This window comes from Polypterus senegalus, chromosome 2 (genome assembly GCF_016835505.1).
Source record: "Polypterus senegalus isolate Bchr_013 chromosome 2, ASM1683550v1, whole genome shotgun sequence".
Classification (NCBI taxonomy): Eukaryota; Metazoa; Chordata; class Cladistia; order Polypteriformes; family Polypteridae; genus Polypterus; species Polypterus senegalus.
The window spans coordinates 75,048,204-75,158,943 of NC_053155.1; the positions used below are offsets into that span (position 1 = coordinate 75,048,204).

Sequence of the window (110,740 nt, forward strand, 5' to 3'; positions counted from 1 at the left end):
GAAAATAATGCATATGTAACAATTCCCATGAAAATAACAATCTCTTTAAATTGTATATCCGGTAAACCAAACCTGGAAGTAGGCAAGCGAAGCGAGCAGAGGGCGGAGCCTCCTAGTTTATTATATCTAAGTCAATAAGGGTTATATTATTATTGTTAAAGGTATCAGTTTAAAAATCAGATGCTTGTGCTCACACCACCTGCAATGTGCATTTAGCAGATAGTGACAAACTTCAGTCTAAGTTCCTTGGGTTCATTAAGAAAACACTCTCATTTAACCTAAAACGTTTTCATGTACTTCTTCTTTTCATTGTGATCTTTTTATTAATAAACTTGTAGGAATAGTTTTGGGGTCTTTCAATAACAGGTAACAACACAAAAGAAAAGCCAAACAATATCTACATACTTCTGTCATATCACCTAGGTCCATATAGTCGTTTTCACTTTTACCTTTTCATCAATATCGCATTGAATTGTGATTCCATGTTTGGAATTACATCGTGACAATGCCTACAAGAAATGTGCCTGACAATAGCATTCACACAAATGAGAAATGATTGATCTGTGTGTGTGGTTATGTGGGCAGGACTTTTCCAAATCTCTTTGCATAACCTCTTGTCTCGCAGGGCTTGAAATTTTCTCTTGCAGGATTTCACTTTCATCAAACAACAAATCTTTTAATTCTCGTGGATACGCCTCTTCATTAGGAAGAAACACTACTTTTTTTTTTCCCGGATGGCAACACGAATTAGATGATCTACATGTCTCCGACTTAAAGTTTAAATCCAAACAATATATTCAATCTCTTTTCGCTGTTAGGTTATTTCACCAAGTCATAATTTCCATTTGTTTGCGCTAATGCGATCTTTACTATCCTTTTTTTGAGACTTTTTAATTTTTGTACTTCCTTTATCTCTAACCTGCTCTGCATGTGCACCACGCCAATGTTTATGAATTCTTTATGACATTCTACTTTGTCATCTACCTGTCTTTAAATCTCTTGGCACAAAGTCTCGCAGGAGGTGAAAGTGTCAATCTGAGAAAATCACTTCTTGTTTCCTTCCAAGATTTTTTTTTTTATAATAGAGAGATAAATAACATGAGGGATGGGTCCCTGGGCTAAGAACTGAGAAAACTAAAAGGGGAGTGTACAAAAAGGAACATTCTAGGGGAGCCAAACTAGTAACATAATGGGTCTTGTTGTAATTGAAAACAAAGCTAATGATGCAGAATGACATTATGCCCTAGAACCATCAGAAATTACAGAATTCCTTGACCAATGGTGTTAACAATAAAAATATTAATAATATTTATAAATTAGACACCTTGACAGAGTCAAAATTAGCATTCTTAACTGATAACCACATGGTTTGTACTATCTCTATTACCAAGTCTAGAAAACAAACTAACAGCCTATCAACAAAAGCAGGACAAATCAAGTGCTGGTAAGGCTAGATGAAAGCTAGTAGATGAAACACAGAATAACATAATGCTTTGTGCACCACCAGATCTCAAAGTGACTTTCATTTTTAGAGGAGTGGAACAATAGAGATTGATGAGCTTGGTCTGTTCTTGATAAAATATTTATGTTCAAAATGTACAAAATATAGACAAGTGATGTGCAGTCATGTGAATAAGCAAGTACACCTCATGAAATGTATTTTTTGTAGATCATCTACAACTGGAGAAAATTTCAAACAATTGTTAAATTGTCCAGCCCAGACCGTCCATCAAGTTCAGCCCGAGAACAAAACGCAAGATGCTGAAAGAAGTCTCTAAGAACCCAAGAATTTCACCACAGGACCTACAGTATAGGTACCTCTTGCCACTGTTGATGTCAACGTGCACAAATCTACCATTAGAAAAAGGCCATAAGGAGGAAACCTTTTCTTGTCTACAAAGAATATCAAGGCAAGATTAAAGTTTGCCCATGAACACCTAGGTAATGTCCATGACTTCTGGAGCAATGTGCTCTGGACAGACAAGACAAAGATAGAGTTATTTGGCTACAGTTGTAAGATACATTATAAATACTGATGTATAAAAAGCATACACATAGTACAAAACATAATTCTGTTACTATGGTGCTCTGGTGCCTCTCATTGCTAGGCAACTGTTTTACACCATTTTAGCTTATATATTACCTCATATAATTTGTTAATTAACTGTGGCATTTAATACACATAACATAGACTAAAATAACATTCTCAAACCCCCATACAGTAGTTGTACTCAGGTTGCCAGTGCTTCATTAATAATGTTTTTTGCACTAGTCTCCAATGTTCCAGAAATTCCTGAGTTCTGTTCTTATTTTGACTAATATTCCATAATCATATAATTATTTATCTTTGGTCATCAAAAATACATAATACATAATACTAATTTGTGAATAAATTGCAATAGTTTGAGGCAGAAATACTCATCTCTGTGAAGGGCTGCAAATCTTTTACATCACACTCTCTAAACTTAAATTTACATTTACTTATTTGCCTGATACCTTTATCCAAGGTATCTACAAAATTTAAGATAAATTGGTGACATTTAATTTGGTTTTCCAATTGGAGCACAGGTAGGTCAAGTGATTTGCTCATGGTGAACCAGTGTTAGTACCAGGATTTGAACCCACAACCTCAGGGTCTGAAGTCTAAAGCTTTAACCACTACACTGCAATGCCTGCCACTAAACTGAGCTAGGAAAGATAACCAGCCTTTCAAAGTGAACTCTTGTGTATTTACGGCAAATTTTGTTAAATTCACCATACACTGCCATGCCAAAATAATTCCTTATTACTTATAGTTCTAATGAAAACAATGTTCAGTTTATAAAAGAACATATAAAATATTGAACCATGCATGATTGTACAATAAAGATTTGTAAATTACAGAATTGCTTTAATGTGATTTATTTTTGTGTTGAATTACCTGTGGTGGCAAATGTTTCAGTGTTTTGCATAAACCACATATTACACTTAAGTACATAATTCAAATTAATACTTTAGTGTGGCAAGGAGGAGCAGCATGTTTCATTTTTATGTGTTCATCGTTTCATATTCTTCTCATGTTTGTGTGTAACTTCCCAAAGTAAAGGTGAACAGTGTTTGTAAATGTGGCTTGCTTTGAGTGTATTCTAGCATGAATGTTCCCTTTATGGGCCATTTGGGAATGATTTCTGCCTTGCACCCAATACTACTAGTAAAGAGATCTTCCGCTTATATAAACACAGAAGGTTTGACAGATGAGAGGAGGCTGTACTGCCATGGAGAAGGAACTGTGAAACTAAAAGAACAGAAAGGAGCAGGAAATTAACTGAAAAGCCTAATTTGAACCAGGTGTCAAATCATAAAAACTGAATATCTGTTGCCAATACAAAAATACTAACCAAAATGATAATCAAATGATATAATGGTAAAATGAGAGCCCTAAAACACACCAAAACCAAACATGAACTTCTACTTTTGAATCCTCAATTTCGGAAACTTCCAAGCATTTGGTGCCAGCTTATTGTTATTGTTTGCTTTCTTTTAAAAATATTTCTGCCATCATATCAAGTCTTTTTTGTTTTTTATGGGGGTTTTGATGTAAAGAGGGTCGATTTTTCTCTTTAAATTTGTATTTTAAGATGTTTTTAAAGATGTAAAGCTTTGTTTCACATTATGTTTGGATACCATTAAATTTATCATTGGTGCTGCCATTTTGGGAATTTCTACAATGTCACTAAGGAAATGTACCAGACATGAGTGGAATGAGATGTGACCACCAAAACAGGATAAAGGTCATTGCTAGCACTTCCTGGTCATAATCTTCTCTGTGTATAATAATCCTAACTTTGTTTTCTCATCTTTTTAGTTTAATATTTTGGCTCAGAAGAAACACAATACCCACCTTTGGTTTTGTGAATTAAGCTTTGTTTTTTCAATGAATGTCTCATTTTCTGGCTGCTGCTGTAGCATAGTACTTACAAGGTGTGTTAAGCTGGTGATATCACACAGAGAAATTTCAGAAAGGCCATTCACCCATGAAGTGTGCGAAATGTCATGGCAACAGGATTACAAAATGCCAGCACCCATAGAAAAATAAAATTGTGATAAAGCAAAGCAAAAACATAGCAATAACAAAATTCCATATTATTTTAGAGGCCATATATTGCAAAAGTAATAACACTGAAATATCTGATATTCAAAACCTCTAGAAAATGTAAACTCCTACTAAAATATACAATAAAAGAAGGAAATATTACATTGTAATATTGTGTTACATGCCACAATGAAACACAAAAATGGAAGAAGGCCTCAAAAAAGCATACAAAAGCCAGACCTGCAATTATTTTATGTCTGGTAAGACCTTTAAAGTTCCAAAAAGTTCAAAGTTGTTCTTTTATGAGTACAAGAAAAACTGTTTAAAAATTGTCTGGTCAAAACACTTGTAAAACAGTTTAAAATATTATCCAGGCTTGGGACTGGCATGAAGAAACACAATGCCTTGTGTATCTCCTGTGGCTGGGTTCCAATGCAGAATTCTAATGTAGTTAATTAATTAGCAGTTGTTACTACTGATGAACAAGAAAAAAGAAATTGTACAGGCCCATTCTACATTAGTGAAAAATGTATACAGAATAGCTGCTGAAAAAAATATTAATAATAATTTTACATGTATTGTTCCTGGCAAATATATGTAATTTGTATGCAGTTCTGTTATCCATCAAGAAAGGCTCTGAGAATAAAAATGTATCTTAAAACTGTACATGATTAATTAAATACAATGGAATGCACTGAGGTCCTGCTTAAAGTGAAAACCAACCTTTCATATTAAAACGGGAAAAAGAACATTGACATTGAATTGAAACTAATTGGAAAAGCTTATTATGGCCAGCACCCTGGAATCAACTTTTGTCTTTTGCAGATGACACTGGTATTTGGCATGTACTTAAGGAAGAAGCAATCTGTTGCATACAATAACCTTCATTATGCATAAAAAACTGATTCATTTTGAGGTAAGGTGCTTTATTTTGGCCATTTTTGAGCCCAGAACTGAACTTTAATAATACCAGTAGCTTACAACCCAAGTAAGCAGAATAATAGGATGGCAAATGCAATTACAAAGGTTTCTCTAATAATCAATTAGCATTTATACATGATTAATTAAGGACAGGCAAAGTCAATTTTCCAATGGAACACTGAAGGGGTGACTGCTGAATATGGGGCATTGCAGTCATGTGTCAATAATAAATTAAAAATCAGTCATTTTAAAGTAGTATTAGCCATTAAAAACACTAGTAGTGTAAAATCAATGTAACAGTAACTTGATAAAAAATAGGTATACAATTCTATCAAAAACATGAAGATTTTTGGGTGTAACCAAAGTTTTAACTCTTTGTGTACAAAGATGGAACTTTCAAAGGGAGTATTATTTCAAATAAATCAATGTTGCAGACTGGTATGTTTAAATAAATTGGGCTAGAGTGGTCAGTCAACAATTTTAATGTAGTTAATTGGCAGTTGTTACTACTGATGATCATCAAGTAGCTCTAAAATGACTAACTGAAGAGAAAACTATATAGATCATTTTAGAGATAGGTTATGAATAAAAATGCAATTGCTGCTGGGCAAAATAATAATAATTTAACATATAGAGCTCATTTTTGTGACCCGTCCAGAGTGTGAAAATGTATCTTAAAACTGTACACAATTAATTAAATGAAATGGAATATGGTGAGGGACTGCTTTAAGTAAAAACTTGTCCTTGATATTTTGATTGTTGGAATTTTGCGTTAATATTAAGTACGTACGTGTACTTTAATCAAAGTACATTCATATAATTAAAGTATGGCTTGGAAATGATTAATAGTTCAGTTTGACGCATGTAAACCTCTTCATAACATCAACATAAAAGCTAATAACACAGGTTTTAAATATGTCACCTGACGCCTACAGTCATGAACGGAAGGCAGTCCACCAGTTTCCTCTGCCTCCTGGGTAGAGGTGAGGTGAGGCAGGAAGTGTTGCTCCTTACTGGCTAATTGAAGGCCTTCTTTTAAGATGCTCTCTCTGTATAGCCGCCAGTGGCGCTCTATAGAACACACTCACATGGTTAAGAAAGTATTCTTTCAATACACATGCCGTGTCGCTGCACATCAACCACAAGCTTTTAAGTTTGTCTGTTACCTCTTGAAATACTGGGTGTGTCTCGACAGGTGTTCAGCCACAATTTAAAGTTTAAAGTTTGCACTTACGAGCGTTTGTGACACAGCGCTTGCGCGCACTGAAATAAAAAATAAATAAATAAAAAAAAAGGTGCGCGTCACCGCCCACGCGCCGGGTACGCGTTGACGTCACTGCGCATGCGCAAGAGGATTTATGGCAGGGGACAAAAGTGGCACTGGCGCTACATTGTACCCAGAACGACTCGGGTAAGAAATCTAGAGAATATTTTTGTGGTTTTCATCGTAACTTGCAGGAAGTAGTGCTGGACTAAGTTGACAGTGTATGTACAATATTGGGCTAAGGTGCTGAAATGTCCTGCTCAAGTGAAAAACAGCATTTAATTTTTTTCTTACCCCGCCTGTGATTTTTTCCCGTCCCCGTCTGCTTGTAGCAGGGCGCTATTGCCTGCTCTCACGCATTGTTTCGCTCGCTCTCTAATGGCGGACGTGAGGCAGTGCTACCGATGGACTGCGAAGGGGCAAATAGTCGGTAGTGGTGGGGGAGGGGATGGGCAATTATTTTCTAGTTGGAGTAACTACGCGTGAGTTGTTTTTTTTGGTAGAGATTTCTTTTTCAATGGGAGTGAAGATGACTGCTAATAATGAACGTTTTTATTTAGAAGGCAAACGTTGGGTAGGGTGCTATACTGATCGATGTGGTACCCCCGGGGGTAACATGCAGGGATCATAATGGCCGCCTGGGGTATTCATAGTTGCTTATTGGAAGTAATGTTTTCCTTTATTTGTCTTGGTGAATAGGACGAATGTTCGTAGTCTTTGATGAGCTATTCGATTATTTTCCGTTCTCTATTTTTTAACGCGCAGCTTGACTTTGATATTTTTTAACAAGCTGCATATTGAAATGACCTGACGTCTACATGATCTTAACGAACGAAAATGTTGTTGAACCTTGGTCATATCTGACCAATATAATTATATTTTAATGCACTTTCACAACTTAAAACGGGCTCGTTCGTGATTATTTTTAAATTCCCGGCTACTTCTCATGCGGCGAGTGCGTGCGAGCAAATGTGTCATTTAGCAATGGCGCAGCACCCGAGGGGTCGGCGTGCAGAGCGCGCGCCACTAGCGAAAATAAGTCGGGCCCGCCAGGCTAAAGTTAGTCGGGGCCCTAGAGCTCGTTACAGGTAATAGATTCGCCTCCACCTCCTCCACGAAACGGTGCAACTTATGAATGAGCGTGGCTGAGGGTCGGGAATTATCAAATGCTGTGTCTACGATATTTTATCATGCCTTTTTCATGTTGAGATTGGTGACAGCCCATGTTGAGAAGTTTTAATTTTTTGGTTGGTTTAAATATTGACAGAGAATCTATGTTATTGATTACGTAGACGCACAAATTATATAGAACATCTGTACACAGTGTATACATGGTTAAAGGGGCGGAACGCTCAAGGCACTTTTTCCAACTTCAAGAGAGCAGCAGTTAAGGTCCACCTACTTGCTTATTAATGTTCTCAACTTTATTTTTTAGAACCTAGTTTCCGAGTTATACTTTCATGGGTCATAATAACGAATTTTTTCATTAGAAGTTTTCACACATTCGATTAATTTTTCAATTGACAGTGCTGCTGGTTTTAAAGAAAGATCGGACGGATGGATGGATGTTTGGATCTTTCACTGTTAATGGTTGCTCTTGACACATGTAAAGCTTGTTGCAAGATCTGTCCAGTTGTAATTTTTTTGTGGTTGATAGTGGTGTCAAAGGAAAACTATTAAACTTGTCTTTCTTAGTATTGCATCTTTTAATTGTGAAGTGTCTTGTTGACGGTGTGCTTTGCAAAAGGCCTTGTAATAGTAACTTTCAGATAATTGGGAAATACAGGAGATTTGAATTGCTTTCAACTTTACGATGCTGTAGAAGTTGCTTTTGCATGCTGTTTCATGTTGCTTTTTCCCTTACAGTTTACCAGGTTTACATCAGTTTCAGAAAAAGAGTAATTTTCGCCTTGAGTGGCCCTAAATGACTAGTTTTAAAATCTTGCTGTAATGTGATTTGTTAGCATTATTCTTTCTTATTAGTCTAAATTTACTCACACTGGGCTAGTTTAGGATTGCCAGTTAATGTAATTCATGTGTTTTTAAATTGTGCCCACTGGAGTAGATGGACACAAACCATACATACATAGAGAGAACATGACATTCCCAATGTGTAGCAACCGAGTGCAGAATTTGAAACCCGCGAGGCAGCACTCCTGTGCTAGCAGTACAGAGTGTGTGTGGGTTTTTTAATAACCACTCTTGCTTGCAATTTTTCTTTTTTTATTGTTATAAATACAGTGGCAAAAGGCAATCGTATTATTTACAATTTGTCATGTAGCACACAATTTCAGCCTCCAAGATTTATCAAGATTAGTAACATATGTAAAGTGTTTGCTTAATTATTAAAATGTAGGTGCATTTTGTTTGCTATACAATACCACACAGTATGCATATATCCCATCAACAACAGTTTATTCACTTTTTAGTAATTTTATTATATTCACCTGTATATTTGTGGCCATGCAGCTTGTGTTGTTCATACAGTGTTTCTGAATTCCTCTTTCAGACCCGTAATTTATAGGGCCAGGGCCACGGAAAATGTTTTTGAGTGGGAACAAAATTGTTGCAACAGCACAGTGGAACTTTAAATATCAACCACAATAAACTCAGAATTAACAACAAATGCCATCCATCCATCCATCCATTTTCCAACCCGCTGAATCCGAACACAGGGTCACGGGGGTCTGCTGGAGACAATCCCAGCCAACACAGGACAGGGTGAACCAATCCTGGACAGGGTGCCAACCCACCGCAGGACATACACAAACACACCCACACACTAAGCACACACTAGGGCCAATTTAGAATCGCCAATCCACCTAACCTGCATGTCTTTGGACTGTGGGAGGAAACCCACGCAGACACGGGTAGAACATGCAAACTCCACGCTGGGAGGACCCAGGAAGCTTCCACTGCGCCACCGTGCCGCCTAACAACATATCATTATAAAAAATCTTCCAGGTATTTCATTATCATTTTAATAACCTTTTTAAAAAGTAGTTTTATTTAACTTTTGTAATGTGCCTTTAACAGAATATGTTTATAAATATTAATGCAAAACAAATGCTCTAAACATGGAATATTCACACCTATTGTAATTAAGAAGCTGAATTGACTTGCTAAACAAGCAGTACAGACTCAAATAAAATGACCAGTAATGCACTTTACCCCATAACTGATATATGAATGCTAAGATATTCACAGAAATAGTTTGTTTGAGAACTTGTTTTTTTCTGCCTTTGTAGTGTTAGAAGACTTAGTAAGACTTGTGTTTGTAGCGTTTTAATATGGGAAAGAGATGAAGTTGAAGTGAATTGGACAGATGAGTGCTTACGTTGCATGGAGATGTAATTTTTGGCATGTATTTTTTGTTAGTCAGAAAACTATACTGATCACTAAGTACGGCTGTTTTTTTTAATGTGCAAGTTAAGTAGACAAAAAGTGTGTTTTGCAGTATGGTAAGTTACTGCAACTATTATGTCCTTCCACTAGCTGTTTGTTTGCTGATACAGTATGCAGGGGAACAGTGAATGTTTTTTGGAGTTTTGCTTGTTAGGGTTGAATTTTTCCAGAGATGGTTATTGGCGAAATAGTACAGAAAGGTAGCGGGTAGGTTCACACTACGATTTGGATATCACTATTCGATACGAGTTTGGTACAATGAGATTTAAGCAACAAAAAATTCAAAGCATACAACTAGGTGTCTTCATTTATTTTGAACAGCCAGCAGTAAAGGGTACCATCCACGAAACCCTGAGGTAGTCTAGTCGATAGCCTACAGCCTGTAATATATTATACAGTAAACACATAACACACATTCTTGCATATATTTTTTTTATGTATAGCTGATAATAATACAGAAGGAAGTAAGTTACAAACTGGAATATCTCCTGTTGTTTTTTAAAGAAAACACCCTTAATAGTAGAGAGTGTTTGAGATAGCAGGTACAGTCAGGTGTCATTTTGCCAACTGGCAATTTTGGTTCTTTATAACAAGAAGGAACTAAAATGTTTTAATGTTTTAAACAGTGCAAACAAACTCAAACTGAGCATACACATTTGAAGACCTGGATTTTTCATTTGCTATTCAGAGCTAATAAATTAGGCGGTCACTGTGAGAGAGCTTTTGGTAGCATGAGATGTCCATCAATCAGTTGTTAATGCTACAGCAGGTGCAGTGGACAATTTTGTGTTTGATCACCACTCATGTACGCTGGTAAAGTCCAGCGACCAGTAATTGGTTTATGTGCACACAATATAATTTTGTAGCTTTTCTCTTTTGTTATTATTTATCTACTACTGTATACATTGTTATGGCTGATAAATATAAGTGTGGTGCTGGAACTGTCACAAAAAATTGAAATTATTAAACGTTTACAAAGCAAGGAAATTGCTTCAAGTATTCCTTCAATCTAAGATGTAGGAAGAACAACAGTGAGCGAAATAAAGTGTGATGCTGACAAAATTGAAAATCGTGTGAAAAAAGGAAATAAATGATGGTAATATTTAAAAATAGCAAAACAATGAAGCCTGCTAAATATGAACATTTGGGTGTTATTTATCAATGATTTGTTCAAAAACAAAGCCAAGGAATTCCGATATCGGCACCTATAATAATTCCAAAAAGCTGTTAAGATGAATAAAAATCTTGATGGGGATCATTCATCCAAAGCGAGTGCTGAATGGTTGGAAAAAGTTAAGCTCTGCCTTGGCATTCGACAGTTGGACATTGCATGAAAAAAACTGAGTGCCGATAGTACAGTGATTGCTGATTACTGCAAGAAACTACACAGGGAAATCCAACTGAGATCTGGTTAGATACCAAGGGTATAACTGTGACGAGACTAACCTAAATTGGAAGGCACTTTTTTGATTTTGTCCTCTATCTGAAAAATTATCTACTGTATATCATTTTTAAAGTAGCTGTTCTGTTATCCATCTTTTCTCTTATCTGTCATGGCCTCAGTTTCCGACCCCTGATGGATAATCAAGGTTTTAGTGTACATGCAAATTTTAGAATGTATTTTAAAAACATTTTATGTACTAACTAGCAAAATACCTGCGCTTCGCAGCGGAGAAGTAGTGTGTTAAAGAAGTAATGAAAAAGAAAAGAAAACATTTTGAAAATAACGCAACATGATTGTCAATGTAATTGTTTTGTCACTGTTATGAGTGTTGCTGTCATTATATCTATACTAATGAAAGGCAAAGCCCTCACTCACTCACTCACTGACTCACTCACTGACTCATCACTAATTCTCCAACTTCCCGTGTGGGTGGAAGGCTGAAATTTGGCAGGTTCATTCCTTACAGCTTCCTTACAAAAGTTGGGCAGGTTTTATATCGAAATTCTACGCGTAATGGTCATAACTGGAAGCAGTTTTTCTCCATTTACTGTAATGGAGATGAGCTTCAACGCCGTGGGGGCGGAGTTTCGTGTGACATCATCACGCCTCCCACGTAATCACGCAGTACATAGAAAACCAGGAAGACCTCAAAAAAGCGCTGAAGAAAACATGCATTATATAATTGAGAAGGCAGCGAAACAATAAGAAGCGAAGCGAAAGTGACATATACAACCATATTCATGAGTTCTGCTACTGAAACAAAGCACGATGTAAACCTACACTTTAAATTAAGTTCATAGACAGGCTGCCGCTGGCGCTTGTAATTTAGTGCCTGCCCATATAAGGCCGTCCGTCAGCGGCAATCCAATAGCAAACTGCCACTAAATATTCACGGGTGAAGGACTGTGCTTATGGAGAGGAAGATGAGATGGTCAGGGTGGTGTTTGACACAAACTCAGCTTAAACTGCGAGAGAAAGTTTTAAGTGCCAGGACTAAGGTAACATTAAATACAGCCATGGACATAGCACGAGATGGCACCAGCACAGCTGGGAACCTTCGATGCATGTACACCGAGGCTCACGGAACTGACGAGTGCACAGATAAAAGCAACAGTTCCAAAAGCGCTGAACAAAACCGAATTACACAATTGAAAAGGCAGCAAAAATATGAAGCGCCTGATAAGCATATTCATAAATCCAGCTACTGCGGAAACAAAGCACACGTGGAAAAAGTCAATGTCCCGCTAAAGGAAGACAGTGTAAAAAACCCGTGCATGCAGTGTGTCAGGTCTCAGATAAAGAAGAAGACGAGCTGTTTATTGATGCAGTAAGAAACGAATCGATGAATGAAACCTGTCATCTTTACAACGATTGACAAACACGGAATGTAACTTGAACACAACACATCCTACAAATACGAACCTGATTGAAAGAAATAATGATAATCAAATCCTTGATGACAGCAACACTCAGTAACACTCACAAAACAAATACTGTATATTGACAGTCATGTTACGCTATTTTTAAAATGTTCCCTTTTCTTTTCTAGCTTTTTAACACACTACTTCTCGCTGATATATATATATATATATATATATATATATATATATCCCGATCTACATACTCGAATAATGGATACTTTATTCGCCATCAATGATTGTTTTGGTAAAGCCATACTCAGTGTATTCATTAGATGAACGGTAAAAAGTAAGAGCGAGGGAGGATGCAGGCTTTAGTGCTTGGCGTCAACTCTATCTGAATTGCGCGATCACATTTGAAAAAATATATCTTTTCAAGTTCTATTTAGTCCATATGTGTCAAACTCAAGGGCCACGGGCCACATCCGCCCGGCGTAATTATATCCGCCCGCGAGATCATTTTATATACTGTATTATTGTTATTAATGGCCCGGTATATGAAGCGCTGGTAACACAATAAACTACAGATCCCATAATGCAGCGCTTCAGCTGCCTTGCCAACACTTACGCGTTAATCAAGTCTAGCTTATGATGCTGCAAGTTATTGCGGCTAGCTCACACGATGCTGAGAGAAAAGTTGATTCTGAAAATAGAGCCTTTAAAACCGATGGGAGGCTGAGTATATGTTTACTGAACCCGTGTGTCTCATTTGTGGAGCTAATGTGGCTGTAATTACAGAATTTAATCTAAGACGGCACTATGAGACAAAACATCAGGGTAACCTGAATGCAATGCAGAAGATACAGAAAGCAGAAGAATTAAATAAGAATCTGACACTTCAGCGGACGTTTTACCGTGCACAATCACAAAGTGATTTCAAGTGAAGCTGCTTTTATGGGAGACACAAATGCACCAGTGCAACTTGCCCCACTTTCCCTGTTGCCAAGTAATGTTAAACCAAGTCGTCACTACGGTGTTCCCAAATACGCACTTTGCTGATAAACTGAGCGCACTGAGTTTGCACGGCGCTTTGGTGACTTTGAAGAACAAAAAAAGTCCGTCTACATGCGGCTCGAACCTTGTGCATGTTTGGTAGCACATATCTGTGTGAGAAGCTCTTCTCAGTGATAAAGACTAACAAAACAGCACACAGGAGTCGCCTCACTGATGAGCACCTGCAATCCATCCTGAGAATCTCCACAACACAGAACCTCACACCAAACAGAAACGAACCTGTTGCCAAAAAGATGCCAGGCGTCCAGCTCTAAAATGACATATGAGCAAAGACAACTGAATGATTTGATTTGTTATTGCTGAAAGGAACACATTTTATTTATATTTCCAGGTTTTGTTATGCAGCATGTTCATATTTGAATTTGTATAATTTTGACAGGATATATTTTATGGAGAGCAAAATCTTTTGGGATATTTAAAATCTAAGTTTATTTTTTATATAAAATTACATAAGAGTAAAGAAATTTTAATGTATGTTCTTTTAATGTTTACTTTATTTCTAACTTGTATAATTTAGACAGGATATATTTTTATGGAGAGCAAAATATTATAAGTTATTTAAGGTTTGAGTTGATTTATTCAGGAATAATATTCCTGTCTGTTTTTACCATTCCTACCAAAGATATTTCTGTCGACTAAATAAAAATTCCTTCTATTTAAAATTTAAATAGAACTTGAACAAATACGATAGTTCATAATATCCACGCACACTTGCACGTAAGAGCGGGAGTTATCCGTTTTAACAAGCAGCGTATTGCACTGATCTGAAATAGCTGTGTGTGTATATATGTAGATATGTATGTATGTTTATATATGTTTATATATATATGTGTGTGTGTGTGTGTGTGTGTGTGTGTATATATATATGTATGTATGTATGTATGTATGCTTCTTTAACACACTACTTCTCCACTGCGAATTGCGGGTATTTCGCTAGTATAATATAATAGCAATATACCTGCGCTTCGCAACGGCGAAGTACTGCCTTCAAATTTTTATTATGAAGAAAATTAAGCCTTTTTAAACTTAGGGAAAATATAACAATAATTATTTGTTAAGGATCTCTTTGTATACCACATTGTGAGTTCGGCCCTCCGGTTGTAATATGACCAAGCTGTGTGCTGAGCTTACTCTTGAGCATGCAACATACAGTTGGCCATGTGAACAGTAATCTTGTTTCAAATCTCACAGCTTGGATTGCTGCTGTCATAAACGGTTTGAGTTTCATGGTTTGTTTCAATTACGACGGTATTTGTAGGATTTGTGTTGAAGAGACATTTGGCATCTGTGAGCATTGTAAGCATACAACTGGTTTCATCGATAACTTCACATCCAGCTTTTGAGAGTTTAAACATTCATAAACGTCAAAGTGTCCACTACTGAAATCGTCACCTGTGAATCTAAGATGTTTAAGAGGCGTTGGCGGTTGTCGAAAGGTGTAAAATATTTGGCCATTTCGGTACACTTGAAAGCGACAACCAAACAATTAAGAGGCGGCCATCAACTCACATGCAGAACCATAGGTGAAGGGCTTAAGCATTTCACTCTTATAGTGCTCCTGTGTAGTATAATTATCTCCTGTACCGTCATCAGTCCACACCTTGAACCTGTCCCAGTAATTCAATACATAAGATGCAACGTTCCTCCGGATATCGAGAGTGAGCCTGATATGGCCGTGCAATATGCAACAAAGAGAATGGAAAAGGCAGGTGCCATCTCCGGGCATGGAAACCACTCGGTAAGAGACAGTTCTTTGATCGATGGTGATCACATCGATAGATATGTTAATGGGGGTACGGTTGGAATGATAAAGGAAATGGGTACCTGAACAATGTAAAGTAAGTCTAAAATACCTACACAATAACTATAATCGTAATAAATGAACATTAAAACATCGGAGAAGCCGTGGATTAAATAAAAAGGCCGTAGTTATCAGCAGGGAGACGTGAATCCTGAGGCGAAGCAAGGAAGGGAATGTAGAGACTGGAGCGACGGACGGCCTTATATAGGCAGGCAGCCAACAACGGGAGGCGTTGGGATGGGGGACCCAACGCCGCCTCACACGGTTACCGAGCTGCAGGCTATTGACGTATATATGTACGTAAGTAGGATTCAGTTAGCGTTGGGAGCCTGCGTACCAGATTTCTTGAAGATGGGCCCATAAGTAACAAAGACCGTTGGAAAGTTCAATATGGAGGCGGACAGTGGCATCATACCGCTGAAATAAGTATGTACATTGGTTTCGGTTAGCGCAGGGAAGCCGCTTACCAAATTTCGTGAAGATGGGGCCATGAATAAGAAAGTTCAACATGGTGGACGTTGTTGACTGTTACGCGTAGAATTTCGAAATGAAACCTGCTTAACTTTTGTAAGTAATCTGTAAGGAATGAGCCTGCCAAATTTCAGCCTTCTACCTACACGGGAAGTTGGAGAATTAGTGATGAGTGTTTGAGTCAGTAAGAGCTTTACCTTTTATTAGAGTGTGTGTGTGTGTGTGTGTATATATATATATATATATATATATATATATATATATATATATATATATATATATATATATATATATATATATATATATATATATATATATATATATATATATATATATATAATAACACACACACACAGTGGTGTGAAAAACTATTTGCCCCCTTCCTGATTTCTTACTCTTTTGCATGTTTGTCACACAAAATGTTTCTGATCATCAAACACATTTAACCATTAGTCAAATTATATAATTAAGAAGGCAGCGAAACAATTAGAAGCGAGCGAGTGACATATAAAACCATATTCAGCGGCTCACATGAACTGGACGCAGTGCGCAGACAAAAAGCAACTGTTCCAAAGAGTGCTGAACAAAAACCGAATTACACTGCTATGCTCAAATAGATAAACCGCACTGAGTTCGCACATTGTTTTGGTGACGTTGAAGAACAAAAAAAGAATTTTGAGTTGTTTCGCAACCTATTTGCCGTCGATGTGGAAACTGCACCTGTGCAGATTCAGATGGAGGTGATTGAGCTGCAGTGTAATGGCACACTGAAGGCAAAGTACGATACTGCAGGGCCCGCACAGTTTATTCACTCCATTCCCGCACAAATGCTCCAGCTCCGTCTACATGCGGCTCGAACCTTGTGCATGTTTGGTACCACATATCTGGACGCCATGCACCGTTTGCACCGTGCAAACTCAGTGTGCGGTGCGCTCAGTTTATCAGCAAAGTGCGTATTTGGGAGCACCGTTGTGCCGACTTGGTTCAACATTACTTGGCAACAGGGAAAGTGGGGCAAGTTACACTGGTGCATTTGTGTCTCCCATAAAAGTAGCTTCACTTGAAATCACTTTGTGATTTTGCACGGGTTAAAACGTCTGCTGAAGTTTCAGATTCTTCTTTAACTCTTCTGCTTTCTGTATCTTGTGTATTGCATTCAGGTCATCTTGATGTTTTGTCTCATAGTGCCGTCTTAGATTAAATTCTGTAATTGCAGCCACATTAGCTCCACAAATGAGACACACGGGTTTACCGGCAATGTCAGTAAACATATACTCAGCCTCCCATCAGTTTTTAAAGGCTCTATGTTCAGAATTGCCTTTTCTCTTTGGTATCATGTGGGCTAGCTTCGCAATAACTTGCAGCATCATAAGCTAGACTTGATTAACGCGGTAAGTGTTCGGCAAGGCAGCGAAGTGCTGCATTATGGGATCTATAGTTTATTGTGTTACCAGCGCTTCATATCCCCGGGCCATTAATAACAATAATATATAAAATGATCTCGCGGGCCAGATATAATTACACGCCAGGCCGGATGTGGCCTGCGGGCCTTGAGTTTGACACATATGGACTAAACAGAACTTGAAAAGATATATTTTTTCAAATGTGATCGCGCATTTCAGATCGAGTTGACGCTCGTTACAGTACATCGAGCCCGCGTGCTATTGTGGTTTTGCCTGCGTGCCTCAATAAGTTACCCTTCCCTCGCTCTTACTTTTTTACCGTTCATCTAATGAATACACTGAGTATGGCTTTACCAAAACAATCATTGATCGCGAATAAAGTATCCATTATTCATAAAGCTTCAATTGGTGATCTGTCTTTCTGCGTTAGCCGCATATTTTTTCAGACGTCTCAACCCAAGGGGATGCGAGGCTAAAATGAATCGGGAAGCGCGCGTACATACTCAGTGTATCCCCTCTCGGGAATCGAACCTCGGACGCCGGCGCTAGAGGCAAAGCCTCTACTATTGAGCCACGGCGTGTGGTTTGTCTATTTGAGTGTAGCAGTGTAATTCGGTTTTTGTTCAGCACTCTTTGGAACTGTTGCTTTTTGTCTGCGCACTGGGTCAGTTCACGTGAGCCGCTGAATATGGTTTTATTTATGTCACTCGCTCGCTTCCAATTGTTTCGCTGCCTTCTTAATTATATAATGTATGTTTTCTTCAGCGCTTTTTGGAGCTCTTCCTGGTTTTCTACTGCATCGCGTGATTACGTGGAAGGCGTGATGATGTCACACGAAACTCCGCCCCTCACGGCTTTAGAGCTCAACTCCATTACAGTAAATGGAGAAAAATAGCTTCTAGTTATGACCATTATGCGTAGAATTTCGAAATGAAACCTGCCCAACTTTTGTAAGGAAGCTCTAAGGAATGAGCCTGCCAAATTTCAGCCTTCTACCTACACGGCAAGTTGGAAAATTAGTGATGAGTCAGTGAGTCAGTCAGTGAGGGCTTTGCCTTTTTATGTTACGTTATTTTCAAAATGTTTTCTTTTTCATTACTTCTTTAACACACTACTACTTCGCTGCGAAGCGCGGGTATTTTGCTAGTACATAAATAAAATATGTATCCATTGCACAGACATTGTGCCTGTCTTGGAGCACATATTAGCTATACCCTGAAGATTGTGGAGTTAGCTTGTTGCATTGTTTGAAGACCTGGCTCTGGGCATATTGGGAGAGTCTTTTTTTGTTTCCCATGTATCTTTGCCGATTTTTCGTGCTTTTTTTTTTTTTCCTTCCATCAAGTATATACACCTTGTGAATAGTTCTTTTGTTTTTATTATTTCACATCGTGTCCTGTGATTTCTGGAGAGAGGGGTGGTCTTTAAGGCTTCTTTAGAATTTGTTGCCGGGTATATGGCTAATTTGCATGCATAATTAGCCATGTGGTGCTGACCACGATCAGTGTTGTATAACCTTTGGCAGTACTAGTAATGCTCCAAGTTTCTTGTTTCTTTTTTAAGTACATGTGGAATGGAAATCTGTCAGTCTTTCTCAACGTTTGGCTTTGGGCCAAGTTTTTACCATATTAAGTTCAATGAGGACCCACATATGGCAATCAAAGAGCTACAGGGTTTGAAACAACTGTGAGTGGAAGAAACAAATGTGCTTAGGGGAGGGGGTGGGGGATATCATTTAGCACTGTTTGGACAAGGGAGTGGTTTCATTGCAAGGCAGTAGCTGGAAGAGTGCTTATGAGACGGAATTGGCCAATTTGGCAGCTTTAGTAGGCATTTGTAAAAGCTCTGCACATGACTGTTAGAGCTGGATAATGTCATGTTGGCCTCACAAAGTGTCATGGGCTGCATGGGGGGAAAAAAATGTTTGCCTAAGCTGGCCGCAAGGCAGATTTCTAGAAAAATATCCAGTAAACAAAGTAATCGGCAAATGCCACATATTGACTGCAAAAACACTTTGGCAAATTTCGTTGATCAATACCAGACATCAGTCGCACCATGGTGTGGACCTAAACAACCGTATCAAGACCATTTCAAAAGGGTGGTCTCAATACAGTACTAAGTGAACCCCAGAGCAGTTTGCATGATGTGTAAATGTAATCTGACACGGGTCCAATCTGTTTACATGAAATACTGTGTGTTATGGGTCAAATTGTGCATGTTGTAGTAGTTGTGCTTCGCGTCTACTGTTGGAAATGGGAATCTCATTCACGGCATAATGAATGAAGGGTTAACACTGAGCAATAAAAACAATAAAAAGTGCTAATTAAAACGCACATAGGTACAAATATAACATACTTCATATTAAACAACTCGCACAATTACCAGTCAATTGGAGCAAGTCGAGCTCTTTTCAGAGTCACTGCTTCTTTCTCTCTATCTTTTGCATAATGGGGCAGCAGTTATAAATTCACTTGTGATTGGGTTGATCAAAACACATTTAGAGGTGGCAAGAAATGAACATTATGAAAGTCATGCGCACAGGTGAGATGGAGCATTCTTTCAGTGCACGTATTAATTTTGACATATATAGTAAATGTTAGTCGAATAATTCAAAATTAACATTAAGAAATTTATACAAGAGTTAAAACAGTAGTAAACATGGTTTTTATACTAAATTGAGGTTCATATGATGGTTACTGGAAATGAAACATCATACATTTAAATGAAACTTGCCTGCTATATCTACAATCCTAAAACTGAAGCGCATGCCAACAGCAGAGATGCCTTCTTTTGTAGACTTCCTTATTTCAAACCTTTCCTTTTCATACCAAGTGTAGTACAGTAATCCCTCCTCGATTGCGGGGGTTGCTTTACAGAACTCCCTGCGATAGGTGAAAATCCATGAAGTAGAAACCATATGTTTGTATGGTTATTTGTATATATTTTAAGCCCTTATAAACTCTCCCACACTGTTTATAAATATTCCCCACACAGTTATACAGCATACACCCTTTGTATTCTCTTAGATATTGGGTAAGATTCATTGAAATTTATGTTTGTAAACACACTGTTTATATACAGTAAAACCTAAATATTATTTTAAAGATATCGGGCGTCTCTGATATCACATATGTTACAAACATTACGATAGACTGGCCACCAGCAATAAATACGTACAATGCAAGCAAAATTGTATACAGTAAATGTGTGTACAGTGACACTAAACGTACGTACATGTACTAAGTACTGTAAGTAGAAAATTAATTCTGGTTACTCAGCAACAATGACACGACAACTTGTCCGATAACAATGAGTTTAATTTTACTGCACAACAAAGGAGAGCGTTACAGCCCTTCTAAGGGAGCCTCTTCAGGCGACTGTGTTGCACCGCTGTTGTTCTTCTTCCGGCAGTCTTCAGTCCAAATCCCTAAAGCAGATTCCATGTGAACTACTGCCTTATTACGTCCACTTACAACTCGTTTTGAGCCCTGGTTAAAAGGACACTGCGGCCGTAGTTCTTATATTCTTTTCCTCCTTTTTAAATAAAAAGAATCGTGGTCTCATTGATGCCGTAATGGCGTCCTACTGCGGTGTAGCTTTTCCCTTCCTTCAACATATCCAAAACGTTTACCTTTTCGGCAATCGTTCGCATCTTCCATTAGTGCTTGGGCACGGCCCTTGAAGCAGTAGCAGGAGCAGATCGTTTTGGAGCCATAACGAAAGGCTTGACTATGCACAAAGAAACACAAAAGAGCACAAAAGTTAACTCTTTACACAGCGAATCATGTTGATGCTGAATGAGCGAGACGAGACTTCCTGGTTAACGCCGCGGAATCGAATTCGGCGCTCCGTCGCTGAGCCAGTCAGCACACAGGAACTTAACTGCATCCTCTGATTGGCTAACTTCTCAGCCATCTGCCAATAGTGTCCCTTGTATGAAATCAACTGGGCAAACCAACTGAGGAAGCATGTACCGGAAGTAAAAAGACCCATTGTCCGCAGAACCCGCAAAGCAGCGAAAAATCCTCATTATATATTTAGATATGCTTACATATAAAATCCGAGATCAAGTGAAGCCGCGAAAGTTGAAGCGTGATATAGCGAGGGCTTACTGTAGCTCATAATTTTAAAGTAATAATCCACTTGTCGATAATGAGCATTTTGCTCACACGAGTATGTTTGCTACATAAACCAAATAATTAGAGAAAACTCAGTGGTGTGCAAACACAATTGTTGTTGACCCTCCATGATGCATTTTATTTTTCTCCCCAAAAAAATATCTCTGCCTAATGAAAGAAGTTCATGAGATGACCATAGGGTGTTTATTGATATGTTTAGTTTACTTGAAAGTTTACAGTGTGAAATGCAATTGAAGTCACTGTAAATTGAAACAAAGTAACAAATCATCAAAGCAAACAGACTGAGTGCCAAATGCCTTATGAGTGCTTGACAGCCTCTCTATGACCTAAGACTAAATCAAAATTTGTTGGGACATGTCGCTAGATATGTCCACCTTCGCGACTGGTGATCACAGGAGTGCGCTGTGACTGTCTCTGACTCACTAAATTGCTGCAAAAGTCATGTAATATGATATTGCCTGTAATCATACTCTTAAAAGCAAGTATAAAGTACTCACCCATTCCCCCACATTGTTTTTGTTATATGTTGTAATTTTTGGACCTTCGGGGCATAGAATAAAGTTTTGAAAAGTAATATGAAGTAAACATTATAACTTAATTTAGTAGCCAAATGAGAAAAAGTTAATATATAGTACAAAATGGGACACTTGTATTTTTTAATTCTTCTAAAATAAACACAAAAGAAATCACAAATACTCTTCTTGAAAGAATTGCATTTTCTAAAGTAGTGCTGGGCAGTACACCGGTTCATACAAAAAAACGTTTTTTATTTTTGTTATGATATGGATTTTTCTTTATACTGCAGCACCGGTTTAAATAGCCTAAACAACGTTTGGAACGTGGTGCAGCGGGAAACTGTTTAAGGGGGGACCTTTTTCACTGCTGCAACTCTAAACACACATGCAACAGAGTATATGTGTTAGTGGAGGTATTGAATGGTGAAAATGGTCAGATATTCCGAAACTGAAGCTGTAGCAGATGATAAAGTTGAACATGATGACACAGAAGAACTTTTGCCGAAAAAAGGAGCCGTGTCTGTTGTCTAGAGATACTTTGGTATTAAAATGTCGGATGTGGACCATTCTGTTCAAATGTGTGAATACTGTTTCTATAATACTGGATAATACTGCAAGCCAAGTTGTTCTTGTTTTATTTTTATTTTTTTCAATACTGTCTAATGTACCTGGGTACTGTGTAATAGTGTGACATGTTGAATTTATTCTCGACATTCCCACTTTAATCTCGACCCTTAATGACGAGAATAAAGTCGATATGTTGACTTTATTCTTGTAATTTGTCATTAAAGTAGATCATTGTAAACTAAACTTAATCTTAAAATGAATATTTAATTTAGCACATTTTCTCAAGCCCCGTCATAAGTTATGTAGCACATTTGAATGCTCTGTGTTAAGTTTTCCTTGAGCCATTTTAATTACTACGTTCTTCTTAAACTGACTTCCTCTTGCTCTAAGAGGAGGCGCAGGCAGCGATCACCACACAGAATACATTAATTTCATGCAATTCCTGCTCCCTGAACATTTAAAATGCTGAGATAAATACTTGATATGATTTTCATGATGAAATACATTAAAGCATGCATTAATCATGTGGGGGCACAGTGGCGTGGAGGTTGCACTGCTGCCTCGCAGCAAAGGGGGTCCTGGGTGTTTCCTGCCTTGAATTTGCATGTTTTTCTGGTGGGTTTACTCGCCATGCTTCAGTTTTCTTTCAAAGTCATGTAGGATGTAGGGTTTTGTTATGTTAATATGGCTAGTGTATGTATTGCTCGTATTCACCCTGTGATGTGGTGGCTCCACGTTCAGGATTTCCTTCTGCCTCGCACACGATGCTTACTGGGATGAGTACATTCCTGAATGGATGGCATGATTAAACATCTATAACAAAGATTTTTTTTTTTTTAAAGTACTGAACACTCCATGGTCTAAGTTTATATATCCCAATGACATTTATCGTGTGGTGATTTGGTTATGTGGAGAAAGAGAAAAAGGAAGGATAGGAGCTCGGGGTTTGGTACGTCAAGACAGAAATGGCACGCATGCCATAAAGAAAGCCTGCTCAAAAGAACATCCATTGAATTCCGTGTTCGTGTCTCTGACCACCAGATCACAAACCCAACATTTACACAATATTTAAGTTAAACCTGTGCGATACACATTCGTACATCCAGTTTTTTGGAGCCTCGTCACACCTACAGTTCCCTAAAGTTCCCTACACTGAACGTACACCTGGGAACCCCTTACTGCGAGGAAGCAGCACTACCACCTCACTACCGTGCATATTTAATACATGCTTTAATGCATTTCATCTTGAAAAATACAGGTATTTCTCTTAGCGTTCTAAATTTTCAGAGAGCATGAATATCATGAAGTGAATGTATTCTGCGCGGCGATCACTGCCCGTGCCTTCTCTTAGTTCAAGAGGAAGTCCGTTTAAGAAACGCATTGCAATTAACAACTGGGTCGGGGAACACTTAATGCAAAGTATTTAATGTGCTACATTAACTTATGTCAAGGTTTGAGAAAATCTAGTAAATTTAAACTTTGATTTTAGGATGAAGTTTAGTTTACGATATTCTGCTTTAATGATAAAATAAACTTAAATCTCAACATAAACAGAGAGAATAAAGTGGAAATGTTGACTTTATTCTCAACGTATAGTTTTTTTTTTTTCTTCACCGTGGCCCCTAATACGCTTCCATACGGCTATACCACAAATAGCATTATAAATGCAAGTTGCAGTTTTATTATTTATGTATATAGCTTAGCTTGAAGCAAGGTCCATATTAATGCAGTTTGCCTTAATGATGGTTCAGTTGGTAAAGATGTCATCATCAAGTTGCACTTGTTTTACTTTATTTTGTTTTTGTTTGGTGAATACTGTGTAATCCTTGAAATAAAAGTATATTATTACTGGAAGTTGCACTATTATTTATTTTATTGTTATTATTTATTAGTTTAAATATGCAGTTTAATGATGATAAAGTTGTTTGAAAAGTCACTCAAACGTGTCAGTGGACAGAGATTAACATTAACAGAAAATTTAGTTGGTTTACAAAAATATTTACTTTTTATTCCTTTTCTGAGACATGTTCAGTGCAGTATAACTTCACCTCTGGATATTTTACTAAGCCTAAATGCCTCTTTGGATGGTTGAAAATATGTTGACAAAATTTTTGTTTAACTTGTTTGCAAAATTTGTTCAATAAAAAGGCTTTATATTTTGGCTTCATCTATCATGCAATGTGATTCCTTCTCTTCATTGGTGCCACCCCCTTGAAAACTATCACTTATTGGGGCCATGCAAACCTGTATTAGTACTTGTGCGCATATTAAAATTTTTTTTTGTATAATTTCTCATGACAGTGGAATAGGTTATTTTTAGCCATTCTACTGCAGTAATTGCAGTGGAAAATGTCGTTAACATCCACTCATGCATGGGGGAAAAAAAAACCGTTTTAAAAATGCCGGTATAATTTTGAAAAATACCATGATATAGAATTTTGGTCATACCGCCTAGGGAATCCATTCCCAAGAGCCTGGGATTCCTGGACATTTTTCATTCCCGGGAAAGAAACTGCTGTAATTCCCGGGAAACCAGGAACGGCCAAGCTCGCATATATAGCGTGTAAAAATCGATCAAGAAATAACAGAGTTATAGGTGAAAATAATTAAGTTGCATGGTTTTTTGGCCCACGGTGTAGTGCGTTGCTGATTTAATTTAGTCAACAACCGACCAGCAGCAGTCAGTCTCCTGGCTCCCACTACGACTGAGCACAATGGACTGGGAGGAGTCTGCACTCTGCAACTTATGAATGCCGGGACGGGGCAGACTTCATTGACCTCTGTCAGGCAACAGGTTTGAAGACCAACTTAAAATTGCAATGCGTCAGTCTGTTGCATCCGCATTATCTGTGCCACAAAACTTGCCATCACAGAATGATGACAAGAGACTGGATGCATCAGTAGAAGCTGAAGTGGCGGTGTTTCAGAGCAACATCAAGTACTGTACCACCTACTTCAGTGGAGGCAAAACGTGCTTTCTCAGCGGCTGGCTTACTCTGCACAAATGTGCACTCTCGCCTGGACAACTGCACGCTGGCCACGTTGTGCTTTCTACGCCCTTATTACCGCATCTAACTAGATACATGTACTTATATGACAGCATGAACTGCTTGTAGATAAGGTTAGTCTTTTATTGGTGTCAACATATTGGAGTAGTTTTATTAAAAAATAAGTGTCTGTCGTTCTAAAATCGTTCACATGTGAGATTTTTGAATTCCTGGGAATGGATTCCCTAATACTGCCCAGCACTACTCTGAAGTGCTCATCTCTTTTTAGATGACAATACAGTGCTTTTGTTTGTTAAAGTGCAGCATACTTTTCAAAAGTGAGGAAAACCAAAAGTGGAATGAGAAAGCAAAGAGAACAAGTGTCTGCATATCATGACCAAATGTACTGTCTTTCAGACACATAGACACCACTTGGATAGCCTGGTGGTAATTTATGAATTGTGTATATATTTAGGTAAAATATACAAATATATATAAATTATGTTACTCCTTTGAACAGTGCACAATGTGTTTTTTATTTCTCAAACATGTAAAGAGTAACTCAACTACAATAGAATGAAAAGACAATATTTAATTAGAAACTGGTGAAGCAAACAAATACAGTAGTGATACAGACCTGCCCAGCATCCACATCAGCCTGGTATAAAATCCCTAAGATAAGGAAATCTGATTCTTCCAATCCACATTCCCCCTTATGCCGATGTTATGCAGCACTGCACATACTATTTTTACAACGTGCAGCTAGGCATCTGATAATTTATGAAGAGATCCATCACGCTGCAGAATTGTATTGTTCTTCACCTGCTGTCTAGGGTTTAGTTACTGGAGAGGGATGCGGTTGGGGAACATGCTCAAAGTAAATAGCCACTATCAACCAGTACTTATCCACCAGCAAAGTCGCTCTATCTTGCCTTCTGACACTTGGCAGAATTGCCACACAGATAAAGATATTGTGGGTACACCAAGGCCACTTTGCCATAAAATTTGTGAAAGTCGTTGGTGATTTCAGATCACCTGTGAGTTCAGGTGTGACTAAGGTTCTAGAGGTTTGGAATAAGTGAGGTGGGACAGACATGTACAGTGCATCACTTTTTCCACATTTTTTTATGTTACAGCCTTATTCCAAAACGGACTAAATTCATTTTTTTCCTCAGAATTCTACACATAACACCCCATAATGACAACGTAAAAAAAAAGTTTACTTGAAGTTTTTGCAAATTTATTAGAAATAAAAAAAATTGAGTAATCATATGTACATAAGTATTCACAGCCTTTGCTCAATACTTTGTTGATGCACCTTTGGCAGCAATTACATCCTCAAATCTTTTTGAATATGATGCCACAAGCTTGGCACACCTATCCTTGGCAAGTTTCGCCCATTCCTCTTTGCAGCACCTCTCAAGCTCCATCAGGTTGGATGGGAAGCGTCGGTGCACAGCCATTTTAAGATCTCTCCAGAGATGTTCAATCGGATTCAAGTCTGGGCTCTGGCTGGGCCAATCAAGGACATTCACAGAGTTGTCCTGAAGCCACTCCTTTGATATCTTGGCTGTGTGCTTAGGGTCGTTGTCCTGCTGAAAGATGAACCGTCGTTCCAGTCTGAGGTCAAGAGTGCTCTGCAGCAGGTTTTCATCCAGGATGTCTCTGTACATTGCTGCAGTCAGCTTTCCCTTTATCCTGACTAGTCTCCCAGTTCCTGCCGCTGATAAACATCCCCACAGCATGATGCTGCCACCACCATCCTTCACTGTAGGGATGGTATTGGCCTGGTGATGAGAGGTGCCTGGTTTCCTCCAAACATGACGCCTGGCATTCACACCAAAGAGTTCAATCTTTGTCTCATCAGACCAGGGAATTTTGTTTCTCATGGTCTGAGAGTCCTTCAGGTGCCTTTTGGCAAACTCCAGACGGGCTGCCATGTGCCTTTTACTAAGGAGTAGCTTCTGTCTGGCCACTCTACCATACAGACCTGATTGGTGGATTGCTGCAGAGATGGTTGTCCTGGAAGGTTCTCCTCTCTCCACAGAGGACGTCTGGAGCTCTGACAGCGTGACCATCGGGTTCTTGGTCACCTCCCTGACTAAGGCCCTTCTCCCCTGATCGCTCAGTTTAGATGGCCGGCCAACTCTAGGAAGAGTCCTGGTGGTTTCAAACTTCTTCCCCTTATGGAGGCCACTGTGCTCATTGGGACCTTCAAAGCAGCAGAAATTTTTCTGTAACCTTCCCCAGATTTGTGCCTCGAGACAGTCCTGTCTCAGAGGTCTACAGACAATTCCTTTGACTTCATGCTTGATTTGTGTTTTGACATAAACTGTCAACTGTGGGACCTTATATAGACAGACCGGTGTGTGCCTTTCAAAATCGTGTCCAATCAACTGAATTTACCACAGGTGGACTCCAATTAAGCTGCAGAAACATCTCAAGGATGATCAGGGGAAACAGGATGTACCTGAGCTCAATTTTGAGCTTCATGGCAAAGACTGTGGATACTTATGTACATGTGCTTTCTCAATTTTTTTATTTGTAATAAATTTGCAAAAATCTCAAGTAAATGTTTTTTCACGTTTGTCATTATGGGGTGTTATGTGTAGAATTCTGAGGAAAAAATGAATTTAATCCATTTTGTAATAAGGCTGTAACATAACAAAATGTGGAAATAGTGATGCGCTGTGAATACTTTCTGGATGCACTGTAATTCAGTAGATACTCTTCTCAGTACATTTTCTTTATTGTAACTGTACTATATTGCCTCAAACCATCTTGTCCTTCCCTTTTGTTCTTTCCACATCTTCCCATAACTAATGCAGTACAGAAAAAAGTCTTTCTTCATTGTAAATCCAGCTGCATCCTTAGAACACATTCTTCAAAACTTGTAGATTAAATGCGGAAAATATCTGTAGGGTTTTTACATGTGTAATTATCAATGGTAAAAATAATTTATATGGTGTATCTGTAAAATATAATTGTTAATTTTCTTGATGAAATGCATTTGTACATCTTATTCATTTTTTGTATTCTGAACAGGGCTGTACACAAACTTTTTAAACTTTTTGCTTACTATTTTTAATAGCCTATATTTGGAGTAAAGCAATTTTGTGTCAGTTTGCTACTGCTTTACAGCATTTCACCGTGAAGTGGTATTACTTAAAATGTCTGGACTCTGCCTTTTTGCACATGCATTCGTTGTGACATGTCAGTTTTGCCTCTTTCTCCACCTTATTTATTGGTCCAGAGTCCTGTATTTAGTTCACCAGCACAAAATTATGGCAGTGTGTTTTCCTGTTTTTGAGGTATGCTGCACTTTCTAGAAATACCTGTTAATATTTTAACAAAATCTCAGGTGTTTTGCACATTTTGAGCATACTACTGGCTAATGGACATGTGTATTATACGACGCAAGTAATGTAAGAGATTTTTTTTCCCCCCATGGACGCGTTTTAAATTGTTGGAAGTTGTACAGCGTGGTAACCATTAGGTTCCATTGTTTCATAAACTTTTTTTTATGTTTTCTTCATGATAAAATGAAACTACAGTATCTCACAACAGTGAGTACACCCCTCACATTTTTGTAAATATTTTATTATATCTTCATGGGACAACACTGAAGATATGACACTTTAATACAATGTAAAGTAGTCAGTGTACAGCTTGTATAACACTGTAAATTTGATGTCCCCTCAAAATAACACAACACACAGCCATTAATGTCTAAACTGCTGGCAACAAAAGTGAGTACACCCCTAAGTGAAAAATGTCCAACTTGTGCCCAAAGTGTCAATATTTTGTGCGGCCACCATTATTTTCCAGCACTGCCTTAACTCTCTTGGGCATGGAGTTCACTAGAGCTTCACAGGTTGCCACTGGAATCCTCTTCCATTCCTCCATGATGACATCACGGAGCTGGTGGATGTTGGGGACCTTGCGCTCCTCCACTCTCCATTTGAGGATGCCCCACAAATGCTCAATAGGGTTTAGGTCTGGAGACATGCTTGGCCAGCCCAGCACCTTTACCCTCCATTTCTTTAGCAAGGGAGTGGTAGTCTTGGAGGTGTGTTTAGGGTCGTTATCATGTTGGAATACTGCCCTGTGGCCCTTCCGAAGGGAGGGGATCATGCTCTGCTTCAGTATGTCACATTACATGTTGGTATTCATGATTCCCTCAATGAACTGTAGCTCCCCAGTGCTGGCAGCACTCATGCAGCCCCAAACCATGACACTCCCACCACCATACTTGACTGTAGGCAAGACACACTTGTCTTTGTACTCTTCACCTGGTTGCTGCCTTACACGCTTGACACCATCTGAACCAAATAAGTTTATCTTGGTCTCCTCAGACCACAGGACATGGTTCCAGTAATCCATGTCCTTAGTCTGCTTGTCTTCAGCAAACTGTTTGCGGTCTTTCTTGTGCATCATCTTTAGAAGAGGCTTCCTTCTGGGACGACAGCCTTGCAGACCAATTTGATGCAGTGTGCGCCGTATGGTCTGAGCACTAAGAGGCTGACCAAACCCTTTCAACCTCTGCAGCAATGCTGGCAGCACTCATAAGTCTATTTTCAAAAGACAACCTCTGGATATGACGCTGAGCACGTGCACTCAACTTCTTTGGTTGACCATGGCGAGGCCAGTTCTGAGTGGAACCTATCCTGTTAAACCGCTGTATGGTCTTGGCCACCATGCTGTAGCTCAGTTTCAGGGTGTTGGCAATCTTATCTAGTCTAGGCCATCTTTATGTAGAGCAACAGTTTTGTTTTTTTTTTCCTTCAGAACCTCGGAGAGTTCTTTGCCATGAGGTGCCATGTTGAACTTCCAGATAGATACTTTATTAATCCCAAGGGGAAATTCACATATTCCAGCAGCAACATGCTGGTAAACAATATTAAATTAAAGAGTGATAAAAAATATAGATAAAACAGACAATAGCTTTGTATAATGTTAACGTTTAAGGGTGGAACTGAAGAGTTGCATAGTGTTGGGGAGGAACAATCTCCTCAGTTTGGCAGTGGAGCAGGACAATCACAGCAGTCTGTCACTGTCAGTGACCAGTATTGGAGAGTGTGAGAGCGATAACACCGAATTTAACACACCTACTTCCCTTTCACACCTGAGACCATGTAACACTAATGAGTCACATGACACCGGGGAGGGAAAATGGCTAATTGGGCACAATTTGGACATTTTTCACTTCGGAGTGTACTCACTTTTGTTGCCAGCGGTTTAGACATTAATGGCTGTGTGTTGAGTTATTTCGAAAGGACAGCAGATTTACAGTACACTATTATACAAGCTGTACACTGACTACATTACATTGTATCAAAGTGTCATATCTTCAGTGTTGTCCCATGAAAAGATGTAATAAAATATTTACAAAAATGTGAGGGGTGTACTTACTTTTGTAAGATATACTATACATGAGTTAAGTAACATATAAAAATATAATTTTGGGTGTAGTATTCCTTTAAACATTTGCTACCAGAATACTGCCAGTGGTTCTAGAGGAACATGGTTAAGCCCAGGGATCTTGTACATAAAACTTGCTTACGCTTGGAATCGTGTGTAAGCCATTACTTATACGAGTGCAGAATCACACAAGCTAGCTTCTTCCCCCTCTAATACAGGTAGGACCGTCCCTAACCATTTTGGGGCCCTGTGCTTGATGTCATTCATATATACAGTACATATAATGTTTTGTACATTACCACACTTTTGGAAATAAAGAGTTCATCTTGAATTATGTTGCCAAAGTAGCTTGTGTGGATGCTAGTGCCACTCTAAGTTTTTTATATACGGTTTCATAAATGTCTTTTTAAACCAAACTGATAATTAGACTCCTGGAACAGCGAACATGAAAGGTCTTTTTTTTTTTTTTCCTCTCTCCTCAACTTGTTTCTTGGAGTTTCCTAGTTTCTAGCTAGGACGCTGGACAGCTATGGGTCCACAGTTCTTGAAGCGAAGCTGGTCTTCCAATTAGCTGTAAACCACCCAGTCTAGCTGAGATTGCTTAGATGCAATACAACACTGCTCTCGGTGCCGGGTAAGGTCTTTGCTAGAGTTGTCCTCAATAGGATCTGTGATCGCTTGCTCACCTACCAGCAACCAAAGCAGTCTGGTTTTATACCTAAGCAGTCCACCATTGACCCAGTGCCTGGCAAAAATGGTCTCATCGAGCACAAATGTGAATATCGCCAGGGTTACTTTGCAGCGTTGATCAAGCTGCTCTGATCTCCCTGAAGTTGCTGGATATCATGGGCAGCCTGTACAGTGGTATTGTGAGTTGTGTGTAGAGTGAAGGAAGAACCTCCGCATTTTTTTTTTTTTTTGCCAGTTGATTCTTGGGTTCATCAGGGTTGGGTTCTTGTTCCTACTCTGTTCAGTGCCTGCATGGATTGGGAGTTGGGTAGGGTCTTGGGGCCTAGCAGCTGTAGGGCATCTGTTGGTGAAGAGGGATTCATTGATTTTGACTTTGCTGACAATGCTGTGATCTTCACAGAGTCAAAGGAGGCTCTGATTGGGGCTCTCAAGATTAAGCGAGGAGTCTGAGTGTCCTGGATAAAAACCTATATCCAGGCCTTCAATAATTTCTTGGGCACAGCCATCAGCAGTGTGTCTGTCTGCAGAGAAAATGTAGATTGATCTGAGAGTTTTACTTACCTTGACAGTGAGATTCATGTTTCTGGTGACTCTTCCTGTGAAGTGAGGAGACTGATTGGGAGAGCATTGTTGGCGGTTTTCATGAAGTTGCTGGAATTGGGGGTGTGTGGCATTTCTGACCTATTTGCAAAAAGTTGAATGTCTAAGTCTTTAGAGTCCTGGTGCTTACTGTTTAGCTATATGGTTATGAGACATGGAAGCTATCCAGTGACCTGAGATCTTTAGAGAATCCTTGGCTCTGCCGGTTTGATTTTCTGTCGAATGAGCTGTTGCTCATGGAGTCCTGAATGAATTACGTTACCTGTTTGTGAGGGAGTGTCAGTTACGGCACTACGGCCATGTGGGTGCAATTCCCTGAAGGTGATCTGGCTCACAGGATCCTCATTGTTGAGGACTCGAGTGGCTGGACTAGGTCTGGCCGGACCACGTAACACCTGGCTGCAGCAGATAGATGGTAATTTCCAGGGAGTGGGACTGGGCCACGTGTCTCCCTTGGGGGGGTTGCCAACCTGGATCCCGAGCTGTTTTGTTATGTTGTAGGTGCGGCAACGTGCTGTTCCAGTGCATGCTCCTCGACCTGACCTGATAATGAAGAGATATATGTTGTCATAGTACAGTACTACACAAATTTGGGTTGACATCCAATATTTGTTCTTAGATCAATTTACTATAGAGGTTTTTAAATAGTACCCAGATGGAGTAATAATAGGCGATAGCCCATACTTGTTTTCACTATAATCTTATTAAATGTTCAGGATTAAATGCAATTATCTGAAACTGTTAAATATTCTAAGACATTTTTTCAAGAGAACGCACAGTAGACAAGGAAGATTTGGATAATCAAACCCTTAGTGATGTAGTCCTTTTCAAATCCTTTGCTTCAGGTCTTGGCTTGTGGTGTTCTTAAGCTTCTTGAGGTTATTTTTAAGTTGTTCTTAATTGTTCATGCTCACATTAATTCTGATAGGTTACCATGCATCAATCAATAGCCTTATTGCTTTTTTCCATTTTTTTTTCCCAAATTGTCTCTTGCGTTAGTCTTCACTTCATGTACTCCATTATCTTAGAAATGTAGACACAAAGTCAGTGTTCATCAGGTAAACAAGCTGTGTCCTTTTATTTCCTTTTTGTCTTAGGTAAAACTTGCCTCTCATTGTGCATTTTATTTCTTCATCAATTTGAGGCTTCTGGTGAAACAAGGTCCATATACATTGCCTTCAGTTTTCAGATTACTACAGTTGAAGATAATTAACTTTTTTATTTTTGATGTTAAAATGATCTGCCTACAAGGAATTGATACACCTGGCAAATCAATACAGCAGAACATAATGATTTATAGAACAGGTCTCTATAGACATGGAAAAAATGGTGTGATTTGCAAAGTCTTAAATGCAGCTATAACTTGTAAATGCATTAGATGGTACTTAACTAAAATAGTTATAGGATAATGTGGAAGAGAGACAAAGTACATTTTCCTGCCTATGCTAAGTTGCTCCTACCCAGTATTCCAGTGCAGGTCCTACCATCTCCTCAAATCACTTAAAACTATTCAGTTAGCTCTAGAGTTTGAGAAGTTGGTTTAACTCTCGTTTTTTACTGTTTTGACTCCAGGAGATCACTTGTAACAAGATAATAAAAAATGCAATGTAATAATAAAGAGCTTGATATTTATGCATGCACAGTATATAATATTGGGACTAAATTCATCAACATATCATATGATAGTCCACTTTTATAAAAGCACATTAAATCAGTTAATTTCCATTAAATTCAGTGTCTGCATACTCTGCACTAACTCTGGGCTATTTATGAGAATAACTATTGATATATGTGGTAAAACAGAGTGACAGTTTACAAGGCATGTTGGAGAGTTGTTCAGTTCTTACACTATCATGTGAATTATTTAAAGCTACACCAGACAGTTCTGAGTTGTTACTCACAAGAAGGATCATCAATATCTGAAGTATTCAGATATTAATGAGAATTTTTTCAGATCCAGATTTAAGTGCTCTCATCATTAGAACTTTGAACTAAACATTATGCTAAGCAAAGTAATTGTTTTGAAATAATTTATATATTTATGAGAAATTGTCATACCTTATACTAAAGGTATACTGTAATTGTTTGCCCATGTTAAAGATATTTTCCACTTTGACTCAATATCTAAGATTGAAACAACTTTATTTTGTAATTCTTCTAGCTAGTGTTCTCAATCTTAATGAATCATGCATTTTTTTCTCTCTTTTCATTACCCTTTATTTTCTAGGTTTTTTTTAATTAATGGATCAAGATTTTGCAGAGGGCCTCGAGGTGCATCCTACATCAGATGAAAAAAGCAGAGCTCTCGGTGAGGAGTCTGAAATGGCTACGGATCTTTCGAGTGGCCCTTTTGAAGGACGAGGTCTGATTACTAGTGAATTTCTCACTCCAGTTGCTGAAGCACCTCCAGCAGATGAGGATGATGATGTTTTATTTGTTGAACCCCTTGCTAAAACATCAGTCTCTGTTGCAGTACCTGGAACAACAACATCATCTTCAACATCCATGGCTCCAGTGGATAATTTGAATCAGCCAGAGGTTGATAAGCTACAAACAACTGTGAAAGATTTATCCCCTCCTTTGGACGCTCTTGCTGAGACCATCATCATTGATGATGAGGAAGATGCTGAATCTGGGACAGTCTTGCCTGAAAAAAGTGTATCACCAGTATTAAATAAGGATAGTGACCTAGATCCATCTAAAGTGGAAGACACTAGTTCTTCCAGCAATAAGGTTCTGGCTTCAAGTCATTCCCATATTGATACTCCTGTGACCCATAGCACTATCAGCACTGAGCCTGATTCAGAAATAAGAATTGCCAATGTTACAACACTTGATGATGGTGATACCACTCTGAGGAACAGTAGCCGGGAACCTGTTCATCAATCACATTCAAATGAGGGGGCTATGGATATGAATTTAATGATAACGAGTGTGACATCATTGCAGAGCAATAGCTTGGGTGAAGTGACTAATGGACCTCAGATCAGTAGTGCATTCAGTCTGATTCCAGAGGTACAAACTGCTCCAACAGCATCAAATTCTGATTCCAGTAGGCAGGGGACTCAGTCTGGTGCAGGAACCTTTAACCCTGGAAGAATGAATGCTGCAGGAGAGGTGGTTCAGAATGGTGAACTGAGAAGTCATCAAAGGTCTGGTAAGCAGTCAACGCAATTTGACAAGCATTACGTTTTTACAAATTTGATCCTTTTATTGATTGGCGTTCATTTAAGAGTAACTTTGTTTTTTAACACTGTCTTGTAGAAGGTGTTTTTTCTTTGTAAACTATAAAGCAGATCAGATGGAAATATGAAAGCAATGCAAGTGTTGCATGGAAACTGTGTCAAAACTGTACAAGTTTTGTAAGCTGGAGTAAATGGCTTAGAAAAAAATCTAAGAGGTGTTAAAGAAATTCTTGATTAAAAGTTAGCATTAAGTTCTGTTGTAAACTTATATTGATATATAAGTATATAAACTATATAAATTTGCTTCATAGATGCATGCAGATGTTCTCGATTTCTGTGTCATCAGAAACTGAAGTTCCCCTAATGATATGAAGGTGCCTTGTGTCTTGCAAGTGGTTTTGTAAAACTTCATTAGTTGAGTAGGGTCAAGTTATCAACTAAAACCACAAAGAAATGTAAATGTTTTTAGATTTTTCTCTCTAAAGACTGGATTTTACAGTATGCAACAAAGGCATTTATGATGCACAACCCTGGAAAATGTTTTGTTCTCAAATCTGTCAGCTATTATTATACCAAGTTTACATTGTATGTTCCATATCATTGCAAAGATATATACTGTTTGGCACAAGATGCCCCCTTTTTGGAAACCTTCAGTTTCCAAAGTAGTTTTTACTAATTACATTTTTTAATGTAGAGCGTATGAATTAAAAATGCATGTTGCATATTTATAAATGATTTTTAAAAATGTATGTTTTTGGATGGTAGTGGGCTAATACAAATGTCTGGATAGATGTGGGCACAGATTTGCAGTTGCACTAGTCTGGAAAGAAGCCATGGTCCTTGCCCCAGGCAAAGAAAAGTTTCTACAGTAGGAGACAGGCAGTGTACTGAAGAACACACCTGGAATCTCAAAAACATAGATATCTATTTTTCAGGAATGACATTGATATGCTGTATTGCAATATGTATGTGCTCTCATGTTGATCAATAGTGGAACATTCTTTCCTTGCAAATTAACTTTTTCCCCCTCCATATTTGCATTGTTGCCCCATACACCCTAATTCAAGCCGCAAGAACAGGCTCTGTATTTTGTAGAGCACAATTTTTTGACAAATTCTTTTATATAATTTGTGGAAAAATAGTTTTGACTTGAAAAGTACTGAACTATCCATTAAATAGTCAAGCATAAGTAAGAGTTTTCTTTATGTGAATGCTGTATTGTGTTTTTCTTTCAATGAAAGAAAACTAATGTAAAATGAAATGCAAATATTGTATTTTCAATCCCTGTAATCTGCATGTTAATAATAAAAAAAAAATGATAGATAAGAATTGGAAACAAGGGTAACTATAAAATACATGTAATTTAACAATGGCACATTGAAAGAAAATGCAAATGCCAATGAAGTGTGAGTGTGTGAGCTTTACTCCCAAATTCCCATTAAGGGTGTGTGATATTTACAAAGGGGATCTCAATATTTCTGGACTTTTTTCAGTAATGATGAGTAGATAATATTTTGCATCCTTCAAAAATGTTTTTGTAAAAATCTTATTTTGTACCAGCTACGGTTTGCTCTTTTTAATAGTATAGTAGCCACAGTATCTGTCACAAACTCTTACACAACATGTACCTTCAGCACCTTTTTCCTCCGTATTTGTGTGTGTGCACTCCTCCTCACTGCAGGTCGAATCTCTTGACAGTCAAACCTGCATCTCAAGGTCTTTCAATTTTTGACAGGCATCTTTCTTGCCTCCTGTCTGGCTTTATACTTTGTGTATTTGAAGGTGACTCTCTCTGCGTGGCTAATGCGCCTTTACTCCTCCCTATGCATCTCACACTAGCACTTTCTCTCTCTTTCATTGTGTCACTAAAGCCAAACTGACCAATCAGATTGTTCTGAGAAACTGGAAACACACAGACCTTAGCATTTTATTATATTGTAGATTAATTGTTGCTTACCAATGATATTAATGGAAACACTATATTTGAAAGAAATACTCTACCCAAAAATATTTTTTTAAATGTTTTTTAACCCATGTCATCTGTAGTGGTGGCTGAGAGAAGAATTTCGTACTGCTTTCATGGAGAAACTAAAAATTCAATATTCACTGATGTTAAGCGATCAATGCTGGACAGTGCCAAAGAATGTGAAAAGCATCCATGGAGGAAAAAAAAAAAACTACTTTCCATTGTATGTTCAAAATGTGTACTTTTTTTGCGAAAATGAGTACTTTAAATGTAAACATGAAAGACATTGTTTCCCACAATGCTGTACATTTGAATAAAAGACAGGTTTGGTCAGAAACTTGTGATGTTTTCCAAATCTGTTCTCCTGTCTTTTACATTTGTCCTAAAGCTTCCTGTGTGAAATTAAACTTGGTCAGTTTTACATGAACCTGTTATTTCAGAACTCTTGTTAAATAGCCTTTGTTTTGCTGTTTTCTAGGTTTCTTGTGTGAGTGATCAGAGTGTTTTTGCTTATGCCTGTGTTCAAATTAAAAATTAGAATATGACTCGGGCTGTCATTATTTGTACTCGACACAGACACATTTATAATTGTGAGACAGCATTACTTTTCTTCAGTGTACCATTTAAATATATGACGTGTGCTTTCACTTGCTGGTTATACTAATGAACGGTAGTTTGACTTCAATAGCGTAACAAGTGAAAAAGTCAGTGTTTGCAGATTCAAATTTGACCTTGAGGCATGGTGTTTATGATTACTAACTGTGTGAATTACTGTATGTTTTTTAGGTGGTCCTCTAAGAGGTAGGGCCACCTACCACATTTTGCTTTCCACCATATAAATCTGGAGGGTCCCCTGCAGTTCATGTTAAATGCATTAGGGAGTTTTGGCGAGTGCTTGTTTTACTGTGCTTTTGTTATTTATTTATTTGATTCCTCATTTTGTGATTTGGGACTTGCTTAAGTTGCCTAGTGTTTCAGGCAACATTTTGACATTGTGCTTATGCTCTTTAACTTCCTTCTAATGGAATTGGGTGCCAGCTTGATCACAATGTTTCCCAAGTTAACTAGTATTTCTCTATTTCTTTACTTGGAATCCTACTCACTTATTTAGTATTAACAGATAATAAGCCAACTAGTTATTTACTTTCTGTCCTACTGCTGACCTGTGCTACTTCTGCATACACGCTGCATTCTTTCACAATGTGCCTTTGCACCTGGGCAGTTTAAAAGCCATCAAAAAACCCTTCTAAAGCTGTACAGAATACATTGTGCCAAAGTGCTATATTTTTATCCACTTTAACCACGTGTAGCTCACATTACCAAATTTTTTAGTTCAATCCACCAGCAAGGAATACAGCACATGTTTTGTAAATCGGTAAAGCTCCAATTGGTACAACAAATTTCTGTAATTTTTTTTATTAAACTATTATTTTCAAATTGAAAATACAGTAATAATTGTCTAATTTTTACCAGTTTGCACACACACACACACACACACATATATATATATATATATATATATATATATATATATATATATATACACAGTAAGCCTGCCAGTTACATTTTCATATTGATGTATTTTACTATGAAATGTGTATCTTTTGAAATTTTGAATATTCTTGTGCTACAATCTCCCTCATTAAGTTTTGTGCATTACTGTAAGTTCACAATTCTTTCGTTTCCCGGTTTTCCTGTCAAGTGCTTTTTTTTTTTTTAAATCCCAGTGGATGCATTTGCATCTTTTGAGCCTCTTTTTGTGCATACATAAGAATTGTACAGACCAGAGATCTCACCTATGAGTTTTTTTTTTTTTTAATAATAAAGATTCTCTAATTTTACTAGGGGGCTCTGCCCATTGCTCACTTTGCTTGCCCACCCCCGCGTTTGGTTTACCGGATATACAATTTAAAGAGATTATTTATATGGGAATTGTTACATATGCATTATTTTCATTTTTACTTTAAAACTTTTGTAAGTGGGCGTGGTTAAATCTTTCTCGCAGGACATATAACGCTGCTCATGTTTTGAGGGGGTGGCTGATCTGCTGCGTGTTCTTTTTGTTGCGCTGCACATCGATCATTCAAAAGCCTGTATGGCAGCTCTTCTTTTGTTACTTCGTGTCTCTGCCTCTCGGGGCATTGAACGCACTCTACGAAGATGCGATCGGATCATCTGCTGGCAAGCTGTGTGTTCTGCTTGTCTCTTGTCGTTGTTTTAAGAGCTAGGAGCACATGATGTCTGTCTGCCAAATGCATTTCAACAACTGTTGGGTCAGATGTCTGTGAACTTGTTTTAAATGTTGTCTCCGTGCCTTGTCTCGCGGGACATCAAATCTTTTTCTGAGAAGATCACGTCTTGTCTCCCTAGTCTTCCTCCCAGGATTTTTTTTTTATAATAGAGAGATACTTTTGTCTTCCATGTCAGTACTGTTTTCAGCCCTTTGAGTCATAAAAACTGTTTTCTATTCTCCACCTTCTTAACCCTTTATATTTCCTTTTAGGCTCTTCACCTGTCAGGTTAAGCTCTGTGTTCATTTCTATATGACATCTACAACAAGAATCCTTGTTGGACTGCTAATTTTTAAAAACAAAAATGTTCTGCTCTTTCCTCACCCCTGTAACGATTTGTACCATTGATGTGCAAGGCTCTGAAGATCTTGAAACTAAATGATTACTATATACTTAATATTATTTTAGTGGAGCTTGCAGAATCAGCCATGCAATAGTATGCTTGACAGTAGTGCTTTCCTTTTAAAATGTTTGAATATATTAATACATGATTATCTGTGCTTGCTGAACCAATGAATGTATGCTGTGCTTATGGCAGAATGATTTGCAGGGTGTTCTTTTTGTGGCTAGGCTTGCAGATCTAGATTTGGTGTCATAGGCTTCTTTATAAAATTTCATACTAGATCTGTTTGCTATTCAGTAATACAACTAAGAATGGGAGGGCGGGACAGAAATCTTCTAGGTCTGTAAAGAGATACTTTATGTAACTGGATAAGAGGTTAATTTTATTAGACAGTTTTGCCCATGCCTACATTTTGATGCCTCATTTCTCCTTAGCCTGTAGTTTCCTGCTGATAGCAAGCCGGATGGTCCCTCTCCTCCTTAGTCCAGTCTGAGAATTTTAAATTTTGATTTGTCTAACCACAGAACAGTTTTCCACTTTGTCTCAGTCTATGTTAAACAAGCCTTGGCCCAGAGAAAACTGCAGCGTTTCTGGATCATGTTCATTCTTGTTGTCGTCTTTGCATGATAGAGCTTTAACTTGCATCTGTGGAAGGCACAGCGAACTGTGTTCACAGACCGTGATTTCTGGAAGTGTTCCTGAGAACATGCAGTGATTTCCATGACAGAATCATGCCTGTTTTTAATGAAGTGCTGTCTGAGGGCCTGAAGATAATGGGCTTCCAATACTGATTTTCGGCCTTGTCCCTTGGCAACTGAGATTTGTCCAGATTCTCAGACTCTCTTGATATTATGTACTGAAATATTCAAAATCTTCACATTTTTACATTGAGGAACAGTATTCTGAAATTGTTCCACTAATCATATTCACAGTTTTTGCAGATTGATGAACCTCTGCCTATTTTTACTTCTGAGAAACTCTGGCTCTCTAAGGTGCTCTTTTTATATGCAATTATTACCACTGATTTTTCTAGCCTTTTGTTGCCCTTGTCCCAACTTTTTTGAGATGTATTATCATATTCAAAAAAGCTATTATTTTTCATGAATTAGAAAACATCAAAAAGTCAGATGTTTTACTATTTTCTGTTGTGAATAAAATATGGCAGACCTTAGATCGATGGTTAGAATCTTCATAAAATAAAATCCTCATAAAATACATTTCAGTAAAACGAGTACAGTGTGCATTGTGAGACCATGTCAATACACAGTGTGAAAGGTACCTTAACTTAAACTAGTTATCTTATTTGCTCTAATAAAAATCTATTTGTCACTTCTTTTTCAAAACTATTTTTGGGAATTAGAAATGATTTCCAAACCTTCAAGCTTGATGATGGCTTGAAACTTGGTGCGAAACCGACTTAGTGACATTGCAAAACAAATGATCTTGCCATCAAAAAACTTCCAAAGTCTATTTCATAAAGCATTGGTATTTATTTTCAGCTAACATTATTGGATGTTTTCCACATGTGCCACCAGTTTCCTTATTTTTTACAGAAAGCTACATGCTGTGGTATAGTGATAATATGTATGTACAGTATAAGTGAATACAGGAAAAAGCACAAATACACTGAAATGCCTCTTTTTAGATAGTTGGATTGAACTTTACCCAGGGAGAAATGTAGCCTTTTACAGAAGCCTATTAGGTAAATAAATATACTGAATCTACACACAATGGACTGAACACACAACAGAATGATTAAAAAGAAAGAAAAAAATAATAAGTTTAGCCTATATTGACCTTGAATGATGCAACTTTTCAATTAAGTTGTTATTATAATGGCATGTTAGACTGTGCATCCCTTTTGTAACTTAATGTACTTTGAAGCTTTTGATATTACAGGTAGTGTAATGTTAAAGACTTTGGACTTCAAACCCTGAGATTTTGGGTGCAAATCCTGCTACTTATCCCATGTGACCATGCTTGTACTCCAGCAGGAAAAATGAAAGAAATGTAACCAGTTGTATCATATTTTGTTAGTCATCTAGGATAAAGATATCGGCCAAATAAGTAAATGTTTCTGAGCGTGTGTGCTTACAGTACATTCTTCTATTTCCTTTATATATTTGTCTTGTATTAAATTGAAATGGAACACAATTCTAAAATGTGATCACAAGTATGTGCATCTTTTTTTTTTTTTTCTTTTCAGCTTCAGCAGCATTTATTGCATTTTTTAATGTGTGTAGTCTTTTTGGGGAAACAAGTTAACAAAAAAAAACCCATTTAATTCCCTCCCAATTAAATTAAGGAGTAATAGAATGCCTCCCACAATTACATATTTATTAAATGGAATGCACCACATTAACGATCACTTATGAATAAATCTAAATCTTCTGGTATACATTGTTCATGTCAAAAGGGGAAGTTATAGCCTGCTTAGCTCTTCTACTTTTGTTTATGCAGATATACAGTTTGTCCCTGTGCAGGAGCATGTGATTGTTTTTATTTTTTTGTTGGCCAGAAGTCACCCTTATTTGCATTCAGTTATGACATGTGCCGAATTAACTTTGAAGTGTTGAAAAATTATTTATTTATTTTAAAAAATATTTTAGGAATAACATTTTATGAAGCTTTTTATATGTTTTCTAGCATTGGTCATTGGATGTGTTTATCTGATTTATTTATTGTTTTTGTTCAATCTATAACTAATCTTTGTAAAAGAAATAATCTAAATGACCTGAATACCCTTTTTCTTTGCCATTTTCCTATATGAACAATACTGTGAAGGCTATGATTAAAACAATTTTTAAAAGAAGTAAACAATAGATTAAACCTGTTTTTTTTTTTCTTTAAAGATTCATGGATATCTCAGTCTGCCTCCTTCCCAAGAAACCAGAAGCAACCAGGTGTTGATTCTATGTCTCCAGTGGCTTCATTGCCAAAATCTGTTTTTCCACCACCAGCATCTCAGCAGCCCACAAAACCAGTAAAGGTTACATGTGCAAACTGTACAAAACCTTTAAGAAAGGGGCAGACGGCATACCAGAGAAAAGGATCAGTCCATCTTTTCTGTTCTACAACATGCTTGTCAGCATTTTCTCATAAACCGGCTCCCAAGAAAAACTGTACCATGTGCAAAAAGTAAGAATTTATTCTATAGTTTCTAAGTTGAGTGTTGGACTTGTTTAGGAAAAAATTACCTTACAAAGATTTTTTTTTTCTTCTGCAAACTAATCTCTTTGAATATTCCATTGTATATGTATTGCACAGATCAGAACCTTAACCCCCAAGTGTACTGATCCTGTGTTTTAATTATACCCAGCCAGCATCCTATACTTCACATGAATATAAAGTTACAATACACACAGTATGTGGAAACCTATATAGAGCTTATGTATATCGACGACTGTAGATTTCTGACCTCTCCTAGACCTAGAAGACCTAGTAGTGTTGTACTCCACTCACTATGCTCTCCACCTTTTCTTTTGCCATGTGTTAGAGAAAGCTGTGACTCCTTCTGGCACAAGCATTTTAGTATTAAAATAACCTTATTGAAGTATGGCTCCCTCTGTCTGATCATTATTTGCACAAAACTTGATCTTAAAAGTGTGGATCCTAAAGAATTTTGGGGAGTCCAGTTTTAAGGCTACAGAGTGTAGCTTCCATGACCAAAGTGCTTTCTTGCTCCAAGAGAGGGTGTTAGTATGTTTTTCTAAAGAGAATAATGAGTCAGATTCAGCTAGTTTTAAGGTAAAATGTTGCCTTTGGTTATTGGATCAAGGTATCTTCTAGTTACAGAGCCAGTACCTGTTTATACAAGTGTTTATTTTGTCTGTCAGAATGAAAAGGTTTAAGTTTTTAAACGAACTGTGCATTTAGGGTCATTTATCTATAGTTGTCTCCAGATATTTTATTTCATCTTTGATTAACACATCTTGTTATTAGGCGAAACTTAGAAGGCAAGCTGGCAAAATTCTAGATTATCTGCAAGACCGTTCAGCAACTTAAAATTAAATCTTTCAGATATGCTGGTGGGTTAGGACAACTGGCTTTGTGCATCTGTTAAGTTTATTTTTTGCAGAAAATGCCTTATGTACCACTAAAAGCCTGGCAAAATGGAGCGGGGCCTATTTTGTCCTTTAATTTAAAGATTTTGTTGGAGAAATGGTGTTAATGCTAAAGGAAGTTCTTTGTCTCCTTCCATGCAGAAAAACCATGGGTTTTTAAAATCAAATATAATTTTCTGCACATAGAAAGCCTTTTAAATTAACAAATTTAAAATGACTTGCCAATGTTTTAGGTTTTGTAGGAGTCTGACATGCATGATTATAAGAACATTTTTATTTGGCAAGTGTGTATATGTGTCTTTTGACTTGCACTTCCTGTAATATTGATTAGACCATGAGATGTTTTGAATTACAGTATATGCAATATTATTTTGTACTTAATGGAATGCTTGCACCATGGTCATCATCAGTGTCATTTTTCAGGTGTCCAGTTTCTTTGGTTACATCAGTTGCACATCTTGAAAGAGTAAGTTTTGAAACTTTGCATCCATACCTAAATCAAAGCAATCAAACTAGGTGTTAGTTTCCTGACATTTGGAGGAAAGTGGTTCCTTCTGGTTTTTTTTTTTTTTTTCAGCTTGCCATATGAAGAGAAAAAACAAACTTCCATCCTTTACAGTATCTTTACAGTATTGTTTGAAAATTGGTTTGAATAATTGCCAATACAGAGTTTAGTAAACCTAAGCAAAAGGAAGATTTGATGCATTTGTTTTGGAAAGATACTTCTAGGACAGACTCCAGTTCTCTGACCTTAAATTGGAGTGAACATGTCATGAAATTGTTTGACAGGCAATTGCTGTTTACGTGATGGTTTTTAAATGGTGCATAAATGTTTCACTGCTTTGTATTTGTTTGAATTTTACATCTAAATTATCCAGCATTGCACTGAATATTGTCCTGGAATGGGTAAACATTCTGACTTTCTTCATGTCAGAGAAGACTGAGGTTGCTTATTAGCCCTAAAATATAATCAACACAGCTCTTTAATATTTACTTTCATGTTATAAATTTACCTTTTTTGACAATCATATAAAATACATGGAGAACCTCTGTCAGTTTTGTGATATGGCTCCATCTATTTTGTATACAAATCTGCAGTATTTAAAAATTATAATCTTCAACATGCTGTTGTTAGACGTATGCATGAACTGTGACACAAGCAGAGATGCATGAAAGGAAGGAGACAGAAGTGTGCAGGGACGGTTGATTTTTTAGGAGAAACTGTTTCCATGCTTTGCTATCAGGATAGTTTCTTTCCAGTGAGAGGTCTTTTTGGAATAAACCAGTAAAACAACTACTTTTGCTCACCACTAAAAAGGATTACATTATCGCCTCAGTTTTCTGTTGTTAGGATATGTCAGACTTGTATAACACTTGGACTTCACCTACTATTTTCTGACAGGGTCCTAAACTAAGCAACAAAACTAGACAGGGTATTTTTTTTTATATGAACAGTTGGTGATTTTACTGTGGTGTTTAAATTCAGTTCTACTATAGAACCTCTGGTTGTAAACTTAAAGCCATTCTATTCTCCTTGAGAGTTGTATTATGTAATTTAGATTTGTATACAGTATACATCTCCCCTAAAGTAAATATTTTGAAGGTGCAATTAATCACCTCACTGGAAAACAACCATACAAACTCATTTTTATTTATTTATTTTATTTTATTTTTTATTGTAGGTAGTTTTAAACTTGCCAACTTGACATACTAATGAAAAATGTAAACCTTGTAAGTGTTTAGCTAGAATTGAGAAAACTTAGTTGCTGTTATTACACAATAAAAGATACATACTGCGCAATACTTTTTGTACCTCAAGGAAACTGTGGGGCCATGGAGTGGTACAATTACTTCTACATGCAGACAAAAATTGAAAACCACAAAATCCAGTAAGAAATCTATGTGCATTTAAATCACTGTTGCAGTTCAGGAGCTCATTGGTGGTTTGTACTTAGCAGACCAGGATGTATCCAACAGTACTTATATCAGTAAACTCCAGGAATTCTTCCAGAGAATACAAAACATGCAGCAGGCCACATCAGGTCTAAAGTCAAACCCCAGAAGATAATAATGCTAATGCCAAAATTCTACAAGAATTGTGGTAAAGTACTAGAAGCAAGAAATCTGTAACGAGAAAATTGCACACACAGACTTCTGTCAAAATAGCCACAATTTTGGACAAAGTTCCATGCAGTTCCCATATAATTTTCTGTGTGAATTACAGGAAATGCTGTCGTCATCATAACAGTGGACACTCAAACTGCTGTCATCCGGTAAACATAAAATGGGATTATGGTAATACATGACAAATTATCAACTTGGTCAAAATGAAATGGATGAAAAAAAAAAAAATTATGACCGAATTCTCTGTGACAAAAAAAACTAAATAACGTTATATATTAGTTTTAGTAAAGAGGTCTGCATTCCCTCAAAAAGTATTAAATAATAAGATATGGTTCAAAAAAGAATTGAGAAGCAAAATACCCTGCCTGAATGACAACACTATCTACATTGAAAACATAACTTGTATTACAAAAGAAGCAAAGCAGTATGTATACTTAAGGCACAGCTCAAAAAGCTTGGCATTGCACAACACTATCCTCCATTGAATTCTACAAAGCTTTCACTGGATGTGTGATCACTTCCTTCATTATCGTCTGGTTTGACTCAGCTACTGCAGAGTTAAAAATGAAGGTACAGTGCATTATCAGAATTAATAAGAAAGTGGTTGAGTGAAATATATTTACACTAGAGAATATTGAAGAAAATTTAAAAGAAAAATTAGCCATATTAATAGCGACATTGGATTGTTAGTTACCCTAAAACACAAAACTACTGTATATTTTGTTTAAAACTCTGTTCAGTTGTCATGTTAATTCTGCTGTATTAATGCATACATATTTATAATCTTAACCTGGAAAAAAGGCATAGCGTAATCTGTAATACCAGCATAGTATAATTGCGTTCCTGAGAGATTTCACTTTATGTAATGTTTTTTGGTATACAATAAAATTTTTAGAGGAAATGTATTGCAAATTATAGTATTGTTCTTTAAAACGTCCAATACTTCTTTTCCATTCAGGTCCTTGTGCATAACCCAAAAATATAATACTAGTGAAGTTGCAGGTATGTAAGTTTGCTAGAAACTTCAGTGCTGTTTAGTATGATTTTAACATTGTTTTTAAAGTGATTGAGGAAAGTGCTGAGAAATGGCTGACTAGTACAGTGCACATGAAAGTAACTGACACCTGCTATAATATCAGAATTAATCTTTAAAATTTAATTTTCCTTGACACACCTCTTACATTTAAAACCTTAACAAATCAATTTGACTTAAGGCAGTGGTGAACACATGGTGTAAAATATAAAGAAGTCTAAAATTATTTTCCTTTAAACCATGTCCTTAATGTCCAAAACATTTTTCAATTTTACTTTTTGGACTTTTTAGAAATGCCTCAGGCTCACTTATTAGGGCGTATACTGTATATATCTAGAATATCATCCTGTCTCATCAGTTAAGTCTAAAATCTGATTTTTCTTTAGGACCTCATTTATATTATACCCTGAATATTTAAAGCTTGTGAAATTATGTCAAGTATAATACAAAATATTTTGCTGTGATTTGATATTTCTGACATGTAGACTAATTTTACCTTTATTATATTGAGTGTTTCCCTTAAACTAAACAGTCAGTTAACATTAATTAGTTGTAATGCCATACAGTGACATACTCTGTTTGATTTTAATAATTGCAGTTCTCCTTGGGTGTTTCTGGGGAGCATGCTCTCCACATAAAAATGCTAAATATTTAATTATCTAGTATATTTTGTCAAATGTTGAATATTTTAAGTTAGTAAAGTCTGTGGTTTATACTGGGATGAGGACTGTAGTGAATGTTCACTTTTTCTTTAATCTGTGAGCATCTTAACTGAACCTGTAATGTATTCTATATTTGATTCTGCTCCTTTTTGATTATCTGGTAAATGCCAGTATAAATTCTTGCGATCTAAAATACAAAGTAAATCTTTTTCCATATTAATTACTTGGTAAAATGCAAGTCTAAAGTGATAAGCAAATGCTGACTTAAGTGGAAATATTTCACTAGCAACAATACCTGTCTAAGAGGGTTAACAGAATATAAAATGATTTAATATTTCTTGCCCTGTGTGTACTTACAGCATGCCTTGTACACCTTTCCCTAAATCACTTTTGTCTGGTGCTCCCTTTTGAGTTCATTCCCATATAGTCTGTTTCTCAGACTTTGTCATTTGGGGCCCCTCACTCACCTCCTGTCTGCTTTTATAGTTATCATTTTTGAATTCTATTCTTGGTGTGTCTCCAACATGTCTACCCCTGTTTGTGTCTCAAAGTCTGGCACTTCCTCTAAGTCTCACCATCAGCGCCAAACTGACCAATAAGATTACTTGGAGGGACTAGTGATGGAGAGACCAACAGACACACATACAGACAATAGTGTTTTATAATATAGTAGATCTTATTCAAGCCTGAATCTGCCTAACACTGGTTCACTTCAGCTTTATAGGGCATGTTTCCCATTTACAAGCCCAGTGTGGTTATAGTAATTTATACACAATATGGTAACAAAAAAATTGGGAGGAGATAGCAAGGAGCTATATACATAAGAAGTTTTACAAGTATGATGATGTATTCTGTGAGATGTGTTGGTTGTATCTCATCTCGTAAATTACCGTATTTCCCCAACAAAAGGCAGCGACTTATACATTACTTTTACAAAATGCGTATTGGGTGTGGCTTGCTTAAATGGGGCGGCCTATCTAAAAACATTCAATAAAAGTATAATTCAGTGCACAAAAAGACGACATACAAAAATGATTTGTTGAATTTTAAATGTACTGTTTACTTAAAAAAAAATAGATAGGGAGGATGTTCATAGATGCAGTTAAAATAAGTAAATCCACAGTTTAAAAAGCATATGAATTGTCCAGTAGACAAAAAAATTATGTCAATTAAGAATGACGCCATCATTGATTCAGTGATCACGTGGCGCTGCTGCATCTAGCCTCTTCACATTCGTCTCTTTCAGGTTTGTTGCTGCAATGTAATAATTGAACTTTTTCAGGGCTTTGCTACATTACATCGTAGTATACAATACAGGCTAGGAAAAAAGCAAAATTTAACAAATAAAAGGAACAAAAGTTTATTGTTGGCTGGGAAAAGACAAGTTTTTAATTTTCGTTTGAACGACTGGAGGGTGGGGGTTCTGCAGTACAGCAATGTCAATCATCTGTCTACACGTAAATTCTTCAGAATAAAATTAGCAACACTAAAATTAGGCTTACCTTTCGTCAGATCCTTCAAAATCAGATCCATAATCATCGTTGTTGCCACCTAACAACTCGATTGCGACCTATGCTGCTTTGCTGTCGCTGATGTCGGACATGCTTTCATCACTGGTATCACTCTGACATATTGCAGACGTTGCTTGTGTTGCTGGTAGGCCTTTAGGTGGAGGAAGGATTCCTGCTTTGCAAAAACCATTCTCTATGCCTTCTGGTTTCACGTTGTTCCACGCTGAAATAACCTATTCGCACGCATGACTGTACATTGCTGCTGGCCAGACAGAGTGAATGTATGCTCTCTATCCATCATCCATTTTTCCCACTCGATCCTCGCAAGGCATTTAAATGCATGATTGACAGTAACATCAAGTGGCTGCAGTTTGCATGTAAGTCCACCAGGTATTACAGCGACGTGACCACCAACCTTGTTCACTGCCTTCTGATCACTATCCATCAGATGAGCAGACATAGAGTCGAAAATCAGCAAGGAGTTCTTGTTAAAAAATCCAGCTCCAGGCTGCCTTCTGTAACATTTGTCCACCCATTCCACCATAACGTCTTCATTCATCCAGCCCTCCTCCTTCACTGCGTCCTTGATACCCTTGGGTAGTTTTTCCTGTGCCATTGTCACCCTCTTACAAATCATGAATGGCTTCAGCTTTTTGCCACTTGCCTTACAAGCTAGAACAAATGTAAAACTTGTCTGCTCGTGACCTGTGGTAGTTACTGATATGGTCTTTTGACCAAACTCATCGACAGTGCATGTTGATGGAATATGCATCTACATCGAGACCTCATCCATGTGACGTCATCCGGTGTTAGTTTCAGTATGTCAATTTCCTTGCTGACAAACTCTCTAAAACTGTCATGTTTCTTCTCCTAGTCGTCTGGCAGTCTCTGTCCCACAGTCGTTCTGGCTCGGATAGATAGACCATTTTGTTTCATGAAGCAAGAAACCCAATTATGACCCCCTTTGAAGTCTTCAATTGCCATTTCATTCGCCATTCCTCCTACCGTCAAATTTATGGCTATTATTGAAACTATCCAATTGTTCTCGCACTGCACGAGAATCCATTCTTTAAATCGCTTCTCCAAGTTTGGCCATTTTGCTTCACTTGTATGTCTTGCACGCCTACGTGGCAGAAGCACAAGCAAAGCTTCCTGATCTTTCCACCAGTTTCTCACTTATTTTTTAGCTACTTTAAAGTGGTGTCCAGCTGCACGATTGCCGTTTTCCTTTGCGAAAGCAACGACCTGGAGCTTAAATTCTGTAGCATAGGACTTGTATTGTGGCATGATATCAATTAAGTGCAAAATGTTATCAATTTAATTGTTCACATTCAACTACAGTATAATGTCACTATAGAGTTACAAATGCCTACAGGGGTGTGCCAAATTAAATGTTTTTACTTCAGATTGGTAAATTCAGTAACGCCGTGGTTAATAACATGGGGCGGCTTATCTTAGAGTTTGAAAATATAAATGAGCATTATTTGAGGCTTACATAATGGGGCGGCTTTTTGTTGGGGATTTACGGTAGTTGTCCAAATAAATAAAATCTACACAGTCTTTAATGAAATTATTTTGTTTACATATTTTATATTTAATAACAAACTTCTGGAAAAGTTATAAGTATTTGGAAAAGTAAAAAATAATTTGTAAAAAAATGTGTATTTAGCATGTAGCATTGCTGTTTTTTAACTTTATCTTGAGATAAAACAGGTATACTAAGGATAGACTTTTTCAACTAATTTTGTATCCAAATATTTATATAAACCATTTAAAATTTAATGTTGTGCTTACTTTTTTAGTAATTGAAATTACTGAATTATTGCTGGCTGTTATTTCCTGTCCATGGCAGAGGTGGTGCATAAAACAGTGGAATTTTGACATTAAGTAGTATTATCATAAGAGATTGGTTTAACATTACAAGATTGCCATATATATATATATATATATATATATATATATATATATATATATATATATATATATATATATATATATATACTAGAATACCAAGCTTAGAGCGAGAAGTAGTGTGTTAAAGAAGTTATGAAAAGAAAAGGAAACATTTTAAAAATAATGTAAGATGATTGTTAATGTAATTGTTTTGTCACTGATATGAGTGTTGCTGTCATATATATAGACACAGACACATATACATATATATATATATATATATATATATATATATATATATATACTTTGAGAATGCAATGTATAGTTTTGTCCAGGAGGAAAGCAATCTTGCCTGAAATCAATGGCAACCTTTTGTAGGGTGTGTCCCTGAGACTTATTAATTGTCATCGCGAAGCAGAGCCTTACTGGAAATTTGAGGCATTTCAATTGAAATGGAAGATCAAAGGGTATAACGGTGACGCGAGGAATACATTGAGTGTGGAGAAACTCTAGAGACAGCGTGTGTATTAACTTGTGGATTTTTCTGTGTATTTGGTAGCAGTGTGACGAAGTTGCTTCGGAAGACGGCGTTAGCCGCGGAGCTCAGCTCAGAGCGAAATGAGGTGAATGGGAGGGGAGATGATGTCACTCCCCCACCCGCCTTAACTGTCAATCCCCCCACAAACACAGTCTCTCGGAATTTGAATAAGCACAGCTGTTCACCAGCAGTTTGAACTTGGTTACAAAGTGATCAAAACTGTTGTTCATACACTGCGTCCTCTCATTAAACTTGTATCCCACATTAGCCGTGGGCATGACAAACGCCAGCGGCAGCTTGTCTATGAACTTAATTTAAACTTTAGGTTTACACCCTGCTTTGTTTCCGAAGTAGCTGCAGTCATGAATATGCTTGTACAATATGTGTCACTCGCTCGCTTCTTATTGTTTCGCTGCCTTCTCAATTGTATAATCCATGTTTTCTTCTGTGCTTTTTGGAGCTCTTCCTTGTTTTCTACGTACTGGTTGACAGTCAGTTCACGTGATTACGTGGGAGGCGTGATGATGTCACACAAAACTCCGCCCCCCACGGCCATTGAGCTCAACTCCATTACATTATATGGAGAAAAATAGGTTCCAGTTATGACCATTACGCGTAGAATTTCGAAAATGAAACCTGCCCAACTTTTGTTAAGTAAGCTGTAAGGAATGAGACTGCCAAATTTCAGCCTTCCACCCACACGGGAAGTTGGAGAATTAGTGGCGAGTGAGTCAGTGAGGGCTTTGCCTTTTATTAGTATAGATTCACTAAGGGCACGCAAGACGGTGAGCGCAAGCAAGACAGAACCGGCCCGCCCGCCCGCCCGCCAACACTAACCCTCCTACTGCGTCATGGGATACGCACGACAGAGCCACGCATGCCAACTGTAACCGTCCTCCCATGTCCAGCGTCACTTTCGAGGCATGTGCTCTGCCTGCTCATGTGCCCGCATGCAACAACTCGCCAAACACAGCCTCAGTCGCTTTCGTCTGGGCAAAAGTTCACATGCACCTCTGAGCCATGTTGACTTTTCACCGTGTGCAAGACAGAGAGCCACAACTGCCAACTCGCAGAGCCCAACCTGCCAACTCTAACAGAGCCCCTCCCATGGGTTACGCACGAAAGAGCCACGGACACCCACTCTAACCCTCCTCCCACGTCCTGGGGAACGCACGACAAGGCCCCACCCGCCAACTCTCACCCTCCGCAGACTTCCAGAATCGCTCTCGAGGCAATTATATTGCGACATCGACTTCTCAATTATCACTCTGGAACAACTCAGTACGTGACCTATATTACACATCAACAACGAAGACACACCACACCTTAATGAACAGGTGCTGAAACTTATCCCTAATGACGAAGTAACTTTCATCAGCGTTGACTCCATCGTCACAGACGATCCTGCAGATTAACTTGCATTCCCCGAAGAATTTCTTAATAGTCTTGCTCCCACTGGCATTCCTCCGCATAAACTCAAAATTAAAATTGGTTCAGTCATGATGCTTCTCATGAACCTTATGCTAGCAAAAAGTCTCTGTAATGGCACTAGACTTTCTGTTACCAGCATTCACTGCAATGTACTGGAGTGTAAGACTATCACATCTGCTACCTCACGAACTGTCCTTATTCCCTGGATTTCACTGACCCCATCAGATTCTAATTTGCCTTTTACTTTTACACGCAATTTCCTGTTAGATTGGCATTTGCAATGACTATTAATAAGGCACAAGGACAAACTTTCAAAAAAATATGCCTGTATCTGCCAAAACCTGTTTTCAGTCTCGGACAATTATATGTTGCTCTCTCCAGAGTTCCATCTTTTCATTCACTGACAGTTGTATCTTCAAACCCTCCCCATTTGGACAACTGTGTCTTTCAGTAAGTGTACACTTATCAATAAATAATTATTTTAAAACACACCTTTAAATAGCCTAGGGTTTTTTTGCTTGTTTAAATAAGGGAACTACTTTTGGTGTGCTGATTGCTTTAGTTTATTACATTCAGATGTGTTCTACCTTTTTGTTTGAATAGGTGAGATATGCTCCTCAGTAGGAAAATGTAGTTGTTTATTGGAAGATTCCACTGTTCCCATGCATGCTTTGTGTTTGAGACTTGCATATGGGAGTCTTTCCAAAAGATTACACAGATTTTATCATTCATGCTGTGTAGTCAAAGTACACAGTACCAAAATATGTAAAACTTTTTGTAATTTTCAACCATTATTAATTTTTATTTTTGCGTGTATCTGCTATATTATAAATGTATATAAGGTTAACCACTGTGCAATTTATATGTTCAATATCACTTACAGATGCAAAACTTTAATTCTATCAAGATTTGCTGTCTCATAGTACAATATCCCTGAAACAATTTCCATTTTGACACAACGCAGTATAGTTTGATAGTATGTTGCTATACGGTCCACTTATAATAATTTTCTTTCATTTGATAAAATAAACAAAAATACAATTTAGCTTGATGTTGTGATACTAATTAAGAGTTCTGAAAGTAACACAAAACATTTGCAAAGCAAATAGCTTTTTGATTTCATTTTTGGTAGTTTGTAGCTTCATAGGCATGCTACATGTATTCTCAAGTGTGCAACTTTAATGTACTAAATGAGTATAAAGTAGTAAACTTATCTTTTGTACACTTCTGATCAGCATTTACTTTTATTTATTAAAAATATCCCCCTGAAATTCAGGTTTTGTACACAGGGATGCTCATTCTATCAGAGCAACTCATTGAATAACAAAAGCCGGATACAAATCTGATTTAAGGATTACTTATCTAAATGTTGATAAATCCTATTGACTGGACAACTTGCAAGTGATGACATTAGACTTTTTTTAAGCTGCCAAAAAATGTACAATGATTCTTTTTTTGGCAGATTAGTACATTTCATTTTCAGCTCAATATGAAAGAATAAGACTACTGTCATGAGTTCATAACAAATGGAATTGAGTGAAGTGACCCTTAAAATTCTTCACATAAAATGACAAAAGCTGAAACATTAGTTATTAATATAAAGGATATATTATATAAAGCAATAAAACACTGCAGTTTGGATATTTGACAGTACATCTTAGGGCCCACACCTACATATATGCCGTTCTTACTGTTTAGTGTCATCATTTATCAAATGTCCATGTGGAACGGTGTGGCAACATCAGCAAGTGCCACTATGCTTTAAGTTGATTTACTTAAATTAAAATGGACTTAAGCAAGTAAACTTTACATACTAAAATATCCTTAAGCACAGTACCTGAAACAGTGGTTCTTTTTGTGTTTATGGTAGTGATGAAGGAAAGCTATAAATACTGTAATGAATCTATGCCTGCCTTGAGTGATTATTAGCAAAGATTAGATTTTTAAGAAGCAGCCCACTCCCCACATAGTACTTACTACATGATTTGCTCCAAAACGTGTTCTTGCAGCATGTTTATGCAAGCCAGGACTTCAGTGTTTTAGAAGATATTTATGTATTGGTTTGCATAATAAGAACCACATTTTTGCTTGTTTGTACAGTATGTTCTTTGCTTTTCTGGACTACTCTGTGTATCATCGTTTGTTTCCTCAAGAAACCACTTTTTTTAGAATACAGTTTATTGCAGTGCCAGTGATTGGGAGTTGCTCGCTCTTAACTTCTCATTGGTTTGTCTATTAATGATGTGTTTCAGCCTGATTGAACTCTCAACTATAGAACTTACGAAGAATATTATTTTAATCTGGTATATTGTTTATGGGTACTTGTTTATTTTCAGTGTGACTCTTGTGGTGCTAAGACTTAATTGATTTTTTTTAAAAATATAAACATTCCAATCTGTAATTATAAGGAAATGTGTACCAAGAATTGAGCTATTCAGAATGTTTTTCTTTTTATTATTGAGAGATGTTGTTGCAATTTCTCATTTTAGGGATATTACAAGCATGAAGGGAACAATTGTGGCTCAGGTAGATTCAAGTGAATCATTTCAGGAGTTCTGCAGCACCACTTGTTTGTCATCTTATGAAAATAAGCAGGTTCTTCCAAAAAGCACAGTCAAGACAAGGTGCACAGTTTGTGGGAAACTTACTGAGGTATGTTTTTTGTTTTACTTTAATAAAAATGCATACCCATCAAGTTTTTATATACAAATACATATTTTAAAAATTGTGTTTAATTGAGTCATTAATACATTCATATGTCTAGACTTTTTGTAAAATATGTGTTCTTTTGAGGAAGTTGAGTGTAACTCATTAATAAGAAAAAAACCCATAGTAAAGCTTGTTGTTTAGCAGTAGCTTGTATATCCTCTCATTTTTATGAATTTAATTGAAAAACATTTTGACAAAGGTATTTTAACATCTTACTAGAAATCAAAAAAGTGGTATGTCTTGTTTAGTGTTCTGTTTACATTGTATTTTGAAATGTAGATAGAGATTTATTGTCTTTAACAATTTTCTAAATGTTTAGTTTTGAAAATCTGTTATTTTTGTGGATTCATTTTATAATATCAAAGAACTTTTTTCCTTTTATCTTTAAGATTCGGCATGAAGTTAGCTTCAAAAACGTTACACACAAAATTTGCAGTGATCACTGTTTTAATAGATACCGAATGGCCAATGGTCTCATTATGAACTGCTGTGAGCAATGTGGAGAATATCTGCCCACCAGATCCTCTGCAAACCACTTTCTCATAATTGATGGTCAGCATAAGAGGTTTTGTTGTGAAAACTGTGTCAAGGATTACAAGCAGGTAAGCTCTTTATATCGTGTATATTTGAAATTTAACTTGCATTCACATTCATTTGATCTACATTTTGGTGCATCAAAAGCTCAGTTTTAATGTGCTTATGTCTCTTTTCTGAGGAGTCTGTTTTGCCTTAAATTTACAGGTGTGTGTTTTTTTTTTTTGTTTTTTTTTTCCCTCTCTCTCTTCCACTCTTCCATACTATAGTGTCCTTTCCTCCTCAAAACACAAATATGAACGATCGGTTTCCCCTCCAATGTAGATACTGCGATTATTTATAATGTTTATAATGTTTTACTCATGACTACCTTTATAAGGTATAAGCTTGATAGTTATTGGCTCTTTCCTGGATTCCTGGTTTGGTTTAAGGCTCCCTTCAGCTTTTTACAGATGATAAATGTGTTTAATGGTTCACTTGAAAAAGCCATGTCCACAACATTGCTAAGTTTGCTTCACTGTCACCACTGCACCACCATGCCTCCTTGATATCAAAGAAGAAAGAACACAGTTGGAGATGCACAATCACAGATTTCTTCAAAACAAAGCAGAAATACTGAAATTGTAGTCAAAAGTCAGAAAAAAAATATGTAGGTGTTTTAAAGGCAGAAAATTCAAAGTTGTATGTCACTGACTCATTCTGTTTATTGAAGTTGCGCTGAAGGCTCTCTAAACACTCTGTACTGATGCTTTGCACTTTTTCATCTGTGAAAAAGATTGTCTTGTAAATAGTTATAAACCTTTCATTATTTTTTTCATTGAATCTTCTCCTTTTAGGGATTAGGGACCTCTTTCAAGGTTTGTTTTCACTCTCTCCCTACCACATGGCTAAATATTATGCATGGATAGGGCATGTGCCTCCTTTTGTTATATTGATGTGGAACTCGAAGAGCGACCTGCACATTTGGCTAGAAGCACAGAAAACTCGTCCCACAGAGTCTGTAAAGCAAATAATCAGCATTATATACTCAGGGGTGCAGTCCAATCAATGTTGGTTGTTAGATCTCCCAAGAATATTGCACTGAGCTTGCAAAGCATTATGTGGTGCTGGTATTAAAATTAAGAAAAAATAAATCTCCCAAACCCACTAAATTATCATTAAATAATTAGAAAAAAAGGGTGACTGCAGCAAATTCTCTGTGAATAACGCTTTGGCGAAATTTGTTGACGAAAATTAATCTGCAGTACAGTTTTTCAGTGAAGGAGCACTGCAACAGTGCATATCCCTCCACAAAAATCCTTATCACTGAATGAAATTAATTTTTAATATGAAACTGATATGTTGGGGCTCTAATTTCTGATGTTACAAATTGTTTTTAGCTTGATATACAGTGGTGTGAAAAACTATTTGCCCCCTTCCTGATTTCTTATTCTTTTGCATGTTTATCACACAAAATGTTTCTGATCATCAAACACATTTAACCATTAGTCAAATATAACACAGGTAAACACAAAATACAGTTTTTAAATGATGGTTTTTATTATTTAGGGAGAAAAAAAATCCAAACCTACATGGCCCTGTGTGAAAAAGATGCAAAAGAAGAAGAAATCAGGAAGGGGCAAATAGTTTTTCACACCACTGTATGTATAATAGAATAAATAGCATTGAATGAAAAGCTTAGTGTTCCATTTTTTTAGTGAACTAGGGGGCTTTGTCCCCTGCTCATTTTGCTTGTCAAACCCCTAAACCCCCAACCCACCTGCGTGTCTGCCACTGGCTTATGTGGATTTCACTTTCACCAAACAACAAAACTTTTAATTCTCGTGGATAGGCCTTTTCATTGGGAAGAAACACTAGTTTTCCTTGATGGCAGCACTAGTTAGACAATCTATAAATCTCCAACTTAAAGTTTAAAACCAAACAATATCTACATGCTTCTGTCATATCACCTATGTCCATATATTCGATTTCTTTTCGCTTTCACCTTTTCATCAATATCGCATTGAATTTTGATTCCGTGTTTGGAATTACATTGTGACAATGCAACGTTTAACTTCCCGTGAGTGAATATTGTTTCTTTCTCTCTACAAGAAATGTGTCTGACAATAGCATTCACACAAATGAGAAATGACTGAACCGTATGCATCATTATGTGGGCAGGACTTTTCCAAATTTCTTTGTATAAGCTCTTGTCTCACCCACCTTCTCTTGAGATTCAGTTCATGGACAGATGTTCTGATATTTTCCTTTAGAATTCTCTGATATAATTCAGAATTCATTGTTCCATCAATGAAGGCAAGCTGTCCTGGCCCAGATGCAGCAAAACAGGCCCAAACCATGATACTACCACCACCATGTTAAAGTTCCATGATGGGATAAGGTTCTTATGCTGGAATGCAGTTTTTTCCTTTCTCCAAACATAACGCTTTTCATTTTAACCAAAATGTTCTATTTTGGTCTCATCCGTCCACAAAACATTCTTCCAATAGCCTTCTGGTTTGTCCACGTGATCTTTAGCAAACTGCAGACAAGCAGCAGTGTTTTTTTTTGGGAGGGCAGTGGCATTCTCCTTGTAACCCTGCCATGCACGCCATTGTTGTTCATTGTTCTCCTGATGGTGGACTCATGAACATGAACATTAGCCAATGTGAGAGAGGCCTTCAGTAGCTTAGAAGTTACCCTGAGGTCCTTTGTGACCACGCCAACTATTACACGCCTTGCTCTTGGAGTGATCTTTGTTGGTCAACCACTCCTGGGGAGGGTAACAATGGTCTTAAATTTCCTCCATTTGTACACAATCTGTCTGACTGTGAAATGGTAGAGTCCAAACTCTTTTAAAATGGTTTTGTAACCTTTTCCAGCCTGATGAGCATCAACAACTCTTTTTAGGCAAGAGTGTTGGCTCTGAGGCTAGGGATCTGTACTGGCAATCGGAAGGTTGCCGGTTCGAATCTCGTAAATGCCAAAAGGGACTCTGCTCTGTTGGGCCCTTGAGCAAGGCCCTTAACCTGCAATTCTTGAGCGCTTTGAGTAGTGAGAAAAGCACTATATAAATGCAAAAAATTATTTTTCTGAGGTCCTCCGAAATCTCCTTTGTTCGTGCCATGATACACTTCCATAAACATGAGTTGTGAAGAGCAGACTTTGATAGATTCCTGTTCTTTAAATAACACAGGGTGCCCACTCACACCTGATTGTCATCTCATTGATTGAAAACACCGGACTCTAATTTCACCTTCAAACTAACTGCTAATCCTAGAGGTTCACATACTTTTGCCACTCCCAAATATGTAATATTCGATCATTTTCCTCAATTAATAAATGACCAAGTATAATATTTTTGTCTGATTTGTTTAACTGATTTCTCTTTATTTACTTGTAGGACTTGAGTGAAAATCTGATGATGTTGAATGCAGAAATATAGAAAATTCTAAAGGGTTCACAAAGTTTCAAGCACAACTGTATGTGAGGCTGCCTCATTTCCACTAGGAAAGATGCTAACTTGCACATGCAAACAGATGTCTTTACTTGGTATTTGGGCTTCAGTTTTCACACATTGACAGCAACATGTACATTGAACAATTTTTTTTCTTCGGTTTTTATACTTGAATTTAAAGCACACTTGTTCTGTTATACGTGTAACTTTTGTGAAAGTGTTTATTTGATATTTGGACTTCACACATTGTACACTTAATGTCAAAATTTTGTCATTAGTACTATAACATGAAAAATGTTAGGCAAGAAATGTACCTAAAACAAACATTTCCTGTCATCGTAAATTTACATAGATCATGGTAGACACAGAACACACATGAAATGCATGTGTTCCAAATAATTATATATTATTTACTCTATACAACTCCAGGCACCTCACACCCAGATAAACAGACTTTAGGAGTTGAGCTGTGGGGGTTGGGTTGGGGGGTTCGGGGGTGATGGGATAGTAGTCTGCTTGCTGCTTGTATTGATGGACACTAGAAGTCTGAAGGAATTTAAGGTGGCCTGTGATTGCGAGTTTTTTTCGTAGACTTCAGGAATTCTAGTGATAAAAGATGTGGAGTATGTCACTTTCCACTTTGAAGGAAGAAAAGCCTGTTCTGCATTTTTTTAAATAAATCCTCTGTTTTCTGAGACCAGTCCAACCAGTCACTGATTTGGACCGCCAAGTACTTATAGTAGTGTACCACTTCTGCATCAGCTCCCTAAATAGTGACCGGACATAGAGGCTCTTTGGTGTCACAAAAGTCTATAACCAGTTCCTTGGTTTTGCTGATGTTGAGGTGCAGGTAGTTCTTTTTAAACCAAGAATCAAAAGCACTGGAGAAATCAAAAAAATGTAATTCACAGTGGTGCCAGCTTTGACCATGTGAGAATAAGCCTTGTGGAGCAGACCGATAATTGCAACTTCCACTTCAGTCTTTGGCAAACTGAAATGGGTCCATTTGGTCTGCCATAAGAGGACTCTTATAATCCCAGACTAGTCTCTCAATGGTTTTTATGATGTGAGACACCAGTGCATCTTATTTGTAGTTATTAGATGAAGAGATACCTGCCGCCTTTGAAACAGAAACAGTGCTGGAACAGAATCGGCGCAATATGTTTTCTACAGCAGTCACACAGTCACAGTTGGAGCTTTTAGAGACAGACTGAATAGATGACAGAGTACACCACATAGTTGGCCAGCACTGGCATTAAGAACTTGAGTATTGACTCTATCTGATCCTGCAGCTTTTCCTGGGTGTGGCTTCCTCAGTTGTCACCTTACTTGGTCTTTAATTATGGACAACCTATGCTGATGGTCAGAGGTGGACTCATCACTGGCCATTCCAGTTGATGTAGTAGGGATGGTATGGGAAGACTGGTCATTGGAAGAAGGTAGCAGTGGGAGGGGAGATCTATTATAAATTGGTTCAGGGCATTAGATTTGTCCCTATCCCCTTCTAGCACCTGAACTCTGTATTGCTTGAGTCCAGTAATTATGCCTAGTCCATACCACACATCTTTCATGTTATTCTGAATGAGTTTTTTTTTTTTTTTTTAATTTTAGCTTTATATGCTTCCTTTCCTTCACTCAGCACTTTAAGCACTCACTGTGGGTCATTCAGAACCTCTTTGTAGTCAGATTTGAATGCTCTTTTTCTTATTCAGGAGGCCTTTTTATTTCCTTGGTAATTCAAGGTTTGTTGTTTGGAAAGCAAAATACTGTCTCTGAGAGTACTACGGTGTCTATATAAAAGTTAATATAGTCTGCGATGCATTGACTGAGCCAATCAATATCATCTGCATATGATTTACACATCATTTCCCAGTCTGTCATTTGGAAGTAGTCATTCAGAGCCATTTCAACTAACAGGATTCACTTCCTCACTATCCTGGTGGTAACAAGTTGGCATCTAAGATAAGAATAAGATGGGAGCTGGTCCATCTTATCTGACCTTGAATGAACATTGTCTATTACAGTGGATGGTAGACCAGTTCTAAAACCTTTCCACTTTGCTTTTACTCTCATGCCGTCAAATGGCCCTCTCTGTCTGGACAAACTATTCCTTCTGTACAGTAAAACTCTGCTGCTTAGACCCTCGTAGTCACAGGGCAGGTAACAGATTATAGGAGTATTTAATGCACACACATTTATATTCTCATTTGCAAATCTTGCATACAGGCATGCATGATATCTTGTTGTTTTCCATCTGTTTTTGCCACAAAGCCAAAGTAATTCCAGACACCATACAGGCTATCGTCTTTGACAATTAAGCTTGTGAAGACTCCAAAACTGCTGAAGTTTTCATACTCACACTTGTGAATGGGTAGATATCAGGGCTGTAACTCTAGCCATGGAAAAGCAGAAATGCATTTTTAATGCAGGATGCAGAAGGAATGTCATGAAAAATGACTGGTGATATAATTTTAAAATGTTAAAATTGCTATTTATCAAGATTTTGATACTTTTGACAACCCTAGTGTGGATGTAGACCTAGTTTGAAATGGCCTACAACAGTATTGTTTTGCCTTATGTGTTTTAGGATGAATTAATAGGAAAACTCCATACTTTTCCCACAGCAACATTCATATAAAATCATGCCAGCTGGATGAAAAATGAAATTATACATGAATGGCTTTCGGAGTAATTTTTATTTTTGTAAATATCAAAATATACTGACATTGATACAGTATATGACATAAATTGACAATATCTTGCTTAATTTAATTTTCAATATACCATTGATAGTGAAATGACAATGTTAAAACATTACTGTCCTTACTGAGACATTTGTATATCTGATCTGCCTAAGCTATAAACTGACGGTGAAATAGTAGCCTACTTTTATTTTTCAAAATTTACTTTTTTTTTTTTTTTTAATATATTAAACCTTATTTCGTAATTGATGTGAATGTTGTGCAAATTAGTTTTATTTAGTATTAAGTATTTAGTATTATTATTTAGTATTAAGATTTAGTATGCAGTTGGTGATACACATGTTGTATGGCAAAGTTAATTTATAATCTTACCACAAATATTTTAGGCCTAATCATTTTTTACTTTTTTCAAAATATTTTACTGGCATTTGTTTTTAATTGTAGTTATTTTAATTTTGCTTTTAGTCTATTAGTGTCCAGTCTTCAACAAATGGACAGACAACCCGTACTCCCAGTGGTGTTCAGCTCAAATGTAATTACTGTAAGACATCATTCAGTTTGAAGCCAGAGACACTAGAGTGGGAGGTAAGATATAAATGTATTTGGAAACATTTGTTCTTCAAATGTGACAATAACATGAGTATCAAATCACTGAGAGCTTGATAGTGTCTTAAGGTCATAAATGTTTCTTACCCTGTTGCCAGTTATTTTCCAATAAAAGTAATCCATTTGTACTTCTCAGTTTAAAAGGAACCTGATTGATCTTGTAGGATTACTCACACAGGATTTGATGTTCACAACATTTGGACTTTTTTTATTAGCACATAAGCTATTCTAAATATAGATTTTGAGTGTAAACTATTTTAAACTCTCTTTCAAGGAATACCCTCTTGAAGGTATTATAAAACTAAAAAGTGTTGGAAATATTTTTCCATGGTTGTCCTCTTAAATTAAATATACTTTAATCTGTTATTTTTTTGAAACGCCAGCACTGGATAATCAAGATTTTTGTTTCTTTAGAACAAAGTATACCAGTTTTGCAGTAAAACATGCTGTGAGGACTACAAAAAACTACATTGCATTGTTACATACTGTGAATATTGTCAGGAAGAAAAGACGCTGCACGAAACAGTAAAATTCTCAGGGGTTAAAAAACCATTCTGTAGCGAAGGTAAGTTTGAAACCACTCTGTAGTTTTTCACTTTTGGATTTTGTTTGATGGTTTTTATATGAGCAAAATATAACTGTAGGAATTTGAGAATTGCTTTAGAATAATGCTAAATGAAAAATTAATAAATTTAAAGAGTATGCCTGAGTAAAGGGATTGGCTACATTAAAAAAAAAAAAACATTTAAATAAACCAGTTGTATCATCAACATATTGCTTTAGCTTGCAATTAGGGAAATGCATAATAGTTCTTTTTGATAGTTTATTACTGTACCAAGTTTTGATTATCGATCATGGATCAGTACCTATTTAGTTATTAATAGGTATTCAGTATGTTTTGCAGATGCAAGAGGATCTCACTTTCTGGATTTTCATGTGTATGTGTGTTTATTTATTTATTTATTTATTTATTATTTATTTTTTTTTTTGGTTTAAATAACTTTAACTAGGGTGCAAATTGTTGTTTAAGCAAGAATTTGCAAGACGTTTGGGTCTGAAATGTGTAAGCTGCAATTACTGCTCCCAGATGTGTAAAAGGGGAGCTACAAAGGAAATTGATGGAGTTGTTCGAGACTTTTGTAGTGAAGCCTGTTCTCGGAAGTTTACTGATTGGTATTACAAGGTTAGTATTCTTCTAATGATTATTTAGACATTAGCTACTTACCTAAACAGTACTAGTGTAACAGTAACATTTTTCTTCAAAATTATATTTGAATCATAGCAACATAAGGGATAAATTGCAAAAGGGGTTAATTTGAAGACTAGTGGGTGGGGGATGTCGGGGGCCTTCAGTCAATACAGTGTAGGATTGTGTGTATTTTTTTTTTTTGCCTCATCAGTAATATCAGTATTGCGAAATCTTGTACCAATGCAACCTTTTTTTTTTTTTTTACACTTGTTGACTTGCACTTTAAGAATAGGTATGATCATCCACCTTTATTTATTATAATTGTTTTATTTTCAGCAGACCATCAGAAATTTGTAATGGTTGTAGATTTTTCAAAATTGTTTTTAATATTTATTTTCTTGCAGTTTGACAATTCCTTGTCACGTATTAAATATAAAAGCAGAGGTGAGCAGCAATGCTGAGAACAAATGAGTTTGTTCATCTTTAAGTTCTTGAAGTTCATTGTCATTGTTTCCCTTTTTGAAAATTGCATCTTCTTGAGTCAGCCTGATCATTGCTGAATGTAATTTATCTCAAGGTTAAAAGAGCAATTATCAGGCCGCTAACTGAATATAAATGGGAAACAAATGGTACTCTCTTGTCTTGCACTATAGTCCCCGAAAGTTTCCTATTTAGGTTTTCACATGTAGAACTAGTGCTTCTCTCAAATACCATCTGTGTATTATATGATAAACCAACAACCATCTTATCAGTTTTTCTAGTGAAATGCTCACATACAAAAGACTTTTGAGTGATTTTCGGAGATACTGTCATCCACAGCATGTGATGGAGCTGCTGTCATTTGTGTACTCAAGCTGTACATAGCATTGTTATATGACGATGCGCAATGTTTGGGGAGGAGCAGGGACGATTTGTCGATTTAAGAAAATATGACAAGATAAATTATTATTGACTAACCAACACAAAAAAATTAAGTTATCATAGGAGTTCTATTTCACTGTTGTAGGGCCTGGAATATTGGGTGCAAAGGAGTAACCAGATCTTCAAGGGACATCATCAGCCCATGAACAGTGCATATTTGGCACATACTGGGCCATTTTAGATTTTCTAAATAACCGAACCCATCTTTACATTTTCTGAGGAAAAACTTGGAGAGCATGGTGAAAAATGTAGTCAGACGTGGGGAGAGTGTATTTATAATGAGTGGGCAAGAAGTATTCATTGACTCCAGGAGGATCATTGGAGCTGAGCATGTCCTTTTCATCCCCACTGTCAACTTAAGCCAGTTTGCCCTGCGAGTCTGGCACATCATCTCCTACTGAACTCGCCTACGGATATCTGGGAAGATCAAAATGCACGCGCTGAGCTGAAGGTGATGATTGCCACTCTAAGGGCGAACATAAACGTTAAGGTGAGATGCAAAGAAGAACAATAGAGAAATAAAGAAGGAAATCAAGGTCCTAAATGACAAAAATGAGAAACTTCATCAGTATATAAAAAGACCTGGAGTAATATTTCAGTACTAAGTTTACTACAGCCTTTATAGAAATTTACGAAACATTGACGAAAAAGTACAGGATCATACAAGTAAGTTAGAGAGTAAAATTAAAGTACTTGGTGCTCAGCTTGATGATGTTAAGCAAATGTTCAGTGACCAGTATTGAAATAGTTGAACAGTCGACTTCTGCCGGAGACAAAAAAGCAATGGCTGCAAAATTGAAATTCAGAGTGCTTGTGGAAAACCTGGCAGCACTGAAAAAAATAGATCTAGAAGGAACAACATCAGAATTGAATGTCTTCCTGAAAAAATGGGAAAGTCTGAGCCCAGTGAAATTCATAGCTGAACTATTCTCTAAAATAACTGTAGAGGATTTTATATCGGACATCGAAATCTTGCAGCCGTATATGTGGATCAGATGCCTCCAAAACAAAAAGCCTAATTGTCAGTTTTAAGAAACTACATGCCAAACAAAATCTCATGTTCCTCATCAGACAGAAAGACAAGATTGTTTAAGATTATATCATTAGTCTGTTGTACACTGTGTGCACAATTATTAGGCAAGTGAGTATTTTGACCATATCATCATTTTTAATGCGTATATTCCAACTCCAAGCTGTATTAACTTGAATGCTTATTGGATTTAAGCACGTCAGGTGATGTGCATTTGTGTAATGAGGGAGGGTGTGGCCTAAGGAGATCAACACCCTATATCAAGGTGTGCAGAATTATTAGGCAGCTAGTTTTCCTCAGGCAAAATGGGCCAAAAAAGAGATTTAACTGACTCTGAAAAGTCAAAAATTGTAAAAAGTCTTTCAGAGGGATGCAGCACTTTTGGAATTGCTAAGATATTGGTGTGTGATCACAGAACCATCAAACATTTTGTTGCAAATAGTCAACAGGGTCGCAAGAAACGTGTTGAGAACAAAAGACGCAAATTAGCTGCCAAAGATTTGAGAAGAATCAAACGTGAAGCTACCAGGAACCCATTATCCTCCAGTACTTTCATATTCCAGAGCTGCAACCTACCTGGAGTGCCCAGAAGTACAAGGTGTTCAGTGCTCAAAGACATGGCCAAGGTAAGGAGGGCTGAAACCCAACCACCACTGAACAAGAAACATAAGTTGAAACGTCAAAACTGGGCCAAGAAATATCTGAAGACAGATTTTTTTCAAAGGTTTTATGGACCGATGAGATGAGAGTGACTCTTGATGGACCAGATGGATGGACCTGTGGATCAGTAATGGCACAGAGCTCCACTCCAACGTGGAGGTGGGGTACTGGTATGAGCTGGTATTTTTAAAGATGAGCTAGTTGGACCTTTTGCATTGAAGATGAACTCAAAATCAACTCCCAAACCTACTGCCAGTTTTTTCGAAGACACTTTCTTCAAACAGTGATACAGGAAAAAGACCATGATTTTTATGCAGGCCAATGCTCCATCACTTGCATCGAAGTTCTCCACTGTGTGGCCAGCCAGTAAAGGCCTTAAAGATGAAGGAATAATGACATGGCCCCTTCCTCATCTGACCTAAACCCTATCGAGAACTTGTGGGCACTTCTTAAACGCTAGATTTACGGGGGAGAAAAACAATACACCTCTCTGAAGAGTGTCTGGGAGGCTATAGTCACTGCTCCACAAAAAGCTGATCGTCAACAGATCAAGAAACTGACAGACTCCATGAATGGAAAGGCTTATGACTGTTATTGGAAAGAAGGGTGGCTATATTGGTCATTGATTGATTGATTTATTTTTTTTAAATGTCAGAGATGTTTATTTGTAAATTTTGAGGAGTTTGTTTATTATTCTCACTATAACAGATGAAAATAAACAAGTGAGATGGGAAAATTTTCATTTTTCCTTTAGTTGCATAATAAATCTGCACACTAATAGTTGCCTAATAATTGTGCGCACATATGTATTCCCCTGATGATGTTCACACTCACATTTCCGTTGTGAAACATTCAGGTTTCAGGTTTATTAACATTTTGGATTGACTGATAGCACTGTGTTTGTTCCATATTAAAATTAATCCTCAAAAATACAACTTGCCTAATAATTCTGCACTCCCTGTATTTGGACTGTATCCTCACAAGATATCTCAGTATTTAACCTTCTTCACACCGCTGCAGGAGGGTTCATCTTGCTCTAGACCGTGACTTCAGGAAGTGTGGCTATTTCTACTTTACCCCTTATAACCCAATAACCATTAGTGGCAACATAACAATATGCTCCATAGCTGTATCACTTGGTAGTAATATGAAACACGTGTTAAAGCTGTCATATGTACAATGTACTACCTTAGCCTAAGACAATAAAATGTCAACAAAAATATTTCCATAACCAAATAGTGAACTTTGTGAGCTGGAATGTCACGTGTCTCAATCATGAATTAAAGAGAGAGTACTCTTGAATTAACAACTCTAAATCCCAAGATAGTATTTCTACAGAAGACTCACTTATCAAGTAAGGAACAGTTTAGTTTGCAAAGAAAACCAGTGGTGTGGGAATTTTAATACACAGAACTATCTCATTTATATTGTCAGATACAATATGTGATTCGGAAAGGCAATATGTCATGGTGAAGGACAATTTCTGTAATACTAAAATGACTATGGTTAGTAGCTATGCACCTAACACAGATGATAGTTTTCTTTCAAAATGTATTTGCATATATCTCTAATCTGAACACTCACAAAATTATAATAGGCAGACATTTTAATTGTGTTTTTTAAATTCAGGCTGGGACAGATCCTCCGATGCAACGAAACTTAGCAAGCAGTTTGCTAACTGTAGCATGGGAGATGGGTGGTCTTGTAGGGTGTCTTGCATTGAAATCTGCTGCAATGACCCGGTTACTGCGTTCACCAGACATCAACACAATTTCTATCCGCTCCTCACGTGTTAACCTCTGCGACATGTCAATGGCTGTAAACAAAGAGAAACTTGTAAATAACTCATGAAAGAATAAAGTTACGTTAAAACCAAGCACACCATTGTTTTTCTTGTGAAATTCCCAATAAGTTTGATGTGTCACATGACCCTTCCTATTGAAAAAACAAAAGTTGGATCCAAAATGACCGACTACAAAATGGCCACCATGGTCACCACCCATCTTGAAAAGTTTTCCCCCTCACATATTAAACTAATGTGCCACAAACAGGAAGTTAATATCACCAACCATTCCCATTTTATTAAGGTGTATCCATATAAATGGCCCACCCTGTATATATAATATAATATATACTATACTGCATTTCATCTTAAAAATGATATTAAGAGCTCCAAGAAGGTAGCACCTGGAAATCTAAATCGACTTAGAAGCCAGTCGTCATTTGTAAATACGCGCTGTCTTCTGTTGTGTTGAATTGAATTCCTTTTTTGTTTTTGTATGGTACAATGAGATTCAAAATGCAAATCCTCCATAAACTTATTTTCCTATAAAATGATAATAACAATAATAATAATATCCATCCATCCATCCATTATCCAACCCATCCATCCATCCATCCATTTTCTAACCCGCTGAATCCGAATACAGGGTCACGGGGGGTCTGCTGGAGCCAATCCCAGCCATCACAGGGCTCAAGGCAGGAAACAAACCCAGGGCAGGGCGCCAGCCCACCGCAGGGCACACCCACACACCAAGCACACACTAGGGACAATTTAGAATCGCCAATGCACCTAACCTGAATGTCTTTGGACTGTTGGAGGAAACCCACGCAGACACAGGGAGAACAAAATGAAAAATATGCAATATGAAAGTATAAGTGGCTCAGGTTGTGTAATATTACTGCTGTAGAGCTTTCCAGTCAGCTGCTGCATAGCTATGATTTACCCATTCTGATACAGTGGGTTAAAATACTCTTTGAGTGGTGCAATGAGAGTTAAAACGCTAAAGGAGCTATTGTATTTGGAGTAGTTAGGCCATTCCATGCACCATTATATGGTTACAGGTTGATTACAATCAGATACCTTAAACTAATAAATGATATGCGGTTAATTTCTTTTTTATTTGATAAAGCCGCATCAGGGATGTGAATCTAAAAAATAAAGGGAAACCACACAGGAATGGTAACACTGTTTTGACACAGGGTGGCGCCAGTTTGCAAAACCGAGCCAAAAACTTGCATACACAATGGTTTGAACTGGCATGAGAATGTGCGTGGCTTTACGCCAAGTTTAATTTTTATACATTGCGATGAGAGCATGGAAACAGGCATACGCAACATTTTTATCTGTCCATCTAAAAAAAATATTTATCCAATTGATTGACCACCCAATATTATTGATTGGGTGCTCAGGTCTCAACAGAATGGTTGGATGTACTATATGTCACAAGCTTCCAAACTTGTAACAGCCAAACTGTAATTAATAACACTTGCTGTATACAGAGACTAATATTTGGTATTAATTCCATTTGGTTGAGGGTGATAGTTGCAAAACTTAGGAGTTAGTTGCTCATTCTGTGTACTGTTTTTTGTATGTGTTGCAGGTGGAAATGAGGAGGATTGATTAATTAAATACATAGTATATGTTAGTTAGAAAAGGGAGCTGTATGGGAAAGCATTTCAAAAATGTATATTTTCTATTTATGAGAATTGAGAGGAAGTTCGCAACTGCCATTGACAGTTTTAATTTAAACCCTTATCTTCATTCATTTATTTATTTATTTATAGAAGACTGAATTCAGTTGTTCCAACCAAGCTTCAATACTTATTAAACCTGCAGTAACCCTGGACTGAATTCAGTTGTTCCAACCAAGCTTCAATACTTATTAAACCTGCAGTAACCCTGCAAAGTCAGTTAATCCTGTATATTTTAAAATGCTGTTTTTTTTTTTCAATCTTAATCATTTTAGTTCTGTGTATTTTTATTTCAGGCTGCTAGGTGTGATTGTTGCAAAATTCAAGGAAACCTCACTGAAACAGTACAGTGGCGTGCAGAAATTAAGCATTTCTGTGATCAGCAGTGTTTGTTGCGCTTTTATTGTCAGCAGAATGAACCCAATATGTCTACACAGAAAGGTCCAGAAAATCTTTGCTTTGGTATGTATGGTGTTTTTTTTGTTTTTTTTTGTTAAACTTGTATTATCGTTTCTGTTCTGCATACAGATAAAATTCTGTTACAACGAACTCCCAGGGACCTAAAAAATCTTTCGTTGTAATGAAAATTTTGTTGTAATGAGATTCTGTATTTGTTACTATAGTGCTTTCTTTAGCTTGTGTCCAGGCGTTTGCAATCATTTCAGTAGCTTCTTTCGTGTTAATTTTAATCTCCTCCAGCCTACAAGTTATGCTGATGAGAATTTTTCTCAGCATTTCCTTGCCATAATTCAGTTTCAGGGTGCGAATGATGCCCAAATCCAATGGCTGAAACACTGCTGTGAAATTGGGTGGGAGGAATTCAACTCAGACATTATCTAAATGTGGAAGCATGTTGTGGGCAGCACAGTTATCAATCATGAGCCAAATAATTCTTTTCTTCTTCATATTATTATGAGGTTTCTGAACACACTTTTGAGATCCAAACACTCCCCACCCAATGGGAACGACACGATGAAGTGTGTCCCGAAGCGCGATTGCAGCGTCTGTGGAAGATTGTCCGTTTCTAGGGCAGGGTAATAGCAGGCTCACAGCGGTGCAGTGAAGCACCACAGAAGCAAATCATAAAAGATCGGGGTCGTGCTACAAGTTCCTGTCTTGCATTCCAAAACACAAGGCTCAGTCTCAGTACTTTAGCAAAACCAGCTTTATTCAGCTTGAAACAGGAACGGCACACTTATTTATTGTAGCGTGATCTGCCACTCTGCTATACACAAACACAGCAGTCAGGCAGGGTCGTGGCTAGTTCAGTGACCAAGTAATTCTGTTATCTGCATTTACAATGTACGTGCTCCTAACCTTGCATCACCCATTAAGATCTTTTCTGTTTACTTTGGCGGAGAGACGCAGCATAGCTGTGAGCCTGCTATTGTTCCGTACAGACGCAGAGATTGCACTTTGGGACGCTCTTCGGCGTGTTGTCCAGCTGGGGGAGGTCCCAAGAACGCTTACAAACCTCACATTTTCTTGAATGAGTGCCGCATTAATAAGAATGTTTCTTGAACGGGCATTACTGAACCACATAAAAACTGCTTTTTTCGACGTCTTCAAATGCAGCAGTTCACCTACGTTTGCAATCCAAGATTTTTTTTTTTTTTTTTGCTCTGTCTTTCAAGAAAGTTGACAGTGTCAATGGTGAAATTCCGAGTTCACTGGCAGCGTTTTTTTCTTTTTGCTGCAATTGAGAGATGCAAAAAATGTAAGTATTTTTTCTCTAATATGAACTGTTATCGTTTTTTTCGTATCTGCCGTTTCGATAGGAGGGTGATAATGAGTTAAATTCCAATGGATGTTTTTCAAATGTTAACGAGCAATAAGCAAAAGGTATCACTGAAAACCGCAGGAAACGAAAGCAAAAAAACAGTACGAGGAAAGTTTGATCAAAGGAAAAACAATTTCAGCGTCTGTTTGGGGATCGTTGCGCACAACTAAGCTGCAGCCACAGAACTAACTGCTCTATGGATGATTCATTCAGGCATTTCATGGTCTTTTGTGCACTTTATTGTAATGAAAGTATCTGCTGAATGTACTTCATAGTAACAAGATTTCTATAGACTTGTGTCATATGGAGAAGCTGTCGGGACCATAAAAATACTTTGCTGTAATGAAAATTTTCTTGTAAAGACATTTGTTGTAACGGAATTTTACCTGTATTTTAAATTCAGCTGGTGGTTATGAACCTTTTAAATATCTTAAGCATATCTAAATGAGTATTCCAGCAATGTTCAAATTAAGGGATTTTACAGAGATTTCTGTGCTGTTTTTAATCATGCTGACAATTTCCCATGACATTATGTTCATCATAAACCATGCAGTTTAATATGTAAATTTATTTTGAGATTAAGTGCCGATTTTGATGACTTCTGAAATTTTTAGAATATCTGCTGTTAGGTTAAATCATTCATCACACCAATCTGTGCAAAAATGTATTTTTGTAGGCAATTGTGATGTTACATTGGGTAAGTACATCTCCCTAATGTATGCTATTAATTCTCATTGCCTTATTAAAGTCCTTTGACGTTTTATGAATCGTCAAATGACTATTATGGAATGTTGTCAAAAGTCCTGGACAGTAACTTTCTGCATTCATATATAACTTACAAATGGGCAGTTATTTGTAAAAAATGGTGGTACCTGTTTAAATTTCTTCTGTATGGGTATAAAATTACCATTTTTGCTCTGCTTAAATAGTTGTTCCAGGGCAATAAAATTAAAGTAAGTTCTGTTGCTATACTGTATTGTTAATTATTTGAATTATTTAAAAAGCAGTAAGACATGTATCCTGTTTACAGTTTATTTTTGTTTTACAGGTCAGGGAACTCAAACATTGTCAAAGGTAATTAATTTTATCTTATATCTGATAATGGACACCTTATGTTGATCATTTTGTAGTTGACTGTACTATTGTGTAAAATAAGATTTCATGATAGCAATATACTTGTATTATTCTTGTGTGCAGTGCATTTTCTGTATTGTGCTGATTTTGTTTTTAAACATTGGTATGCTTGTAACAATTAATTTAAAGGCAGTCTCATCAAAGATTAACAGTTTGCCTGACTAGGACATATTTATAAATTATTCTAAGTTGCTATCCTTATCTGCTCTTTGATGAATACATGTAGATACTAATATCCAATGCAGTAATGAGTGCACTTACTAAGGAGAGAATTATGCTTTGGCAGTGATTTAATTTTGATCATACAATGGAAAACTGAAATGTGTAGCAGTGTGTTATTCTGCTGCTTAAAAAAATAAGGCAGCAGTTTTGGTGAGTTTCTATCAAATCTGTGTAGTTTTCAGGTTTTTCATCATACCATGTTCAGCTAATATGCTACCTGCTCCTCATTAAATCTAAGGTTTTTTTCTCTGGTGTGTGATATGAGTACTCGATTATGTTGGACTTGAACTACTTGAGTGTAGTAAGAACTTTATGTTCAAATCAGTGATTTGAATTAGGCTAGCTTCTGTCAGTGTAGTTATTGATTCAGTAAAATATTTGCGTCACTGTTCAAGAAACTAGAGTAATCAAAGTTGCAGACACTGTTTTAGATATGTTTTTGTCCTTCCATTTTAGTAAGAAAACAACCTCTTTAACCTTGAATAATTTTTTACAAGGTTAGCCATATGTACACTAAAAAGTATAACGCGTATTAAAGTGGTTTTTTTTTTCTGCTTATAAACTTTTTGTATGAGTTAACGTTATTTTTCCTTATTTTGAAGTTTTTAAACGCTTTGGCCAGTGAGTGCATAGACATGTTTCTATATTTCTTGAAGATCGGTGCCTCAGTCATTATTTTGAGACTTTTGAGATTAGTGAGAATTCAAAGTAGTCACCTTGCATACCTAAGCTTTAACCCTATTTATACCATAGATCTATTGTTGTGCTTTGGATGGTGTACATGTAGCTCCTTTCCATCTCTTCACATCATTCTGGGATTTTTTTTCCCAAACTTTGAAGTGGTAATGCAAGTGATGAATCCTTTGCACACATTTCTCGTTTTATTTTTATTGCCTAATGGTTGCACTGGTGGTGTCTTGGGAGGACAGGAGTTAACTTTTGTTGTTCCCTAGCAAGTAGCATTTGCTGTTGATTGAAGTCAGTTGTCCCTTTTTTAGTTTGGTAGTGTTGTTTGCCAACACTATTTAACAAAGCTTATAGAGATTGTCAATGTTAATCAGCAATAGAGCCTCTACAGAACTTTTTAACCTTAACTTAGTCCAGGTGTACTTAATTCTATTAAAATAAATAACAATCGTCATTAGTGTAAAACTATGTTTTGTGTTATGCAGTTCAGTGAATTGTGACTGCACAATTCATATGGTAAATGAAAAGCTGCTTTATAAAATTACTTTACAGCACTAACTAAACAAGTATGGAACAATTATCAATACATCAGAAAGATCCATATCCATACAACATTTCTGGGAGAATCAATCATTTGTTATAACTAAAGATGTGCATGTGTAGGTTTGTATGTGAGCATTGGGGCATAATGTATATGAAGGGTGCCTGCAGTGAACTGGTGACCTGTACAGGGCTAGTTCTTGTCTTGTGTCCAGTACACCTATGCTTCAGGTCCCTCTTATCTTAAATTGGATTAGGTGGGTGTGAGAATCATGTTGGTAATATGTATTGGTTATGATTGAAATAAATTGTCATTCAGTTAATTTCTAAAATAATAAATGTTAAGCCAAGATTTCTGAATTTTCCTTTTTTTCTTTAAGGCAGGCAATCAGAATTTATCTCATTCTACTTCACCAGTGAAAGATGTGAAGAATAAGGCTGTACTTTGTAAACCATTGTCCATGACAAAAGCCACGTACTGTAAACCGCATATGCAAACAAAAGCCTGTCAGACTGGTATGCTTTTTGAAACCACAGTGTGCCTTTTACTATAAACTGTCAGTAAAATAAGTGACATTCCCTTTACTACTTTGTTGCAGAGCCTGAAGTAAAAACGGAGTATGTTCCTATTCCAGTTCCTGTACCAGTGTATGTACCAGTTCCTGTACACTTGTATAGCCAAAGTACACCCGTCCCACTAACAGTTCCTGTACCAGTAAGTAGTTCAGTCTTTATGAAGCTTCTGTGCAACATTTGTCATAACCTGTAAAGATTTCTTGGCATCGCCCTTGAATAATAATTAGTATTGTTTCCTTTTTAATATGAGTGATCTTAAGTGAGAACACTTTTCATCATATTTTTTTTTTTTTTTTAATCAAATCTTAATTCTCTCAAAACAGGTTCCAGTACCAGTGTTTGTACCAACAACACTGGATAGTGCAGAAAAGATAGTTCAGACAATAGATGAATTAAAGAATAAAATTCCCTCTAACCCATTGGAAGCTGATATTCTGGCAATGGCAGAAGTTATAGCAGAAGCTGATGAGAAAATTGACTCTGGTATGTTCTTAATTTCTGTCTGTTAATTTAATGTCAGCAAAGATTTCTATTTCTCTGAGAAATAAAAAATGCAAAAGATTAAAACTGGATTTAGACATTAATAACTTTAACAATATAACAATAACTCTTTCCATTTATGTAGCGCTTTTCTCACTACTCAAATGCTTCCACCCAAGACATAAACCCCTGATCTCTTTATTGAAATGCAGCAGTGCTACCACTGCACCACTTGCATATCCAAATTTTACACTGTATTGTGTTGCCATATCCCTATTTAATGTTGAAAGTGAAGGCTGAACTATTAAGACTTACTTTTTAAATGCTGCACTTACATATGTTTCTGGTGCCTCTTTAGTATTTACTATCCCACTAGTTTTGTTATCTGCACTACTATCATTGGTTTAAATTGAACATTTTAATAGTCCTGGCAAAGATGAATGAATAAACGGTATATTTGGGAATTATGTTTGTTTTTCTCTGTACCATACTATACTCTGTGTCTGTGACCTCTCGGCCAGTTTCACTTTCTTAATTACCACTCATGTCAATCACTTATAATTTTAAAGTTCTGGAATGCTTTCTGATACTCCAAATACATTGTTGTGTGTTTCTTTTTTCTGTTATTGTATGGGACTAAGTTAAGGCTTATTTTGTGTTTATTTTACATATATACCAATCAGCCACAACATTTAAAATCACTGACTGGTGAAGTTTATAACATTGATTACCTCATTACAGTGGAATCTTTCAAGAAGTATTAAATATTGGGCAGCAATTGAACAGTCAGTAGTTAAAGGTAATGTGTTGGAAGCAGAAAAAAATGGGCAAGCTTAAGGATCTGACCAGCTTTTACAAGGGACAAATTGTGATGGCTGTGTCAGAGAAACTCAAAAAGGCAGGTCTTGTAGGGTATTCCTGGTATGCAGTGGTTAGTACCTACCAAAGGTGGTTCAGGTACTGCATTCCTTTAAAGTGGTTAGTGACACGATTCACATCTTCAATAACTACGCTTTTCTACGCTGTTATGTGCTGGGCTGGTAACATCACTTCAAGAGAGACCACCAAATGAACAGGCTAATTAAATGGGCCAACTCATTTCTAGGACAAACTCTGGAACCCCTGGAGATGGTAGCACAATGCTGCACATTCTTTATCTCTGGCATACTAACATTGAACACTTTCAGCCAGCAAATTATTCAGCAGATGTATTTCAAGAAACCCTACTGTGGCTTCTTTATACCAACAGCAATATGTCTGTTTAATGCCTCACTGTGACTGCCAAGTCAGAACTTTTTTCGTTGCTTTATAATTATTCTGGTGTATGTTCAGACCATATTGTGTGTGTGTGTGTATTTTTTTACTTATTAATCTACTTGTTTATTTATTTAAAGAGCTTTTGTGAAAAGCCAAATTTCCCCCTGGAGACAAATAATGAAGTTCTATCAAAAATGGTGTCAGAACACACAGTGCATCACAGCTTGATGCATATGGGGCTGTTAAACCACAGACCTGTCAGAGTTCCCATGCTGACAGCATCTACAGTGATTATTTGAGCATCAGAATTGGACCATGGAGGAGTGGAAGAATGGGACCTGGTCTAAAAAGCCTGGGTGAATGTGTGTCACTTACCTGGGGAAGAGATACCAGCAAGATGCATTATGGGGGGAAAAAAGGCAAGCCAACTCTGGCCAATATTCTGTTGGTAAACCATGGATTCTAGCATTCTTGTGGTAACAATTGTTGCAGACCACATACACTCCTTCATGGCAAATGTATTCCCTGATGGCAGTGGTCTTTTTCAGCAGGATAATGCACACTGCAGAAATTTTCCAGGAATGGTTTGAGGAGGAGTTCAAGGGATTGACTTGGTCTCCAAATTCTCAAGATCTCAATCTAATCAAACATCTTTTAGATGTGCTGGAAAAATATGTCTGATCCATGGAGGCCTCACCTCACAACCTACAGGACTTCAAGAATCTGCTGCTAACTTCTTGGTGCCAGATACCACAGGACATCCTTGTTGGTCTTGTGGAGTCCATGCTTCAATAAGTCAAAGCTGTTTTGTCAGCATGAGGGGGTCCTACACAACTTTAGGCAGGTGGCTTTAATGTTCTGGTGGATCGGTGTATGTATAGGTTTATAGTGTCATATCAGAGTACAGTGTGTTTATATACTAGAGAATAAGTTGGCTAGCTAGTGGATCTCCCATTTACACACCTGCAGGCCTGAATGGGATTTGTAATGCCAATAGGCTAGGCTTCTAGGAGAGGACTTCTCCAGTTTAAGAGAAGTCTACCTGACCTGGAAGTGCTTTCTGGGAGCAGTACTGTGGCACTGGAAGTACCCTGGGTCTGGCAAAAAAGAAGCCTGTCTGCCTAATCCAGAGAAGTTGGAAGGAAATGGGCAATGATTGCCTGGGAGGACTGGTAAGAAGCAAATAAATGAATTATCTTCTTCTATAACAGACAGCAATGTATGCCTGTCAAATGTACATTCTTAAATAAAAAATAAATTAAAAACACCCCATACAGGTCACAGCAGGCACATCAGCGTCTCCTTTTGCATTCTATTTAATTTTCTCAGATATTCAATTTAATTCAGTTTAAAGTTCCTGGAAAGAGAGAGCCTATGCTTCCACCTTTGGTCATAATGCAGTAACTCATCTTCAGTGCCTGATGTCTCTTATACCTCTTTCACCACTTTAGAGGCATGAGTTAATCGAGTAAAAATTAGATGGTGCATTTTCATCAGTTCATGTACATATCTCATTGTCTAAACTGTATGTGTTTATGTATATTAGATGTGACGAACCATAGTCCAAAAAGCCATGGGGAAGGTGGTGTTGAAGATATAAAATTAAGTTCACCAGGTGATTTCTGTGAACCAGATTTGGATTTAGAAATGGATTTCCCTAAAGGTAATTTTACTTTTTTGTTTAAACTAAAATGTCTTGAATTGATATTCAAGACTGATGTAGAAAATATACTTCTGTAAATAAGCCCAGTTTATAGTTTATGAGCTGATTGAATTAGTTCTAATTACATTTGCATTTATTTGCTCAGCAGACACTTTTATCCAAAATGACTTATAAAAGAGTTCAACAATTGAGTATTAGGCTAGGTCCTGTTTGTTCAGCAAGTGTAATAGGACAGGTTAACATAAGTTGATTGCCACAAGTGAAGATGCAATAACTTGTTCATTTACGATCATAGATTAGAATCAATAAAGCAAATAAACTTAACCAAATAACCAAGAAAATAAGTTATCGCAGCCCAAAGTGTTTTTTCTTTCTTCCTTCCCCAATTAGACAGATACAGGTAAAGTTCCATACAACGAACTCCCCGGGACCTAAAAAATATTTTGTTGTAACGAAAATTTCATTGTAATGAGATTCTGTATTTGTTACTATAGTGCTTTCTTTAACTTGTGTCCAGGTGTTTACATTTCAATTCAATAGCTTCTTTCATGTTAATTTTAATCTCCTCCTGCCTACAAGTTATGCTGACAAGAATTTTTCTCAGCATTTCCTTGCCATAATACACTTTCAGGGTGCGAATGATGCCCAAATCCAATAGCTGAAGCACTGCTGTGCATTTGGGTGGGAGGAATTCAACGCGCACATTATGTAAATGTGGAAGCATGTTGTAGCAGCACAGTTATCAATCAGAAGCCGAATCATCCTTTTCTTCTTCATATTGTGAGGTTTCTGAACACTTTTGGGATCCACCCAATGGGAACGACACACTAAAATGCGTCCCGAAGCGCGATTGCAGCATCTGTGGAAGATTGTTTGTCCGTTGCTGAGGCAGGGCAATAGCAGGCTCACAGCGGTGCAGTGAAGTGCCATAGAAGCAAATCATAAAAGATTGGGGTCGTGCTATAAGTCCCTGTCTTGCACCCCAAAACAAGAGGCTTAGTCTCAGTACTTCAGCAAAACTGGCTTTATTCAGCTTGAAACAGGAACAGCACAGTTATTTATTGTAGCGTGATCTGCCACTCTGCTATACACAGACACAGCAGTCAGGCAGGATCATGGCCAGGTCAGTGACCAAGTAATCCTGTTATCTGCATTTACAATGTCCGTGCTCCTAACCTTGCATCACCCATCGAGATCTTTTCTGTTTATTTTGGCGGAGAGACGCAGTATAGCTGTGAGCCTGCTATTGCCCCGTACGGACACTGTTGTCCAGCTGGGGGAGGTCCAAAGAATGTTTACAAACCTCACATTTTCTTGAATGAGTGCCGCATTAATAGGAATGTTTCTTGAATGAGTATCACTGAACCACATAAAAACTGCTTTTTTGACGTCTTCAAATGCAGCAGTTCACATGTTTGCAACCCAAGATTTCAAGAAAGTTGACAGTGTCGATGGTGGAATTCCAAATTCACTGGCAGCTTTTTTTCTTTTTGCAGCAATCGAGAGCTGCAAAAAAAATTTTTTTTTCTTCTGCCGTTTCTATAGGAGAGTGACAATGAGAAATTCTAATGGATGTTTTTCAAATGTTGTTGAGCAATAAGCAAAAAGGAATCGCTGAAAACTGCAGGAAACAAAAAAGGCAAAAAAAAAAAAAAACGAGGAAAGTTTGAAAAAAAAAATTAGTGTTTCTGTTTGGGGATCGTTGTGCACAACTGAGCTGCGGCCACAGAACTAACTAATTTGTGGATGATTCATTCAGGCATTTCAAGGTCTTTTGAGCACTTCTTTGTAATGAAAGTATCTGCTGAATGTACTTCATAGTAACGAGATTTCTATAGACTTGTGTCATATGGGTACGCTGTCCATCTAAGGTTAAAGTAAAAAAATTAGAGTGCAGTCATTGAAAAGAAATCCGGTCCAAAGTCGTTAATGCAGACAGCTTTCAGATATTCAGAAGTTGTCATAATGCTATTAAATGAGTGTATTAATCCACAGATGAACTTGCTGATGAGGTTTGTTAATTCTGAACCTCTGCATATTGAGACCTATACAAAAGGGCAATTCTATATAAAGAAAACTACTATGAGCCAGAAATAACCAAAGCATGTTGAGGAGAAAATAATCAAGTTTTGCTGAATGTTTAAGTGTATAATTTACCCATTATCATATTTTTGAAATCTGTACTCTTCAGCTCCATTTTAATGCATAGGATGTCATAGAATTTTCTTTCAATTTAACTCCGCAAATGTAGACTTTTATGTTTAGTAATGATATGGGTTCTGAAGTGTGGTGGGTTAAGCCTATTTGTTATCTTTGAACCCATTTATGATATTTTAGCTGTTCCTCCTTCAACTTCAGAAGAAATAAGAAATTCAGAAATCACTCTGCCTCCTGCTTTATGTGCGGAAATAGAAGAGAAGCCCCATCCTCAAGTAAAGAAGAAGGTATTTATATAGCAAAACCCTTTGTGCTTGTATCAGATTAAGAGGTACATCTGTAACAGTTACAGTACAGTAATCCCTCCTCGATCGCGGGGGTTGCATTCCACAGCATTCTCCCACACTGTTTATAAATATTCCCTGCACAGTTATACAGAGTAAACCCTTTGTATTCTCTTAGATATTAGGTAAGATTCATTGAAATTATGTATGTAAACACACTGTTTATATACAGTAAAACCTAAATATTATTTTAAAGATATCGAGTGTCTCCGATATCACATATGTTACAGCCATTACAATAGACAGGCCACCAGCAATAAATATGTACAATGCAAGAAAAATTGTATACAGTAAATGTGTGTACAGTGACACTAAATGTACGTACATTTACTAAATACTGTAAGTAGAAAATTAATTGTAGTTACTCACCAACAATGACACAACGACTTGTCCAATAACGATGAGTTTAGTTTTACTGCACAACAAAGGAGAGCGTTACAGCTCTTCTAAAGGAGCCTCTTCAGGCAACTGTATATCACCGCCGTTGTTCTTCTTCCGGCAGACTTCAATCCAAATCCCTAAAGCAGATTCCATCCCGACTACTGCCTTATTACATCCACTTACAACTCATTTTGTACCCTGGTTAAAAGGACACTGCGGCCGTAGATCTTGTATTCCTTTCCTACTTTTTAAATAAAAAGAATCATAGCCTCATTGAAGCAGTAGCAGGAGCAGATCGTTTTGAAGCCATAATGAAGGGCTGACTATGCACAGAGATAAACACAAAAGAGCACAAAAGTTAACTCTTTACACAGCGAAACACGTTGATGCTGAATGAGCGAGACGAGACTTCCTGGTTAACATCGCATTTGGCGCACAGGAACTTAACTGCGTGCTCTGATTAGTTAGTTTCTCAGCCATTCGCCAATAGCGTTCCTTGTATTAATCAACTGGGCAAACCAACTGAGGAAGCATGTACAGGAAGTAAAAAGAGCCGTTGTCCGCAGAACCCGCGAAGCAGCGAAAAATCAGCGTTATTTATTTAGTTATGCTTACATATAAAATCCGCGATAGAGTGAAGCCGCAAAAGTCGAAGCGCGATATAGAGAGAGATTACTGTATACTGTATATACAGTGCATCTGGAAAGTATTCACAGCGTATCACTTTTTCCACATTTTGTTATGTTACAGCCTTATTCCAAAATAGATTAAATTCATTTTTTTCCTCATAATTCTACACACCACACCCCATAATGACAACATGAAAAAAGTTTACTCAAGGTTTTTGCAAATTTATTAAAAACAAAAAAACTGAGAAATCACATGTACATAAGTATTCACAGTCTTTGCTCAATACTTTGTCGATGCACCTTTAGCAGCAATTACAGTCAAGTCTTTTTGAATATGATGCCACAAGCTTGGCACACCTATCCTTGGCCAGTTTCGCCCATTCCTCTTTGTAGCACCTCTCAAGCTCCATCAGGTTGGATGGGAAGCGTCGGCGCACAGCCATTTTAAGATCTCTTCAGAGATGTTCAATCGGATTCAAGTCTGGGCTCTGGCTGGGACACTCAAGGACATTCACAGAGTTGTCCTGAAGCCACTCCTTTTATACCTTGGCTGTGTGCTTAGGGTCGTTGTCCTGCTGAAAGATGAACCGTCGCCCCAGTCTGAGGTCAAGAGCGCTCTGGAGCAGGTTTTCATCCAGGATGTCTCTGTACATTGCTGTAGTTATCTTAACCTTTACCCTGACTAATCTCCCAGTTCCTGACGCTGAAAAACATCCCCACAGCATGAGGCTGCCACCACCATGCTTCACTGTAGGGATGGTATTAGCCTGGTGATGAGCGGTGCCTGGTTTCCTCCAAACGTGACGCCTGGCATTCACACCAAAGAGTTCAATTTTTCTGTAACCTTCCCCAGATTTGTGCCTCGAGACAATCCTGTCTCGGAGGTCTGCAGACAATTCCTTTGACTTCATGCTTGGTTTGTGCTCTGAAATGAACTGTCAACTGTGGGACCTTATATAGACAGGTGTGTGCCTTTCCAAAGCGTGTCCAATCAACTGAATTTACCACAGGTGGACTCCAATTAAGCTGCAGAAACATCTCAAGGATGATCAGGGGAAACGAGATGCACCTGAGCTCAATTTTGAGCTTCATGGCAAAGGCTGTGAATACTTATGTACATGTGATTTCTCAATTTTGTTTATTTTTAATAAATTTGCAAAAACTGCAGGTAAACTTTTTTTCACATTGTCATTATGGGGTATTGTGTGTAGAATTCTGAGGAAAAAAATGAATTTAATCCATTTTGGAATAAAGCTGTAACATAAAATGTGGAAAAAGTGATGCGCTGTGAATACTTTCCGGATGCACTGTATTTAGAAAATCTGATGTGCCACTGTACTTGCATTATCAGACCATCAGAACGGGAGCTGTTTTACTGCAGTTTTATCCTGTGTTACTTATTTATTGTTCTATAGCACTTCCTGTTAGTATTATATAAGTATTTTGACTTCTACAGTTTTAATATAGAGGTGGAATTTATTTGAACTATTCATTCGGATTATAAGCATTAATAGTGATGTCATTTTATTGTACTTTAATGTACATTCCATCACAAGTGCAGTGTCCTGGGATTAAATTCTGACCTGGATACTATCTGTGTACAGATGCTGCTGGCTTAGCAATATGTTGTTGTTTTTTTTTTTTTCTGATTTTTGCTTTGTTTTGTACTTAGGGAAGTAAAAGGAGAGCCATTTTAAGTAATGGCCCCCAGGCTGATAACCCAGATACTTCACAAAATTTGTTTACATTAAAGTCTTCATATGGAGTTAATGCTTGGAAAAGATGGGTTTTAATGACAGACAGCAAGGAAGAGCAGGAAAACAGTAAGTGGTGGTTACATAGATTTACTTACGTATAAATATATGATGGTGTTGGAAAACTGGTAGTTGAAACCAGTTGAAGCTTGCTTCACTCCTAAATTTATTCACATTGATTTTATTGTTGCTTTAGTTAGATCTTTTACTTTTTATACTCGGGTTGTGCCTGCAGCCATTCAAGATATTTGTATCTGTTTGTCACAGTGGATCATCTTTTCTCATATCTTCCTGTCCTCTTCATCTTGCTGTGTCACACCCATCACCTGCAAGTCCTCTTTCATCACATCCTTAAACCTTCTCTAAGGCCTTGTTTTTTGGTTTTTTTTGTTTTTTTTTTTTCCCCTCTTGCCTGGCATCTTTTCTCTGCACATGTCCAAACCAACATAATCTCGCCTCTCTGACTTTGTCTCCCAACCATTCAACCTGAGCCGACACTCTAATGTACTCATTTCTAATCATGTCCATCCTCGTTTTTTTCTGACCTAATAATAATTTTAATATTTTTTCTTAGTTCTGTTTTAAGCTTTTGTTTATTCATTTATTGATGTTTATTACATAAGTGTTTCACTTTTGTTTTTTGCAGCTAAATCAGTAAGGTTAAAAGGAGATCTGCTAAAGCATACTGCAGCAGAACTTAACTATGCACTGTCTCGTTTTGTATGTGATATTCGCAGACCAAATGGAGAATCTTATGAACCTGATAGCATTTATTATCTTTGTCTCGCAATCCAACAGGTGAGTAACAAACAAATGAGATTATTTAATTTGTGTGCTTACCGTACCACTGTCTTATTCAGTTATAAAGTATATAAATACCCTTCTTTTTTTGCTAATTACATATTATCTTAAGATATGTCAAATTCAGTCTTGCAAAGAATTTAATTTTAAGCATTTAGTGTGCTTTTCCAGCACATTATAGTCATAAAGTAATATAAATTATAATTTTGTCCATTGAATAACCGGGGGGAACCTCAAACTAAGGTTATTAACAGCAGTGGCAGCAACTTGACAGAAGAAAAGCACAGTTTTGTGTTACTTCAACATTTTAAGAATCACATCTTAGCTTATCATATTGCCAAACCCACTTGATACAATTAAATGTTACAGTGTTTACAGAGTCTAGCAGCACTGAGAACAGCCTGTTTATGCACACCACCACATGCAGATTCACATGGGCCCAATTTGTAATTACCAGTTACTTAATGAGCAGTTATTGGTGATGTGGAAAGAAAACTCGGATATATCCAAAACATATGAACTCCACACAACGACAGTCAAGCTTCGGATTCAAACATAGGATTTTGGATCTGTGAAGCAGCATCAGCACAAACCATTATATTGCTGTGCCTCCCAAAATATAATCAATTTAAAAAAAAAAAAAAAATTAGCAATCTCTCACAACTGCTTTGAGCATCCTGTTCATCTGATACTGTAGTGGTGAACTGGCCAGTTCATACTGGTGGTGATACTAACAAAACTTCAAGTACTATGGCAGATTATCTGTTCCTTCCCATTTGTCATTGTTCTTTACAAAGAACACTCACTTTGTTTTTTCATTGCTGTTTTAATTGAGAGGTAGAAGTTCAACTGTAGTGGGTCACGAATCATTTATTATTTTTCCGCCTTAGTATTAAATAGGATTTCACAGAATATTTGTGGAACTTTCTTTTTCGTATTTGTTGAAAAATCGATTAAAGGAAGTCACTTCTTTCAAACTTTCCGTTCATATTGTCTTGGACAGTCTCTATTATTGTAGTTGTACAAACCTCCAAATCCAAGCAGCAGACAACGGAGTATAAAAAAGGCTCTCATAAGCCAAATTGCTAATCACAATTCAAAGGCAAAGACTTATTAATTCTGTGTGTTGGTTTATTAGTGATACTTCAGTAATTAATGTTGAACTTTATATATGTGTGACTTTGTTGGCCATTCCATGCACCTAGTCCCTTCCAGGAGCCTCTTGACTCCGACACTGTTAATAACATAACCAGATTGGCCAGGCAAATGAGGATACACACGATGCAAGGGACAGTTGCACAAGTGCCAAAATGTGTTTGAAAAAGAACAGTGTCACAATGAAAGTGTGGTACTTCCTCTAACAATAAATAATCAATTAAAACTTTGGTAATCCATGTGATAAAATCAGGGATAAAATGAGAGCAAAATATACAGTTATTAGACCAACACTGCCTCTTCTGCTCAGGACAATCCCAGCATAACTCCTTCGTCTCCTCCCATCATCCTTCACACACTCGCAGTCATACCTCTGATACCTTGGTATATCTCCCACCATGCTTGCCACCCTCTACCCAAATGATCAGCGGACCAAACCAGGCCCTAGATAGCCAAAACCTAAGCTCCTTCACAGGGCCTCTAATCTGGTTGGTATACTGCCCTCACAAATATTCTCTCTTGCTCTCAGTTCATCTTCTCTGCTTCTGTCTTGTGCTCCCCTTTTAAATGCTGAGAAGAGTTGCAGGTGCAGTTGTCTAATTGCTACCTTGGGATGATAATGAAACAATCACTTCAGACCAGCTGCACATGCCCACAAGGGAACACCCAGTCGTCTTGACTTCCTCTCACCAACCCGGAGACGAGTCGTCTTTTCTACTGATTGCCCGACACCTGCTCCACTTCCCAGCACGACACCTATATAAAATGCACCAACGAGCCATGGACCTCTTACCACAATATGCATGTTGAGTATACCTAATCCAAAATGCTTGGGGCCAGAAATCTTTCTGATATTTTGGGATTTTGGAATATTTTCCTATGCATGACGAGATATCTTGCACTGAAAAACCCAAATGACTATACACAGATTTACACAAAATGTTACATTTTATAAATCTCACCCAGGGTGTGAAATTTTCCATATTTGGAGTCCTTTGTGTGTTTTTTTTTTAAAACGAGTGCCATGCAGGTGGTATTGTTTTGCAACCACGTGAAACATTTTGAACCTGTGGTACCTGATAGTTGAATGGTGTTGCTTTGTGGCACTTGCTGCTTTTTGGAGTGCTCCATCCCCAGTCTTCGATTGTGTGTCATAGGCTTATGGTGTCAACCCCTGAGATCATGACTCCATTTTGAAAGGATGGTTTAGATGCTAAGATATTAAATGCAGTGCCTGAAGCTTCATTGTTTGAAGAATTAAAATCCGGTTCATCATGTTCTTTTTCGGTTATAAATGTTTTGTGTTTCTTAAAGTATACGATTTCTAATATTCATTTACTTGTAATTTTTTAAAATGATTTTTGATAGTTTTTAAAATTATCTATTATCTAAAACAGAGGTAGGCCCGACACTAAAAACTTCCAGTTTTGCTGTTGGATTGTGAATATATATCGATGGAAAAGTAGAATAAAATGCATTTTTTATCTGAGGAATTGTGTAGAGCTTCTTTAGAATTTGTGAAAATTTATTAATTTTGTTTTTAAGTGTTCATATAAGGACTCTGTTAACCCTTTATAATGGTTCTCAGATTTCATAGGTCTCCAAATGGGTTGACCTTGGGACTGAAGTTGAAATGTGACATATTACCTATTGTATGTTTAATTGTTCTCTGTTTTAATAATTTAATAACAGATGAATAAATTCTGTACTATGTCAGGTTATCCTTAATACTCATAACTTGAACCACATCGTGTGATATGAATTAGCCTTTAAGATTTATAGGTGTTAACTTTTTGGTTTCTTGCTAATGTTTGTTGCAAAATGTAGATATTTTAGCAATTAGTAAAGCTATAAATCTGCTGAAAATATTTTGTGGATAGACCTCAAATTTTATAAACATTTTGACTAATACTACCTTTAAGTAATAACTGATCACATGCAGTAAATGTTTCCAGTAAATTGCATGTTATACCTTTTATAATTTTTATTGAAGCCTGTGATGTAAAGAATATATTTTTGATGACTGGAAGAATTAACGACTCAAAGATTATAGAAATTAGAAATACTGACATTTTTCTTTTTTTCTTAAATGTATAGGTGCATGGTTTATAGTCACAATGAGTGAAGGCCAAGAACAATTTCTTTGTGGACTATGCATATATATAGACTGTACTGAAAAAAAAATAACAATTCATCTTTGAAATATGTATTTACATCCAAATGGCACTAAAGTGCTAATCACATAAAGTAGTTGCCTTTATATTTACAAAGTAACTTGAAGCAGAATTGAGTATGTGGGTTGCCAGTATTGCTAACTAATTTGATCAATTTTTTGTATAACTTCTGTTCATGTAGCACTTGTGTGAGAATGGAAGAAAGGACAACATATTTTGTGATACTTACTACCAGATGTTTATCCAAGAATTAAATAAAATCTTAAAAGGCTGGAAACCAAGCATACTTCCAGATGGTAAGAATAAGTTTACACATATTTCATTACAAGAATGTTTTTCTGTTTTAATTTTTATTATTGATATTAAAACATGAAAGCATATATATTCTGTAGTAGGGTTATCCCAGCTTGTTATATATATACTGCTGTCTTAATCCCTAAAATTTAATATGGTAATAAAGTACTAAATATGTAATTAAGTGTTATCTTTCAGGTTTGTATTCATTTACGGTTAGCATACTGCATCTCTTTGTTGGCAAAGACTGCCCTTCAGCTGGTACCTGTGTCATCTAGAAACTGTGTTGTGTATTTGCTACAATTGCACTACTCCTCTGCTTCATTCTCCTTTATTTGTGTACCAAATTTTATTTTGTCCTAAGCATTCCAAAAAGCAGTTAGTATAGTATATACATGGTATTATAAGCAATCCTTTTATGAGTACCCAAGTATGTATCAAGGGATTGAAGTTTTCATACCTTCTCACTCTGTCAAGATATTGCATTGGATAATGTATTATAGTGATGGTGAACTTGTCTGACCCTTTCTGTCTAGTCTCTTTCTTACTGTTGCGTACAGCATGTTTAACTGCTTTGAGCTGAAGCCTTCATTCTGGCATTTAATTTCTTTATAAGTTGTGTTTTATTTGTGACTCCGGGTATGTTTTGTGCTTATTGCTCACTTCAACTCAAGTTGTCTTCCTGCCTGCATGTCCTCCTACTGTCTTTTGAATATGGTTTTCCTCTCTCCACAAAGCTGCTTGCAATGTGCCTCAATGCTTGTCACAGTCACAGCCCTTTTTGCTGTAAAATATTGACGTAACTCCTTACACTTGCCATGCAGACAGTTTACATTAGGAGCTGAAGTACTGATTTATTGTCTTGAAGGTATTAATTACATCACTTGGGCATGAAAACAGTTATCTGAGAATAAAAGGGAGTAGGTGGTGAATAGGTTGCAGCCTTAAATGTAAACCAGTTTTAAAATCCTTATTGTAATTGATGTGCCTACGTAATAGTTGGGGAGATGTTTCTTCCCAGTGGTTCAATGTACTGTTTTCAGTTGATTTCACTAGAAGACATTTGTGTGGCAATGCTTGAAGCTGACCTGCAATATATTTTCTCTGTACCTACTGCTTGTTACTTTTTTTTTTTGTGCTCTGTCCTGCTGGAATAATGTCTGGCCCTCTATAACCCTAAATTGTATCAATGGATAATAAAGATGGATCGTTTATTGGCATTACATTTCACTGTCTCTAAATATGAAGTTTATTAGTTACAGCAAGTAATCGGTTAAATCTGCATTAAATATTTGTTATTAATATTTTGGTTTCCAAAATATCCTGCTAGTTACCACTAATTTTGTTCAGGCTTATCCTCTATTCCAGTGGTTACCAAACTCAGTCCTGGGGACAACCTGTGGCTGCTAGTTAAGTGAGTCATTATTTCCCAGTTTCTGTATTTTTGGGTCAATGTAGAAATGACAAAGCTAAGATTGGTAAATTTTGTATTAAAATGTACTATGTAGTTTATTTTTTTAACTTGTTAACAGTATCATGTTTTTCATTCTGCTTTTCCAGGTGTTCTGGTTATTTAACTGATTATTTACTACTTAGCAGGTCTGACTCTGAAGTAGTTGCAGCCTTCATCATCCGGGGTGCCTGCTCTGCTCTTTAGTTTTCACTGTTAGGGTTAAATGAAGGGAGCAGACTACACAAATGGAGGGCAATAGGAAAACAAAAAAGAGTTAAGCATTTATAGCTTTAGAAAAGATGGAAATCCAAATGTTTAATAAATGTAAAAAACATAATGTTGTGCTTTTCTGAATGTAGAATAAGAGAAGAGGAAAAAAAGACCAGCTAATTAAATGAGATCAGTTGTTATTGATCATTATCACCATTTGTGAATCTCATTGTTAATCATTAATGTTTTTCCATTTCTAGGTTCAGTGTTCAGCAGGATTCAGGAACATCACATGTGGAGCAGTAAAATGATTGGAGATCATTCACCTACTGTTTTACTAAATACTTTAGTATATTTTAATACTAAATACTTCGGCTTACGAACGGTGGAGCAGCATTTGCAACTTTCTTTTGCAAATGTCTTTAAACAATTGAAGAATGCTCGTACTAAGGAGAGAACTGTTTGCATTCAGTTTCCATCTATCACTGAAGATAAATCAGGTAATAATTATGACTTATACTGTTAAACTCATAGCCAGTCTAATTCTGTCTGTCAATATGTCTTCAGTTTTCAAACTTGAACCTTGTGTGAGTGTTGTTTTATATGTGGCACTATTCTTCTCTTTATAGAGCAAACTGGGAATAGAAAAAGAAAAGGCAGAGATGATGAAAATGACCCAGATTATGAACCTGAAGATATGTCATCTGGAAATGGATCAAGATGCCCCATTAAAGATCATGATCGACATATATATGAGCTTTACTTCTCTAAGTGGTAAGACTTGCAATGTTCAATTTGCTCTTCTCTCTGTTTATGTGTGTATGTATGTACATTCTTCAAAAATATTAAAAGGAACACTTTGAAAACACATCAGATCTCAAAGGAGAAAAAAAATCATGCTTGATATCTATACTGATATGGACTGGGTAATGTATTAGGAATGAAAGGATGCCACATCGTTTGATGGAAATGAAAATTATCAACCTATAGAGGGCTGAATTAAAACACCCCAAAAATCAAAGTGAAAAAATGATGCAGCAGGCTAGTCCATTTTGCCAAAATTTCATTGCAGCATCTCAAAATCGTACTCGGTAGTTTGTATGGCCCCCATGTTCTTGTATGCATGCGTGACAATGTCGGGGCATGCTCCTAATGAGATGACAGATGGTGTCCTTGGGGATCTCAACCTGGTGGCGTGGGATGGAACAAAACATAATGCCCCAGAGGTGTTCTATTGGATTTAGGTCAGGCGAAGGCGTAATCAATGATATCAATTCCTTCATCCTTCAGTAACTGTCTGCATACTCTTACCACATGAAGCTACTCCTTGTTGTGCACCAGGAGGAACCCAGGACATACTACAACAGCATAGGATCGGACAGTGGGTCCAAGGATTTCGCCCCTATACCTAATGTCAGTCTGTGCGTCCCTCCATGGATATGCCTCCCCAGACCATCGCTGACCCACCACCAAACTGATTACAGGCAGCATAATGTTCTCTACGGCATCTCCAGACACTTTCACGTCTGTCACATGTGCTCAGGATGAACCTGTTTTCATCTGGAAAGCACAGGGCACCAGTGGTAGAGCTGCCAGTTCTGGTATTCTATGGCAAATGGCAATCGAGCTCCACGGTGCCAGGCAGTTGTTTGGTCAGAGACATTCACACCAGTGGCCTGCTGGAGGTCATTTTGTAGGGCTCTGGCAGTGCTCATCCTGTTCCTCCCTGCCCAAAGGAGCAGATATTGATGTGCCTTCCTGGAGAAGTTGGATTGCCTGTGCAACCTCTGTAGGGTCCAGGTATCGCCTCATGCTACCAGTAATGACATTGACTTCAGCCAAATGCAAATGATTGTCTCGAGGCACAAATCTGGGGAAGGTTACAGAAAAATGTCTGCTGCTTTGAAGGTCCTACCGAGCACAGTGGCCTCCATCATCCGTAAGTGGAAGAAGTTCAAAACCACCAGGACTCTTCCTAGAGCTGGCTGGCCATCTAAACTGAGCGATCGGGGGAGAACAGCCTTAGTCAGTGAGGTGACCAACAACCCGATGGTCACTCTGTCAGAGCTCCAGAGGTCCTCTGTGGAGAGAGGAGAACCTTCCAGAAGGACAACCATCTCTGCAGCAATCCACCAATCAAGGCTGTATGGTAGAGTGGCCAGACGGAAGCCACTCCGTAGTAAAAGGCACATGGCAGCCCGCCTGGAGTTTGCCAAAAGGCACCTGAAGGACTCTCAGATCATGAGAAACAAAATTCTCTGGTTTGATGAGACAAAGATTGTACTCTTTGGTGTGAATGCCAGGCGTCCCGTTTGGAGGAAACAACGCACCATCCCTACAATGAAGCATGGTGGTGGCAGCATCATGCTGTGGGGATGTTTTTCAACTGGAACCTGGAGACTAGTCAGGATACAGGAAAAGATGACTGCCGCAATGTACAGAGACATCCTGGATGAAAACCTGCTCCAGAGCGCTCTTGACCTCAGACTGGGGCGACGGTTCATCTTTCAGCAGGACAACGACCCTAAGCACACAGCCAAGATATCAAAGGAGTGGCTTCAGGACAACTCTGTGAATGTCCTTGAGTGTCCCAGCCAGAGCCCAGACTTGAATCCGATTGAACATCTCTGGAGAGATCTTAAAATGGCTGTGCGCCGACACTTCCCATCCAACCTGATGGAGCTTGAGAGGTGTTGCAAAGAGGAATGGGCGAAACTGGCCAAGGATAGGTGTGCCAAGCTTGTGGCATCATATTCAAGAAAACTTGAGGCTGTAATTGCTGTCAAAGGTGCATCGACAGAGTATTGAGCAAAGGCTGTGAATACTTATGTACATGTGATTTGTCAGTTTTTTTTATTTTTAATAAATTTGCAAAAACCTCAAGTAAACGTTTTTCATGTTGTCATTATGGGGTGTTGTGTGTAGAATTATAAGGAAAAAATGAATTTAATCCATTTTGGAATAAGGCTGTAACATAAACAAAATGTGGAAAAAGTAATACGCTGTGAATACTTTCCGGATGCACTGTATATGCAGTATACTGTAACTGCTACAGATGTACCTCTTACTCTGATACAAGCACAAAGGGTTTTGCTATATAAATGCCTTCTTCTTTACTTGAGGATGGGGCTTCTATTCTATTTCCGCACATAAAGCAGGAGGCAGAGTGGTTTCTGAGTTTATTTCTTCTAAAGTTGAAGGAGGAAAAGCTAGAATAGCATAAATGGGTTCAAAGTTAACAAATAGGCTTAACCCACCACACTTTAGAACCTATATCATTACTAAATAAATATAAAAGGCTACATCTGCGGAGTTAAATTGAAAGAAAATTCTGACATCTTATGCATTAAAATGGAGCTGGAGTGTACAGATACATTTTGTGTGTGAGTGTGTATATGTATTGTGGCGAGTCACTGGAGCTGCGACCCGGCCAGGACGCCTGGAAGGACTGGGAGGTGGCATGTACATCCTCCAGGCCACGAGGGGGCAATCGCCCTGGATTAGAGAAGGACCACGGGAGAAGAGCAAGGAGGCTCAAGCCTATTGGGGCCAGTGGCCACCGCCAGGGGGCGCCCTGAGTCTCAGAGAGCCCGGGATCGATTTACTTCCGCCACACCCGTGAAGATGGAGGAGGATCCCTCCGGGGACATCTGGAGGGATTCCGAGTGCTCTTCCGCCACACTAGGAAGTGTCGTCAGAGGGAGCACCTGGAGCACATCTGGGTGAGAATAAAAGGGCCCGCCATCCTACAGTCTGGGAGTTTAGAGTTGGGAGTGGGAGCGGGACAAGGCTCCCGTGGAGAGAGGAAGGGTGGTCCAGGGTCAAAGAGAGAGAATCCCGGAGGAGTGGTGATTGGTGATAGGAGCACAGTGCACTGTGCGAGACTGTGTCAGTTGATGGAGAAAATAAACGTGCTTTTGATAAAGATGCAGTGCCTGTCTGGTGGTGGTCGGGCATGTCTCACAGTATGTATATATGTGTATATATTTACTAGCAAAATACCCGCGCTTCGCAGTGGTGAAGTACTGCCTTAAAACTTTTATTACGAAGAAAATTAAACCTTTTTAAACTGAGGGAAAATATACCAATAATTATTTAAGGATCTCTTTGTATACCACATTGTGAGTTCGGCCCTCCGGTTGTAATATGATCAAGCTGTGCACTGAGCTTACTCTTGAACATGCAACGTACAGTTGGCCATGTGAACAGTAATCTTGTTTCAAATCTCACAGCTTGGATTGCTGCTATCATAATCAGTTTGAGTTTCATGGTTTGTTTCAATTACAACAGTATTTGTAGGACTTGTGTTGAAGTGACATTCGGCATCTGTCAAGCATTGTAAGCATACAACCGGTTTCATTGATCACTTCACTTCACATCCAGCTTTAGAGAGTTTATACATCCATAAACATCAAAGTGTCCACTGCTGAAATCGTCACCTGTGAATCTAAGATGTTTAAGAGGCATTGGCGGTTGTCGAAAGGTGTAAAATATTTGGCCATTTCGGTACACTTGAAAGCGAGAGCCAAACAATTCAGTGGCAGCCATCAATTCATATGCTTAAGCCCTTCACCTATGGTTCTGCATTTCACTCTTCTAGTGCTCCTGTGTAGTATAATTATCTCTTGTACCATCATCAGTCCACACCTTGAACCTGCCATCTCTGGGCATGGAAACCACTCGGTAAGTGACAGTTCTTTGATCGATGGTGATCACCTCGATAGACATGTTAATGGGGGTACAGTTGGAATGATAAAGGAAATGGGTACCTGAACAATGTAAAGTAAGTCTAAAATACCTACACAATAACTATAATCGTAATAAACGAACAATAAAACAGCGGAGAAGCCGTGGATTAAATAAAAAGGCTGTAGTTATCAGCAGGGAGACATGAATCCCGTGGCGAAGCAAGGAAGGGAATGTAGAGACCGGAGCAACGGACGGGCAGCCAGCCAACAACGTGGGAGGCGTTGGGATGGGGGACCACACGCCGCCTCACACGGTGACCGAGCTGCAGGCTATGGACGTATATATGAATATATACGTAAGTAGGATTCAGTTAGCCTTGGGAACCCAGAACCTAGAAACTCCACACAGAGCCATAGCAAGGTTTGGGGCAGCCACTCGTATAAATGGTATCCTGGCTGCAAAGTCTATGTTACACAGCACTGATGTGCACAAAACCGAGTCCAAAACAGGACTGAGGGTATAGGGAAAAAGAGTGGAGGCTTTTAAAAGTTTAAGACTGGAAGTGAGGTCAAAGGGGTCGGGCTCATAAGAGTCTTCAGTCATAGCCTCGAGCCCGGACGTGACATCATAGGGGCCAGAGCCAGCAAGGTTGTCTTCCAAAGGCTCGGACCCGGAAGTGACGTCAAGGGCCAGGTGGAATCTCCCGTGAATGGTCTGCAGGAAAGGGAGAAAAAGAGTCAGTGCACTCTGCCACATCCTGGTCTTATTTGGAACTGCCCTTACTCAAGCCCTTTAGCTGCCTCCCATGCGCACGTGTGTGACTATATATATATATATATATATATATATATATATATATAGATATATAGATATAGAGATATAGATATAGATATAGATATAGATATATATAGATATAGATATAGATATAGATATAGATATAGATATAGATATAGATATAGATATAGATATATATATAGATATAGATATAGATATAGATATTTGAAGAAACTAGATATAGATATAAACACATTTTCAGTTATTTCACCTGTTTTTAGAATTAAAACACATTTACAGTACATAACTCCACATGTTTTCATTCATAGTTTTGATGCCTTCAGTGAGAATCTACCAATGTAAATGGTCATGAAAATAAAGAAAACACATTGAATGAGGAGGTGTGTCCAAACTTTTGGCCTGTACTTATATGTATATATGTGTGTGTGTGTGTGTGTGTGTGTATATGTGTGCATGTATATGTGTATATATATATTATAATATAATATATGAATTCATAGGTCTGATCACAATCTGATATTTGGGTGGTTACATACCAGGTAACGCGTTGCTCAGCCAGCCAGCAGATATGTGCCACACCCTCTCAGTTGCGAGAAGCAGATCACAGACATGTTAATATAGTACGTGCCAAATAATACAATAATAAAACATCCTCTCAAATAAGCCAACCAGTTGTTGTGGCACTACGTCTGAGGCTCTGCCTCAGGTGCTGTGTCCAAGTACACTTGATGAGCCCCAAATAGATATAAAAAAAAAAATGTAATTTCCTTTTTATTTATCAAGTGATATTTCCTTTTTAATGTAATATCTGTGTTACATTTATTGGTAATTGTATATCTTATGATTTACTTTTATATTTTTTTTGCATTTTACTATGTCCACCCATTAATCTGCTACATCAAGATTTAGAATGCCCTTCATTTTTATTTCCTGATTGAATAATTTAATGGGTAAAAATGAAGTTTTATTTAACATGTAAATAACCTCAAATGAATGTTCTCTTTTTAACTTTGTTTGTTCACAGTCTTTTTTTTTTTTTCTTTTTCATGTATTTTTTTCTCCGCAGTCCTGAAAGTCTTAAGCAGAGAGTAGACATGTTTTACGTGACGCCAGAAATCTCCACGTGTGCGGACAGCCCATTATGGTACACAACCTCTTCATTGGACAGAAGCACCCTGGAAAGAATGCTTACTCGTGTCCTTTTAATAAAGGATCTTTACAGTGAAAGAGACTATTCAGACATGGGAGAAAATGATTAATTTTCATGACTCTGGTCATATAGGAATATACAGCATCAGAGAGAGACTTGCTGCTATAATTTCTTAGGGATATCACACATAATTCAAATAATCCTCAATTTATACATGTGTAGCATATAATGCCCAGATTGGGTACTGTAAATATGTTTTCTTTTCCCAAATGTGAGGGGGACATTTTGTGTTATCTGTGTAGTGATTTTAGCATACTAAACACTCTCTCACAAAACATTTTTTAATTATTTATTGATTAGATTTATTTGTAAGTTTTTACATTGCAAATTCAGACTTAAATGTGCCATGTATATTTTTATTTTAGTTCAGGGTGTTTTTTTTCTTTTGTTTTTTAGATAAGAATATGGACAGGTTGGAGTGAATACAGTATTTAAAAACTCATTTTCCCTACTCTCTCTCTCTCTCTCTCTCTCCTTACCACTTCCCTAATTTGCCCTGTCAGCAGGATAATGTAATATAGTCTTTAGCACTATTAAAGACCTTTAAAAAAATGCTGTTCTGCATAATCAATGGGGGTGGGTTATTGTGTTATCTTTTGGAGGAATTGATAGTATTTTTGTGCCTTCTTTCTCTCCAGTATTTGTGAGCCATGTATGCTTTTATTGAAGAATGAGCGTCTTTTATTGAATTTCAATTTTTTTCAAGTTTGTTACCCTGTATATAACACTGGAGGCATTCTTGCAGTATGTTTGCTAATTATTTTATATTAGCCATTCTTGCCTTTCAGGTTGTGATGGTTTGTTTTAAAATGTCACTATAAACAAAATTCGTCTGCATTTGTCAATGTGGTATATAAATTGTACCACAATACAAATTCAAAACTGTTCACTGAAAAAAAAATCCCCAAACAAATATCACAGTATATACATATTATTTTCTTATTTGCTAGAGTTTAATATATTTCAGCTATATTTTTGTCATATGCCTTTTCAAATACTAAAAAGTTCACATTATGTGGCTGCATGGGCTCAGAAAATGAAATGACAGTGACATGCCTAGTGTTTAAAATAAATGGGACCGATGACGTGGCTGTCTGCTAGTAAATGAGGATTACCTGGTTAAAATTCCTGTAATTCTTGAAAAGGGGCTAAATATACTGACCTCTGAATGGTCCTTCAACTTAATACTCATCAAGCACTATATAGTGATTTATGTTTCATTGGCTATCATTCCAAGAATTCTCCTAGAAGTCCTGCATTAAAAGTTCCATAAGTTCCATAAGGGATGTTTTTTATACTAATACAAATAATTCAATGTTTGCAAGTTACTAAGAAAAGAAATTTCAGATTTTCGGTTTACTGCTTGTGGAATCCTACAGAAATGTCCAAATGTTATATACTGTACACCACTTGCATTTTTGTGCGGGATAACATAATGTTAGAATTAAATGCAGGTTTACTGCTACCAGGCCATATAGTTGTTTTGTACAGTTTTACAGGACTTTGTTGATTTATATAACTTGTACAGTGTTTGTTTATACTTCTGTTCACACTGAGTTTATAATGTGGATGGCATCCAGCAGTTAATTTGTACATTTTCTTAAAGTATAAAATGACTTTCTAACTTGTATATTCAGATGGAGGATGTTAATGTTAAAAGAAGCTACTTTAGTCATTTTCCAAAACAATTTCCAGACCTCATTTCTGAACGTGTTCTTTTATCAAAGCATGTGCACAGTAAATTCCAGGTTGCACACACGTATAGCTTCTTTCTTTGTTATTGTGATTTGTTTATCAGTAGCTTCTTCAAATAAAGGTTGAAATAAAAAAAAAATACAGGTTAACAAAATCTAATGTGCAGTCTAAAGACAATAATGTTTATTTCTGTCCCTGTTTTTGTAGCAAGTGATCTCTGGCAGAGAGGTGCCTGCTAGTAAAGCTATGCTCTTGTTTATGTGTCTCCTTATGGGAGAAGATTCTGCAGGGACTGTCTCATGGTTTTAGTTGCTCATGATTCATGACTGTCTCTCCTTTGTGCAATAGCCGTCCGTCCAAACTGTCCTCTGTTGTGTTAAATGATTGTGAAATGCTATGGCAAATTAACCACTCTCACATTGTGACTTGTGCAACTCATGGCAAGAGAGAAATAAAGTAGATTCAAGCTCAGACTTGCAGAGAAACCAGTGTGCCAGTTTGCAATTGAGCTGAAACACAAACACAGCAGATTGATGACTTTAAGCTCTAAATAAAGTTTTACATTACAAGACAAATACAGTATGAGCTCAAAAGTTTGTGATATGCTAAACATTTGATAGCACAAGCCTGGTCTATCACTCCAGCAATGAAGAGATGTGCCTCTTTGACCTAAATGTTAATGTATGCTGTAGCCTTCAGACATAGCTTTACTTGTTGCAAAGTACATAGCGTCTTCCAGACAAGCACACCTCACTGGCCTGTAAGGAATGAAAAAGCCATGGAGAATGGTGAGTAGAATTTTTGTGGTAGGTCAGTACCTAACCATTTGAGGCTGACAAAATTATGTAACGTTTTACTTGTGTTATTGAGCCTAGTGCTTTTTTTTTATGACGATGGCTGAAATCTTGAATCTTTCTTGTACTTGAAGGCTCTTGCAAATTGCTGTGCCCTGCTGGAAATACACATAATTAGCAATGTCTGCCCAGCAAAATTGATCTTTCTATAAATTTGGTTATTAAAAAAAAAAAAAAGTGCTAAAAACATTAAAATGCGAATTTGTAAAATGAAAGGGTTAAATTACAGGTCTTTATTCACTGTAAATTCCAACTTGGTTGCAGTTGAGGCCCAAGATTGCAGTATGTTAGACACCTAAATTTTGTTTGCTCCGCTGACTGCAGCGGTTCCTTACTACAAGAAGGACTTGACATGAGTTGTTGGTTTCGTAAACCGTTTTGTTTCAGATGTAGTAACTGTTGGGAAAAGTCCATTTCCTGTGATTTGCCATTCCATGTGTAATGTGTGGTTGATTACAAGATCATACTTGGTGAAGTATCAAGTTTTTATGATATGTACTGAGAATACAATTAACTTTTTTTTACCCCCAGTCTTCAGATGATGGCACACAACAGACCCAAGAGCACAGAGATGTTGGGCCGGGGGGGTTGCGGTTCCCAAGTTTTCTTCCGGGGCTGCCGGTTTTTGTTTCAGCCCAGTTTATTCGTTAAGAAGTCAATTATTGCTGCTGAAGAAGTCATGGCTCAGACAGCATTTTTGTGTTTCATTTTTATTAAGTTGTTCATTGAAACTCCCAATCCTTCATATTGTATTTGCAAATGGCAAAGCAACCAGCATCTTAAACTGGGCCCTGTTATAGCTCAGTGTTAATCATGAAGTATCTGTTTAGGAAAATAGTGGGTGTTGAGAGAAAGTGATTTTAGATGATTAAATATATTTGAGGTACAAGGTAATCTCCTCTAAAGAAGAATTTTTATATTATGAAGAAACTACAGTGCCTGTAAGTAGCCTTTTTAATAATAAGAAAGACTCTATTAATTAAAAGTCAAAATGAAAAGAGACCTATGCAAAGAGATGTAAACTGATCACAAATTAAATGCACACTATTTGAGCACATGTGTGTTCTCTATTCAGGTCAGTATTTAGCAAATGCAGCCATGACACCCTGAGGTCTGTGTGTACAGGTCTGTCTGTCAGCTTTGACATCTGGACACTGCGCTTTTTCCCCTTTTCTTCTTTCCTTACTGTTCAAGCTGTGTCTGGTTGCTCAGAGATTTTGTGTAAACAGCTTTTGTTCAGTCCAGCAACACATCCTCAGTTAGACTGAAGTCTGGACTCTGTCTCCACCGTTCAGGACATGAACGTTGTTGTTAGGCCTTTCCTATGTTCCTTTGGCTTTACAGTTGTTCTCCTGCCCGATAACATCTCCAAAAGGTGCAGACTTCATGATGTTTTCCTCCAGGATGTTCATGTCTACCATCATAACCCTTCCAGGGCCAGCTGCAGAGAAGCATCCCCACGGCACAATGCCACCGCCACCATGTTTTACAGTAGGGATGGTGTGTTTTTGATGATGGGCAGTGTTTAATTTACAGCAAACTTGGAGTTTAGTATGGTGGCCAAAAAGCTCAATGTTGGTCTCATCAACCCATAGAAATTTCTTTCAGCTGACATCTGTGTGCCCCGTGTGCATTCTGACAAAGTAGCTGAGATGTCATGCATTTTATTATTTATTTATTTAATTGCTTGGTATTTGCCAGTCTCCCATAATGTTGTGACTGGTGAAGAATCTGGGTGACAGTTGTTGTGAGCACAGACTCTCTAATCTCATCCACTGTAGCCTGTAACTCCTTCAAATGGCCTGCTCCAGACAGATTTAGGGCTTTTCCATACTCTGCCATTTCTTACATTTTAATTTAACTGGACTTCAAGGGATAATCAATGACTTGGATATTTTCTTGTATCCATCCCCACACTTATGCTTTTCACGGAGTTTCTTGGAGTGTCCCTTTCCTTCACTGTTGAGCGTTCATCACTAATTGACTCGCCACAAGACAGACCTTCCAGCAATCCATCGGAACCCCAGACTGGTGATCTCCACTGAACTGATGATGCAACTCCTAAATGGGTTGTCCTATTTAAGGGAGTGAATACCGAAGTGATTGATTTTTAGGTGTTTCATATTCGTGATTAATTTAGACCATTTTGCAGAGCTGTCTTGTTGACATTTAAGAATCTTTTCCTATCGATTAGTTTCAAAAGACCCAAGTTAAATCTATTGTGATTCAATGGTATGTATCAATAAAATGTGAAAGGAAATACTTTTTATAAGCACTCTGAGAGTGTACATGCGTCGGGCCTAGTCTAGTTTTTAAGTAGCAGGCCCCCTGGCCGTCATTGGACTTGACAGCAGAAAGGAGTCGCATACAGGGTGACATTATAAAGCATATACTGTAGCTGCATTGTGCACAGTGGAGAAAGATTGTAAAAATATAAAATAGTCTTGAATAGTAAATGAAAACTGCAAAACAGCAGCCTTCAGACGTCCATCCCATTGCTCATCCTGTATACAGTGGTTAGAAAAACTATTTGCCCCCTTCCTGATTTCTTCTTCTTTTGCATGTTTGTCACACAAAATGTTTCTGATCATCAAACACATTTAACCATTAGTCAAATATAACACAAGTAAACACAAAATGCAGTTTTTAAATTGTTTTTTTATTATTTAGGGAGAAAAAAAATCAAAACCTACATGGCCCTGTGTGAAAAAGTAATTGCTCCCTGAACCTAATAACTGGTTGGGCCACCCTTAGCAGCAATAACTGCAATCAAGCGTTTGCGATAACTTGCAATGAGTCTTTTACAGTGCTCTGGAGGAATTTTGGCCCACTCATCTTTGCAGAATTGTTGTAATTCAGCTTTATTTGAGGGTTTTCTAGCATGAACCGCCTTTTTAAGGTCATGCCATAGCATCTCAATTGGATTCAAGTCAGGACTTTGACTAGGCCACTCCAAAGTCTTCATTTTGTTTTTCTTCAGCCATTCAGAGGTGGATTTGCTGGTGTGTTTTGGGTCATTGTCCTGTTGCAGCACCCAAGATCGCTTCAGCTTGAGTTGACGAACAGATGGCCGGACATTCTCCTTCAGGATTTTTTGGTAGACAGTAGAATTCATGGTTCCATCTATCACAGCAAGCCTTCCAGGTCCTGAAGCAGCAAAACAACCCCAGACCATCACACTACCACCACCTTATTTTACTGTTGGTATGATGTTCTTTTCTGAAATGCTGTGTTCCTTTTACGCCAGATGTAACGGGACATTTGCCTTCCAAAAAGTTCAACTTTTGTCTCATCAGTCCACAAGGTATTTTCCCAAAAGTCTTGGCAATCATTGAGATGTTTCATTGGAAAATTGAGACGAGCCCTAATGTTCTTTTTGCTTAACAGTGGTTTGCGTCTTGGAAATCTGCCATGCAGGCCATTTTTGCCCAGTCTCTTTCTTATGGTGGAGTCGTGAACACCGACCTTAATTGAGACAAGTGAGGCCTGCAGTTCTTTAGACGTTGTCCTGGGGTCTTTTGTGACCTCTCGGATGAGTCATCTCTGCGCTCTTGGGGTAATTTTGGTCGGCCGGCCACTCCTGGGAAGGTTCACCACTGTTCCATGTTTTTGCCATTTGTGGATAATGGCTCTCACTGTGGTTCACTGGAATCCCAAAGCTTTAGAAATGGCTTTATAACCTTTACCAGACTGATAGATCTCAATTACTTCTGTTCTCATTTGTTCCTGAATTTCTTTGGATCTTGGCATGATGTTTAGCTTTTGAGGTGCTTTTGGTCTACTTCTCTGTGTCAGGCAGCTCCTATTGAAGTGAGTTCTTGATTGAAACAGGTGTGGCAGTAATCAGGCCTGGGGGTGGCTACGGAAATTGAACTCAGGTGTGATACACCACAGTTAGGTTATTTTTTAACGAGGGGGCAATTACTTTTTCACACAGGGCCATGTAGGTTTGGATTTTTTTCTCCCTAAATAATAAAACCATCATTTAAAAACTGCATTTTGTGTTTACTTGTGTTATATTTGACTAATGGTTAAATGTGTTTGATGATCAGAAACATTTTGTGTGACAAACATGCAAAAGAATAAGAAATCAGGAAGGGGGCAAATAGTTTTTCACACCACTGTATATATATATGTCAGTCTGTGCCTTCAGTCACATGGTCAGTCGGCCAGCAGCCCTCCGTAGACTTGGTGGTTTGTGCTCGCTCACTGGTGTGGGTACAAGGGTGCCCCCCAAAACCAACAGCAGTTTTTTTTCTTTCAATTTTTCTGTCTCATGAATATAAAATGCGCCCATCCTTCATATCCTTGGAAGAAAAAAGCTTCTGCTTTTTGGTGTAATGTTTTAATGCACTTCTACACTGTAGATACGAGACTGATGATATCTTTTCACTCTTTAGCCAGCTTCAAAAAAGGTGCTGTTATGGTTGTTTTAAAAAGGGGGGGGGGAGATTGCATCGAGTTCCCTTTGCTATTGTGTTGGGGGGTCTGAGACAGTCATGTGATCAGGTGTACAGTCAATACCTAACAAAGCACATACAGCGCCATTATTCACATCCCACACAATGAAAGCTTGATGTAACCACATTTTTGTTGATTGTGTGAAAAATCAAGAACACAAAGCTTTAGCTCTGGCTACTATAGTTTATAAGTAAACAAAGTCAGTTAAACGGGGTACCCCGACACGAGCCAGAAGCCAACTGTTTAGGTCATGTGGGGAGGAAAGTGCCAAGGTTAATCCAAGAAATGAGGGTCTACAGCAGGTGACATTTCAGCTCTTATTTTGTGCAGTTGGTGCAATAATTCTACTTCTTTTTTTTTTTTTTTTAGTATACATTCATGTCTCAGTGGCCACTTTCAGGTCCATCTGTCATTCAACACAACCAGTCCCTTGGCATATCCATTTGGGGTGCAGCCTCAGACCTCTCCTGGAAGTGCCACCCTGGTCTTGTGCCATTTCACTTCTGACTGGTCTCATTTAATTAGCTGGTGCATTTCCTCTTCTCTTATTCTGCATTCAGAAAAGCACAGCAGTGGATCTAAAAAGACTGCACTCCTATTAAAATGCACACTTCTGTCATGTTAAAAATGAATCTGAGATCAGTCACAGCACTTTTTCCACTTTGATTGTGAAATTGTAATCTATACAAAGAACGTGAAAACAAATCAGAAAAATAAAAACTTGGAAAAGCCTGGTTGCCCAAGTGTGCTCACCCTAAACGAATACTACTGCATGTTGAAGCGCCTTTTAAATTTTATGACAGCGCTTGATCAATTTGTGTAAGACTATCAGCTTCTTATAAAAATGTTTCAGATCTCCTGTACAAGGCCACTTTCAGGTCACCTCGCAGACTTTCAGTTGCCTTTGGGTCTACAAAGTTGATCCTCTTCTGGTGAAGCCACTCCTTTGATTTAGATGTATGCTTTGGGTCGTTCTTGTGTTGGAAGGTGAAAGTCCACTTCATCTTCAGCTTCCTACCAGACACCTAAAGATTTTGTACCAAACCTTGAATGGTATTTGGAGCTGTTCGTGATTCCCTCTAATTGGTCTTTAGCTCCACTTCCAGTGTAGTGGTTAAGGCTTTGGACCTCAAACACTGAGGCCATGGGTTCAGATCCTGCTGCTGCCACTCTGTGACCATGAGCAAGTCACATGACCTGCCTGTACTCCAATTGGACAACCAGAAGAATTGGAACCAATTGCGTCATAAATGATATAAGTCACTTTGAATAAAGGTGTCAGACAAAAAACTAAAATGTAATGCCACCACAGTGGGTAAGGTGCTTCACTATTGAAAGTCCGTAACGTCCTGCTGTCTTACACATATATTCCAAATGGCCATAGCTCTCTGTGTGAAGAAGAACTTTCTAATGTTTGTGCAAAGTTTACCCTTAACAAGTTTCCAAATTCTTGATGAACTCATTTTTAAATAACAGTCTCGATCCACTGTACTTATTCCCTTCATAATTTTAAACACTTCAATCATGTCACCTCTTAATCTTCTTTTGCTTAAACTGTAAAGGCTCAACTCTTTTAATCTTTCCTCATAATTCAACCCCTGTAGACCTGGAATCAGCTTAGTCGCTCTTCTCTGGACCTTTTCTAGTGCTGCTATGTCCTTTTTGTAGCCTGGAGACCAAAACTGCACACAGTACTCAAGATGAGGCCTCACCAGTGCATTTATAAAGGTTGAGCATATCCTACTTGGATTTGTACTCCACAGATCGTGCTATATAACCTAACATTCTGTTAGCCTTCTTAATGGCTTCTGAACACTGTTTGGAAGTTGATAGCTTGGAGTCCACTATGACTCCTAAATCCTCCTCATAAGGTGTACTTTCAAGTTTCAGTTATCTCCTATGTAGTCAAGGCCAACATTTTTACTTCCTCTGTGTAATACTTTACATTTACTGACATTAAATTTCATCTACCCAAGCCTGTATGCTGTCCAAGTCCCTCTGTGGTGATTCAACAGATTTGAGATTATCTGCCAATTCATCTACCTTGATATCATCTGCAGACATAACCAGCTTGTTACTTAAAATGAATTCCATTCAAGCCTGACCTTCACATCACTGTGAATATGCAGCACTTTCTATATGAGGATGCACTGAAATACACCACTCACCATGTTGTCTCCACAGGAAATCTTACTGCAGGGAAAGCTGCCTTACCCCCCAAGCCCCACCCTCACCTCATCACCTAGCAACTACCGTTTGTTGATATGTGAGTGCCACGGCGCCTCGAGTTTCACTTCTGCCTCCAACTCATCTTTACGATTGGCAAAGTGGCCATCAGAACAACCACAGCACCCATCGTGACAACAAAATGTCGACACATGACATGAAATGATGATTTTTATCTTTCTCACTATTTAAACACTAAGGGAGAGCTGGACATATGCATACATGAAATGAATATGTGAAAATGCATTCTGGATGAGAACTATTATAAATAGCTTTGTTCTTGTGGCAATGGCAGAAATTTTGCTGAAAGTGAAATGCCATTTTGTTCATTTATTTTTTAATTTTTTGGTGAAGTGGTGAAGTTCCACTGCCAATTCAATTCCACGCAGATTGTTCTGCTCATTCACGTGTGGTCCTGCATTGTCAGCCTTGTGGAGTTGCAAATTTTCTGAAAGGTAAAGCCATTTGTATAACTGTGATTGTCTGCCTGATGTGCCTGGTGCTGTATTAGCGAGTAAAACGTAAGGCTGCTGTAAGAACTCAAAAAACAAAAGAGAGATGGAGCTTTTGCTAAAAACACATTATTTTAACATGACTTTCTCATAGCTTCATTTTAGTTTAACCCTGATATTCTGTATCTGAATTTAATTATTATTATCATTCTTGGTGGCTCCGTAATCCATACTAACTCCTACTTTCTCTGCTGTTCTTTTTCTGGTTTTCTCTGGTTGCGATCTGCGCCACCACAACCCAATCAAAGCACTGTGATGTCGCTACATTGATGGATTAAAGGCCAGAAGTCCACATGACCATCATCATCAAGTTCTTCCATGTGAAGCCTAAATACCATGAGAACTGATTGAGGTCATTTATGTCAGGTAGAATGCCTAGAGGGGGCTGGGTGGTCTCATGGCCTCAGAACCCCTGCAGATTTTAGTTTTTTTTTCTCCTGCCATCTGGAGTTTTTTTTTTTCTGTCCTCCCTGGCCATCGGACCAAACTTTTATTCTATGTTAATTAGTATTGCCTAATTTTATTGTTTGTCTTATTTTGTCTTTTTTCTCTTTCTTCATCCTGTAAAGCACTTTGAGCTACATCATCTGTATGAACATGTGCTATATCTCTCTCTATTATAATAAAGAAAATCTTGGGTCGAGACGTGATCATCTCGGAGAGACACTTTGGCCTCACGTGAGTCTAGACTTTACAGCCTTTGGAAGCAGGACCCGTGAGACGGTGACTTTTGTATGTCACACCCTACTTACAAACAATTTTAAACAAGTTCACGGACATGTAACCTCGCAGTGGAATGCTTTTGGCAGACACACTTCATGGGTTCCCAGCTCTTAAAAATGTTATACATTCTAGATTTGCACATCAACAACTAAGCAATGAAGAAAGAGCAGTGTGTTGAAAAGAAACACGAAAGCATTGGAAAGAAAAGAAGGCAAAAAAGAACAATACTAATCAATGTGCAAATTCTGAAAATAAGGAAAGTAATAATCAGCCCAGACCAAGTGGAATTGAAAACCTCGTAGGTCAAATCCAGGTCAGAAATAATGAGGTTCAAAAACATTGGCGTGATACACCACATGCTGAGCAAGTTAAAGTTAAATATGAAAGTACAAAAATTCGAAAGTATAAAAAAAAAAGATAATAAAGATTGCATTAGCACAAACAAACAAATTATTACTCGGTGAAATAACGGAACAGTAAAAAGAGATCAAATATATGGACATAGGTGATATGTCAGAAGTATGTAGATATTGTTCAGTTTTAGAGTTTAAGTCGGAGACTTGTAGATCGTCTGATTCGTGTTGCCATCAGGGAAAAGTAGTGCTGCCTCCCAATGAAGAGGCCTATCTGCAAGAATTAAAAGATTTGTTGTTTGGTGAAAGTGAAATCCACAAACACTACAGGCAAAATATCCAAATCTACAATAATCTTTTCGTGTTCGCATCATTCAATGCTCTAAGTGTACATTCACACAATAATGCCCCATCCACTATGAGAATCTGTGGCCCTGCAAGAATTAAAGCTACGACAAGTTTAATTTCGAAGAAACCACAATTCGGTCAGGTGTATATTTATGATCACGGAGAAGCGATGCAACATAGAATCGAAAGAGTATGTAACCATTCCCATGAAAATAACAATCTCTTTAACTTGTATATCCGGTTAACCAAACCCGGGGGGTGGGCAAGCGTAGAAAACATTGGGTGGAACCCCCTTGGAAATAAATATTGTTGTTGTTGTGATGTTGCTGGCATGGGCGCCGTGCTGGTCGTTAAATTGACTTTCAGTTGCGTTTGTTGACAGGATGGCAATACACTCTGGCAAGAAACGTTAAGTTGATTGGGCATAGGACTGTGCCAGTGTCTGGTGCCCGCGCTGTCCACTGTGCCTCTGAGACTCAGGTGAAAAGCACAAGTTTGGTAAAGAAACTGAAACATCGTGTCTCCCTGTTCTCCGACCCCACGGTAGGACTGCACTCTTCTTTAAAACGGGTGCCACTTTTTCAGGTTACGATGGTCCTCTGTTGGCTTCTTTTTGACAAAAGAACACGCGTCAGGCCATTTTGGTGACTTTTTCAAATGTTGTGTCTTTAGTCTGAGACGGCAACTGTTGATGTTTCTTCCCAGGTGATGAAGAGCAAAAGGTGACCTGCAGCCATATTGTGTCATAACACCTCACAGGATTGGCTTTCTTTTCACCTGAATTGTTGGGGCAACCTCTAAATAAGCAAATACTGCTGCACTTCTCCATCTCCAAACATAAATGTAAAAACAAAACTCAGAAGAACGGTGCTGTCCTTTGTTGTATTGACAATAAGGTGAATATGCTGTAGCATGCAGATGTGTTCAAGAGCCTTAGGCAAGAGGCGCCATCTTTCAGCATGCTATGAACCTCTGCATCTGCTCCTGCGACCTTCAAGCACTGAAGTCTGTATTTTTTATACAAAAATGTGAAAATAAGGGGGAAAAAAAACAGCCAGCAAGTCTTATGGATGAGAATTCCTTAGGAATGAGAACAATGTGTGGAGAATTTCCAGACTTGCTCGATCTGATAGAGAAACCCTAAATGAATGTTGTTTGCAGTGCACCATCTCTTAGTATGTATTTTGTAATACGTGTAATTATGAAATGCATTGCATTTACCATTCCAACAGATGGCATACCGCAAACATTTGTAGTCATATAATACATCACTGTGAACTTTGATGGACCACCTGTTGGAATGAGAAATGCAATGCAAGTGTTTTAGATACTGTATATATCATTTGGTATGGGATTCATAAAAGCAGTGTTAATGTTTGCGACGTGCCATCTGTTGCAGTGATGGAGACATACCAACCAGTAGACGCTTGACATTTTATTAAGGTGGTCAACTACAAGAAGCGTAACTTCTGGACCTGCTTTTAGGGGTTTACATAGGAATTGTGTCTAGACATAGAAAATGTTCCGTTTAATGTAAGTCAAGTGATGCTGCTTGGGAGGTGGCACAGTGGTAGTGCTGCTGCACTTGCAGTAAGGAGACCAGGGTTCACGTCCCAGCATGGAGTTTGCAGATTCTCTGTGTGGGTTTTCTCCCATAGTCCAAAGACATGCAGGTTAGATGAGCTGCCTTTTTTCAATGGGCCCGAATGTTTGTGGGTGGGACTGGCACCCTAAGCTAGCTGGGATAGGCTCCAGGAGGCCCCCGTGACCTTGTTTGGGGCAAAGCAGGCTAGGAAATCACTGACTTAGGAAATGATTCTGCTCAGACTGTATTGTGAGAGCACATCTGGAGTACCGTTTAGCATTCCTGGTCATAATGTTGCAAAAAAGCCATAGCAGCAGTTGGAAGTATGCAGAGTAGAGCAAGAAGGTCCTTTATCGATATAAGAGGCTTGTCCTGCTGTTTAGGTTTGAGTAGCAATGAGTGAAATGACACATACCAAACTGAATTAACAGAGAGCTCTGTGAAGCTAGTGGCGTATCCGTAAAGGTGAAATTCATACCATCAGCACACGTGTTTTCATCTCCTCTGCAGAAAGTTGAAAGAAGGCACAGCTAGAGAGCACTTGACCTCCATGCTCTTCACAGCTGCTGATCTCCATTAGCCTGGGTATGTGGCCACCAGCGGGTCTCTGGAAGGAGCCTGGCTGGGGAAATGGGCACAGACGGTGTTCTCTCTGACCCCAATTGAATGGCGTGAGGCAATGCCAGTGGGGTGAATGTGCAGGTAGGCAGTGCATGAGGGCAGATGACAGCAAAGGGAGCCGTGAGAAAGGAGCCATGGAAGACTATGTTGGTCAGACCCTTTTCATGGTGCAGCTACGAGATGGTGGAACAAGCCACCTACCTCCATGGGAACTGTTGACTCCCTCAATGCATTTAAGAAGTGGCTGTTGATGAACGTTTTTTTTTTTTTTTCTCTGTGGATGTCTGTCATATCGTTTAAATGATGTTTTATTTGTTATGCTGGCTTTATAGCTCTTCACTGGTAACACTTTAGTTTTGGTACTGCAATATTGGCTCTATTACCTATATACTGTGTCACGAGTGCACATCAGACAGTCACCCTCCGAGATGTTTCCAGATATGTGCTACCACCCCGAGCCGAGAGGAGACTCTGCCGCTGTCTTGTTGTCTTCTTCCTCCACTGGGCAGAGAACTCGCCCAGTGATGGCAACTGACTTCACCC

The 110,740-nt window shown here is 37.7% G+C and overlaps 1 protein-coding gene across 2 annotated transcripts; it reads left to right on the forward strand.

Annotated features, from left to right (window-relative positions):
- The first annotated feature begins 6,312 nt into the window (after positions 1–6,312).
- On the forward strand, positions 6,313–98,999 carry zmym2 (zinc finger, MYM-type 2). Of its 2 annotated transcripts, XM_039743998.1 has the most exons (21): positions 6,324–6,404; positions 34,360–35,289; positions 42,770–43,055; positions 55,663–55,825; positions 56,272–56,484; positions 63,020–63,139; positions 63,575–63,725; positions 64,171–64,343; positions 70,731–70,896; positions 73,263–73,288; positions 75,178–75,313; positions 75,397–75,512; positions 75,697–75,856; positions 78,657–78,773; positions 81,111–81,217; positions 83,957–84,107; positions 84,685–84,836; positions 88,350–88,464; positions 90,386–90,625; positions 90,755–90,899; positions 96,676–98,999. In XM_039743998.1, exons 2-21 carry the CDS (start codon positions 34,374–34,376, stop codon positions 96,866–96,868), a joined length of 3,846 nt encoding a protein of 1,281 aa, XP_039599932.1. In that variant the 5' UTR covers positions 6,324–6,404; positions 34,360–34,373; the 3' UTR covers positions 96,869–98,999. The 2 variants fall into 2 exon arrangements, with proteins under 2 accessions (XP_039599933.1, XP_039599932.1); XM_039743999.1 differs by lacking the exon at positions 34,360–35,289 and having other exon boundaries at positions 6,313–6,404.
- The last annotated feature ends 11,741 nt before the right edge of the window (positions 99,000–110,740 follow it).

What these genes read in the sequence shown, in the direction of transcription:
- zmym2 (XM_039743998.1), top strand. Translation starts at nt 34,374, where the DNA reads ATGGATCAAGATTTTGCAGAGGGCCTCGAGGTGCATCCTACATCAGAT. An exon ending in GTGTCAAGGATTACAAGCAG is followed by an intron (nt 56,485 to 63,019) that starts GTAAGCTCTTTA and finishes TTTTGCTTTTAG; the next exon opens with TCTATTAGTGTCCAGTCTTC. An exon ending in TTTGTCTCGCAATCCAACAG is followed by an intron (nt 84,837 to 88,349) that starts GTGAGTAACAAA and finishes CTGTTCATGTAG; the next exon opens with CACTTGTGTGAGAATGGAAG.